The sequence below is a fragment of the Salminus brasiliensis genome, chromosome 9, assembly GCF_030463535.1.
Source record: "Salminus brasiliensis chromosome 9, fSalBra1.hap2, whole genome shotgun sequence".
Lineage (NCBI taxonomy): Eukaryota > Metazoa > Chordata > Actinopteri > Characiformes > Bryconidae > Salminus > Salminus brasiliensis.
This window is the reverse complement of record NC_132886.1, coordinates 12229437-12337096: the sequence shown is the minus strand read 5'-3', so window position 1 is coordinate 12337096 and position 107660 is coordinate 12229437. Positions and strand designations below refer to the sequence as shown.

The 107660-nt window shown below is 39.7% G+C and overlaps 7 protein-coding genes and 1 long non-coding RNA gene across 9 annotated transcripts; 1 reads left to right on the top strand and 7 right to left on the bottom strand.

Moving 5' to 3' along the window:
* Window positions 1-892: 892 nt before the first annotated feature.
* Window positions 893-4614, bottom strand: LOC140562920 (cornifelin homolog B-like). The gene is made up of 3 exons (XM_072688784.1): window positions 4512-4614; window positions 2301-2452; window positions 893-1015 (listed from the first exon to the last, which is right to left on the bottom strand). The coding sequence occupies exons 1-3, from the start codon at window positions 4612-4614 to the stop codon at window positions 893-895; spliced, it is 378 nt and encodes a 125-aa protein (XP_072544885.1).
* Window positions 4615-9426: 4812 nt separating this feature from the next.
* LOC140562919 (placenta-specific gene 8 protein-like) lies at window positions 9427-13610 on the bottom strand. Its single transcript, XM_072688783.1, has 3 exons — window positions 13493-13610; window positions 13055-13209; window positions 9427-9612 (listed from the first exon to the last, which is right to left on the bottom strand). Exons 1-3 carry the CDS (start codon window positions 13608-13610, stop codon window positions 9427-9429), a joined length of 459 nt encoding a protein of 152 aa, XP_072544884.1.
* Window positions 13611-15630: 2020 nt separating this feature from the next.
* LOC140562917 (uncharacterized) lies at window positions 15631-17245 on the bottom strand. The gene is made up of 4 exons (XR_011980184.1): window positions 16988-17245; window positions 16577-16630; window positions 16074-16112; window positions 15631-15954 (listed from the first exon to the last, which is right to left on the bottom strand). It is a non-coding gene; the product is annotated as an uncharacterized lncRNA (long non-coding RNA).
* A 1925-nt stretch (window positions 17246-19170) lies between these two features.
* Window positions 19171-27220, bottom strand: LOC140562057 (uncharacterized). Of its 2 annotated transcripts, XM_072687427.1 has the most exons (6): window positions 26644-27220; window positions 21003-21119; window positions 20593-20646; window positions 20178-20231; window positions 19675-19713; window positions 19171-19555 (listed from the first exon to the last, which is right to left on the bottom strand). In XM_072687427.1, exons 2-6 carry the CDS (start codon window positions 21067-21069, stop codon window positions 19497-19499), a joined length of 273 nt encoding a protein of 90 aa, XP_072543528.1. In that variant the 5' UTR covers window positions 21070-21119; window positions 26644-27220; the 3' UTR covers window positions 19171-19496. The 2 variants fall into 2 exon arrangements, with proteins under 2 accessions (XP_072543528.1, XP_072543527.1); XM_072687426.1 differs by lacking the exon at window positions 26644-27220 and having other exon boundaries at window positions 21003-23751.
* LOC140562056 (uncharacterized) lies at window positions 26446-29113 on the top strand. The gene is made up of 3 exons (XM_072687425.1): window positions 26446-26554; window positions 26908-27225; window positions 28192-29113. The coding sequence occupies exons 2-3, from the start codon at window positions 27009-27011 to the stop codon at window positions 28275-28277; spliced, it is 303 nt and encodes a 100-aa protein (XP_072543526.1). The 5' UTR covers window positions 26446-26554; window positions 26908-27008; the 3' UTR covers window positions 28278-29113.
* Window positions 29114-29892: 779 nt separating this feature from the next.
* cldn7a (claudin 7a) lies at window positions 29893-36539 on the bottom strand. The gene is made up of 4 exons (XM_072687424.1): window positions 36095-36539; window positions 33253-33417; window positions 31542-31626; window positions 29893-30981 (listed from the first exon to the last, which is right to left on the bottom strand). The coding sequence occupies exons 1-4, from the start codon at window positions 36315-36317 to the stop codon at window positions 30822-30824; spliced, it is 633 nt and encodes a 210-aa protein (XP_072543525.1). The 5' UTR covers window positions 36318-36539; the 3' UTR covers window positions 29893-30821.
* A 9187-nt stretch (window positions 36540-45726) lies between these two features.
* On the bottom strand, window positions 45727-59613 carry chrnb1l (cholinergic receptor, nicotinic, beta 1 (muscle) like). The gene is made up of 11 exons (XM_072688782.1): window positions 59539-59613; window positions 56148-56281; window positions 55019-55063; window positions 54087-54196; window positions 53659-53767; window positions 53383-53530; window positions 51942-52127; window positions 51373-51596; window positions 50955-51136; window positions 46331-46472; window positions 45727-45867 (listed from the first exon to the last, which is right to left on the bottom strand). Exons 1-11 carry the CDS (start codon window positions 59588-59590, stop codon window positions 45727-45729), a joined length of 1473 nt encoding a protein of 490 aa, XP_072544883.1. The 5' UTR covers window positions 59591-59613.
* A 4768-nt stretch (window positions 59614-64381) lies between these two features.
* Window positions 64382-102012, bottom strand: chrnb1 (cholinergic receptor, nicotinic, beta 1 (muscle)). Its single transcript, XM_072687431.1, has 11 exons — window positions 101944-102012; window positions 95966-96099; window positions 89523-89567; window positions 88850-88959; window positions 85427-85535; window positions 82376-82520; window positions 81089-81277; window positions 78157-78380; window positions 73273-73445; window positions 67174-67321; window positions 64382-64539 (listed from the first exon to the last, which is right to left on the bottom strand). Exons 1-11 carry the CDS (start codon window positions 102005-102007, stop codon window positions 64393-64395), a joined length of 1488 nt encoding a protein of 495 aa, XP_072543532.1. The 5' UTR covers window positions 102008-102012; the 3' UTR covers window positions 64382-64392.
* Window positions 102013-107660: the final 5648 nt, after the last annotated feature.

Sequence of the window (107660 nt, the reverse complement as noted above, 5' to 3'; positions counted from 1 at the left end):
GTCACTGTGCTTTTATTTAGTGTATGTTTCAATACATTTGACTTTTAATCATTTTAAATCCAACTGGGCAATGCAAAATTTGCTTAGACCACAGATAGAAACAGATAGTCAGACAGACAGATAGTCTCATTAACATCTCAAGTCATCCACTTTGGCTGTAAAATACATTCACTAGAGTCTCTGAGGTGATTTTGGTTAATGCGATGCTGCCCTCTTCAGGAGAAAGACTGTCATTGTAACCCAATTCTGAATTGAGCCCAATTTTACTACATTATACTGTCAACAGCTCACTCTAGTGGTTATATCTGATCAAAGGTATATACAAGGTGTATACTGTTACATTGTAATATTTACTGAGTAATATTTTCATACATATCTTTCATACATATCATTTTATGTAAAAAAAAAAAGTAAAGTTATTTATCTGAAATATGGAAAACAAACAAACAAACATTGTTTTAAAGGACGGTCACAGCAACGAGCCAGTCCTTAGTTTATCTAATTAATTCTTAATTAAAGTTAATCAGGGGAGCTGCTGGTGGGGCCGAGCAAATCCATACAGTGTCTGGAGATCACAGAGACGTCAGCAACCAAACCTGTGCTCTTCTAACTGTATCAGTCTTACCAACATATCAGCAACTTCACTGACAAACAACAACACATTCTGACAACTGACTACAGTATTTATGTTTACTTCTATTTATTCTAATGGTATTTGGTGCTTTTATAGGCAGAACAACACACTTACAGCACAGTATTATGAGTAGTGTCTGTAAGTACTGTATAGAATATAACAACTGGTCATTTTAAACCTACATATTCATAGGTATAGAGACGATGATAGTGATGGTGATAAGAATGGTTTATAAGATGATGCTGATAACGATGGTCATCATTTTGCTCGGCTGTTGATGAATGTGACTGGCTGATTACGTTTGTTCATCTCTCGTGACATTTGGCACCAAACACAGGGACAGCAAAAGAATGAATAGACACAGTCATTACAGATGGATCCCTAGGTAAAAGAGAGAAAGAGAGACAATAGAAATGAGGTTCAAACAAAAAGAGAGAGAAGGCCTAATGACTTCAGAAACCTAAAACTGGTTGCAAACAAAACCATTAAGATCTTGAAATGACAAATGGAAAATTGTCCAGTCTGGCTTTTAACTTGTGGTGTTTGAGCAGATCCAGCGCAGCGTGATTTCCCATTCGTCAGAACTTCAAGATCTGGACTGAAGGGACTTCAGATTCAGATACTTCAGATTACTAATCAATGTTATTCACTTCAGTAATCTGTAGTTTTAATGTTATGGATGGTTCATGTAATGGTGTGTATTTCACATGTGCATTGTCTAAAAACTGCATGTGAGCATAAATAAGTACACAGGTGTTTCACGGGTAATTGCATGCAGACGTGATCACGTTTTAACAGGTGAAAGTGTTTTCAGTAGAGTTCCAGTACATTCTAATAGTTTTTCAGTTCAGGAAGAATCAGGACCATACAGTCCTACGATACTGCCACACAAAGTCTAAACATAGTAACTGCACTTTTTATTTATTTATTTATTTAATTTTTAGCCAACTGAGGTAGCTGATTACCAAACCCCCTTTTCTCAGCACTCTCCCCTATCACATGATCCCAACACTGCGAGGCTGAGGACTGACACATGCCTCCTCCACCACATGTGCAACCATACACCACCTCTTTTTGAACTATCGCTGATGTAACGTCTCTAGGCAACCACCGCGCTCTGAGGAAAGCGCCAGGTACCCAACTCAATGATGCTATGGCTAGGAGGTGCCTGCGCCTGACCAGCATCACACTAAAGTGATGTAGGGACAGAGAGTGAGTCATTTACACACCCAGTTGTGGTCCCTCTGGCTCCGGCTGCTGATGGCAGGCAGCATGACCTGGGATTGGCACCAGCAATTGGTGGCAGCACTTTAGTCTGCTGGACCACTCAGAGTGCTGCATTGAATTTACTTGATTCTAGTGTAAACTTTTTCCACATGAATAAAATATATAATAATACAAACAATCTCATTTCTGCCCACTTACTTTTAGCAGGAACTTAGGAACAAATTTTGTAAAATGTATTAAAATTATTAAGATTTTTTCAGGATATCGAAAATGCTGAAACAGTAAAGCTATTTTTCGTAGTTTTACCGCTGCTCTACTCACTGTTCTTAGGCTTTGTAGGACAGTATAGTGCATGAATGTGTTCTTGATCTTATAACTTTAATACTTCGAACTTTAACTACTCAATGACACACTCCCTACAACTCTTCACTGTTCTAACCTCGATGCCATAGCGCTGGCGCACTGATGCTCTCATGGCTAAGGTGATTGGTGGAATGAAGCCCAACTCGAGCAGTGGTAAGCACAAGCACTCTCCATGTTTCTTTGATGTGCAGCAGGCGAAACAGGGCAGACACCAGAACGAGAAACAACCTACAGGACACAAGATACACATTAGCAGGTTCCGGTCAAAGAGAATGCCCTTGTAACCAAAGACCATGTTGAATCAGACAGCACAACATTTGACAGATAGTCACTGCTGACATCAACATGGTTTAAAAACCCCTCTACAGATAACCTCACAATTAATACCCACTAATTCTGGCCTATGTAATTCTGGCCTAAATGTTATTTATTGTATTATTCAGTAACTACATGGATAATAATCAAGCTAGCTGAGACATTCTTTCTCTACAGAAATGTAGCTGATTGGCCAAGATATGTCAGTGTCTGAGATTTGCATCTTGAAGTTTACACTAAAGTGACTACATCACCCAGAATCCCTTTGTGTCCCTTAAACACCTGTTACACTAACCTCCGCTATATATGTGATAAAACTGTTTAGAATTGTGATTTTTGATGAACCGTTCCCTTAAGTTATATTGGAGTAAATAATAAAAGCCTGGAGATCTTGGGTTTCAAGGGGCTAAATACAATACAAAAAAGCACATGATTAGATATGTCATTATTAAACTTCCATAGCATAACATTACAAAAATACATATTTGATATTAAATATGATGGTAAGTTAAAGTTCTGAGATCAGGGCAGCAATAAAGGTTGTTATTAGAAGTCATTCAGCAGTGAGTAAATTGTGATGTCTCCCTCTGCTGGCCTCAGTGGGGAGCTTATGCACAGGTCAGGCGCTGCAGTGTGCAAGGGCTAAGCTCCGCCCTTCACCTGAGGCTCATCTCCAGCACACAGGTGCTGTTCATGGTTGGACTGATTAGGACTCTTCTTAGGCACTTCAGTTGGAGTGTGCTTTGTGAAGCCACTGTTTCTTCACCAAATGTTTGAATGTGATTGTGGCATTTTGACCTTCTGCTTTGTACTGTGACCTGGATTATGGATTCGCCTGTGTTATACCTGCCTGCCTGCCTGTCTGTTACCTGACCTCTGCCTGTCCTGACAATGAGTATTGCTTTAGCCCTAATAAAGTCCCTCTGCACAGGCAGTCTGCAAAGAAGATGAACAGGTTAAATGGTCTTTTACAGGACATTATCTTGTGGCCATGAGCTAAAATGTTGGGGATACAAATTTTCTAGTTTTTCAAGTTCCTAGTATATTTGTTTATATGTTATATGTAATTGTATACCAATATGTTATCTCATAGCCACAATGTATTAATTAATGGCCTTGAGATATTATCTAGTGGTCTATTATTTATATATATATATATATATATATATATATATATATATATAGTGCTCTCAGTAAATTGTCTCATAGCCCCAATAATATATTATCTATCTAACATATCTATGAACCTCCAAGCCCCAAAATATTATCTGCTGACATAGTATTATCTGCTGAAATAGTATTGATTATTAATTATTAATATTTACATTTGTGACCTCAGTATATTAATTAGTTGCCCTAATATATTATCTTGTGGCTTCAGTGTATTATCTTGTGACCACGTCTTACTCAAAATACCCACCATGTTAGCAAAGAAACTCCGTACTTTGTTGTGTCAGGCTGGAATATGACAGGGGAGGTTTGTTGATTCTCAGGGTTTGAGGAGGGATGCAAGAGGATGTCATTCCTTTCATAGACAGAGAGATCTTTACGTGAAGCCATCAAGTTACAATTAAGGAGGCGTGCCCTCATTAAGGAGATGATTGTACAGGCATTCATTACTCCTGCCCGCTCAAACACACTCCAAGAAGGTTCAGGGAAGCAGAGCTGGGAAGCACACTGAGCTTGTTGTCTGTGGTAATGAACTGTACACCAGCTCTACAGATGCAGCAGATAGGGATCAAGTTTGAAAATAGTGGTACTTGGCATGAGAAATGACCTCTCATATGACGAGTGTACGACATTCGACAAAGTGTTGTAACAGTACCCCACCAGTCAAGCAGAAAGAGAATAAACAGGTCCTTTAGAGAGACAGTGCACATGTGACTGAAACCCTCTCAAAGGCTCATCCCCTCAAACACAGCCACACACAAAAACAGACAAATTGCACTAACTTGCATATAAACGAACTCACATTCAGGTACATTGTCGCAGAAGTCACAGATGCCTGAGCTCCACTGGTTGGAGGAGGCCACCAGCACAACGGGCTGGGGCTGCTGGACCACCATTTTCGCCATGATGTCTGTATACAAAAACACACACACACACACATTTAAATAATTCACATTTAAATAATTTAGACCAAATCTAATCCTAGGCTCTGTCCACATTCTATATGCACACAGTGTTTTAGGTCACTGAAAATAGAGGTTTTTGGAGATTTATGAGAAAAGCCTTAGACTAGTTTAATCCATGTCCAAGAAACCAGAACTTAGTTTGATCAAATTCAAGGTCTATGCTACCCTCTAACTCTGAGACTGTGAGACTTTTGTTTGCAAACACTGTAGTTAACAAAATGCCTTGTGTGTTCTTGTTCAGCACAGTTTACAGATCTCACTGCTCAAACACACCTCATTCGCCCCATCTGTTAATTGTCAACTTCAATTCAATTCAATTATACTTATTCATTATATACTAATACGGGCTTGTACAGTACAAACAAACACTGCTAGGCTAAGTCTCGTCTGCAGAATAGGTAGGACATGACACCGCAGTGCAAGGACAGTAGACAAAACACAAGACGGTGCATAGACAGTTCAAACAAGTTCAAAGACGAAAAGAAAACCCCCAATAAATACAAAAACCTATAACTATGTGCATATGTGCATGTGCAAATGTGTGATTAAGGTCCAAACTAAGTCACACTAAGTTAAACTAAGCAGTAGGTCTGCTTGAGCAGGGAAATCTCTAAATCTCCAAACTGTTGTAAATGAACACTATACTGTAGACTAAAGTTTAAAGAACCTTCACATAATTCAAAAGAGACCTTCACCAATTCAGGGTTTTCCAAATCAAGAATCTTTTGGCCACATTTCTTTGTACGTCAAATGACCTTGAATAAATGACTAGCTGCAAACCGTAAATCATTTGTTTCTTGATCTTCTAATGTCACTTTCTCATGGCCCGTTCCTTCAAGTGAAGACAAATACAGTTATGTTTGATTGCTGTGATTCCTGAAGAAAAGAAAAGTATATATGGGCCCATAATAACCACTGCATCAAATACAAACCAGCGTGAACACACTGCAACTGTTGGATATCTGTTATGAATGGAAGCTAATAATCACATACCTTTGTAAAGTTCTGGAGGGCAGAAGAGGAGACACACACACACACACACACTTGAAACTGACCTTGCTTTACTTCTGCAGGATGAAGATAAAGCGATAGACACTCACTCATTCACACACCTTAGGGTAGGGGTTACTGGTAGAACTTGTTAGGTGTGTGTATGTAAGGAGGATGCTGCACTGTCGTCAGACTGGATTCTCTGGAGGCCGGGTTCTAGACTGGAATTTCTGTTATAGTTTTATTTTCTGTTATAAATCTGTTGTGATACAGTTATGTCCATATAAGGGCATTATTTGCACATTAATAATTCTGCTCATTTTGCCTCTTTACACCACCTCAGTTGAGGAATTACAAGCATTGGTAACATTGCCTCTCTATAAGTCGAAAGAAATGAGATAATTGACTAATAAGCAGCTTCATGGCCAGGTTTGGCTTATTAATGCAGTATTTCATCACAATCTTAAAAGCCGGAAACCTTCACTTAAATCACATCTTTCTTTTTTTAATGGACTGAAGTATTGTCAGAGGGGTAATTTGGTGACTACTTATAGGTGATATTATGATATTTTTCATTATTATTTGACAAGAAATTAAAATGTCAAATGCCAACTGAATGCAATACACACCCTTTTCACCCTTGTTCAGCACCCTGTGGTTGCTGGGCAGCATTTGCTAATATACTTATTTTATACCATTTTAAAGATGTAAGCCAATTGAAGGACACCCCTACCCACCTACTCATCATTACTGCATGCTCTCCAGACCGCCATGCAGATCCCTGCATGTGTCATTCGCCCTCTGGCCGAGCCACAAAACCCCACCAGCCTGCTTCACTCCCTGATATCCCCCTGATAAGACTCCTAACATCAACCTGAGGTGTATGATGGGTAAATCTCAGTACTTGTGTGTAGCATTAGGCTCACTTTTATTTCTTTCTTCAGTTTTTTTTTATTGCTGTGTATCAATGAGTTATTCAACATTTCATGCTTGTACTGTGTTCTCTGTTGTGCTTCCAGTGTCAACCAGAGGAGAATGGCTAACCCTTCTGAATCTCGGTTCCTCTTAAGGTTCCTGTTGCTCTGCCCTTGCTACTGTTGCTATTGGCTTGCTCAATTGGTGCTTGTACTCTCTGTAAAGCGCTATAGGAATAAACCTGGAGCTTGTGTCTATTTTTGGCTTATTTCTTTATTGAAATCAACAAAAGCCATAAATAAATCAAACACACACACAGAGCCAACACTGTCTCTCTCTCTCTCTTATACACACTCACACACTCTGGCATGCATATGTAATATATCTGTTCATACTGAATGAGGTTCTTCTTATTACACATCTTGAAACAATGCTGCAGACCCAGTTCACAATGTATAGAAAGCAGGTCCACCACAATGCCACACTGTTTAGGTTTCTGTGTGTGTCAAGCTGTTGCCTACACTTTGACATTTAAAGACAACAATCTTTAAAAAAAACTAAGGCCCACATCACTAAAGAAACTGTACTTAAATGTGTTAGACAACATTTTTCAATCTGACACACCTAAGAATGTAGTCTAAAGTATTACCAGGAGGAAGCACGTCTCCAGCTAACAACCATAATCTAAACATAGTCAGGGCAGATTTCTCTGTAACTACTATGAATTATTTAGTAATCTATCCATCTTCGTATGCTATATGGACATAAGTATTAAGACACCTGCTCATTCATTGTTTCTTCAGAAATCAAGGATATTAAAAAAGAGTTTATCATGCTGTTTCTACTGTTCAGGGAAGGCTTTTTACTAGATTTATCAGGAAAATTGCTGATTTGATTGCATTCGGTGACAAGGGCCTTCATAAGGTCAGGATGTTGGATGATCACCACCTCATCTCAAATGGATTGGATGGAGCACCATCGCTCCAGAGAACACAGCTGCACTGCCGGGCGGGTTTATATCCCCTTGCTCATGACTAGCATTAGCATTTCTATGTTACTGGCAGTACTCCTCTACAGGGACTAGTCAAGCTGTTTGTGTGCGTGCATTTCCACATCTGTGTCAGCAACACTGGGTGCAACTTAGCAACGTAGCACTTGGTAGCATTTAAGTTGTGCATTAAGGAGTGGATTCATTAAAAGGGGTGTCCACAAACATTTGGACAAATGGTGTATCTGCGTCTTCCTGGTCAGCTTCCTGGGACCATTAGATGCAAGGCAGGGTACCACACACCTATTCAGTCACACACTCACACACACACCTAAGGGCAACTGACAATAAAAAATCAGTATTTTTGGAGCTCCTGGAGCTGTGCAGCACACATACCACCTGCTGCGCCACCATGCCGCCCCAATCATTTAGTGATGACACAACTAAAGTGAGTTTTGTAGTTGAACCTGAGGAACTGAAATGTGAGCTCTCGTACATGTCAAAGGTTTTGCATGAGTTTCACTGAAGTACATTGTAGAAAGTCATGTTTGTGTTTCAGTCACAAACCTCATGCTTTTTTCATCTGACCTGGCCAGACCAGTTACTACTGACAGCTTTCAGCTACTAAAACAACATGTCAACATGTCTCACTCACTCACTCTTTCACTCACTCGCTCACTCACTCACTCACTCTCTCTCTCACTCTCTCATGGATAAGCAGTGGGAAAAGCTGTTCTGCACCCAGTCCAGAATGACTAAGCGAACATGGTAGTTATTCAGTAATATGTTACACTAAAGGGGACATAGTATCAGAAACCTGTGCACGTACATTTGGGAGTCTGGAGTTCCTACCAACCCTCTGTGGAATAAGACAATGCTGTCAAGTTTGCTTAGTCATTCTGGACTGAGCACCAACAAAAGCTCCCCACCTTTTTTTTTTTTAACTTTCGCTCACTCATTCTCTTCCTCTTCGTCATTACTTTACTCATTATCTTTCACCCACTTACTTCATTTCTCTCTCTCTTCACTCTCTTGGTCTCTCTATTTTTTGCTCATTTGCTCACTCTCTTTCACTTTCTCTCACTCACTGTCACCAGGCTATTGACGATGGGGTTGTGGGTTCGAGACCAGGGCTTGGCAAACTGTCACTGTTGGGCCCTTAAGCAAGGCCCTTAACCCTGTCCACCACTCCAGGCATATGTCCAACACAAATGGGGAATATGGATCTCTTTGTCTTATTGCTCATTTGTTCACTCTTTAGTTCTTTAGATCTTTCACACACCCCCACTCGCTTCTACTCGAACTCTTTTTTGCTCGATTACTCACTCTTCCAATCACCCTTACTCCATATTTACTCATTTGCTCACTCTTTTACACACTGTTTTGTAGTCACTCTCACTCATGTTCATTCTACAACCTTGTGTAACTCTTTTGTACTCACTTTCTTCAACACCCTTTCACTCTTTTATCACTTGCTCACTTGCTCACTCTTTCATTCACTCGTCACTCATTTGCTCCCTCTTTCACTCCCTCTTTTACTTGCTCTCACTCTCCTATTCTTAAACTCTCTTTTTCACTCCTTCACTCACTCTTAATCTTAATCTCACTTACCCCATCCTTCCCTCCCTCTCTTTTACTCCCTCTTTCTATCTCCTTATCTCTCTCACTCTTTCTGTCTCTCTCTAAACAACACTATAGTAACGTGAATAAACAAGCAATGGTAATGCTAAAGCAGCTCCTACAAACTTGTGCATTTACTATAAAACTCTCTGATAGAACAAAGTTCTACCCGTCCCACTGAAGTTTGGCCCAGCCTTCAAAAGCAGTCATTGTGAAAGGTGCTTGTGGGCTCCAGTACTCTAAATGACATGGGCGTGATCCAGGTAGAGAAGGGGTGTGCGCTGTGTTTTTGACATGGAAGAGGAAGGTGAGGGAGACAGATCTTTGGTCAGCGCAGCCGTCCTCTTCTTCATCTCTCTGGAGATCTGACACCAGGACAGCGGGTAACAGCAGCAGCCATAGAAACAATCACTGAACACATTGCCCTATGACAGAGAGAGAGAGAGAGAGAGAGAGAGAGAGAGAGAGAGAGAGAGAGAGTGAAAGAGAGAGAGAGGGTGAAGTAGGTAAGATAATACCATCTGACTATATGATGTATAAATCTGATGTATAAAATTACGGGCCCAGAAGTTTTAGTTTATCTACAAAACATCTGTATTTGAAACTGAAAGAGTGCCCTCTACTGGGAAACTCAAATATCAGTCTCCAAAAACAGCTTTTCCACTGCCTTCGAACCAGAACCATCCCACAAATCAACCAAACATCCAAGAGCTGGAAAACCCATTTCCGACTGTAAATTTACACAAGCCTTCTCAGAACCCGGCTGAACTAATGCTTTACTGTAGCTTTTTTCACTAAGGCCTTCACTCTGGCAATAAGGCTGTTGTTACGCGCTCCAGAACTTTCTTCTTTCATGTTCCAAGGTCACAGAACCGTGCATGATGGTCTCATTACTTAGAAGAAATCAGTAAACCAGCACTACACACACCACTGCCTCGGTAACATTCAAAGCACAGTCTCCCACCACTGAGACTAATGCCATGAAGATCAAGAGCCGATTGTATTGAAATTCAGCAGACACATAAAGAGTGGGGAATGAACCTGGCATTCAACCATGCATACCTACATAACAGCAACCAACCAGCAGCAGCTTTTGCTCTTAAGCTCTTACATAATAACAATGCGATCAAAGGGGTCTTTTATCACTCACAGGAGATAAACAGTAAGTCCTTGAAGATCTCTAATGATGTGTCTTTTTTCTACAGTTCCCTGTAGACCATTATCACACTCCTGCGTTCATTAATACGGAAGCATAAACAGTAGTGCTAAACGGCTTCCAGACATGTAGTAAACAATGTCTGAGGCTTCTGCACATTCCTATACATCCATAATTCACCCATAATTCAACCAAACACAGTGTGGAAGTTTAAACATGTTCAGCTCCAGCTGAAAAACTCCACCCAGTTATTTTTAACGAGGCAACCAGGAAAACCAGAGTTAAACTGAATGGGAGTGAACGCAGGGCTGAACAGTGGGGCATATTCACTAATGATTATGATTAAAATGAATAAACGAATAAACTTGAAGATCAGTGTTAATTCTTTCAGCATTTGTTCAAACTGTTTCAGCAAGCTTTGCTCAAACCCCTTGAGAAACTGACCCCTCAGCGCTGTATCCTGGTGAGAGGTTTAATGCAGAAAAGTGAGGCTGTGGCGCTTTGCTGGGTGTGGTGTTCAGAGTGCTTGCTAATGTTTACATGGGCTGAGTGGGATTTTTTCTCCTCCAGAATATAGTTCAGTAAGTGCTGGTCTTTGGTCTGTCCATTCAGAGATGTGATGTCTCTGCTTTGCTAAACTCTTAACAGGTGGATTTCTAGCGGCTCCAATTCTGGTATGCTCCACCGCCTGAACACCGTTGCTTTTCCACACTGAACCTGTTCACGGCTGAGCTCCGCACAATGGTAAACGACGTGCTGCGGCAGACGTGCAGGGTCACACAAATCTTTTGCGTGATGCGCTTCGGTCAAGATAAACTAAGACAAACTCTTTTGTCCATGTTGGAGGGACTGAAGCCCAATGAAGATTTTAAGGGAGGCCGAGAGCGTTCAGTTAAACGGTGCAGGCAGATGTTCAATAACACTGCTATTCAGAGCCAGACATGACGCCACAGTGATTGTGAGAAAATTCTGTTAGTATCCAGATAAACCTGAGGCCTAATCTGTTTGTCCAGGTGTTTTTACAAATCGTCCCCATCTTACTCTGATTAGCTAACTAAGATACACCTTAGCAATAAGGGTTTCATTTAGCATTCTCTGCTTTAACATCCCCCCTGCAACTCTGAAAGGGCTTGGTAACAAGCTGACTAGTTGAATCAGGTGTGTTTCGACTGAAAAAAGGGTCAATTTGTACTTTGTTTCACCATTAACATTTGGACCAATTTTTTTAAACATAGACTCCCATTGAATGTTTTTTCTTTTCCTGCAAAGTTGCCATTTTTGCATATAACATTTTTTACAGACCCTTAGAACTGTCCTAACTGTCCCCCCAATATGGCATCCCCTGCAGAGAGGTGCTTTTAGGAACTATTTAACCAGGTAAAGACATGTTTAAGTATTTAAATGGTTCTTTAGGTTATTATGGTTTATATATATCCATTGCCATTACTAAATCACCTTTGAAGATCCCTGTTTTTAAGAGTGTAGTAAACTGTTGTAGTTGTCCCCATATAGGATGAATTAACAATTAAAGTGTGTGCTTAACACTGAAGTCCAGGCCTCCCTTCCTCATTCGTAGGAAGAATAAATAACCCACTTAAAATGAGCTAGTTGATGTGATATATTCACCTGGAAGTACTGATACTGATTTCATTTGAGTCATTTTTGAAAGAAATGAATCATGTGTCTAGTTTTATAAACACAGTTCAACACAGTTTATGTTCAAGCAAGGCTTTGATCAAGCAAGAGCTCAACTTGTGTGTGGTTAGGAGCCTCTGTTCTGTGTGGTTAGGAAAGGTCTTGGCTAAATAAGACTTAAACTTGTAAACAAGAGACCTGTTGGGAAGTTTTAGCCTTTTAAATACCTACATTGCAAAGCACCAAGTGCGTAAGCCTACCCTGGGCCATCGGCCAACACCAGCCACTAGGCAGCTTATCTCCGATCCCCAATCCCACACACCGCATCGACTCATGGAGGCGTCAGATGTGGGAAAGTTCCTGTGTGTGGGGTCAGAGATGCTGGGAGGGTTGTTATCAGCTCTTGGTCTCTAACCGTTGAAAGGTTTCTCAGCAGCAGAGGAACAGGTATCAGCTCTTGGTCTTAAAATATCACAAACATTCTCAGCAGTTGAAACTCTGAGACACTGAGCGACAAAGATGCTTATCTAAACGCTTGAGGCAGGTAGAACAATAGCGCAACACGTTTATACACTATGTGTCCAAATGTTTGTGGACACCGCTTCTAATGAATGCATTGAATGCAGCTACTTTAAGTGGTACCCATTGCTGACACAGTTGTGCAAATGCACATACAGCTTGTGTAGTTCCTGTGGGAAAAGCACTGCCAATAGAATAGGACTCTCTGGAGCAGATAAACATAAACCTATTGGCACCATGCCTAATGCCAGACATGGGCTAGCAGGGTTGCGCTGTGAAGCAGTGGAACTGTGTTCTCTATATTAATGGTTTGTGCTCTAGCCAGTACTTTTCAGGTTAGCTGGGGAGTTGGGGATGAGGTGGGGTGGTGTTCATCCAACATCTTGACCTAGCTCCCTGAATGCAATCAGATCCTCGCAGCAATGCGCCAAAATCTAGTACAAAAACTTCTGGACAGTAGTGACAGTTACAAAAGCAGGGTAAATTCTTTAATGATTTCATGATTTCAGAAGAAATAGTGATGGAGCAGATGTCCCAATCGTGTGTGTGTGTGTTACCTTAATGCCGTAGCGCTCTCTCACTGCTGCACGCATTGCGAGGGAGGCTGGAGGCACGCAGCCCACACAGTCTAGCAAAGGCAAACACAAACAGCCTCCTGCGGCCCTGCTCGTCTTACACACAAATACAGGCAAACACCAGAGAGCAAAGCAACCTACACACACACACACACACACACACACACACACACACACAGAAAGTAGTTCACGTTCTCTTTTTTTATATTAGTGGCCAAAGTACAGATACACATTAATGCTTTACTGTTTTATTACATTTTGTCAGTCAAAAGTATTTTCATCATACGGGGGACATTTGGACCCCACAAAGTACTAAATACATTGCCACAAATGGAAGCATCCACACACAGTATGAGCACAATTTGTCAGTTAATGTCAAAATAAACATCTGTAAGACAAGAGGAGCAGCAGACTACTCACAGTCACCCATATCCCCATAGCATTCACACAGTCCAGTGCTCCACTGCCCCTCCTGAACTAGTGGACCAGGCTGAGACCGTACCACTGACAACAGCAGGGGGAAGCTTTCTCTGTCCATGCTGAAATATAGTCTAGAAATACATGCCAGGCATGTCATCAGAAGTCCACCTAAGAGAGGTTAAGTTCACAACAGTGCTAACATTTCCTCTGCAATATACCAAATGTGACACCCGAAGAACTATCCATCTCCGCAGTAAACACTGTGGAATAAGACGGGTTTGGCCCTGTTGTGTTTTTACAATCCTGTTAAAGTAAGTAAACATACCTGTTCAGGTCCCGAGGTTCTTTAAAGCTTGATCAACGTGCTGCTTCTAACAGTATGAACTGGACATTGCTGGCCAATGAGCTCCCACAGATCATGTGGTGTCTACAGTAAACAAATATATTGCAAGGTAGCAAATGTGGTGTTTGGCCTGAGATTCACTTGACACGGGAAACAGGTGCTGAGGTCTTTTTAATTTAGAAAAAACAACAAACAGAGCCAGTTTAAATAACATTATCCCATTTATTACTCAGTAAATAAACAACCATGCAAATGATTAATAATATGTTATTATTAGGTTTTTGGAGTGAAGAATAGAAGCTTGGACCCCCCACACATTGATCATTTAAAGGGTCAGCCAAAAAGTTCCATAATATGATAAAAGTAGGGCAGAGTGAGGAACAAGAAATGTCATCTGTGAGTTTTCACAGAAATTTCAAAGAAATTGAAGAGATATTTCTTAACAGTCACTCTGAGGACAGTGTTCAGATCAGAAAGGCAAGTATTAGTGTAAGCTGTGTTTATGATATACACCTATTTTATTTAAAATAATTGTAATTTAATTATTTAACTATTTTAATTATTTTAAATAATTCCCAGTGATTATAATATCTTGAAGTAAATAAATCAGAGTTAGCAAATAAGTCAGAGATAGCTGGGCTAAAGTATAGCCTTCATATGACATACAGTGTTACAACAAAGCCTCACAATGACAACATTGAGAGAGGTCCAAATCCCTCTTTATAAAGTTATGTTTAAGTTATTTGGCCACATAAATATACAAAAATAGACATATTATAGACATTTCATGAATCTAATTATTAAGCTGATACCTGCTGCCATATTGTTGGGCATAAATACATTTACAAGTGTTTGACACAAAGCTGCTGTCACTAATTATATTTATTTAAAGGCTGAAATAGTTGTGTATTTTTGTTGAGAAAAAAGCTCAATTAAAAAAACTGTAACAAACATTAGGTGTTACTTTACACAGATTAAATAAATTCTATTTCTTGTTAGCTGCATACAAAATAATCTCAAAAAAGTAGTACCTAGTTCTGCCCTACGTTGCACTGGTAGCAATACTGCACAGCTGCATTCCTATGGCACAATTGATTTGCCAAGTAATCTACAATTAGCAAAGATATTTAGTTATTATTCAATAACATGTTAGAATATATTGCTTATTTTATACATGTGCCTTTTGGCTATTGAAGTTGCCTTTAAACATTCACTTATCATTATGAGATGTGTTTCATTTTCATTTTATTACAAAATTTAATTCAACGTCCAAGGAAATGGTGACTAATTGTGCCTCATAGCCATTCTGAGTAAGTCAGTCTTAGTTAGCAGCAGCACGACTGGCTGATTAACAATTTTCTATTGTATAAAGCTGTTCAAGCAGCTGCAAAGAAGTAGGATTTCTTCACCCAAATCTTAAACATGAGAATGTTGGTGATAACATCATGGACCTTGGGACTGTGCTATTGATGTAACACTTAGATAGAGGGCAGTGTAGGAAATATGCACTGCACTCGATAAAAAAGAGTGCATTTTTCCCCACTGAGAGGACAGTGGCCTGTGGGAACATGCCTGATAGGTTTGTTTGGGTCTAAATCTGGTCAAATTGCACAAAAGCTCCAGTGTGTAAGATTACACCAGATATTGATAACAGCCCACACAATCGCCAAGGAACCAACGAAGAGACATGTTCAGTATTCATAACAACCATAATCACAGACATCAGAATTCAGAGTGCATAATTTTGGCTTTATTTTGGGAAAGTAAGGAAGCATATAAACTGTACACATCTATCCAAAGCTAAAAAGATACAACACAAATATTTGATATAAAAAGAACACTGAATAATAATATTTTATAAAAATAAAACAATTAAGGGTCAATAAAGAAAGAACTTGTGACCTACATTTAACTTCTTTCCATTATCACTTTAGGTTTACTAACATATTTGTGTTCAAGATTAATTCAGATTCACATTAAATCACAGGTAGCCAGACTATTGGGTACTACTGATAAAGCATTATGTCAGAATGAAAGCTCTGAAATCCATCTGTGGCAGTTTAAAGAGGTGTGGAAACTTTGAAGAAACGTGTGTTCTTGCAGTGTCTTTTGATTAAACCTGAACAAAATAAGAAATACAAATGCATTAGTTTAAAATCATGATTAAACAATACTGTAAAATAATAATAGCAAAAGTAATATCAGTATGTAATCAAAAGTAAGAAGGAATGAACTCACCATTACTTGTCTTTGCGCAAAGACACTCCTCACCAGCCACTGTACAAGACAGATAGAGAGAGACAGAGATACTCAGATGACTCCCAACGTCTTGGCTATTAGTTGCACTGATCTGTGTAACGTCAAATACAGTATCCAGACACCCTTTTAATTAGTGAATTATTTACTTTAAGGTGCACCCACTGCCAACATAGGTGTTTTATTGGGCGCAATGGTCTTGTATAACCTCCATAGAAAAGTTCTGCCAATAGAATGGGACGCTCTGGAGCAGCCGAACATGAGCCGAAGATCATGCCCAATGCCAAGTGTCAGCTAGGTATAAAGCCCCCCAGCCCTAAGCTGTGGAGCTGCATTCTCTGTAGTGGTTGAACACCACTGAACACTTCTTGGAGAAGTTGGAGTGGAGGTTTAGATGCAGAGATAAGAACCAGAACTATTTACACAGAATAAATGAACCGTACTGAGTTAAAGTCTGTGCAGGCATAAAGTGTGAATGTACTCACAGTTGCATTTCCAGTGTTTGCCACCAGACCTAATCAGGCTTTTTCTAGTGCACACTAATGGACAGAAGATCAGCAGTAAAACAAATCAGTTTTGATTTTACACAACAAATACCCCATAAAAATAATTCTTCAAGATCAAGAAAAATAAATCTCAGTTTATTTGAATGTAGATTGACTGGCGAAAAAAACTAAACTAAATAAACTAATGAATAAATACATTTTACCTAAGCATCTCTGAATCTTTAAGCATCAATTGATTGCACAATATTTCATATTCTAGCACACTTAATTACCAGGTTTAGTATGTCTGGCCCTGTTCTGTTGCCCACCCCTATTCTAGCATGATTAAGCACTGTATTTAATATTGTATGTTAAAATCTCTGAGCTTTGACAAACAAACAGAATACTCACACGTGCATTTCCAAGGTTCCTCAAGAACGTTACCAGGACGTCTTTGAGAGCATGCTAATGAATAGAAAATACAAATAAAATCAGCTCACACTCAAATCTATACACTACAGTATTCCTAAATAAAGGGTTCAGTGCCCAGACATACATTAAGCCTAGTCATGGACTATGTTTTTGATTTAATAGAAATGGTGTTGTAGTCCAGGACTAGGCTTAATTCACATCTGGGAAACCAATCAATTGATGACTACATATATACTGTCCTCCATGACCAGAATTTTTTGGGACCACTGTAGATGTTTTTTTAATACTTTAAGATGGGTTTGGCCCTGTTGTGTTTTTACAATCCTGTTAAAGTAAGTAAACATACCTGTTCAGGTCCCGAGGTTCTTTAAAGCTTGATCAACGTGCTGCTTCTAACAGTATGAACTGGACATTGTTTGCCAATGAGCTCCCACAGATCATGTGGTGTCTACAGTAAACAAATATATTGCAAGGTAGCAAATGTGGTGTTTGGCCTGAGATTCACTTGACACGGGATACAGGTGCTGAGGTCTTTTTAATTTAGAAAAAACAGCAAACAGAACCAGTTCAAATAACATTATCCCATTAATTACTCAGTAAATAAACAGAAAACCATGCAAATTATTAATAATATGTTATTATTAGGTTTTTGGAGTGAAGAATAGAAGCTTGGACCCCCCACTCACATTGATTATTTAAAGGGTCAGCCAAAAAGTTCCATAATATGATAAAAGTAGGGCAGAGTGAGGAACAAGAAATGTCATCTGTGAGTTTTCACAGAAATTTCAAAGAAATTGAAGAGATATTTCTTAACAGTCACTCTGAGGACAGTGTTCAGATCAGAAAGGCAAGTATTAGTGTAAGCTGTGTTTATGATATACACCTATTGTATTTAAAATAATTGTAATTTAATTATTTAACTACTTTAATTATTTTAAATAATTCCCAGTGATTATAATATCTCGAAGTAAATAAATCAGAGTTAGCAAATAAGTCAGAGATAGCTGGGCTAAAGTATAGCCTTCATACGACATACAGTGTTACAACAAAGCCTCACAATGACAACATTGAGAGAGGTCCAAATCCCCCTTTATAAAGTTACGTTTAAGTTATTTGGCCACATAAATATACAAAAATAGACATATTATAGACATTTCATGAATCTTATTATTGAGCTGATACCTGCTGCCATATTGTTGGGCATAAATGCATTTGCAAGTGTTTGACACAAAGCTGCTGTCACTAGTTATATTTATTTAAAGGCTGAAATAGTTGTGTATTTTTGTTGAGAAAAAAGCTCAATTAAAAAAACTGTAACAAACATTAGGTGTTACTTTACACAGATTAAATAAATTCTATTTCTGGTTAGCTGTATACAAAATAATCTTGCTCAAATACTTTAATAAAAAATATATAATAAATGAATAACAAATAATATTATTTAGCAAAAAAGTAGTACCTGGCTCTGCTCTACTTTGGACTGGTAGCAATACTGCACAACTGCATTCCTATGGCACAATTGCTTTGCCGAGTAATCTACAATTAGCAAAGATATTTAGTTATTATTCAATAACATGTTAGAATATATTGCTAATTTTATACATGTGCCTTTTGGCTATTTAAGTTGCCTTTAAACATTCACTTATCATTATGAGATGTGTTTCATTTTCATTTTAATACAAAATTTAATTCAACGTCCAAGGAAATGGTGACTAATTGTGCCTCATAGCCATTCTGAGTAAGTCAGTCTTAGTTAGCAGCAGCACGACTGGCTGATTAACAATTTTCTATTGTATAAAGCTGTTCAAGCAGCTGCAAAGAAGTAGGATTTCTTCACCCAAATCTTAAACATGAGAATGATGGTAATAACATCATGGACCTTGGGACTGTGCTATTGATGTAACACTTAGATAGAGGGCAGTGTAGGAAATATGCACTGCACTCGATAAAAAAGAGTGCATTTTTCCCCACTGAGAGGACAGTGGCCTGTGGGAACATGCCTGATAGGTTTGTTTGGGTCTACATCTGGTCAAATTGCACAAAAGCTCCAGTGTGTAAGATTACACCAGATATTGATAACAGCCCACACAATCGCCAAGGAACCAACGAAGAGACATGTTCAGTATTCATAACAACCATAATCACAGACATCAGAATTCACAGTGCATAATTTTGGCTTTATTTTGGGAAAGTAAGGAAGCATATAAACTGTACACATCTATCCAAAGCTAAAAAGATACAACACAAATATTTGATATAAAAAGAACACTGAATAATAATATTTTATAAAAATAAAATAATTAAGGGTCAATAAAGAAAGAACTTGTGACCTACATTTAACTTCTTTCCATTATCACTTTAGGTTTACTAACATATTTGTGTTCAAGATTAATTCAGATTCACATTAAATCACAGGTAGCCAGACTATTGGGTACTACTGATAAAGCATTATGTCAGAATGAAAGCTCTGAAATCCATCTGTGGCAGTTTAAAGAGGTGTGGAAACTTTGAAGAAACGTGTGTTCTTGCAGTGTCTTTTGATTAAACCTGAACAAAATAAGAAATACAAATGCATTAGTTTAAAATCATGATTAAACAATACTGTAAAATAATAATAGCAAAAGTAATATCAGTATGTAATCAAAAGTAAGAAGGAATGGACTCACCATTACTTGTCTTTGCGCAAAGACACTCCTCACCAGCCACTGTACAAGACAGATAGAGAGAGACAGAGATACTCTGATGACTCCCAACGTCTTGGCTATTAGTTGCACTGATCTGTGTAACGTCAAATACAGTATCCAGACACCCTTTTAATTAGTGAATTATTTACTTTAAGGTGCACCCACTGCCAACATAGGTGTTTTATTGGGCGCAATGGTCTTGTATAACCTCCATAGAAAAGTTCTGCCAATAGAATGGGACGCTCTGGAGCAGCCGAACATGAGCCGAAGATCATGCCCAATGCCAAGTGTCAGCTAGGTATAAAGCCCCCCAGCCCTAAGCTGTGGAGCTGCATTCCCTGTAGTGGTTGAACACCACTGAACACTTCTTGGAGAAGTTGGAGTGGAGGTTTAGATGCAGAGATAAGAACCAGAACTATTTACACAGAATAAATGAACCGTACTGAGTTAAAGTCTGTGCAGGCATAAAGTGTGAATATACTCACAGTTGCATTTCCAGTGTTTGCCACCAGACCTAATCAGGCTTTTTCTAGTGCACACTAATGGACAGAAGATCAGCAGTAAAACAAATCAGTTTTGATTTTACACAACAAATACCCCATAAAAATAATTCTTCAAGATCAAGAAAAATAAATCTCAGTTTATTTGAATGTAGATTGACTGGCGAAAAAAACTAAACTAAATAAACTAATGAATAAATACATTTACCTAAGCATCTCTGAATCTTTAAGCATCAATTGATTGCACAATATGTTTTTTTATATTCTAGCACACTTAATTACCAGGTTTAGTATGTCTGGCCCTGTTCTGTTGCCCACCCCTATTCCAGCATGATTAAGCACTGTATTTAATATTGTATGTTAAAATCTCTGAGCTTTGACAAACAAACAGAATACTCACACGTGCATTTCCAAGGTTCCTCAAGAACGTTACCAGGACGTCTTTGAGAGCATGCTAATGAATAGAAAATACAAATAAAATCAGCTCACACTCAAATCTATACACTACAGTATTCCTAAATAAAGGGTTCAGTGCCCAGACATACATTAAGCCTAGTCATGGACTATGTTTTTGATTTAATAGAAATGGTGTTGTAGTCCAGGACTAGGCTTAATTCACATCTGGGAAACCAATCAATTGATGACTACATATATACTGTCCTCCATGACCAGAATTTTTTGGGACCACTGTAGATGTTTTTTTAATACTTTAAGCATCCCTTAACCATGTTTTCAGAGAGCTAAATCTCTGTTCAGCTCCATATAGATAGTAAAATGGGCTAAAAGCAAGCATAATAATACTGCCATTACCTGAGTGGTTGCACAAAATGATGGTCAGTATGACAAAGGTAAAAATCATCAAGGAGAGCTTGGACATCTTTTCGCTGGTGTTGGTCCAACAACTACAACTTCACGTCTTCTGTCTGTCTACAGAGGAGTAGAGGTCTCTTTTCTACTTTTATCCTGGTCGATAATGTGATAATGATCACCCTCCCTCCCTCACTTCCCTCTCTGGAGGTTTCAAGAAGAAGGTGATACTTATTGGCTTTACAAACTGGCCCAGGCAAATAGGTCTAAACAGGTCCTCACATACCTCTGGCCTGAATGCGTGGTTGAGAATGGAGGTATTTATTTTGTGTAAATCTGTAAACATAATCACTCTGGAGGAAAGAAAAAGATGTCATTGGATTAGATTGCAATCTGTGGCATCGAACCAACCTAGGGTTACAAAACATTTATGAAAGTTTACCACTGGTTGGTTTCCTTTGTCGTCAAACTGAATGAACATAGCGATTTTTGTTTTAATTTCTCTTGCAGTGTTCCTTGCAAATGCTTTGTGCTCCGTCATCACATGACGTGGCCTAGACTAGCTTTGGCTAATTATTTTCAGAACAACAGACATTTATTCTTGAGGTACAGAGGACATGAAGTAACTTTCACAGTTCACCTCAATCACAGCATGGCATGCTTCAAGTTCAGCATGGTTGGAAAAAATGCAAACCAGCGCAAAATTATTGACACATAGTAAACCTAAGGAAAACATCTGTGTTGTGCATTAACTTTATCTTAAAGGTGGCCTGGAACGGAAACTGTATTTATCTTGGCATAGCTGCATAGGTTTAGCACATGGAAGTGACATACCATAAACATTAAACACTGTCTCCTCATATTGTAACCAAAAAGGGGCTGTAAAATGGGCCAATTCAAAAAACTGTTATACAACAATCTTGGCTCTCAAACTTTACATACATCCAGCCCTCTTACGACAGGAATTCTAGCCCTTGTCAAAGCTGTGACACATTAAAATGCACCAGCCACTTGGGAAATATGTTCTAACCTGTAAATTGCTCTGAGATAATCTCTGCCACACATTTACATTTATGGCATTTAGCTGACGCTCTTATCCAGAGCGACTTACAAGGTAACTCATATTACAGAGGTGGGTCAGTGTAGCGTTAGGAGTCTTGCCCAAGGACTCTTATTGGTGTAGCACAGCATAGTCACCCAGACCGGGAATCGAACCCCAGCCTCCCACATGGTGTGGTAGCTCAGTGGCAGGTAGTGGTGTTATCTGTTGCGCCACACCAACACTTGTGCACCAGTAACACTGAAGAGCAGCATTTGAAAGCATAGCCAGATTTGCTATGTGAACCAGGACTTCTGACTGTGACTATGCCTTAAACCTGATCCGGGGAAAGTGTCAGTGAAGGGAGCAGCTAAAAGCTAACTGCAGCCAATTAAATGTTAGCAAAGCTAGCCAACCATACACCACTCAGACAGGATAGCAGCACTATCCATTTTTTTTAAATAATAGTAATTATTTATTAATATTCTTATAAATTAAAGCTATGGTATACAATGTGGTTTGTTTAAACAGTCAAAGAAGAGCTCGTCAAATTATCCACAAACCCATAATAAATGCATTGTATGGCATATTAGAGAAAATTCCACAGAAATACTTTTTTTCCCCAAAAACACAAGTATAGGCACTCCTGTGCACTTTGTCCATTTTTGTCTGTTTTTAGTTTTCTACATCATTTGAATCCTGTAGCTGCTCTGAACACTGTGTGATTAATTCTGAATGAACAGACCAGTGGAAATGTTCCAAAATGACTTGGGTTAAACCCTTTTTACACTGACCTCCATTAAAAAGATAAGAAGTTTTTATCCTTCTCCTGTAAAGTTGCCATTTCTGAGACACGTTTTTCATAGGATAGCAAAGAAATAACTATGGTGGAAAGTCTGGGGCAGGCTATTTACTAGTGTTGGTGAGCTCATTGGTGGGATTTGGAAGTCAGAAATGTACAAAGGCATTTAACAAAGGCTTTTAAAACGACAATGCTGTGAAACGTACCAGCTTACTTTCGGGAATGTTTTGTTTTTCCAACAGTGAACCTCATTTGACGTAAGCCAAAAGGGTTTTAATCAAACCCTCCTTACTAAAACTTGCTACACTTGCTTCAGTTTACGTTAAGTTTACGTTAAGTGAAAGTGAAAGGGGCTAAAACCATGAGACCAAGATGGCTCCTTTATAAACTTTATTCTGTAATCAGTGAACCACTCGTGTGTGGGAGGCTTTGGGGCATGGTGCTGTTCCAAGATCTAGCCATGACTTGGCATAGAGCTCTAAAATCCATGCATCAGAATTTCTAGGACCTCCCAGTGGCAAAACACACACTGCCATATTTTGCAGCAGGGGATGTTTTCTACAGTTCTAGTTTAGATCTAGAAAGCTCAGTTTTTCTTATCTGTAAATAGAGTTTCAATCCAGTGATGCTAAGCAGTATCCAGGCGTTAGAGGGTTAATGACCATGAAGGTTCTCCTTTGGCAAGGTTTACTGGTGATCACGCAAACAGTTTTTAATGACTGATCAAACTTACAGACCAGAAACAGATCCACGCTCCTGTAAAACTAAGTTTTACTAAAAGTGGTATTTTACCAGTAGCTTCTAACTTTAGGAGATACCACTTGTGTTATTGAGTTTGAGTAACTTATGAGTACCCTACCCTCTCAACGTAGTTTTACAGGAGCGTGTATCTGTTACTGTTACAGTTTGGTCAGTCATTAAAAACTGTTTGGGTGATCAGCTGTAAAGCTTGCCAAAAAAGGGTAGGGCACTCATCAGGAGCTACTGGTAAAATACCTAAAAACAAAGCAAATTCCTGACACAATGACCTCCAAACTCCATCCACACATCTGCCATCTTGGGCCCTGATTTCAAACTACAGGTTCAGTCCATATTTGCTTCAGGTCTTTAATTGGCCAGTGGTCCTCATGTGTTTAATGCAGCTAAGTAGGTAAACCTGTGAAGCAAGAGCTAGAGAAAGACATAACACTGATAGGCCTACCACATGTGTGTAGTACTTTTCTACTAAATTAAAATAATCGCAGTTTATCACATTTTGGTTTTCTTTCTGTATTTCTCTGGTAATCAGAATTACAGTATCAGAAATGTCCTTGACTGCATTTGACAGTTAAACAGTCTCAATCACACTGTTACAACACAAACAGGAAGAGTCAGGAGGCTCTTCTGAGATGGCCTGTCTCATTTTTCACGAGGTAATATCTGTTATAAGAGTGTTCAGGAGGATAATTCTGTTCCAGTCCTGGAGGGCCAGAGTCCAGCTTAATAATTGTCCTGCTCAGATACACCTGGTTAAGCTTCAGTAGCTGTGTTGAAAACCTGCCCCCTGGACAGGATTTGAGGTGTATGGTGTATGAGTCTGTCCCCATCACATGACATTTTAGTCTAACATCTTTAGTCTTAATAAGACAAACAGAGAAACAAACCTGAACAGGGAATTTAATCACATTAATGTGGTTAGACAGTTCCCAAATCCCATCTTCCATTTTCCTTAATTAATTAGTAATTTTACCTCATTTAGATATTTTGGTTTATATTGTTATATTTTACCTATTTAAAAAGGTAAAGGTGCAAGTATTTGTCACTGTACAATGTACAGCGAAATGTGCCCTCCGCATTTGACCCATCTATGGTAGTGAACACACACACACACTAGTGAACCAGGAGCAGTGAGTACACACACCCAGAGTGGTGGGCAGCCAACTCCAGCACCTGGGGAGCAGAGAGGGTGAAGTGCCTTGCTCAAGTGGCAGCTTATCGAACCCACAACCCTGTCATCAAAATCCTGGAGCTCTAACCGCTGAGCCACCACTGCCCCTTAAAATTGTATCTTAACTTTTACCTCATTAACTGTTACTTATTTTAATTAATTATGATACACTTTTATAAACTTTATTTACTTTATTTGTTGACTTAATCTGTAAATCACTTTAATTTATTACTACTTGTACATATAGTGCAATATCTTTACAAAAAAGGCCAGAACAGACTCTACCTACTGAGGAGCTTTAACATTGAGGTCATTTGGAGTGCAGGGATCACTCCTGAGGACTTTCTTTGACACAGTGGTGGCATCTCCCATCATTTATGGTGGGATAGCATCTTGACGGCAGACAAGAAGAGACTGAACAAACTTATAAAGAGGGCCAATCCTGGCCTAAAAAACTTTACCCCAAGTGTGTGAAGGAGCGGTACCAGCACTGCACCCAGAGGACCATATACACACACACTTAAACTCACAATTTATATAAGATAAGGGGTTATCTTATCTTATATAAATAATGATATGATTCACTAGTTTGTTGATATCCTTTGAATTGCCCATATAATGTAAAGCAAAAAAAAATATATATATATATATATATAAAAATAAATATATATATATATTATAGGTTCACAGCCTTTTTTTCTTGTCTTGACCGAGGCTGACCATAACTGCTGAGAACACTGAGTTGTTAATTAGGTAGATGCAACCTGAGAAGATAAGCATTTCTGTGAGCCATGTAAACTCTTATCTTTTGCATGTGCAGAATGTTTCCACAATGCGATGCAAAAGAGCCGTGTGGAAACGCCCAACATTTGCAAGGGAAAGCAAAAAGTTTGGTGAGGGAATTTTTTCCTTCTGTCCCCTTATACAGGCTCTGCTAAAACTGTGTCGTTGTTGTAAATAAACCATCCACAAATAAGCAGAAACATAGAAACAGATGTGTCACAGTGCTGCTGACCTAATGCACAGTTTGAACAGGCTATAGGAACAGGGTTGGGACCTGATCTTCAGTCAGCTTTGTTTATTTCTTCAGTAGGTTTGAACAACACGGAGAGAAGAGTATAGACCAAGTACAATCCTCAAAAGTGGTCTTTTACGTAGGCTGTACAAACACCTTCAATATGTGCGGATTGAGCCATGCAGTTTCCTGCCCACTCACGTGTGGGCTGTGAATTGTATAGCTGTTCTATAACCATGTTGTGGGTGTAAGGCTAATGTCAGACCATGTCCTCCCACAACCGGTGATGTTCACCGATTTGAAGCCTACACAGAGCCCCCTTTCACCCCACAGATAACCCCCCTCCTTCCCCCCTAACCACAAATTCACACACACACACACACACACACACACACACACACTGACGCAGACAGCAAGGAACCAAGGAAATCCCCAAACAACTCTTACGACACACCACGCTGCCACGTTATTTTGTTTACCACCCGTATTCCGAGAGATCCCGCCTTCTCCACTTGGGATTGGATAGTACCGTCCCACTGCCTGCGCCAGGATTGGCTAGTAGTTAACGCTCGAAAACCGTCCGCCAATAGTGTGAGTCATCCGCTAAGCCCAGCGCTCGCGGTGGGCGGGGCTTGTCGGAATACGGGCGGAATAAAAAAAATACCGCTCAGCTCTTTTGCCTCGGTCCCCGCGGCACCGAAACTCACACGACGTCGTCATTTCAGACGGTGGATAAACATCACCCTCGCCTCCGGGACAAGCTTTAAACAGAGTAAGTTCGCTTTTCGTGGCTTTATATTTTACCTGGTCGTCGAGGAGTGCGGTTTTACAGCGTTTATAGGCGGCGGAAGCTCTAGCTACCTGTGTAAGCCGTGTTTGTTGACAGGTCGACGGCAGCAGCGAGCAGCTCGACACGCTGGAAACACGGAGCCTCCGTAGCGCCAGCTCGTTAAGTTCAGGGCTTTTCTGTTGTTGTTGAGTTTCTGTGTGCTTTAGCCGTTTATCCCTTACACCGTGTGGGGCTAACAAGGTAGGCTAGCTGTTCACTGAAGTAGCCGAGGCTGTCGGTGGCTCGCCGTGTCGGTTAGCTAAATCTTCCTTCAACTTTACGATCGCTCTCTGTAGGTGCTTCACCGAGGGCCTCAAAGCCAGCTAGCTCCAGTTTGTGAGAGCGGACGCAGCGCTCGAGCTCTCCAGGCCCACCGACACCAGCACAGAGAGGATTTATGAAGACGTCCTACGAAGTGCAGCGGGAAACACTGGTATCTGACATGTACGGCACGGCGGGAATGCCCGAGCTCCTGCCCCCGGCGGAGTGTGAACTGAGACCAAGTCCGGTGTACAACGGCGTGGAGGCGCGGAGGAACGGCTCGGAGATGCGGCCTCCTCCGCAGAGAATACAGAGAGCGCCCAAGCTCGGCCAGATCGGCCGCTCCAAGAGAGGTAGGAGGGGATGTGGACTCAGATCAGACTGAGGGCAGGGGGGGGGGGATATAACTTCATATAACTTCATATAACTTCATAATTCCTTCATAATTACTTCAGATTCAGGAATGATCTAGGATGCTTTTGGGAAACCCAGCCCTGTAGTTGTTGTGTGTGACATATTGACATCCGCTAAGGTCATCCAAGACTATGAAGGAACACATAAGGGATCATGTAGTAAACTTAAAGTGTTAAACAAAATCTGGGGTCCTGCTAACTGGTTTCTGAGGCTGGTAGCTAACTCTGATGAACCTATCCTGTGTAACAGAGGTGACTCTTGGTCTTCCCTTCCTGGGGCGGGTCTGATGAGAGCCAGTTTCAGCATGACGTTTGATGGTCTTTGCGAAAGCACTTAAGAATACTTCCTAGTTCTTGACATTTTTCAGATTGACTGACCTTCATTTCTTTAAGTAATGATGCACTGTCCTTTTTCTCGACTTAGTTGAGTAGTTCATGCCATGGTATGGATTAGAACATTGCTCAAATAGGGCTGTTCACTGTATACCAACTGTACCTGACACACAACACGACTGATGGTCTCAAACACATTAAGAGAGCAGGATATTCAAGTAATGAGCTCTTGACGAGGCACAGCTGTTAACTGGAAGCTGTTTTAGGGAACTACCTCATAAAGCTGACAGAGAAAATGCCAAGATGTGCAAAGCTGTCATCTAAGCAGGAGGTGCCTATGATTAAAGAATCTAAATATAAAACATATTCTGGTTTGTTTCACACTTTTTTGATGACTAAATAATTCCATATGTTTTTCTTCATAGTTTGGATGACTTTAGTATTAATCTACAGTGCAGAAAATCTTAAAATAATGAAGGGCTATTCTTAAGGGCTTGGGATTTCATGTACTGTAACCTGGTCAGTGATGAGCTGCTTGAAGCTAACTCCTCTCCTATCCCTGTTCTTATACAGTGGTCATTGACGATGAAGACTTGGATGACATCATGAACAACAACAGAAGCTTTCCTGTATCCATCAGTGTCTCACCCATTGCCTAATGCATGACAGACTGTGCCAAAGCTGTGAAGAGGCCAACGCGGTTAATTAAAAAAGTTATGAAATCATTCAACAAATCCATAACATTTGACAGGTTATGAGTCATTTAAGCTCGCACAAACATAATATCACTGTGGATAGACCAACATATCGCTCTCTCTCTCTCTGTCTCTCTCTCTCACTCAAATATCACATCTCACATTGCTACAGTTTCGAATCTGAGGAATCGATGGCTATGTTGCTTGTACATCATTTGTAACTTTAAATTCTGTGTTTCCGTGGTTACCTCTCTGTTTGACACTGCATTTTGATACTGGGATTGAAAGTGATCTTCAAAGCTACAGGGCTATATTTATAAAAATATGCACTTTACTGAGGGGGAAAAAGACCAGACTGACCTTGTTTGGTAGGGTTGCTCCTCTCCTACAGAATACATGTTCTGTGCAAGTCTGTTAACGTGTAACGCGGCATTAGCTTAGGACCTACGGTTACCTTGGTAACCGAGGTGTCTTGGCATGTCTCTTATGCACTCTTAACATTAGCAGTTAAAGTGTATTAGCACAGACTGTTTTTAAATGGTCACTATTTATAGCAATTGTTCACCTTTGGTCTGAATTAAATTCATACCTTCTCAGAACCTGGATATGATCTAAAGTAATGGTTAGCGTTTATTGAGAGCAGTTTGACTGTGCTGCTCTTAAAACATACATGTGCAGAAATTGGTGAAGTTCAATTGAATTGCATGAAAATTGCTAATTGATTTTTGTTTTGTATTTGTAAATTGCATTTTTGAAAATAAAGTATGCATGACTATCGTCATATGCATCTGTCCAGTTGACATTTTTGGCATAGGTGTGCAAATGTGTGCACACACATGACAATTTTATCAGGCATGGGCTTGAAGGTATAAAGCACCCAGCATTGAGCTGTGTAGCAGTGGAGCTGGGTTTATGTTGGTGCTCCATTTAGTAATTTTGGGATGAGGTGGGATGTTGATCATCCAGCATCCTGAGATCACTAACAATGTTATCGCTGAATGAGATCAAATCCTCGCAGCAAAGCTCCAAAATCTAATTGAGAGCCTTCCATGGACAGTAGAGACAGTTACTCCAAGATATCCCAATACTTTTGTCCATATAGTGAAGCTCTCTAAATGTTTTTTGTAAGGTCAAATAGGTTGCATAATTAAACTGACCTCAACTGCGAAGTTTGGTAAAATTATAGTAGTGCATAATGATCACTTTAATTAATATTGTGCTTATATTATTCTTTGTATTTAGTTTTTTTGGAATAGTGAATCAACTTGGAATCAGAAAATACATCCAAAATGTCTGGAATTGATCAGCCCCAGTCTTTACTGAATGCCACCTCTTATTAACTCTTACTGTACATAAACATCTAAAGCCTGTGATAAGCTGATGAAGTTTTAGGCATTTCATTAATGAAAATGGAAGTAAATCGGGCAGACTAGGTGACCCCTACCATCATCAGCAATGAAAGATCACGTCTAGGATTCAGTTTGGTTAAAAACTGTTAACAAAATAATATAAAAGTGAATTACAATAGCCAGCTAAACATAATACTATAAATGAATGATTTGTACACAATCCAGATTAATTTTATGAGGAAATAGGGAATTTTATTGTACATCTGGACATGTATTGATACAGTATGTGTGTAGCAATGAATAAACAAACAGGAAAAACAAAAGTCATTAAAGCAGCTGGATATGGAGTGATGTATTTTGGGTGATGATTTTATGCTACACTAAGAAGAACAGGGCTTTTACTCAATATGAAAAACAGGACACACTAGATTATATATCAGCCTGTAATTGTATGTCTACTCTAAAAGCCTCCAAAATGTTGGAATATTACCAAAACAACCAGCCCCAATGAATATAATTACACCAGGTAATTATATTAGTCTTACCATTTGTAATATTAAGGCTCTTTATGTCTTTATGAGTGGGGCTGAGCTGAATTTCCTTGGTTAATTACTCCAAAATCAAGACTTCCCAGTAGGACTGGTAAGTAGTTCTTCTTGGGTTTGGGCATTCAGCATCTTGGAAAAGTGTTTATTTAGCTTACTGTTCCTGTTCTTCTGAAACCTTCCCTTTAATTTTAGGTAACTTCCACCTATAACGCCCTCTACTGGGGAACACAGCAATTTATTGCAACACTAGATCTGTACAGCACTCACTAAGCTTTGAAGTCAAGTCTGCCTTGCTGAAAAATACTGTCATTAAAAATAGTAAGCTAGTAGCATACGGTAGCTCCTAAAACAGGGAGATTTTTTTCTGTTCCCAGTAACAAATAGTTTGGGCCATTATAAAATGTAAACTCTAGTTTATCAAAATGTGCAGACTGTTGCAGTGAAAAATAACCACGAAACATCTGATATCACTTTCCACAGGTCTTTCTCTATGGATTAAACACGCTGTCCACCAACTAACTTCAATTCAATCCATCAGGCCCAGTCCAGTGTTCCTTTACCGGGGGTTCCTTCACCAGGGGCAGTTCCTATGTCTGTCCAGTCGAGGGCAGTCACACATACTCCTTTGTGCTGCTGGGGGCACGAGCAGGGTTTTTGGGGTATTTGGTCACCTGTTTGCTGCGAGGGCAGGAGGCCGCCAACATAGCTCCTCCAAGAACATCCAGAAAAGATCCGCCCCATGCGATGAAAATGGCTGCACCAAACTCAAATCTCAAAGAGACGAGAGAAGAGAGGACTGGTTTAAGTTCTGCACAAAACACAGTTTAAAAGGAACAGCCATGCAGCTTAAATATGCCTTTGTGCTGAGAGATGGGGGAGAGGGAGGGCCACCCCTTAGGAGTGAGGCTAATTACGCTCTCGGACTCTCGGCTATACTGGTGGCTGTGGTATTGCCGAGGATTGATCTAGTGATCTTGAGAAGATTGTAGGACAAAAATGTTATTATTTGAAACCTATGAAGTTGTATAGAACTAACGTATTGCCTCATTTCATAGATTTATTTATATACAAACTGATTTATCTTTATTAAAAACATTGAAACATTTGAAACTTTTACATATTAATTACATCAATTAATCTGAGTTCATTGCTGTCAGGCAAATTATTCTTTATTTTTTTATCAAAATTTGGACCAAAAGAAATGCTTCAAAAGGTTTTTTCTTCTCCTGTAAACTTGCCTTTTTTGCATGACAGCAACAAAATACATGTTTACATACAGCTGCATGAAAGTCTCATGAAAAAATTCTTAGAGAGTCTGTGAATTGACTTACTTGGTGTTGACTGGAGTGAAGGGGTTGTAGAACGCACGGATCACGTTGTGGGCGAACCAAGAGCATGCGACAATCGCACTGAGGGCTGTGTGGTCAGGACAAAGAGCTCAATTCAGAAAGCAGCATTATTAAAGGAAACAGTATTGTAACTGACAACTCAAACTGCATGCAAGTATGCACACTTAGACCCTACCCTCTTTATACCCTGCTTCCTCCAAGCAACGAAACAGACTAATGACATTTATAACAGAGCTTCTACAGTTGACCTTTAAATGAACTCTTCATGGTTTAGGCCTGGGTGGGAGGGCAGTCTCTGGGAGAGGAATCAAACTCCTTCCTACGCATGCCTTCATGACTTTGTTCGAAGCCCATAACCATGTGCAGTAATCTCCGTTTTGCCAACTGCTTCAGAGCTTTCATGTTAAGTGACCCTTCAGCTTTGAAGCAAGTCATATTAAACGCAACTGCTGAAGCAGGAGAAGTTCAAAGACATCTCCTTTGTCTATCTCCAATTCTATCTCTATGTCTCTCTCTCTCTCTTACACACAAACGCATTCACTCACTTTTCTGCCAAAATAAAATTATGAGGCGAAGAAAAAAACTTTTGTGTAAATACACTATATTGTCAAAAGTATTGGGACACCCTCTCATTCATTGTTTGTTAGTTTTTTTTAAATCAAGGGTATAAAAAAAAGCTTTTTGTTGGAGTTGGACTTGCTTGCATTCAGCGACAAGAGCCTTAGTGAAGTTGATGATCAGCGCACCTCATCTCCAGCTCCCCAACTCAACCCAAAAGTATTGGATAGAGCACCACCATCATTCCAGTCTCACTGCTCCACAGGCATGGTGCCAATAGGATCATGTGTATCTGCTCCAGAGAGTCCTATTCTATTGGCAGTACATCTTTGCAAGGAATAGACAAACTGTGTGCTTTTGCACATCTGTGTCAGCAAAGGGTGCAATGTAGAGTAGCTGAATGCATTCATTACAAGGGGTGTCCACAAACATTTGGTCAGTTATTTGGCATTATTTAATTTGGTGTATTTTTTAATACTAATAGGAATCACAATCAAATCACTGTGAACAGATGTATGCCCCTAAATCACTTCTAAAAATGAAGGTGCTACAAAGGGTTCTTTGAGCAAGTCAATAAAAGGAAAGGTAAAGGTAAAGGTGCACGTATTTGTCACTGTACACTGTACAGCGAAATGTGTCCTTCGCATTTAACCCATCTGTGGTAGTGAACACACACACACACACACACACACACACACTAGTGAACTAGGGGCAGTGAGAACACACACACCCAGAGCGGTGGGCAGCCAACTCCAGCACCCGGGGAGCAGAGAGGGTAAAGGGCCTTGCTCAAGGGCCCAACAGTGGCAGCTTGCTGAGCCCGGGAATCAAACCCACAACTACTCTTGTTTCCATAAAAAAGCAGTTTTATAAAAGATATGTGTAAAAAGAACCTCTTAAAAGTTTAAAGTGGATGTAAATGATCTTCATCAATTTAAAGGTTCTTCGCACTCAGCTCTTTCAAAAATGATTCTTCTATGGCATTGCTGCCAAAAATAACCCCGTTAAACTTTCTTGAAGAGTGTATCTACTGTACACTACCAAAAGTTTCTAACACATACAGTATATTAACACTAATAATATAATAATTTAGTGTATTATAACTCTAACCCTGTAATCTCGCTCACATACTCACATCCCACCAGCAGTATGATGCCTCCAGTCATGGCGATGCGGGCCTTCCGCACTTTGTCATCGGCCCCGCAGGTGGTACACTTCATACCCATGCAGGCCACGCCCAGGCCAGCGATGGACACGATGATGCCCACTATCATTAGAGCACGGGTTGCCTGAAGGGCACCTAACAAAGACGAAATTACAGGATCATACATTCATTATTTTCTTTCTATTTTTGCAGTTTGGGATGCTGGAGCAATCTTAACAGCACTGCCTCGTAATTCTTTAAAGACATTTTAATCTTGGGTAAAGAAAAGCCATGACGAAATAGAGTAAAATCAGTTTAACACACAGCCTTGAGTGGCTTGCTGTTTCCATAATATATAAATAAATATGAAATATATGAATATATTAATTATAAATAATTAAAATCAGCATCATTAACAGTAATAATAATAACAATACTACTACTACTAAGTAATAATAATAATAATAATAATAATAATAATAATAATAATCATGATGATGATGATGATGATAAAATAACAATCATCATCATCACAATTCTTCAACAGTAGGCTTTGGTTGCCATGCAACAATGAAATAGCATGATGGCTTTTATTAACCTGAGCATTAACACTGAATGTAATGCTCTGAATGTAGTTCAACCCATCAGATTTTAGAACCTGCTTATAAGTGAACACCAACTTTGCTAATTTTACTATTTCAAATTAGAATAAAACGACTGTCATTAGTTGGATGTTTACACATGAACATTTACTAGAAACAAACTGCCCAATTCACGGGCAAGAGCGCGAGAAAGAGAGAGACAGTTTCAGCCACCAAGAACCAGTCTGTACCAGTATATCCCTGTACATAAACCCTTTAAAAAAGAGGGGAGATGGGTGGGGTATAACGCAGTGAAAGAATGGCTTCTCCAGCATCATTCATTAAAGCACAATAAAAGCTCTCTTGCCAGGCACTGAAACTACTTCAGTATGGAATCCAGTGCAGGCCCTCCCTTCTTGCCTATCTTCTCCCCCTTTGTCTTCTCTCCTCCCTCTATCTTAACTCAACCTACTGTCAGGTGCAGCCCAACCGGTTCCATCTGGAAGTCTCCTCAACGTTCGCACACAAGTAACCCTATCAGCACATCCAGCAAAGCCATACAGCTTGCGGAGGGGTGAGAGAGGGGGGGTGTGGGGGCACATCTCATTTTATAGAAGTGTACCCCAAACATTACATTAGTGGAGAGGAAAGCTATGCTAAGTGTGGGGTTGTGGAGGGGTTGCATTCTGTTTAACTGAGCAGTTTCCAGGGCGACACAGGAGACATACTGTAAGCCAAAGCCCTGTTGGTATGGCCAAAACCCATTTATCAAGCTTTCTGTGAGCACAGCAGAGGTGCCCTCGGGTAGCATGTACGAATGTGTGTATGTATAGTTCAGTGTGGGGTGCTACTGCCAGTTCAACGAGTAAATAACTACAAATTTACACCCATTACATATGACTATACAACTAAACAAAGTCCAGAAAAGTTTAAAGACAAAAGTATAATATAAATCTGACCTTTCATAGGTGACTTTAGTGGGTTTTTTTTGGACCATTTTACTACCCTTATTGTTTAGTACACTCCTAAAACAACAGGCGTGTCAGATGGTCAGCAGTGCCAGTTTTGGTTTAGTTTAGAACCATTATATTGGTAAAAAAACAAGTGTCAAGTGAATGTTCCTTTATACACCTTTTACAAGTTCAAGCCACTTTTTAAAACCACATCATAGATAGTTTTTAAAACACATTATAAATCATAAAATGGTTCTTTTAAGCCACTTATTAAAATCACTGTATCTTTAAAAGGTTCCTTTAAACCACCTCTTAAAATCACCTCATATGTCTGTAAACCTTTTTAACGCCACTTTTTAAAATCATCATAAAAAGATCTTTCAAAGATTCTTTTAATTCTTTTCTTAAAACTACTTTATATGTCTCTCAAAAGTTTTTCACACTCACAAACGAGGTTCTTTATGGAACCAAAAGTGGTTCCTATATGACATCGCTCAAAGAACCATTTGAAGCATTTTGAAGAGTGTACTTGCACCTACTTGGCAGATTTGACACGGAATTTGACTTGTTTCTAATGTTGTTCTTATTGCTGAGCGTATTCGAGCTTTGTATTGCCATATTACTTATGTTAATTCTGCAGTATAGTTTTATTAATAGTTTTATTGATTACTCTGTTATGTTTCAATTTGACAAAAACAATGGAATCACAGTTCACAAGCTAAACAAATGCTGGTAATAGTGCACATTTTGCACCACCATGCTTACAAGACCCACTAATCCAGAAACAATAAGCTCACTGTATGGTGGTACAAAGCCTCCGCAGATGGACAGACTCAAGCTCGCCACTGGGGGAAATGACACTGCTACTTTGCAGCAAATTCTTCAGCAATACTTTAGATCACTACTATAGATCAGCACTGCTGCAAATCAAGCACATAAATACTGGGTGTTGCAACCTAGTCCTGGAGACCCATGGTCCAGCATCAGCACCAAACAGCCCCTTGCTGGCTATGGTGTGTCTGGAGCTGATACAGGGCAACAGTTTGGACTATTTATGGCTCTGCTGGATCACTGCAGTACTGCCCCTCATTTTGCTGTCTGTATTTAGCAGTTGATGCTCAATGCACAAATAAAAGTTTAGGGCATTTCTTTGCACGTCATAGGCTAAACTGTACACTACTCAAACACATGCATGTCAAACATTTTACTCTGTAATTGCAAACGTGGAAACAGGTGTTTTCTAACCAGCTCCACATCAGTTTCACTCTCCCTTCTAACAAACAACATCCACCCACTTACTGTCCAGCTGCAGAATAGAGTCGTAGATTTTGCACTGGAGCTGTCCGGTGCTCTGAAAAGCGCAGGACATCCACAGCCCCTGGTACGTGGCCACGGCGGTGATGATGCTGTCTCCCACGTAGGCGGACATCTTCCACTGGGGCAGCACGGTGCCCACGATGAGCCCCAAGATACCAACGAGGGAGAGGGAGAAGCCCAGCAGCTGGACTCCAGAGTTAGCCATATCCGAGTTCGGATCACTACAACTGATGCTGGAGAGGAGATGCTCTAAAGCTGCGGTCCTGAGAGAAGTTCTGCACTGCTGCTACTTTCACGTCAGAGAGGACGAACACCACGTAAGCCACGCGATGAGCCACACTTCCCAAAGCTCTGCACTTCACAACAACTACTGTGAAATGCTGACCTATGGAGAGGATCTGAAGACCTGGAGCTCCTGCGTCATAATGAGTCTGGCGAGACGATTGTGACGTCGCGCCCAATAGCCTGCTCCGTCCAGATCCCACTGGCTGGAAGGTAACGGCTCGCCTGTCCTTTCTGAAAAGGTGTTTTCCTTTCCCAAGGCTTCACCACTGAAATATTACCACATGAAGCTGTCAGCCTGTGGCTGCCTGAGCTGCCAAGAGCAGAATGCAAAACAGCCGCTCACTGCTGGTTGTTCTCCACTGAGGTTTTATTTTGCAATGTTTAATATGCCTGGAATCATCTTCACCCAAAGCTTTGTCGTAAATACACTAAAGGTATTCCAGATTACGCTGGGAATCATGACAGAATGTTCTCGGAGTAAATATAAACAAATCTGCTGCAGCTGTCCTGCCAGTAGCAATGTGGACTCAGTACCCTGACCGACATGCTGTAGGATGCATGCTGATCCATTTGTGATCCTCGTATCCGGTTCGTCCTGGTCAGGGTTGTGGTGGTTCCGGAGCCCACACAGAATTACTAGGCGCAAGGCAGGGATACCTTCTCAAGTCAAGTCAAGTCAAGAGGGTTTTATGTGCAGTGGAGCCAAATTACATTCCTCCTGGACCATCATGGTGCCCCAAGGAACAGAATCAATACACTACAGATACATAAACTTCATATATAAATGTGCAAACATGGAACCAGAACAACACAATAAATACCATAAATACAGCGCACATCAGACACAGTGAACAGACAGGACAGTGCAATGCTCAGTACTGAATGTGTGTGGTGGGGATGAGGCTCAGAGGTATGTAATATGCTATGACATACAGCTATACGCAGTCAGCGTATAACATACGTGAACACAGCAGGAGAGGGGACCAGTCCATCACAGGGTACCACACACATCATTCAGCCATTCCTGTAGTAGCAATTTAACACAGCCAATGCGTTTTTTGGGAGGTGGGAGGAAACCGGAGCACCTGGAGGAAACCCCTCCGGACACAGGGAGGACACATTAACCCTGCTGTGCGATCTGTGATTATGTAGTTATGCTCTTTCTGATGCTGATATTGGGCCAAATGTGTTCATACCACCTTCCGGGTTCTGCCCTGTAGTATATTCACTGCTCCCGGCCATAAATGAGCTGGTCCAGCAAAACTGGTCCACACAACACTCCTTCTCTGAGATTCTTTATTAACTTGACTTCAGGTGACTTGTGATGGCCTAGAACTAAAACCTGCAGATATCATGATTCTTCTTATAGAAATCAAAGTCGTCACTGAATTGCGGGGGCTGGTAAAGTGCTGTATAAGAGCTGCATGACAGAAATCTTGTAATCTTGAAATCTTATAATAAACCTGTGTTTTAAGTGAGATGATTAAGCAGAGAACCAACCCCGATCCAATCTGAGTCCAATCCTAATGCTGACTGTCGTCCGATACTATATGATTTTTGTGTTTCTATAAATAATACAGACACACAACGCATTTACTCAGGTGCTTTAGACATTTCTCAGGTAATTAACACTAGTAAACACCAGGGAAATCACTATTTGTGTAACAGTAACTATAATCAGACATTCAGAACTGTGAACTTTGTTTAGAGCAACTAAGACTGTGGCTACAAATGACTGTTTTAAACTCTATTGTGTTTAATATCTTACAGTCCAGTCTGACTGACCTGCCTGACCATTTAGCTTCCAGTTCCTTTAAAACATTGCAGTCAAATCACTTGTGTGTGTGATTGTGTATAAAATGTAAATTTTTATTTATAATTATAATTCCATTCTGTGCAGAAATGAAAAAGCGCACAAATTTCCCAACACTTGCAACTGCAAGAGTTGTGACATCACCACGCAGCCTAGGCTGCTCCATTTGTGTGTCCAGTAGGCTACTAAGAAGCAGTTTTCATAGAACAGTCCTACTGAAGACCCGCCCTACCTCAGCTGCTATGCTTTGGAACGCAGCTATTGTAACCGCTGCGCTATTTAAGGTGGAATGGAGAGTTCGATTTAAAACTACTGCCTTGTTTTGCTAATTGGAAAATGTCACTACTCTGTCATGTGAAATAAAGCTTTTTTTTGTTTTGTTTAATGAAATAAGGTCACATAACACTGTTGATGGTAGTTTTCAAAAATATTATAAGTATTATAATTATAAGAACCATGTCTGTTCATGGCACCTAGAGGATGCCAGATGGGGTGCTACAACAACAAAACTGGAGTGGAAATTTGAAAGCCAATGCCAGATCTATTAAATAATATATATATATATATATATATATATATATATATATATATATATATATATATATATATATATATATATTTTAGCTTGAAGTAAGAACTTTCCCCACTCTGCATTGTTTCCAAATCAGCAGACACTAAGCACCATTTGTTAAATATGTCAGGAATGTCATGGAAAATGGGTGCAAATAGCAAGGAACATTGAGTGAAAAAACATGAGCACAGATCACAATTTGTACAGTTTCTGGGCCAATCACTAAAACAGGAAAAGACCTGAAACCGAACTTCCTGAAACTGTTGCGATAAGGCTGGAAGCTCACAGTTTTTAAGACTGTCACTGTATGCCATAGCATTAAGGTTTTCTCATAATTGGAAGCATGAGGCCCAGAATCACTTAAACATAAGGTAAGGTGTAACACTGTTTAGGGCCTGGGGTTTCGGGCTCATTTAATTGTAGGATTCAATAAGATTCAGAATGATCCCCTCGTTACTTCTGAAGTTAATCCAACATTAGAGAGGTTCTCTGTGGAATCTTAATACCTCCTAACCCTCCTCTATTCATTTCTCCTGCATAACGGTGCTTAGGTAGGATGTATCGTTTGCAGTGGACATACTCGCTCACAACAGCTAATTGCTTTCATGTCATGTCTCATGTTTATAACAAAATAAAACATTAATGAATGAACGAATTAAGTAATTCACATATTTTTTTAGTGTGATCATTTAATGACATATGGTCCAATAGATCTGGTTCTCCTATTAAATGTGTCCATCCCTCATATTTCGGACAATCCCTCTTACACCTGAATGCTGTGTACTCTGGATTCTTTCAAGTGCTCTATTATAACACTTACCCACCTACTAAACTGCTCAACTAGTCCAGTAATGGTTTAGAAGTCGTTAGTACATTATATTCTTACAGGTCTCAGGTCTCAATCCACACATGTATAGAGCTGTACTGAACCCAAAGACCACCAGCAACCTCTTGTATCTTGGTTTAGTTGAAATGAAAATGAATGCCAGTCATTCCCAGCGCACACAATGAAGGTGCTAAAAAAGGCTTTGGGTTCAGAGCTCAATTCTCTGCACTCCAGTAGCCTTAACCGTCCCCTAATCTTCACATGGCGCAGTGACCAGGGCACGTGATGTGTGTCACATCTGAACACTCCATCAACCGAACCCTGCCCGTCCTGTGTGTCCTGGCAAGGAATGACTCCTGGAACACTGCGAGCTATTGTGTGCCTCACGGAGCCGGCGCCACTGACTCAGTGAGCTCACGCAGGGTGGGAGAACATGTTCAGGAGCTCACAGAGGAAGCAATAATCCTAATCAGCAAGGAAATGATTTTCACTTCCACTCCAGCACCACACCGTTGTTGTTGGCTTTAGATTTATGAGTTTGTCCGGGGTGTGAAGGTGCAGGGGGTGCTGTGAGTCAGATGGGCCTTTAAGATATGCAAAATCTATAGTGCCCAGCCTCACATAACACTACCTGACTGTTAATGCAAAGACCTAATTAAAGAGCCCATATCACAGAAAAACACATTTTCTCTTTACTCTCTACTCCATGTAAACACTGCTTGACAATGTACAATTCACTTCCCAGCCCAGGCAGTACACCAGACAGTACATCTACTGAAACTCAGAAGCAAACAGCTCATTTCGAAGGCGTCATGGTTGTGATGTCACAACATTACAGGATGAATGGTTCATTCTGTGCATGTAGGCCCAGACTGCTTTTTAAATGGGGGTACAATTCAAGTTTGTAAATCAATGAGTTCATTTACAACCCTGAGACCAGAACACACTGACTAGACATACGTGCACAAACGTCAAGCGTGCAGGAGTGAGTTTAGCATGGTTATAGTATTTGCTACTATAAAGCAAAGCCCACACCGTTCCCTAAACATTAGCTAGCTATAAACTGTATATAAGGCAGTAGAACACTGTGCTTTTGTAAGTCGCTTTGGATAAGAGCGTCTGCTAAATGCCATAAATGTAAATGTAATGTAAAGGTAACAACTTATTAAAATAAACAGATAATAAATAACCCTGTTCTTTATTTATTTTTGGTGCCATTATGCTAAAATAAAATGCTGAAACTTAAATGCTAAAGAAATGATGTTAAAAGGATTGTTTGAGCTTTACATGACTGAGACAAGACTAACATTGACATTAGACAGTAAGGCTGTGTCACAAAAAACACACTGTGGAACTTACTGTGTGTGACAGCTGAGTGCATTGTGTAGACAGTCTGAATATAGGTCTTCTTCAGAGAAGCTGCATGCCAATCCTCAAACCAAACAACAAGATGGATATATTACGGTGCAGAACACCAAAGTGAGTAGGGCATAGTTTCAGACCACGTTTCCACTGCAGGGCCGAACGGTTCTGAGCACAGAGGGTGGCTGTTCTGGTGGATTTTCCAAACGGACACTGTTTGGCATGGACCGTTTACGGAACGAATCATGTTTAGCTAATCGTACTTACTGGAAACTATCATTACCTTCACAAACACTTAAAAGCAATTTGAAGGGTTTCTGTATTCAAATGTGATGTGTAACAGCTGTGCTGGACTATGTTAAAGATTTTGTGGCTGTATGTCACCTTTTATGCCAGGACCATGGCTATAGCTACCCGTTAGCATAGTGCTAACTGCATGCCACACACTTGCATCCAATCCCATTGAGTTAGTTTCAAGTGGATTCCAACATTATAAAGGCCTTCTTTGGCGTGGTTTAAAACGAGTGTGATTTATGCATGCAGATACGCAATGCTAACAGGTGAATTACGGCTTCAGTGAATAAGCTATCACTAGCTAGCTGCATTAGCCTAGAAGTTGTAGTACAAGACCAAATAGCCAAACTGTCTCATAATTATTTTATCATTCGACTGCGTGCACTTTTTGGTCCTGATTTAGCAACACAGCAAATGAAAAAAGAAACTGTAACTGATCTAATGGGTCAGCACCGGTGCAGAAGGGTACAATGTGGCCTTAGAAACCATTTGGCCCTGCAGGGGGTAAAGAGGCCCTATAGCGCCGCCTGAAATACATTCCCTGTCCGATTTGTGCTGAGCATGCGTGCGCAAGTCATGTAGCGACACATAGCATGAAACGCGAAGGCTGTCTGATTTGCTGCCAAAATGCTCCTTCTCTTCAGTTCTTTTCATTTTTTCAGTTCTTTTCCTGAACACTACAATGTTCCAGTTTGGGGTTCTCTGGATATAAAGTAAACAAGAACAGGCTGAGTAATTCGATGTGATAGATGCTGGAAGAGGACTGTGCGAGCATGAATTATGACAGTACATGAAACCACTAAATAAAGATACAGCAACCAGGCCCTAAATTTGGCATATCGGTTTTAAATAGTTGGATCAAATCAATTAGGAATTGAATGGCCTGTTTCAAATCATATAGCCAGTTGCTTCCTCTACTAGAATGAACAGAACTTTCCAGTTCTGGCAGAACGTCTAGTTTTGTTTTCAGTCGTCGCTGATCTGAAAGCCACAGATGAGAAGTGTGGAGAGAGGAGGAATTCCTCATCCCAGGAAGGATCTTTCTTAAAGCATGTGATGGCACGGCCGCCCCTTGTTACAAGATTTATCTGCCACTCCATTGGCCGGTTCCCAAACAGTGGGCCAAATGACCTTGACACACAAAAGAACTGAGCATGTTGTTGAACGTTTCCCCCTCCTCATTCCCGTAAGCAGAGATTCGTCTTGTGTCCTCGTTGCAGCACAGCGCTCAATAGGAGAGCAGAAACCGCTAAATCACTGCAAAAAGAAGGGCTCTGCCTTGCTCCTGGCTGGCTCCACTGCTTTGTAGGGGGGGCAGTCAGTGTGAAAGGGCTGTAAGCATGCTAAGAAGGCCACTGAAGCATTTACAATAAAACGTTGAGTTCTAACAACTTTGGAAATACTTTATATTGGCTTCTCTCTTTCTCTCATCCCAGGCAACATGATGTTCTGCTGAAAAGCCATATGACTGCAATGGAAGGTGCACAGTGACCTGCTAAACCAACTAGAATTAGAAGAAATACAAATACACATAACTGTCATAACATAGTCAGTAGTCCTGTATGTGCTGTTTTTTATTTTATTAGGGATAAATTACTGCCAGTGGGCCAGTTTGGCCAGTGCTCAGATGCTTCTGACTGTGAGAGACACAGAGATACACAGCCCAAGGTGGTTTAAATGTTTGGTTAGGTTCTCAGCTGATATGATTAGACAAACTAGGTATTGGATGGTCACTCTAAATACTGAGGTTCCTTGATGAAAGTTCAGCTACACACTCCCAAACTGTGCACCGTATAGCTACACTGCATGTCCAAATGTTTTTTGCACAGTTGCAAAGTTGCAAATGCACACACACACACAGTTTGTCTAGCCCCTGTAGAGAAGTACTGCCAATAGAATACGACTCTCAGGGGCAGATAAACAATCATCTGTTGGCACCATGCCTAAAACGCATCAAGCATCAAGCTGTGGAGCAGTGGAACTGTGTTTCTTGGAATGCTCCAGGCAATACTTTTGGGATTCTGGTTGATCATCCAACCTCCTGATCTCACTAACACTCCTGTCGCTGAATGCAATCAAATCCTCACAGCAATGCTCCAAAATCTAGTAGAAAGCCTTCTTCCCTGGATAGAAGAGACAGTTACTCCAACAAAAGCAGGATAAGCTCTTTTAATACCCTTGATTTCAGAAGAAACAATGAAGGAGCATAGTGTATATACTGTACTGTACGTGTGTGTGGTTGTGAGTACATGTATATAACAAAATTATTAAACAAAATATGTAATACATCAACATTTAGAGCTAATTGTCCTGTAACATAGTACAAAACTGGGCTTAATTCCTGTCCAAGAAAAAAATTGTATGCTTTTAATGGTGTCATACATTTAATAAAGGCACAGTATACAAATATCTGATAATATTAATGACCTGTGCATTAATTAAGTTATCTGTTGACTGTTGCATTATGTGCTCTAGCTGTTATGATCCACAGGGGTGCAACATTCCTGAGCATAGTTACGGCTGAGACAGGAAGGTGGACAGGGAATGGGGGGGGCAGTTCTCTTCTCCAGGATTATATAAGCACAGGAGTGATGTTCTGAATTCTTGCCAGATAAATCTGCTGCACAAACAAAATGCTGAACCGTTCAGACCGTTAATAATGAACAAACATAATAATGACAAATTTAATACTCTGTATACACAAGCACTGAAAACACCGAACCTGTTCCGAAAGTGCCGTTTGTCTTGGTTGTGGAAGGTTTGTCAGATGGGGGGAATGTCAGTATTTTCCAGATTGTAATTCAAAGCCCAGGTGGATGACCCAGGTGGAAGATAAACTAACTTAATCTAATCTAATTTCATATGTCTGCTTTGTTCAGACACATAAATAAACAAGCAAGAAAAATAAAGAATAAATAAACCTATGTTTTATCTAAGTTTCTTTATCTATGAGTCAAGTGCTCAGACTCATTCCCTGAAAAATATATTTTTTTTACAGTAACACACTCTACATCTCTAGCAATCAGATACTGCAAAGAATGTAAAATTTTCTATGTAATAATAGAAAAAACAACTAGTGAACCAACAATTCTGTATTAATGAATGGCTGCGATCAAGGGGTGTCATTTAAGAGTGGCTTGATGTGAAATAGTTAACTGTAGCCATCTTACTTATTATCCAAAAAGAAATGTTGATGATGGTTTATTTGTAATACATCTGAAAAAGAGGTTCTTTTCAGGTAGCGTTTTCCAACACCCTGCATATATAATCTCTCTTTGCTATTGATCAGATCTTTAAAAATACCTTTAGCTTTCAGAGAAAGAAAAGTCTTTGGAAGTCTGGGGCTGGATTCACAAAAGCTTTCCTAAGAACAAACTTACAAAAGATCTTTTGATAAAATGCTAAGAAGTTCATAAGCTTGGGTCTCATTCACCAACTGTTCTTAGGAAGACATTTCTTCTTAAACCCCACTCATGCAGTTTTCACAAAGATCAATCCCAATCCTAAGACCAATGACAGCAATGTTTTCTGATTTGGGATTTGTTCAGCGTGCAGGGATAATGGGCTATGAACAACTCTGCCCTGTAAAAACACATCATGAATCTGAAGCTGATTTTTTATTGGACTTAAGAACAATTTTAAGAAAGTTCTTAGGACGATATTAGTGAATGAGGCCTAATATTGTTAAAAACAAATAAGACAGGTGTGAGAATATCATATGGTTAAAGAAAATATTTATTTTAATTCCAATTATAATACCAGTAATATACCAATAATCCCAATTGTTCTTAGAATTGTTCTTAAGATAAATGTTAAGAAAAAAGAAGGGAGTTCTTAAGAATATTTATAAAAACAATTATTAATCTTTTTTCCCTTAAATATGAGGTTAAAGAAAAAGCACATCTAAGAAGAATTTCTTTAGACACTGTGAATTGTGCTATCACTGTCACTGTGGACAATTCTGACTCAATTCATGTCTCTACAGCAAAGCATTTTATATTAAACACGTCTGGATGGCTATGTTTAGGTCTTAAGCAAATATTCACACATTTTCTCCTTTAGAATGTAAAGCAATAATGTATCATCATCACTGTATCAGACAAACATTTAAGATGAAACTACAAACACAGTACTGACACATTTACTCTACACATCGCTGTCCTCTAGTGTCTTAGTGCAGTAACTACACATGAAAACTGCATTTTCAAGTTTACATTCAATCTATCTAGTGGTCGGTCCCTGGGCCAAAGCTTTGGAACATCCATGTGTGGATATTCTGGAAAAGAAAGAGAGTGCTGGGTTTGATTTGAGAAACCAGTAGAGACCATTTGAATGTTTATCCAAGAAAGAGGTGACTGTGTATGCGTGTGTGTGTGTAGGGTTTGCATTAGGAAAGAGCTGGTTTAGTATGTGTGTGTATGTGTGTGTGTGTGTATGTGTGTGTGTGTGGGTGTTTGATTTTCTCAGGGAAATGGGTTCTCAGGTGTGTGGTTAAAGCTGGCATCCAGAAACATGCCCAAGGTGCCCAGGGTGGTGATAACCACGAAGAGCCAGAGGAAGAGGCGGTCCACCACGATGGCAATGTACTGCCAGTCATCAGTAATCTGTAGGTACACAGACACACACACACACATACACACACACACACACACACACACACACACACACACACACAAATACAAATACAACTAGATGTTATGTGAAGGTATACTGGGGTTAGTTAATGTGTGTTTGCTACATGGAACTGACCTACTGTGAACCTTAAACACTGTTGTCTCCTTCAAAAGAAATTCCAGCATAACCAAAAAAGAGCTGTAAAACAGGCCGATTTAAAATCCTTAAGTTACATAAAGACTGTGATGTGGTAAAACACACTTCAGGAGAATATGACCCTTTTGTGACCCTATATTACTATATTATATAAAATTGATATTTAATACCATAATGCATATGTCAAATTATGCACAAACTAATTATGAAGAAAGATTGCATAATTCCAGAAGACAAAGAGAACTGCATATGTCTATTTGTGTCTTTATGTGTGTATGTGTGTGTGTGTACACTCACAGTATCATCCACATCTTGTTTTTTCAGTTGTTCAGCCATGTAGGTAACAGCGGAGATGGCGGATTTGAGGTCTGGGGGCAGGATCAGACAGTAGCTGTCACTGTCAAAAAAACGCTGCAGCTGCACTGTGTTATCAGCCCGACTGTAAAACACACAGCACACTTCAGTTACTGGCTTGTATGTCCTGGCTTTAATAGACAGAGCTGTGCAGAACCACACTGACCACTACAAAGACACACATTTCACAGCCCCACACTTCCTCATAGAGGTTACTGTATGACTGCAGGGGTATATCTCCTTGTGCAACCCCCTCAATGTCAGTTAAGATGACCCACCCCAATGTTCCACCATTCTAAGAACAACAGCGTACCAGTCCTAATACTGAGATGAACTTCACAGCACTAGTAAGTGTTGCAATAGCAAGTAAAGCTGGTCATATACTGGTTCATCTGGGTCTTATCTGTCCACAAGACCAGCTTTTGAACTGTAATTTGTTTTTGTGGCAAATTTACAAATGTGTAGGCCAGAGCTGTAAGAATTCACCTGCCCAAAAGTATTGGATGGAGCTCCATCACTCCAGAGAACACAGTGCCACTGCCCAACTGTCCAGTTCTGGGGGCCCAATTCAATTCAAGCTGAATCATGGCATTGAGCCTGGTGACCTTTGACTCATGTGCAACCCATTCAATTCACAGCACTTTTCAATGGAGTTCTTACAAGCTGTGCATGTCCAACAGGTATACATTATGTTAGCTGAACTTGGGATACTTTTGGACATAAACTATATGTCCAAATGTTTGTCGACAGCCCTTCTAATAAATGCATTCAGTTACTTTAAGATGCAACCATTGTTGACACAGATCTGCAAATGCATACACACAGCTTTGAACAGCTCTAATCTCTATAAAGAAGGGTTCGAATCGAATAGGATTCTCTGGAGCAGATAAACATGCACCTAATGACACCATGCCTAATGCCAAATGTGGGCTAAAGGGGAATAAAAGCAATGAGCTGTGGAGCAGTGGAACTGTGTTCTGTTGGAGATAATCCAACATCCTGACCTCACTGATATTCTTGTTGCTGAATGCAATCAAATCCTCACAGCAGTAATCCAAAACCTAGTAGAAAGCCTTCCCTGGACAGAAGAATAGTTTAAAAGAAACAATAAATGAGCAGGTGTCCCAATACATTTGTCAATTTAGTGTATAATGCATTTGTTAAATATAATGTAATGAAGTATTGACTAAAAGACACAGACATTTATCAAAAGGAGGTTTGAAAATTGGCAATTAAAAACTCATTGCCCAGATAATATAATATAATTAATATAATCTAAATATAAATTTCTTAGGTGGTCTGAGACTTTTGTACAGTGCTGTAGTCTTCCAACAGTAAACGACTGGGTGCAGAGGGACGTGTAAGGTGGGATCACTTGTTCCAAGTTCTGTGTTCTTCCAAGGACATGTTTTTTCCAACAGGGATTAAACACTAATAACCACACACCACTTCCTATAAATGCCCTGCACACAAGCTGTTTGTGCTATGTGAACACAACACACATTTCACACTCCTACATCCGCTTTAAGGCCGTGTTAACCTCACCCCTGTCACAGTCAGATCAGTTTAGGAGGAATGTGCCTCACAGCCAGTCCCTAACTACAGTAACACCGCCCACACTGCATGCCTTACCACACTTCTAGCCTTCACACCTTTACACAAACTTTACACACAAACTCTCAAGTATACATATACAGACACATGAAAGCACATGCACACAAATCCTTACACACTCTCACACATAGTAAACCACAGCAGATGCACGCAACCTGGCTACAAGAGACATTATGTCTACAGTTCCAAGTCACGCTCTGAACCCTGAAATTTAATTTCATCACATGTAGAGTCGCTGAAGTAACAAGAAGGGAGCCTAATTAACCCCTTAAAACAAATTTCTTAGCGATTTTATGCAAACAGTTACAGATCCATGGTTTGAATGGTGATACCTACAATTTCCAGTAGGCTCCCTAAACTCCCACCATGCCTCACTTTTATTACTACAACTTACAACTTACTATTAGTCTCATAGTAGTCCTGAACAATTTAGTGAATAAATGATATTAATTATAGTTATGAGTAATTTAAGGTAGTTAAATAATACAAAATAATTCACAGTAATTACTTAGAAATTCATAGTAGTCCCTGAATAATTAATAATAATTACTGATCACAATTCATAAATGTTAGTGAATAATTCATAGTAGTCAGTGAACAATTTAGTTAGTGAATAACTCATAGTAGTTAATAAATAATTCTTAGTGGTTAGTGAATAATTCATAGTAGTTAGTACATAATTCATATTAGTTAGTGAATAATTCATAGTAGTTATTGAATAATTAATAGTAATTAGTAAATAATTATTAGTAGTTAGTGAATAATTAATAGTAATTAGTAAACAATTCATTGTAGTTATTGAATAATTAATAGTAATTAGTAAATAATTCATTGTAGTTATTGAATAATTAATAGTAGTTACTGAATAAATCATAGCAGTTACTAAATAATTTGAATAATGTGCCTGGATTATGAATTCCTATAGTTTCTATGGTGATTTCTATCTCAGTAGTCACAGGGTCTGTGGCGGTTCTGGCACCATTCCTTGGAAGACTTGGAGGCTCAGCACCTCTGTGCAAGCTTTCAAGAGTCCATAAGGCATCTGTGCATTTTAAGAGCAGCTGTTAAACTGGTATACGAATGAATTAAGAGGATGAGGGTGACAGAGCAACAGGTCAGTCACACTGTAGGTGTGACTGTCCTTGAGACAGAAGAGAGGGTCAGGGAGAGAAAGAGAAAATAGAGCTAGAAAAAGAGACTGAACAAAACTACAATAAATCAATAAAGAAAGATAGATAGAGAGAGAGACAGAGAGAGACACACACACAGAGAGACTGAGAGGGAGAAAGGCATAGAGAGAGAAAGAAGAGAGACCTAGAGAGAGGGGGAGACAGAGAGAGAATTGAATAGCATGCCTTCCATTCCCATACCTCTATTCACCGCCACTAAAGTAAATGTTCATCCAGCATCTGACTATCACACACACACACACACACACACACACACACACACACACACACACACACACATTCTCTCTCTCTCTCTCTCTCTTTCATGGAAATGCATTCATCACAGCTTTGTCATCTCCCTATACACACATTTTCATGGAACCACATCCATACATGGTCATGTAGTCATCTCATTTTTCCTGTTTGACACCTGTTCCCTTAGGAAACCACAGCCTCAGATATTCCTCCAAATTCCTCAAATCACATTTCCCTTACACCTATCTTTCCACCCATCCATCCACCCCTCCTCATCTCTCCCTCTCTGTCCTCGGGTGGATTATCTCTAATGCCCAAACTAAACAGGGGCTTAGGGGCTGGCGACAGTGGCGGGCGACTGGGCTTAGCTGGACTGCGATCAAATGCCCTTGGAAGGAGAAAAGAAATGACCACAAGTTCAGAGACACATGATCGTGAAACCCCCCCAAAAACCACAATCTCTGTTTATGACATCCTTGCACAGCGGAGTTGAACTATGAATATGGGTAGATTACAACATGGGGCAAAAACGAAACTGTCAGACGATCTCTTTGGAGAGATGGCACTCAATCAACTTTCCTTTTACAGACAAACTGTTATTACATGGACATTATTGAATGAAGAACAAAATGCTGCTGCCTGTGGGACATTTTGTCCACTGTGGCAGGTCAAGAAAATGGAACATTCATTTAAAATGGGACCAGTTATGTTGTGTTAGTGGATCAGAGCTTAGCCTGACAAGTTCAATAACATGGCATTAAAGTGACTGTCAGCTTATCCTGTTAATCTAAAAAATCCACCTTAACATTGTGCTGAACTGACAGTCCAATGCCTGTAGTTTCTGCACCATTTAAGGTGGAATGGAAAATTTTAGTAAGAAGCTGACAAAAAGGAAGCATGCTTCAGCTTTGTGGGCACATCCATGTTTGTTTACAGTGTGATAAATAGCTGCATTTTGAATTTGGTGGCAGATATGTTATAGTGCTTATAGTATACAGTAGTGTGACACTGGCGCTGTGATACAGTCATATCGAATGCCCTGCTGATTCATGCTCCAAGGAAGCACGCTTAAAATATACTCCTATGATGTATTTCTCTATTTACTCTCTAAAATACACCCCAAAAATATATATATATGCCAGCTTTTCATCTAGTTTAACACTTCCAAACACATAACAGATCCCAACACATCCAAAACACAGCAATTTATGACACTATAAACAATCACGACTGCTCCCACAAGGCTGAAATTTTCCATTTCAACGTAACTTGTTCACCTTTCCACCTTATGCACATAACAGTACATATAGGAACTTTCAAAATGTTCTTTACACTCCCAGTCAGATTTTGAAATGTCTCATGAAACCCAAGTGGTTCTGCTATCCCACCGGAGAGTCTCGTATGTTCACAAAAAAGACAAAAATCCTTCTACAGACCAAAACAATCCATCAGCACACTAATGTCATTTATATGAGTAGAGAAGAGTTAAATAAGTTAAATATGGAATTTCCTCTCGCTTATAAATTTACCTCCCTCTCCATGGCATGACCAGTTCAGGATTAATCTTTCGGATGAAATATTCTCCTCCTGGCCTCAGGGTGTGGTCAGTATGGCCGTGGGGCTGGTGGTCCTCATCAGGCTCCTCTTCCACAGTCTCCTTTGTGCGGGGTCTAAACATACCCAGGTAGGGAGGCAGGAAGTTGATGAACACCTGAGACATATTGGGAGATAAAGGGAGATAGGTTGAGAAGTAGCTAGCCGAATAGGCGACTACGCTATGAAGAGCTGTAAGTGATTAAGCTGTAAATAACAAGCATTGCAAACACTATGCACTTTTATTAATTTACCTACATTACAGAAAAAGAGGTATGTGATATGAAATGCTGGAAACAGTTCTAAAATCTGTAGTAATGGCGTATTGTTAGGAGCTCCACCCTTCCCACTGACCTTGCGCACCCAGTAGGGCATGTAATGTGTGCTGGGAGTTCTGTGGTGCAGGTTTAACACCACCACACTGAGGATGACTGAGAACGTCACCAGGATCATAGTGAACATCACATAGTTCACAATAATTGGGATTGCCAGAGATGTCTCTGGGACTTTATCGGCCAGCAGGAGCATGAAAACAGTGAGGGCAATGAGGACGGAGATGGAGAGCGTCATCTTCTCTCCTGGAGGGAACAAGAACATGAGATAAAGGACATGATGTCAGGTCTCTGTTCAGCTTCTTTGCACATATCCTTCATGCTTTTACAGTCAGCATGCCAACTCTATATACTCTATAGACTCAGACCTTGCAGTCCATCAACACCAGTGATATCTTACTATACTACATGTTTAACACATGGGCATAATTAAGTTAAAATGTAAATGTTATATACTGAGACTAAAGCAAAGCTGACTGGAGGGATTGTGGTCTTTTTACTGTTCCATTAGAATATCAACACCCATCTTATTTAACTATGTAATAATAAATGTCTAAATATTAAACTCTTGCCTATGCAGTGCTGCCTCACCTGCCCCTGGTGGCAGATAGAAGACAAATATAGCCAGCACGCTAGTGAGGATGCAGGGCACGATGATGTTGATGATGTAGAAGAGTGGTTTCCTCTCGATGATCAGGTAGAATGTGATGTCCTCATACAGGTCCTCCTGGATGTTTTTTCTGGTGGGTTTGTGGCAGATCTGCCATTCTCCATTCTCTGAGTGAACAGGGTCACTGTTACTGCACACTGAGTCACTGTGTGGGCTGAATTATACTAAAAACATTATACTTAATATTAATATAAAAAATTACACTGTTAAATGTTGTGTAGCATACCATACTAAATACGAATACCCAAAAATATTTTGATTAAAATATTAAATCTTTGCACTTTTGGTCTATTTAACTGACCTACCCAACCAACTGTGGTGGAATTTAAATGTTTGAAGAAATAATAATAACTATAATAATAATTATAATAATACCTGACAAAAGTATTAGTCATTGACCAAACTTCCATCTAACCCACAACTCACACAATATGGAATGAATGTAAATTATATTTTAATTATATTGATCATTATATTTATTTTGTATGCCTTTTAAAGGTGGTATGTCTCTGTGTTACTTTCACTTGGTCTTGACCAAAGGTGACCAGAAATTTGTTTGAGACCATGGAACCAAAGACCTCCTTTATTTTCTCTTTGCTATGTGCAGTGTGACTGGTCTTTAACCGACTCCACAGATTTCTGAAACTTTGCCACTTGCAACAGAACAGATATTAACACATCAGCTTTAAATGATACTTACATGGGTAAAATAAAATCTACACTCTGATTGGTTAATAGGAAAGTAGCAGGTCAGTAGCCAACAAATGAATACATTTGATTTGATACAGCCTAACATTAAGATACACTTCCCTGCACAAGTCAGAGTTGGTATGATCCTATTATTAGTCCTATTTTATTAGTATTATTATTCCTTCTAATTTCCAACCTGCTTAATGCCTTCACCAGCACAGTTCAGCATAGTTCATTAACATGTTAAACTCCAAAGCCACAAACCCAAGTATGTGAGTGCATCACAAATGCACTTGTAACTGTGGCAGTTAAAGCAAGGTGGCGATAGGGGACACATCAGAGATTGTTCAAATTCTATGGGAATTAACAGGATCATGTACATTTATAGGAGCAAATTCATTCTGTAAGCGACTCTTTAGACGGCTGTGATCTGCCGTGATCGCTGACTAGACAAAAGTACATTTGAGGTTTAAGGCAGTTTGGCCAGGCTTGTCTGCCGCTGTCTGCTCCCTTAGCGGCAATGCTCAGAATGCAGCTTGAGGTTTGGTTAGCTCAAAGTACCTGTGTTTGTGTTCTTGAAGTCCTTGAATTTAAACTTGGCCATCAAAGTACATGTGCATGTTTGATAGAGTAGGGAAAGCAACACTGCTGGAGATAAAAAGGTGGACTGACCAGTAAAAGCATTTTTGTCGATGACAATCTCATGAAGCTCATTTCCATCCTCATCCAGCCCATACTGCAGATCCACCTCTGAGGCATCATATGTATACGAACGAAACACCATTGTGCAATTTTGCCAGTCAAATGGGAAGTACGCCACCTAGAGGATTACATTAGAAATGGTCACTGGCTAGCTCTTATTATGTTAAATCATTAAACAATGGACATAATCAACAACATGGATAACCTTGTTCATTGAACTGTTTGTGCTACCAGTTTTAGGTGTACCTCTATGGAGCAGGAGCTGCGGTATATAGCTGGAGGCAGCCAGGATACAGTGCCGTCACTGGTAACCAGCACATTTACATACAGAGCAACATCAAACTGCCCATCGTTGCTGCAAAACAGATAAAACCTCTCACAGTTTAACTCAACAGGATGTTGGGCACACTTTCAGTTGCATGTACGCTGCCTCTGTAAACATTCATCATAAACACGGTCATTCACAGAAACTCCACAGTGGCTAAATAGCTAAGATCACTGGACGTCCTTCCTTGCATAGCTTTGGGTGCACTGACACAAAGGTTGCATAGGCTTAGAGCTTAAATAAGAAGCTATGACAGGTGGCAGGTCATATTTACAGTGCAGCGTGGAATCCATGCCACAGGTTAAAACCCAAGCCTATATAATTAACTATGAAAACAGTGGCCACTCACTTGTTGATTAGGTATATGTCTGGACGCCAAACTTTGGTCGGAGGGATTCGGATTACGTCAATGTTATCGTAGTCTTTCGGATTCCAGGACAACCTGTAGTCAGACCATGCCTGAGAAATAGAAGAGTAGAAACTGTACGTCAGTGAAAGCTTAAGGGCTGTCTCAAAGTCTTAATACCAATTCTGGTAGAAGAATGGTCAGATATGTGTGTCTGGTGTCTGGCCACAAGCAGCGATGTTTGTGGTCCAAGCACTTATTAGTCTAAGGAGGCCCTGGTCAAGGTGCAACTTCAGATTTTGCGTTCTGTATGTAAGGAAGCTCCTCCTCCCTAATCTAATGTCCTATAAATTCCATCTCTGCCTTGTTCACGTGTCTATGACAAGTCTAAAATGATTCTTCGCCTGTTTAAATGAGTGTTCATATATAATCTCCTTGTCCTTATTAATCTCCTAAATTTTACTCAATAACATGAGAGTAAAAACAAAACCCTTTTTGGTACCACATAGAACATGTATGGTATGTTATGAACATGTTTTGGGCTTCTATCTAAGTGTGTGCAATTGTAAGAGTCAGGATTTTTGTTCTATTAATGAACACATAGAAACACATCAAAATGACAGTCTTTGGTAATCGACTGTAAAATACAGATGTGATCGACAGGGATTAGGTTAAAACAAACAAGGTGCGAATGGCATAAGCTGGCAATAAAACTTCATGTGTCTCTCTCAGAGAGATATAGAAACTGACAGACAGACAGACAGACACACACACACCTACACAGTGTCACATCAGAGCACACTAACTATTAAAAAAAAGGCTCTGACTGAAGCAGACATGCGATAACTTCTATTTACAAACAAAGTGACGAGTGAATTGAGGCAGAAAAGAAACAGAGCGGATCTGTGGAGGCAGATACCCAGAGTCCCTCTTACCATGTTCATGTACACATTGGTTGTCATCTCTCCATTCTTTTCGTCCTGCAGGAGGGAAGACATGCCGACATTAGCAACACACTGACACGAAAGTTAGCCCATTCATAGGCTGAAATTTTTTCACCAGTAAAGCTGGTAAAGTGGTGGCAACCATGGCCAAATGTTGGGGGAGAAAACTCACACTCACGTTTGTTAGCTAACTTGGTCAATTTTAATTAGAATTGTGTACCATGTCCATCAGTAGAAACAGACCACCATAGGACCACTGCTGATAACATGTTTGGGTGGTGAACCTTTCGGAGCACAGAAGTGGCCCCTGGTAGAAGAATGATATGTTGCACTACACCGTTTAAAGCCTGAAGCGTCAAATATTTGCCACACATTACACTAAAAGACATGTAACACTTTGGGTACACTGACACAAAGGTTGCATAGGCTTAGAGCTTAAATAAGAATCTATGACAGGTGGCAAACTAAAAGATATAGATAAATATATATAAACATATGTAGAATTAATTATATACACTTATTATATTATTACATATATACACACTATATATGTATGTGTGTGATTTATTTACATACATTACATATATTGTTTAATGATAATTTAGGATCATTAATCCTAAATGATCTAATCCTAATCCTTTAATCATACTGATGTGGCAGAGGTCTCAAAAACCTAAATATCAATTATGATCCACCTGGAATTAAAGGGTTATGTGTGTGAATGTGGAGAATATAGAGTATTGATGTGGTGCGGCATGCTTCAGGAAAGGCAGTGTTGTTACTCTACTATGCTACACCAACCACTTTTTACATACTTCACTGTCACTGATGATCTGGGAATAATCCACCAACCAAAAATATCCAGTCAAGAGCATTCCTGTGGTCAGAGACTGGCCACTGATTAAGATGTTCAAAGAGTTTAACTGGTATTAAGGACCATGTCAGTGCTAAAAATACTATCTAGTCAGCAGTATGAGTGGCCACTGAGTGCAGATACAAGGTGGACATAATAATAAGCAAGCAACAGTGCAACAGTGCACATATCTGTGTGTAGACTGTAGATATAAATAATATAAAACATGTGAATATGTGTTAAAGTGTGTGTGTGTGTAAATCCTACCAGACTTATGAGCTGCACTAGGGTCATTCCAACTCTGACCATCACTGTCTCATTCCAGACCCGAGCAGGACGCACCTTCAGGTTATAATTCTCAAACAGATCTTGCAGCAGACTCCGCTCAGCCTCAGAGCCACCTACACACATAAAGACACATGCATACACACTACTTCTGTGGCCAGAGACAGATAACAGGTCGGAATTGAGGAGCAACACTTCTGCAGAGCTGGGTTAGGGATATGTGACACTACTAGGGACAGCAGTAGTGAAGTGAAGAGCTTCAGGGATACTGTAATAGGATGTAGTTGTAAAAACAGTACCTTAGCCAGGCTGTGGTAAAATGTTACTTTGGCTCAGATGGTTTTTGTTTGGGTGTGTTGATGTGATAAGACTCAACCAACTCTGACAAAGCCACATGTTAAATACAGGTTCCTCCCACACCACAGCGTGTTCTTCTTATTAAACATCTGATTCAACACAAACATTTTTTCTTCTTCTGCAGTCACACTGTTCTAGAATGTTTTCTTCTGCAGTCACACTGTTCTAGAATGGTTTTTTGCAGTCACACTGTTCTAAAATGTTTTCTTCTGCAGTCACACTGTTCTAGAATGGTTTTTTGCAGTCATGCTGTTCTAGAATGTTTTCTTCTGCAGTCACACTGTTCTAGAATGTTTTTTTGCAGTCACACTGTTCTAGAATGTTTTCTTCTGCGGTCACACTGTTCTAGAATGTTTTTTTCTGTATTCACACTGTTCTAGAATGTTTTCTTCTGCAGTCACACTGTTCTAGAATGTTTTTATGTATTCACACTGTTCTAGAATGTTTTTTGCAGTCACACTGTTCTAGAATGTTTTTTCTGTATTCACACTGTTCTAGAATGTTTTCTTCTGCAGTCACACTGTTCTAGAATGTTTTTTGCAGTCATGCTGTTCTAGAATGTTTTTTTGCAGTCACACTGTTCTAGAATGTTTTTCTGCAGTCACACTGTTCTAGAATGTTTTTTTTGCAGTCACACTGTTCTAGAATGTTTTTTTTTCTGTATTCACACTGTTCTAGAATGTTTTTTGCAGTCATGCTGTTCTAGAATGTTTTTTTGCAGTCACACTGTTCTAGAATGTTTTTTTCTGCAGTCACACTGTTCTAGAATGTTTTTTGCAGTCATGCTGTTCTAGAATGTTTTTTTGCAGTCACACTGTTCTAGAATGTTTTTTTCTGCAGTCACACTGTTCTAGAATGTTTTTTTGCAGTCACACTGTTCTAGAATGTTTTTTGCAGTCACACTGTTCTAGAATGTTTTTCTGCAGTCACACTGTTCTAGAATGTTTTTTTTGCAGTCACACTGTTCTAGAATGTTTTTTATGTATTCACACTGTTCTAGAATGTTTTTTGCAGTCACACTGTTCTTGAATGTTTTTCTGCAGTCCCACTGTTCTATAATGTTTTTTTTATGTATTCACACTGTTCTAGAATGTTTTTTGCAGTCACACTGTTCTAGAATGTTTTTTTTCTGTATTCACACTGTTCTAGAATGTTTTCTTCTGCAGTCACACTGTTCTAGAATGTTTTTTGCAGTCATGCTGTTCTAGAATGTTTTTTTCTGCAGTCACACTGTTCTAGAATGTTTTTTTGCAGTCACACTGTTCTAGAATGGTTTTTTTGCAGTCACACTGTTCTAGAATGTTTTTTTCTGCAGTCACACTGTTCTAGAATGTTTTTTGCAGTCACACTGTTCTAGAATGTTTTTTTCTGTATTCACACTGTTCTAGAATGTTTTTGTATTTAAACTGTTCAAGAAGATATTACCCATTCATACTGTTCCAGAATATTTTAGAATGTCATCCTCTATTCACACTGTTCTAGGCCTGTTCACAGTTCCTGAATGCCATTCTTCATCAATGCTGTTTCAACGTGTCCTTCTCCATTCACCCAGTTCCAGAAAGCACCTTAAGCACCTTCATTTAGTGTTCCAGACTGCCCTTCTACATTCACAGTTTCAGTTTTTCTCAGCCATACTGTTCTAAAATGCGCTCCTTCATTTGTGTTCTAGAATGCACATTTACACTATTCTTGGGTGCATTTGTATATTTACATTGTTCTAGAATGTTTTTTCTGTAGTCACACTGTTCTAGAATGTTTTCTTCTGTATTCACACTGTTCATTGTTTTAGAATATCATTCTCTACCAACACTGTTCTAGAATATTGTTCTCTATTCACACTATTCTAGAATATTGTTCTCTATTCACACTATTCTAGAATATGCTTCTCCGCTCACACTGTTCTAGAATATGCTTCTCCGCTCACACTGTTCTAGAATATGCTTCTCCGCTCACACTGTTCTAGAATATGCTTCTCCGCTCACACTGTTCTAGAATATGCTTCTCCGCTCACACTGTTCTAGAATATGCTTCTCCGCTCACACTGTTCCAGAATATGCTTCTCCGCTCACACTGTTCTGGAATATGCTTCTCCGCTCTAGCTAGCAGTCTTACTACATTCAAACTGGTCTAGAATGTCCTAGAAAATCTACCTTATTCTCCATGATTCACTTGGTTTATCAATTTCAACTTCTAACATTACAGTGCTGGTGTCTGGCACACTGACAACATCCTGGAAAGTCCTGAAATGTCGGGAATGAGGGGAGAACATTCTCAAGTCATACACAGGCTGCATGTGTGAGTTTGATGCTGTCCATTTGTGAAAATGTAAGGAGAGCTAAATCTCCCTTTCTCATTTTCCAGCAAGTTGTTAACACCCTTCCTCTCTCTCTTCACAATATAAGGACTGCTTCCTATTAATGCCCCTCTCTCCCTCACACACACACACACACACACACACCTCATTTCCAGCTGTAGTCATTAAGCCATGAGGTTCTAAGAACACTGCTTTGCCCTTCTTCAGTACAAGAGCCTGTCCTCTACAGCTGCCTCCTACCGCTTGGTCTGTTTACTCTCTCTGTGCATTACAAGGTCAAATATACTGTGGCATCATCTATCACGCTACCCTTGTAAAGCCTATAGGGTCAAATCTTGCTGCTGCTGCTTTTAAAGTTTGTTTACAATAAGCTTCCAGAAGTGATGTCATCTCTTACCAACCATCTGTGATCAGCAGTGCTTGGTGCTTGGCTGGATGTTTACCAGGGAACAGTAAACATGTATTTTTATTAAATTATTATTAATGGCATATTTGGCTATTTAAGATAATTAAATAATTTATGAATTTGTTGCAGTCTCAAAAACTCAAATATGATACACCTGACTTTAAAGGGTTAAATTTCTCCTGCTTTATGTATTCTTCCTTGTTGCTACATCAGTGTAAACACACACACACACACACACACACACACACACACACACACACACACACACACAGTCTCAAAGCCACCATCATCCTTACCTGCCACAGTGAGCATGCTACAGCACCACAGAAGCCAAGGCAGAAGCTTCATCCTCAGGATTGTTCTACTGTTCAGATTCACTCCACACATCAGCCTCTTTACCAGACACAGTATGTCACTTACACACTCTTAGCGACTTTCCGGCATACACATATACACACACACACATACACACACAGCCACATTCCCATGGGCCAGCCCAAATCCAATTGTATGTCCTTGTTCTTCTGGTAAAAGTGTGTATAGAAAATTCCAGCAGAGAACCGAAAGCACTGTAGACGGTATTGGTTGTGTTCTAGCTTCACTCCATCATTTCCCTTTTCTCCAGGCTGTACGAATGTGTGTGAGAGAGCCTGCGGGAGAGCCTTTCTCAATTGGCCGATGGTGGGGAAAGGAATTATAGGAATGGTTACACACTCCAAAGCAGCATTGTCAGGCACCTGTTGATGGTGAACGTGCAGGCGTGTGTGTGTATGTGAGGGCAGAGTGAGTGTGTGTTATAGAGTGACGGGGGGAATAGATGACAAAGAGGATATTTTGGTTGTGAGAACAAAGCAAAAACAAGAGCATGAGCATTCCCTGAGGACATGCATGTGACCACACACACACACACACACACACACTTTAATGTCTTTTTTCTTCTGAAATCAAGGGTATTAAAAATAGTTGATCCGGCTTTTGTTAGAATAGCTTTCTCTACTATCCAGTGAAGAAGACTTTCTACTAGATTGTGAAACATTGCTGTGAGGATTTGATTGCATTCAGAGACAAGAGCCTTAGAGAGGCCAGGATGTTGGATGATCATCACCAAACATCATCCCCAATTCCACAGTTCCACTGCTCCACAGCTCAAAGCTGGGGGGCTTTATACCACTCTAGCCTACGCCTAGCATTAGGCATGGTGGCAATAGGTTCATGTTTATCTGCTCCAGGGAGTCTAATTCAACTGGTAGTACTTCTCTACAGGGACTAGACAAGCTGTGTGTGCATTTGCACATTTGTGTCAGCAACGGGTGCAATGCTGAATGCATTTATTTGTCCATATATATTTAGACATATAGTGTGCATCGCTGCCTTGGCAAAATATTGTTATTCCAGGTCATTCTAGAGCATGTTTACCTCAAAATGGAGATACAGAGTTTGTGTGTAACAGTATCCATATGTATAGCACTCTTTCATTCTCTTCCTTTTTCACTCTCTCGCTCTCTCACTCAATTTCTCTCTCTCCCTCCACTGTGGTCACTTTGCTCTTTCTGTCCTCCAAAGGCATGATAGGTATTCACTGGGGCTGCCCAGTGACACCAGTGCAAAGCATTAGACACGCAAGCAGGCACACACATATGCAGACACACACACACTGGAAAACCATTCCTAGTATCTACCTCTGGCTCTGCATCTCAAAACCATCAGCAGATAAAAGGCCAGAATGCTTTGTTGTACAGCAGTTATATCACGCTCATGTGACGGGAAAACAAAAAGAGGATTCAGCTCATTAGCAAGAGATGGGAAAAGGTATTAGGAATAAACGCAACACACTTTCCACTCTCTCCATTCTCTGGCTCTGTGTTGTGCTGTCTACTTCACATTACCTCTGGCATATGGGCAGAACCCTTGAATTTAATTACCTGTTTTCTGTAACATTGAGCAAAAAATTTCGGATCAGTATTTCTGTGACGCCTTGCATGCACAGCCCACTTCAGGTCAAGCCACAGTAGAGTTAAAGGTTAGCTATTCTTTAGTTGATTTACTTGTGTGCTTTGGGTCATCGTCTTGTTGCATCACCCAACGTCTCTTTAGCTAGAGGTCATGGACTGCTGCCCTTTCATTCTCCTGTAATATATTTTTAAAAATAATTTGTCCAAAACTTTCCATTTTTTACCAATTTAATTTGGAAGTGGCATTTAACCCACCCCTTTGTAGCTTCCCCTAGCACTGGAAATCCTCCCGACACTAGGAGGGTAAGGATTCAACATGTCTCCTCTTATACATGCAAAGCCAGCCACCACTTCTTTTTGAACTGCTGCCATAGCGGCATTGCCAGGAGGCAAATGACGGGTCCCCAGCTCCACCACACCAGCCAACAGATGCCTGTGCCAGTCAACACTACTTAAGAGTGACGAGGCGACTCTGCATTCTTATAAAGCGTTTTGATACACCTTTGGGTTCACTGTTCCCTCAATGGTCGCAAGTCCCCCAGGCCCTGAGATAGCAAAGCATCCCCAAACCATGATCACAACTAGGTAAGGTATTAGTGCTGATGTCCTGATGTGTTTTTATTGGTCCATAAAATGCCTTCCCAGAAACACTGTGGAACATCCAGATCGTCTTGAGGACACTTGAGACATGCATTTTTTTGCGTCCTTTGGCAAGGATGTTAAGCATCCACTAGAGGGCAAGATTACAATTCGACACCGAACCTGCAGCCCTGGACCTACTTATCAGGCAAAACAAGGAAGTGGAAGAAGTGCAGAAACTAAAGGCAAAGCTGAAGGGCCTCATGGTTGAGATACACTTTGCGTTTCTTAGACCAGTCATTAGGGGTCTCTTTTCACCTCAAACCCACATCTCAGAACACCTGTTCTAGGGATTTGGTGTTAGTAATGGCTTGGTCCATGGATGTTGGGAGCTGGGATAGAGCAGAAATCTGAGGATTGATTTGAGAACCCTTTAGCTCCAGGGTTGCGAACTCCAGTCCTGGACAGTGAGAGTCATGCATGGTTTGGTGGTTTTCCAGTTGTGCTAAGAGAAAATCACTAAGCTTAATGGAAATGAAAATGTCAGTAAAGGCGAATATAGTAGTGTTGCGTACACAGAGTGCATACTGACAGATCAATCGAGGCAAAACAACAACCTGCAGTAGTCCAGCTAAACAAAGTGCAACACACTTGGCAAGTTCAACTAGAACACTTGGCACCTAAACTACTTTCAGCCTAATGTATCAGTAGTCTCTTTCCATAGCAGAGTCAAAAGGTGCTTTACAGGACAACTTAACACAGCAGACAGATTTGATAGAAGCGTTTGGCCAGTATTCAAAATAAGTGTTTTACAGCACCAGGAAAATGAAGCGCCCTTCCAAACCGAGGCAGTACAGAACAGGCCACAACTCCCACTCCTATGAATGACCAGTACATTTGGGAATATCTCAGGAAACAGACATTATTAACCGAAAGATAACTGGAGGCCTCATCTAGTATGTAAGTACAACCGTATGTGGTAAAATAAAAGCTGCTACATTTGTCTCACATCCTCTTGGCTATTAAATATGATGGCTGGCTTCTGTTGAAAACAGCCTGTGAGAGCGGATTCTGTTGTAGATCAGCTTGTCTAGGCCACAGTGTCACCTTGAAATCGAGGCTGTTACTAGTTATAGAATTGACTGCTGAAATAGTAAAACAAATTGCTTTATTTTTTTTACAGTGCATGACCTCGTACAACTTGCTCAGGGTTAAATTAGATATTACATATCATAAATCTGAGATGCAGTACTGTGACAGAGAATTTAATTTTCTCTAGTTTTGCATATTTGTCACACCAAAGAGGTTCAGATCCTCATAGAAAATGCAAAAAGACAAGGAGAAAATAAGGATTTTTTTAAAATGATCATTTAATTTATTGAAAGAAATAAGTTTTGCAAAAGTTTTGTGAAAAATAAAAAAATGACCTCCTAAACTCAATAAAGTGGACTGGACATTCTCCAGCAAGGTTTTCCGGTACAGAGCAGGATTTGAGGTTCTGTCAGTTAAGTAACCCAGTTAAGCAAAGCATTCCCACAGTACACTACCGCCACCATGTTTGACTGTTGGTCTACGTTCCTATAGCTTTATGCCAGATGTTAGGGGACCACTGTCCTCCAAAAGGTTCTTCTACACTTTCGACTTATACGTACACAGTACATCATTACAAAGGGCTTTGTGGGGGCCAAATGGATACAAATGTTGGCCAGTCTATTTCTAAAGGTGAAATCAGATAACTGCCTTCAGAGGTCTTGTGGAGTTCATGTCTTGAACAGTCTGATCTGTTGTGACGACCTACTCAATATTAGGCAGGTGGTGCTAATGTTATGGCTGATCGGTTTATATACGATCACATTTGGATTTTATATTGTTTTGTTAAAAAAATGAACATTTGCATTTAGATTTAGGCACTGATGGATACATAATCCAAGCAGACAATAATGTGGTCGAAGAATAAAACTGTAGCTTAAGCTACCGATAATACAAACTTAAATTCACTGTTAGCCACGTTAGCGTTGTTCAGATGAAGGGTCTCCTTATGCCCTTGGATGACAGGGAGTTCCAGCTGTATTGAATGGAGGCCAGTACAGTAGCAGGGTGGTGCGGAGAGCAGGCTGTACTAGACCAAGAGGTCGCATTGCTCAAACAGTCACAGGGATCACATACTGACAACAGATGGGCTGTCCCACCGCCTTTGATTCTCGCTCTCTCTGATCTTAGTTAAAAAAAAAAAAGGCATAGCCAACAGGTGTCTCTCACACTGTTTGCTTGTAACTCCTTCACTTGCTGATGTAGTCGCTGGATTCGGCTTGATACAGTTGTCTATAAACAATGGTGAGTGATTACCTATTAAAGATCACTTGATTTGATACTCCAGCAAGCACATTCTGTGTTGCCTTTATATAAATAAAACTTTTATTTAAAATGTCAAAATCAGACTTTTCCCCAAAATAATACAAATTGCTATGGAAACTTTCATAGCACAGAAAAGTTTCACACCAACACTCTGTATCTACAGTAAACAACACGAGAGCTTGAAAGGGAATATATATATATATATATATATATATATATATATATATATATGTTCATGTGTTCAAAAGTCAGAGGACTCTTAGATCATGAGCTCATGAATGGATCACTTGGTGTGGCGTTGAAACTGGCATTAGCAAAAATAGCCAGAGTGCCAACAGTGGTGAAGATGACGAAGATCCAGAGGAAGAGGCGATCGACCACCATGGCAACGTACTGCCAGTCTTCCTTTAGCTAAAGGAGGGAGGGGAAGAGGAGTAAAAGTGAGGAAAAAGAGGAAATGAGAAAAGAGGTAAATTGACATCAGCAAAATGAGAATGAAAACTACAAAAGAGTAAAAATACTGACAGAGCAGACAGACACAGTACTGTGCATATGTCTTAGAAAGTCCTCAAATACGTCTCAATCATATTTACATATGGTAAACATGACACTGAGCAAATATTGTCCATGTTTTTTTGGCGGAATTTCAGTTGCAATTTAAATGCAAAATGCAATTTATTCCTGTTTCCATCAACTACTGCTTTAAGGGGGTTGCCGTTCTCTTCACCTGTGCACACACACATCTTGTCTAGTCCCTGTGGAGAAATATTGCTAACAGAATCGGACTCTTTGGAGCACATAAACATGTTTAACCCTGAACTGTGTTCTCTGGAATGAATGATGCTCCATCAAATCTTCTGGAATGAGTAAGGGAGTTGAGGATGTGGTGGGGTGGCAATCTTGCAATATTCAAGAGTGACCTTACCAACACTCTTGTCACTGAATGCAATCAAATCTTTACAGCAATGTTGCAAAATATAGTAGAAAGCAGGATGAACTCTTGTTTAAAGCCCTTGATTTGTGAAGAAACAATAAATGAGCAGGTGTCCCAATACTATTGTCTATATAGTGTCTGTAAATGTTCTTCTCTTTGTGGTTTGTGGTTCTTGTTTATATTTAGCACATTGAATAAAAGGTATGTATAGTTAGCTATAGCTAATATTGTAGATTAACAACCGTAAATAGCATATTTTACTATATTTATTATATAGAATGATTTGAAATATTTGAGTATATTAGTAATATTTGATATTTTTTTGAGTTTTAGTTTATTGGTTTCTTAGTTATTTTCCTTGGTTTCTCTGCGTATTGACATCTCAGTGCTATTTGCTTCTGATAACCAGTTCCTGGATTCTGTCAGGGCTGATTTCAGTAATCGTAATTCACAGCGGCATCCTGTCTGCTCTCCATCATTACAAACTGATTAGATACAACTCAAGTATTGGATGCTAACTGCAAATGCTACAAAGACTTCCTACAGGAGGGGTTAGGAAATGGTTAAGCTAACAAATCCACACAAAAATATAGCAATATATGTTTTATATTTATTCTAATATTAGTGATTTTTGTACAAAATAAGAAATTACTGCCTAGATTAATAGCTTTACATGTTTACACACCATAAGGCATCTAAACAGTGCTGCACATGTGAGAAACATAAAAATGTCTTCAGAAAAGTAATTGACAAAGTAAGGCATGCTTTTTTAAACTGTGCACAGTGGAGTAAAAACTTGCAAAGTTGTTCTATTATAAAACTCTGCAAGCTGTACAAATAGTGATGACTGTGTTTGTTTCACCAGAAGCCTATGGTAGCTGCATCATATATATTTTTTTGGTAGATTGAGAAGCTACAGGTGACTTGAGAAAAGAAATAGCCCAAAACACATTACTGTTAAGCTACTGACAACTTTAGATGCATAGAGATGCTCCAATTGGCCAATTTATCCCAACATTACAATCCCTGTGTCAAACTCCTGATGCGCCCAAACCCACCGAACCGATGAGTCATGAATCTTGCAGCTTAATTTTCTGCTGTGTGTGCAGGTTCATCTTACTTGCACTTTTTCACTGAGCAAGGTTAACAAGGTTATTGTTTTCGCTATTAGCAACCCTGTGCAGGGTTTTTTGTATGAAACCAGCAGTGTCTACAACTCTGATCAGTGAAAACTGTGTGAATTAGACTGAGTGAAGAGACTGACTGGTAAGTAAGTAAGCAACAGCTGCCATTACTGAATAACCAATAATAAAGACCAGAAATACACTATATGTCCAAATGTTTGTGGACACCCCTTCTATTAAATGCACTCAGCTACTTTACGTTGCACCCATTTCTGACACAGATGTGCAAATGCACACACACACACACACACACACACACACACACAGCTTGTCTAGTCCCTGTAGAGAATCACTGATAATAGAATAGGAATCTCTGCAGAAGGAAAACATGAACATTATTGACACCATGCCTAATGGCAGGCGTAGACTAGAGGGGTATAAAGCCCCCCAGCATTGAGCTGTGGAGCATTGGAGCAGAACTGTGTTCCCTGGAATAATGGTGCTTCAATGGTGATCCAATACTTCTGGGACGAGTTGGGGTGGTGGTCATCCGTAGCTGAATGCAATCAAATCCTCCAATGCATCAAAATCTAGTAGGAAATCTAACCTTCCCTGATTTTACTCCAACAACTGCATGATAACTATTTTTAAAATATCCTTGATTTCAGAAGAAACACTGTACTGCTGTCCCAAAACGTTTGTCCATATAGCATGTGTGTAAATGGAGTTTTTCAAATTGCCATAGCTCGTTTTAGAAATGAAACTATCCGCTATAAAACCTGGACACACTCTTAGGCATGTTCAATGCTAGCTGATGGACATAAACTTTACTCATCTGTTAGCAAGACATAACTTGGCTTATTGACACACTCAACCAACCATTACTCTGGCTCCATTACCACCTCCACTTAGGATGCATATAATCTAGAGCCTGAAGCCAAATATACACTGAGCAGCAGAAAAGATGGTAGTAAAAGAGTCTCTTACAGCCTCATAATCCTTCTCAGCCTGTAGCTGCTCAGCGATGTAGCAGATTGCCTCCACAGCAGACTTCAACTCTGGAGGCAGAGTCAGGAAGTGACTGGGGCCATCAATAAATTTCCGCAGGTCAGTGCACAGGCCGTCTGGCTGGTACCTGCAACACAGTGCCATTACCGATTACAAAGAGGGATAGCAAGATGCAATACAACACACAACCACACTAGAACCGCTACACTGTTGTCAACAGTAATATCATTACCAACAGGAGTATATACCAACAGTAATATCATTACCAACAGGAGTATAACAATAATATCATTACCAACAGGAGTATAACAGTAATATCATTACCAACAGGAGTATAACAGTAATATCATTACCAACAGGAGTATATACCAACAGTAATATCATTACCAACAGGAGTATAACAGTAATATCATTACCAACAGGAGTATATACCAACAGTAATATCATTACCAACAGGAGTATATACCAACAGTAATATCATTACCAACAGGAGTATAACAGTAATATCATTACCAACAGGAGTATATACCAACAGTAATATCATTACCAACAGGAGTATAACAGTAATATCATTACCAACAGGAGTATATACCAACAGTAATATCATTACCAACAGGAGTATAACAGTAATATCATTACCAACAGGATTATATACCAACAGTAATATCATTACCAACAGGAGTATAACAGTAATATCATTACCAACAGGATTACATAACAACAGTAATATCATTACCAACAGGAGTATAACAGTAATATCATTACCAACAGGAGTATAACAGTAATATCATTACCAACAGGAGTATAAAGAGTCAAATAAAGGTGCTCTATATGTTTTACCTATTTCTTTTTAGACATGGTAAAATGCAAACTAACACTGCTGTACATTAAGGGGTGAGTGTTGGGTATTACTTAGTAACTTACTTAGTACTAGTACACTTATAGCTGTTTCTTCTCTTGAAATAGCTCATAATAAAGCAGCTCATATGACAACACTGTCGTCCTTTTAAAAAGCAACACCTGAAGCATGTATGGAACTTAATCATGTTTGTTTGTTGTATACACAATGAATAAGCATGCTTAAAAATGCTTCTGTAATTTTGCACACCAATTTTTAATTTTGGAAATTCATTCACTTGGTAGTGGTCAGTGCACATTTTTATATCTGTCTAGATTTATGATTAAAAAGCACTAAGATAAGCTTTATGATTAATGACTGATTAGAAAACATGGAGACTGGACGTTTCTCTGTACGTTTCAAACCATTCAGTCCATACCATACAGTCAACATTCAAGTAACTTTTAAGACTTTAATGACTATAAATTACAAATTACAGTTTAGTGAAACTAAACTGTAGGTTATATAGTTTAGGATTTTAAATCTGAATCCACATACAGAGTTTAGAGGACTAACACAGTGTTGTGGGCTGAGGTAGTTACATTTAATTGAACTGCTTGAGTTAAAGCGGGAGAGTCTGAAGGGTCAATAGAGTGTTGAGTTTGTTAAGTTTAAAGGGACTACTTGAGGTTAAGCGTGAGAGTCTGAAGGGTCAATAGAGTGTTGAGTTTGTTAGGTTTAAAGGAAATGCTCGAGTTACAGCAGTAGAAGCAGTAAAGTTAAAGTGTTAACAGGGTGTTGAGTTTGTTAGGTTTAAGGGGGCAGCTTAATGTAAAGCATAAGAGTTTACAGGGTTAACAGAATGTTGAGGTTAAGAGGATCGCTTAAAGGTTCTGTAGTCTCAGAACTGTAGCAACAGCTTGCTAACACTAATCTAGCTAAAGCTAATTGCTCGTCATGACGCGTTCTGTGATGTGATATTATGGTATTTGATTGTTCAGCAATGTTGGACGAGGCCACCGGCCGGTTTGTTTTGGATACCGTGTTTGTATTTGCCGTCTTTTGGTCCGCAGGTCCAGTGTTGCTACCTTGACAGTGCACATGCATGAATTTGGGGGCCATCGTTTCTGAAGGAGCACTGAAGCCTTGAAAGTTTTAAAGGTTAGCAAAGTGCTGAGTTTGTTAAGTTTGAGGGATTTGCTTGAGCTAAAGCAAGAGAGTTTAAAGCATTGAGTTTGTTGAGTTTAAAGGTATTGACTGAATTAGAGCAGGACATTAATAAGAGCACTGACCACCTTGGGCTACTGTTCACTCAATTCCTCTTGGCCTGCACCAATTTGTCCTTGACAAAAAGGGTGCTTAAACTCATGGCTTTGATGTAGACTGACTGAACTACGGTGCATTTGAGCGCGTGCAAAATCTAGACATAATCCCAAATCAGAGAGACAGACAGCTTTCCTAAACTCTTGTCAAGGTGACTTCTGCCACATCTCTCTCTTTCCCCCTCATTTCACTCCCCCCTCTCCTTTTCTCTACCCTGCTCTCTGGTTTGGCCATCCATAAAATCTCTCTAACACGATCATAATATGGCTATCACAACAGCTGTGTGGTGTCTCCATTCCATGGGCCTGTTCTCCAACATCTGTTTTGGTCTCTCTCCATCCATTTCCCTTATGACCTTTTTATAGAGCCAGTTAATCAGGTTCTGTTGGCTTTCGCAGTATTTCCACCATCTCTCCACTGGGGGGCAGTGTAGCTCTATAGTTCTTACTGCATACGCGCACACACACACACACACACACACACACACACACACACACACACACACACACACAGTCCTCTGTCCTCTTCTGGACGGGTTGAGTATTCTGGACATGCAGCGGCTGCTGTGGTTTGCCCAGAGTGCACCGGCAACCTCAGCTTTCACTCTCATTACAGAGGAAAGCCCATTTCTGACTGCATTACATTCTGATATATGTTTATCTAAACCACACACACACACACACACACACTCACAGAGCCACCTACTGCAAGCAAACCATTAAAATAAGGGGTTTCAACTAGGTATAGTAACTCAGTACCAAGCTTTAGTATTCTATCGCCTTTCCTTTAGTTTATTTGTGTGTAGGAAAATAGTCTGTTTGGATTGGCCAACAATCAGCATGTCAGAATCAATCAGTCTCAATTCCACTTTCTTAAAGCCAATATAGAGACTATAACAGTATAAACGGTACGTATGTGATCTTGGCTGGGGGCTGAAAAATGTTCAGATGCGGCTTCACAAGTCATTTTATCACCCAAGTCATTTATTTTGCTTAAAAATTAAACACGCTGATTTTCTTTTTACAGAGGGCTAGTGACAAAATATTGAGTGTTGCTTTTATTGGCTAGTTTACGGGACCAGTGATGGCCCACAGAATCCGCAAATGGAAGCATATATTGTAACAAAAAGACAAATTATGAGTCTTACTGGACAGTGTTGCTGTTCTCTTGTTGTGTTCTCTTAGTGCATTGTGTTGTTGGCAAGCTGAAGAGATGGTAACTGGTTAGCTTTTAGCCTTGCCCCTACTCACGTCCCTGAGTTTGGCTTTCTTGAGTTTTACTGGTAACAAAACAATAAGGCGGTGCTTTCCATTCTGACGTATGTTTATCTCCTTTTTTGTTCAGCTGAGGTAGTTCAGTTTGCTTTTGAGGAAGCGGACAATGGAGAGAGGACATGGTAAAAGGCTACTGTTAGCTTTTAGCCTAGTACAGATTCCATTTCGTCTCCATGGCTTCTGCTTTCTTTGTGTTTCTGCTACCTTTCTGTAACTACTGGCACAGGAAAAGCCACTGTGGAGGTGATGTGCTGCTCTCTAGTATCAATAACACCTTATCCTTCTTAAGCCGCTGTCACATTTGACCTGCTTTGACTAGGGCTTTAGCTAATGGGCTTGGTATATTTAAATTTAGGGGCTGTAAATATATATGTAAATATAAAAGTCAAGACTGTAATTAAGCAGTTTTTCAGGTTTTAAATGGACCCGTTTTCCAGCCTTGTTTTGGTTGTGGTGGATTTTCTTTTGAGGGAGGAGACAACAGTGTTTGAGATTCACGGTATGTCACGTCCATGTACCGAACCCTCATTAGTCAACTATGCCAAGGAAAATACACTTTGACATTTTAGAGCTCCTTTAAACAGCACATTCAGCATCATCAAAGTCATTATTCACAGTGAAAGTACACTGGGTTGGGGTTTCACGGAACAGGGATTAAGCCTAGTCCTGGACTGCACAGTATATGAATGAAAATTCTCCATTTAAAAGGGAAATTTTGCCAAGAACAAGGCTTAATCCTAGGGTCTGGGAAACCAATTGATGATGTACTTGCTGAATTTAAATGATAGTTTAGTGAAGATCCCCCTCACTCCAAATGCAGTCTAATGCTTAGCTTCATTAGTTTTGCACTTGAGCTATGAGGGCTGTGTAGCTAACTAGTAATGCTAGCTTATATGTCACTTGGCCTAAAACCACAGATACACTATTTGGACAAATGTATTAGGACACCTGCTCCTCCATTGTTTCTCCTCCAAAGTTTATGCTTTTTTATTGGAGTAACTGTCTCTACCGTCTAAAGAAGGCTTTCTACTAGAGTCTGGTGCACTTGCCAACTCCCCAGTTCATCCCAAAGGTATTGGATGAAGCCCCATCATTCCAGACAACACAGTCACACTGCTCCACAGCTCAACGCTGGGGGCTTTATTCACCTCTAGCTGACGCCTGCTCCAAAGAGTCCTATTCTATTGGAAATTCTTCTCTATGGGGACTAGACAAGCTGTGTTTGTGCGTTTGCACATCTTTGTCAGCAATGAGTGCAACTTAAAAGCAACTGAATGCATTAATTAGAAGGGTTGTCCACAAATATTTGGACATGTAGTCTATGTCGCATATCTGAAAGCCGTAGTAGCAGCTGTCCTTAAGGATGAGACCTGTGCATTTTAACATTCAATGTCAGAAATCACATGATCAAGTATGTGTCAGATTACCTGTCAACTCAACACAGTTTGAGGCAAATGTGTGAGGATTTGGGCAACTGGTCAACATAAGCTTCCTTAACCGGCTAGATAGATACCGTTTCTAGCCAGGAATGGAAGGCTAGTAGCCTCAAGAAGCAGACTGCAGACACCTTTGGGCCTTCTATCTCACCACTGTAGACCACCCACTGACCCCCCCCCCCCCACCCTCTCTTTCCCTGAGCGCAGGTCGCCAGACACAGATGACTAATCAAGAAGGACTAATTCGACTAAGACATGGCACTAGTGCTGCCAGGACACGTCGTAAAACCAATTAAGAGGCGCGAGATACTGCTGCCTCATCGAATCGCCCTGATAGAGTCTCCACGTCTCTCACCCCACCCCCCTCCGGTTTCCCTCACTCTCACTCTCCCCCCGACACAGGCCAGGGCTAATGTGTCTGTGCCAATTTGCACTGATCATTATTATTTCAGCGATCATTTCTTCTCACTCTCTTTATCTCTTCAATCCACACACACACACACACACACACACACACACACACACACACACACACACAAGTACCCACACATATACTCACCCAGCTCTCTGGGAAAATAAGGGTGTAATTCCCTGGATAAACCGATTTGGAGTGGGTAAAAACAGCCAAAAACCATTTCCTCAGCCAACATTCAGTTGCTCTTTCACACAGACAGGTATTCTATATGTTCAAATGTCCTTCTAATGAATGCATTCAGCTGTGTTCAGTTGCACCTATTGCTGACACAGATGTGTCTATTACCTGTCCAAAATTATTGCCAATAGGGGTTTAAAGCCCCCCAGCATTTAACTGTGGAGCAGAGAAAAATATTTCCCAATACTTCTGTCTGCATAGTGTAAGTGGTATTTTGAACATACCACACTCAACATTATGTTTATGATTCAGTTATTAGTCCTAATGCAGGAATAAATTATATTGTTTAATTATGCACATTTCATGGAGTCCCACGGGGGTTCTATGTTAGGGGTGGTTGAACTGATCCTGATTCTGCTCATGACTGCATATTTATGCAATAATACCCACTCTAACTAGGACCATATATGGAAGTGATGAAGATTTTATTTGTTTTCATACAGCTCTGGAAAAATCACATTGCATCACACGAAGACAAAGCAGCAGATGCCACTGTTATAGTCCCCTCCCCCTCTTGCAAAGGCAGATATGTGTGTGAGTGAATGGTGGCTGCACCTGTTGGGTTTGGGGAAGAGCACACAGGTGTTAGGCTTCCGTATGAAGTATTCATCTGCTGCTCGGCTGACGGCTTTCGGGTTCTCCTTCTTGGGGGGTCTCTCCAGAGACAGCGGTGTCTCTACCTTTGGTCTTAGGAGGCCCAAATATGGAGGCAGCATGTGGATAAAAATCTGTAGGAAACACCGATGAAATTGATGCGGTTTTAGCAGTCATCAAGCAACTGGTAAAATATTTTGATGATTAATTGAGTTTAAATATGGCAATCCAAAAACAATGGACTGAACTCAACAAAATGGACAACCACACAGAGCTTCCACAATACCGGAAGAACATATATACTGGAAAATAATACATAGGAAAGCCTATGAAATGAAAAATACAGATCAAACACTAATTGCAAATATGATGTTTAGTAATTGATAATTTTGTAGGTAATTGTTACAATCCTAAACAACATATCAGGTGGTATTGATATACAAAATTCTATATTCTATATACTTCACTTCTTCTAGGGGTCAAAAAATGACCCATACACAACCTATGTACCTTGATGCTTTAATACAAGAAAATTGAGTTTTCAAAATCTTTCAGCTGAAAAAAGATAATTTAAGGGATTTTCTCTGCATAGTGGTGGGTAATTTTTTAACCCTTAAAACAACACAGGGGTTAACTGAGTGGTTTGTTTGAAATTTGAGGGTTGAACCTGTGTAGGGCACTGTTGAGTACAGTTCTTCTAAATTCCCCATAAACACTAAACGTTTAATGGCTGCAGTTCCATGGAATTACTGAAGTCGCTGCCAGTAAACGGGCCGTTTGTGATGCTGCTGTGCAATTGATATAAAAACAACATCTGCTCTTGTCGCCAATGAGTGGCAGGACCTTCAAAGTTTACTTCAGAGTGTGTATGACCGTACAGGAAAACTGCTGACAAGGAACAAAGGTGTAGTATAAAGAAACAAAAATGCCCTTCATCTACGAGATGTGATTAAATGACAAGTTTTGCACTTCTTGTCCGAGTAAGGCAAACAGATGTCCTGTTTTTCAAAATCTGAAAAAGATGGCCTTGATGAGCATTTTTCCTCCACATAACACTGCGGCATTTTACAAGCTCCCCTTCCTTGCTTTCCAATCTCATTTGGTTTTAATTACTGGTTGTCTTGCATTGTTTAGGCAAATTTTTCATTAACGAGTAAACATTTCTGCTTGTTAAAGAGTAATTGAGAAAAACAGAACTTAAAGAGTGTAACTCGAGGTTTCAGGGCCATTTCCTTGAATAACCTTGAATGGCAATAACTCAGTGGAAAAAAAAACTGTGGGGTAGTGTGCAGCTGCCAACTACTTAAGCTACAGACAGCAGAGGCTGCCAGGCATGACTTCACAAAGTGTCCAAGAGACAGAAAGTGATGTTCTAAGGGCCCATGCACTGCGTGCACACACACACACACACACACACACACACACACAAACATAAACCCAAGGGTCATATCTGCAAAGATTCTGATAGTGGAGAGTGTTTTAAAGGGGTCAGTTAAGGCCTGTAAAGCTCTGTAATTAGATTAGATTAGTACTTATATTACACAGTGATTTGCCAGTATAAGAGACACAGCCAACAAGCACAAACTGAGGAGTGGGCAATATGATAAAAAGTTCCATTAATGAAGAAATCGTGGGTGATGTACTTTTAGAAAATTGAGTACATCAGAAAAAGCTCATTTAAACCAATTTAACCAACTACAGTCAGTAGTAACCTGCAGTCAGCAGAGAACTGTAACATATGTTCTACCTGTTTCTTCTTAAATAGTTTGTATTTTACATTTATTTCACATTGTATTCACAGCCATGACACATTTCCATAGCCTTTTTAAACATGGTACTGCAGGTTTGTATCAGCTAAAACGTGTTTGTAAACCTTCAGCAGGACTAAATTTCATCACACGTCTAGTCCATGTCTTTTTTTTCCTAACTACAGTAATCTAACTGATTTACACCTCAATAAAAAGCCCTACTTGCACACTAACTTTACAGACGATGGCAGGGTGGTGTGGGGGTGGGGGTGTGGTGGATTTCTCAGAACCAGAATAGAAGCTTTGAAAGAAAACAGCTGAAACTGAGTTGACAGGATTCTGAGCAGTCATCGTTAGAAATACTGTTAGAGTTTAGTCGTGTAAAAGTAGCGTAAGAGCTAGCAGAGCTAGTACTGTTAATGTGAATTTATCATATATATAAATCACATAGCTTAACTGCTTAACAAGTGTGATTTGAGATGTGTGAGTGTTTACAAGTGATGATTTAGGAAGCTTGCACAATGCAAGCCCATTACAGCTAGCTACATCATCTCCCGGGCAAAATTAAAGAAGCGAACTTCAGACAGCACCCCAGTCTTAGCTGACTGACTGGTAAGGAGAATATTGTGTAATTCGATTTTTGGTCAAACTTACAGCATCAACACATTAGCAGTACACTGTTTGACATGACAGACACTCTGACTGGCCAACAGATATGCATGAACTGTAGGCTACAGAGCTAGTGCCATGTCAATAATGTGGTACTCTACAAGGGTGACCAGACGTCCTTTTTCAAAAACAATTGTTGGGAATTCAATCATTCCATCAGTTTTTGCAGAAGAAAGAAAAAAAACCTTCTTAATTTTCACTGAAAATTAATGTAAAAAGAAAAAAAAGTAACCAAAAAAAAGTGGACAGCAACAAAATATACAAACTAGTCAAAGAAACATGAAGGTCTAAAAGCAATTTCAAATCAATAATCAGATCAATGTCACACAGTTATTGTAATGTCTCCCTCTGCTGGCCTCAGCCAACGCACACAGGCTGGGCTCCGCCTCTCACCTGAGACTCAGCTCCAGGCACACAGGTGCAGATGATTTACTGGACTGATTAGGACTCCACTTAAGCTTCTTTTGTTTGGTGTGCTAGTGTGGAGTCTTACCCCTGACACTTCCTGAGCGTGCACTTGTGGTGCTTTGTGTTGGTTTTTGACGCACTGCTGGTTTTGCTACTGGAGTATGGACTTACCTTTGATGTACCTGCCTGCCTGTGTTTTGACCCCTGCATGTCCTTTGCCTTAGACCTAATAAAGTCTTTTTGTGCATGCAGCCTGCCTTATACACTCTGTTACAGTTACTGCTAATCACACAGACCAGGAGAATTGAAAAGTGTCCAGTAAAATCTATTTAATTTTGTGTCATTAAAAAAAAAACCCTGAAGGAGATGATTTGGCTGTTTATTATTAAAGTCATTTATTGGTCTTCACAAATTACTAAATGTACTAATGTAGTTACAAATACGTTTAAAGGTATTTCAGACCCTTCCTTCTTACACATACACATTGCTATTCTCCTACAACTTAGGCCTACTTAAAGCCCCCCCGGCTACAACACCGTACCCACGGTGGACGCCCAAAATATGGTCACCCTAACTCTCCAAATGTCACACACTCTCACTTCCACATGCACTTTTCCTATCTCATTATTTTCCTTGTTTCTAGTTCTCGTCCCCCCGTGGCTCTTACTTTTTCCATCATCCTGTATTCTGAAGGGCTTCTGGTTCCATTATAAGATGATAATTTGTGTGGGCCTGCCTCGATCGCCTTTGCTGGTGGTGAAAGAGTACAGCAGAGAGAAGCTGCTCACCCCTGCTCTAATGGACTTTCAATAATGTGGAGGCCAGCGCTACTGAAAGAGGTTAATGACATAACACGGTGAGCGAGCTGTTTGGAGAGCTCCAGTTTAATTCACTTTGGCTCCTGACTTCTTGCTAAACCAAATCTTTCTCCATTTCTGTCGCTTTTCTTCGCGTCCCTTTTTGTTCTAATATGAACCCATCACTCGTTTTTTTCTTTCTTTCATTTTCTCAGAACATTATGTGAGCGTGTTCGAAAAAAGAGTGGGATAAGAGTGCTGATTGGAGGCATTTCCCGAATCTACGGCTTCACAGGAAAGTCATGAACCTGGCAAATGCGGCTGACGTCATGAAGCTTGCTGCAAGGACAGCATCTCATTTACTCATAGTAACACTCAGATCAAGTCCTCTAACCACTTACTGATGTTCTGCTACAGTTTTCATTCTGGTCACTAGCTAAGCAAAATACCTAGCAGTATTTAATGGCTCAATAAGCTTTTTTCAAGCAATTTTGAAAAAGCAAACGTACAGACTTTTCCCCCTTAACCTGCAAGTGGTTACGACATTTCGCCAATTTCAATGGTTTGTCATACAGTGTTAGAAATCACATTACTTATAACTGCTAAATTGGAGGATATAGCCACATTAGCCTCGTAGCTTTGCGGCAAAACTAATCCACTACATTTTTTCAACCACAATCACTGTTTAGATTCATAGGGGACCACATGAATGGTTTGCATAGCATAGAGGGTAACAACCTCAACTACGCTGCTACGAAATACATACTAAAGTAAATATGTCATGTAAATGTTCTTGGGTTTTAGCATTGTTTGCATCTTGAGGTGATCCCACTATACTTAGATTAATGAAGGCATCTCTTTAGTGTAAACTTTGACAGGTGATACACCTACCTCCTTGAGAGGGTTCTGACTGGACTAGATATTGTGAAGGGTTTTTTCGTCACCAAGGAAAGCATCCACATTAGCTGTGTTCTGTGGACTTTTCAGGTATTTAGGTGTTGCTGAGCTCAAATGAGCTAAATTCAGCCATGTCACTCCACTGCTGCGTTCTCTTCACTAGCTTTCCGTAGCTGCCCGCATCAGATTCAAAACCTTGATGCTGGCCTACAAAACCAAGAATAGACCAGCCCCTCCGTACCTGATGGCAATGGTCAAAAGTCGATCCGCATCAAGAGCTCTTCGAGAAAGCACACATACAGAAACCCAGTATTCAGCCGACTGACCTTGCGCACCCACACAGGCATGTGGTGTGTGTTGGGTGAGCGGTGGTGCAGGTTTAAAACCACTACACTCAGGATGACTGAGCAGGTCACTAGGATCATGGTGAACATCAGGTAGTTGACGATGATTGGCACACCCAGAGACGTCTCCGGAACTTTGTCAGCCAACAGGAGCAGAAAGACAGTGAGGGTCAGCAGTACATTGATGGACAGACCCATCTTCTCTCCTGAAATTTGAAAACAGGAGACATGCATGTTTACAATGTTTGCTATTTATACAGGCTAAAGAAATACTGTTGACAATCGCTGAAAACCATGCAGAAGAACACATGCAATACTGTAGCAGGGATGTGGTCTCGTGTAAGACTGGGATATATGATCAGCATCAACCATACATAAACACACGTCAATATATTTAGTGAAATTTTATGATATTTAGTGCAAATAAAGTGGAATGGATCAAATTCACTAGCAAACTAAAAAATAAATGAATATAAAAAATAGTGATACAAAAGGTGGATGTCCAATCAGATTCATGTTTATATAGTTACTACATGCTGGCTGTTATTTGCATGTCTCTTTACATGTCCTCTTAGCCTGGTTAAATCAGACACTAGTTAGTTTTCACTCTTGGTGCATTTCTTGGATGTGGAACAAAACAACCGCACGAGACCCTTGAGAGGCGGTGGTTTCGTTCCGGTTCCAAACAAACTCTTAAGTGTTTCTTTTGTGGCAAGAACGCGACCTCGAGCCAACCCAACTATCAGGCGTACTCCCTAACTTTTAATTAATGACTCCCATAGCCACATGTTAACCTGGTATATCACCCAGATCATTACTACAGCAATGAATAGAAGCCATCACTGCTGTTACACAGAAATTACACAGAAATCTGCCCCAGTCCAGAACACAGGTCCTTCTTCCTGTATTTACTTTTTTGCGCCTGTCCCAAACAGGTCTAAACAATAAGCAGAGAGAACGCTCTCACACAGACGAAACGCTCCAAGTTTAGAAAACTGTTCACTGATTTAGACCAGAGCCTTAATTTCAGTCCAACTAAATGTCTAAATATGTTGTATTTCTTTAATTGGTTCTAAAAAGTTTAGAATAAAAAATGAATTTTAATTTGAAAATAATGTACCTTTGTGATCTGGATGAACTTCATTGTGTAAAACAAAACATATACTTGTTAAGTATGAGTGTTACTAGTGGCATGTAAAAAGGCTGGGACCAGAAAATGGCTCAAAAAGGATTCCCCAACGGTAAAGGATGTTGTTAATAAAATAATATAATATACAGCTCTGGGGAAAAATGAAGAGACCACTTAATTATTTTTTTTTTGTATGTGTGTGGTAGCCATTTTATTTCACACATTTCATCAAAGCAAGCCGATTTCCTGAATTTGCAGACTATGACTGGCATAAAGTCACCCAACAGCAATGTGGAGAGCCTGCCAAGACATGAGTGATTGGCAGTCAAGGTTATTTCAGCATAGTGATTTTTGAATGATCTAAGTTCAAATATTAGTACTGTGTTGTTTAAATATGAATAATAACTTATTTGCATTATAATTATTATAATACGTTCTTTGCATTATTTGAGCAGTTGTCATTTCTGCAAATAAATACTCTAAATAGCAATGTTTTAATTTGGAGTTTAGGGGAATATTTGTCTATGGTTTATGAAATACAATGCAAATGTAATTTCCCTAAACACACTGCCTATAATTAGTAAAACCTGAAAAACTTATAATGTAGGGTGATCTCTGATTGACGCCTTTAATGAAAACTGGTCAACCTGGCTGTGTCAACAATTAGAGCGGACTTATACAAGTTGACTTGTATAATCATAGGCCATAACCTCTCCATTTTATACATAGCTTATTTGTAATGTCTCCCCATGGTTGTGTTTGTTGTTGTGTTTTTTGTATTGTTTTGCATTCTGTTTGAGAGCCTGAATGGTTCATTCTTTCATAGAATGTTTGCACAGTGTTGTAGAAGAGTACTGTAAAGAACTTTAGCCTAGTAACGTATTATATTCCCATAATCTAGTCTAGCATATGAAAGACCTTTGAAGGGGTAGTCAGATGAGAGCCGCTAGCTGGGACGTTGCTTGAACAACCTACTGTGCCCTAAGAATCCCATCCCCAATCCTGCCAACATACACACATTTAGAATGCACATAAATACACACGCGCCATTCTCTACGGTGCGTTTCCATCACAGAGGTCATTAAGGTTGGACAAAGTGTATGTAACTGCAATTTAAGGAGCTGACTAAATCATCACAAGCACAATTAAGCTTATTCTAGTGGTCATCTAATGAAGTGTAACAGTACTGCTATGAGCCACAAGGGGGATTTATCCACTGATTTACTGCTAGCTGGTCCATGTAATTTAACACCACTTAACCTAATGGGACATCAGTTAGGAGATTCTACTCGAATTATTGTGACCTTAAAAACACTGGCTGGATATACATTCTAACACTGTTCACTGAATTACTAAATTTTAATCAATCAAATTACTTAAAACTGGTTTTGGCCAGAGATTAAACCACAGTTTAAGGTCAAAATCTTTTTTCCACCACTGTTAACACTGATATTTGTTTTAATAGACTTTAAAGCCTCTTTAAGACATGTTCGGTAAACCAGAACCCAGCCTAGAATGCATTACCCATAGGAGCTGTATGTGTAAACACAAAGGTCCGCAATAATTGTACCAAACATTATCCCACCTGTTCCCTAGTACAAAGTCAAAGTGAACTTTTCAGTAGAGCAGGTCATTTTCCGGAGAATTCACAACAAGTCATGTCGTATCCTTGAAGAACCCCCTGTTTTAAGGCTGTACTTTAGACTGTTGTTTTTATCTCCTTCTAGACTATGCGTTTAGTACTAGAACAGAGTCCCAGAAAGACTTTAGGCAGTGGGCCCTTACCAGCGTCCGGCGGAAGATAAAAGTTGAAGATGGCAATGACGGTGATGAGGATGCAGGGCAGGATGATGTTGACCACGTAGTACATGGGCTTGCGCTCAATGATGATGTAGAAGGTGATGTCTTCATACAGGTCCTCCTTTTTGACATTCTTCCTGGACGGCTTGTGGCGGATATGCCACTCACCGCTCTCTATGAAAAAAATAACGATGTAAGGGGTGTATATTCAATTCTCACTTTAACCCTATATATCATATATACTTACATATCATAATCACATATTTTAAAGTCTGGGTCGGGAACAAGACTAAAGTAGCAGTATATCAGTAGAGATTATATCAGACTCAATAAAGTGATTCGGATTCTGATATACTCTGCTACTTTGGTCTTGTTCCTGACCCAGACTTTAAAACTTCTGCTCTCGAAAAAAAAAACCAAAAAAACAATTGATCAACGTCCGACGAGTTTCTTTCCATTACACTTACTAAAACAAATTTGGTATCCACCGACATAAAAAATCCACACATTACTGAGCAGGTGAAAAATCTGCAGGTGAAAAAAAGGCCTAAACGGAATCATGGGCAGAGCTGGAGGATGCATTGTCAGTGCATGTGTGCATATTTCATATTTTCTGAATTCTATTCACTGATTCTCTGCATCTGTTACCAAGGTCACTGAAATACCCTAACCTTGTTCTGACTGCTACTGCAAGCAGCGGAGTTAGTGAATAACACATTGGCTAGCTGGCAAAAACGTCTGCAGACACCACTTCTATGCTGAAGGTTTCATGGGGAACCCTGCACTTTGTTTTTCTGCTTTTATGCACTAACTGGACAAAAGTATTGGGACACCTGCTCATTCACTGTTTTGACCAAATCAAGGATATTAAAAAGAGTGTATCCTGCTTTTGTTGGAGTGAATCTACTGTCCAGTGAAGGCTTTCTACTAGATTTAGAGCATTGCTGTGATGATCTGATTGCAATCAGTGTCAAGAGCCTTAGTTAGGCCAGGATGCTGGATGATCACCATCCCACTTCATCCTCAAGTTCCCAACTCATCCCAAAAGTATAAAATGAAGCACCATAATTCCAGAGTACAATGTGTAAATATTTCTGGATAAGTGGACCAATACAAATTCTCTACATTAAGTGGAAGAAACTCTTATTTTACACTGACTTCCATTCAAAGTTAAGGATGTTTTGCCATACGTAAAGTCACCATTTTGGAGATACTTGTTATTCATGGGATAGTCTATGTGCTGGAGGTGTCTGCGTGTGTGTGTGTTTGTACCACTGAAGCCTGTGTCATAGATGATCTCCCGTATCTCATGGCCTTTATCATCAAGAGCATACTGCAGATCCACTTCTGAGGAGTCGTAAGTGTACGAGCGGAACACCATGGTGCAGTTCTGCCAGTCGAAGGGAAAATACGTCACCTGGAAGAAAAGACAGGAAGAAATACAGTAGCAAGATGCACAAGAAAAAAGGGGGGCTACATCAGAGAGTGTTTCAGTGTGGAGCTGTATGGATTCGTTAATAAGTGAGCATGTGTATGTGTGTGTGTGTGTGTGTGTGTGTGTGTGTGTGTGTGTGTGCCTTCCTGTGACTTGCATTTATTCCTCTCTCAGATTATCCTTTAATCACATCTTTTATTCTTATGTGGACATACACACACACACACACACACACACACACACACACACACACACACACACACACACACACACACACGACCAGCAACTGGCAGATCAAAGACAGACAAACTAGAGCGAGGACAAACAAAAGCAAGACTAAGGGAATGATGAAAAGTGAAAAGTGAAAAGTTCAGAAAGTGAAAACAGCAGCTACAATCTGAACTTTATTCAGTTACACCATACATTTCTATTCAGCCCGTGTAAACAGGTTCATTGAAATGGAAATTATACGGGATCTAAAAAAATAGATTTTTATTACTTATGTATTTTAAATATAAATATAAATTTACATGAACTATTTACTTAAAGCAGCTGTATGTGTGCACTGGTACTGCTTGCTCCTGGGAATTTGCACTTATCCTGCCCACTTTACATAGTGAAGTTTCTAGTGTGCCCAGCATGGAGTAGGAACAATGATGGCGCTACTCTTCCTCTTACAGGTCCCTGGAGCATGTTATTTTAAGGTAAAACTGTTACATAATAATGCAATATTTGGTATTTTTTCTGCTTATGGCCTCCCCTTACAGGTGGAGAGTGCAGTTTACCACAGTGAAGCAAATTGTGCATTAAGCTCCCCTCCTAATGGCCCTTGTGATTTTTACAAGCTGGGAGAAAGTGAAAGAAGCATGTGGACTAATGCTGTAATTTTACAAGATTTTACATAAATATGACTCAGGTTATGAAGCATACAAAGTTCTCACAAGCCGTGTCACATCTGCTCTGCCAAGAGTTAGTTACATAGTGCAGTTTCTGGCGTGCCAAGCCTGGAGTAGCAACAGTATAGATTAGCCACTGTCCCGATTACAGGCCGGTGAAGCCTCAATGATTTTGAAGGCGTTATTTTAAGGTAAAAATGCCACATAATGCAGCTTTAAAGAGAATAAAAATCATTAATTTAAATATTGCTGTTTTTTAGTTTGTAATTAAAGCGACCTCATTATTTTTTCTTTTTGTGTGCATGTTTGAAGGAGATCAGTCTGCATATGAAGTCAACATCAATGTCAACTGTTTTATTTCAGATTCAGTGCCCTACAGTTCACAAGCAAAACAACAACTATTCTGTGTTTACAGCTTTCTTTTGAAATTGCTGAGCAGCGTTCATGCTGTCACTGAAGAAAGTTCTGTGTGTCTCAGGAAATCACTTAAATTGAGCAGTATTTTATTTTCTTGTCTTTCCTGTGCTGAGATGTGCCATGTTCAACTGTAAAAGTTCAGGTTTACTGAACTGTGACCCCCCTGTGCACTGACCTTAAAATGTTTAGACAGTCATGGTGGCCTATTTATTTATTTATTTTTGCATCTTGCTGTCTTTTCAAAATTGATAAAAAAGTTTGTTGTAGTTTGAATGATAAGATTCTGTTGCCAAAACTAGAAGCATAAAGTAGAAGGTTACAAAACTGCTATGGAACTATAAGCCTTTCTTTTTAAAATTTTAAACAGTGCTTTTAGAATATGTACCTTTTAGAATATGTACCACCCATCACCAAACCAAAGCCTTATACCAAAAAAAATAAAAAAATAAAATCATTTGTAGGTGGTTTTCAAAGGTGGCAAATCCACATCCATTAAGTAAAAATCACACCAGAATTATTTACAGTTTTTTAACCACCTAAATTACCTATACAGCACAGCAGAAGTGCATTGTCTACACAGCCTTTCTAATAATTTTATTAAACAAATGTTGTTAAAAAGTTTGCAAATATCCATCATTTGAATTGCAGTGCACACAGGTCGTCCCGAGTACCAGCTTAAAAGTGCTACTTGCACTACCAGCTGTATATGTACCACAGTATGAGAACCACTCGTGTACTATAAACGAAAACACTATAAATTAACTGCCCAATTACTTAGTAGTACAGGTGCTGAGACCAAAGTAAAACAATTAAATAAAATAAAAAAATATATAAGGAACTAAATGTTAATGATCAGAATTATAAACAATACTGCACATACTGTATAGTAGTATATGAACAAGTATACTGAGTAGAATAAAATGGTCTATTCAATTAGAAGCCCTAACAACAAAACAGGAGGGAATTCAGAAAAGCACGACCACTTCTCAGATCACTTCTCAGTATATGCCAATGTTGTGTAACAACCCGTTTCGAAAACTGGGAGAGGTGGCTAAATACGTAGACACAAAAATGAGAGGTGGTGAACAGCTAGTACATGAAGGATTACAGAAAAAAGACCCTCACAGTCATTTAACTGATCATTCTGAACTCATTATTATCACTTACACAAGTCACACACTCTTAAGAAACTGTCTATATGGCAAACTGTGTGGACAAGATAATGTGAATGCTGGTTTGATTAGGAAAAATAACTGCAAAGGTTTGTTACCAATAATTTCTATATTTTATAATACTTCAGGTATATTAGGATATAGTTTATAACACTCAGCTTCATGGTAATAAAAGTGTCTTTTTTAAATATAAAAAGCATGTTTGGCCTAAAAAAATGCTTTGACAGTATCTCCAAACTATTATGGAAAGCACATGTCCAAGAATTGTGCCGATACATGTGTGATATAGGTCTCTGTCATTCTTTAATTTTCTTTCTATTGCAACAGATAGAGATGCTCATTTGCTTACGGGCCAGGTGTCCCTAAACATATGACAGGCAGTGTATTGATGATATTGTCCTACCTTAACTCCACAGGAGCTGCGGTACAAGGCTGGAGGAGTCCACGTTATTCTGCCAGTACTGTACGCCTGCACATGAACGTGTAGAGCCACGTGGAACACACCATCGTTACTGCAGACATGGACACACACACAGAATAAATAATGCAATGTAAATGCGTTTTTACACCTTTACAGTCCTTAATATATTGAGCATAACTACTGGCCATAAAATAAGCTATTTATTTAATAATGCTAGACCAAGCAGACTTATATTCTATTAAATTACATTCAGTCTGACTTTCGCAATCAACATTATGAATAATCTTCGAACAAAAAAAACATCAATTAACACAAAGCAAACCATTAGCTACATGATTTAGCTGACTCGTCGCTGCAGAGCGTGCCGAGAAGCACATATTGGATATTGAACTTTCCAGTGTGAGCTTATGTACTGGACCACTGACCATCATTCTGCAGACACAGAGGGTCAATAGTGCCAATCTAAGCATGTCTAGATGCTTCTCCTGTTAATGAGAAATTATCATACTGTGCATTCGAATGCAAATGTGAGAACACCTATTTTCATTTAGGAAACGAACAATACATTTAATATGACCAGGGGTGCGTTGACTTTTGCATATAACTGCACTGTTTCTCTTGAGACTTCATAAGTGTCAGGATTTAAGGGGTTTGTCTGCTTTTTGAGCACATCCAATATAGGTTTGGAAATGATCTTTCACCTTAATGATACATTTGTAGCATGCTAGGTAAGCATGTGTGAGACCTTGACCCTTGAAGTTAACAGTCAAAAAGGACATAAGCAGATCATTCAGGCCATTAAAACCAGCTGCACAATGTTGTGTCAGTCCCCCTCATGCAGCCAAAAACAGCTCACACCCGCCAAGGCCTGGACTCCACAAGACCTATGAAGGTGTCCTGTGGTATCCGGCATCAAGATGTTAGCAGTGGATCCTTTATGTACTGTAAGCTGTGAGACAGGGCCTCCATGGATCACATCAATAACCCAGTTACCAGTTCACTGGTTGTCCTTTCCTGGACCACCTTTTTAAAAGTCACTGACCACTGCATTGCACGAAAACCCTACAAGACCTGAGGCCTGATGTTTTGGAGATGTTCTGACCCGGTCATCTAGCCATCACTATTAGGTCCTTGACATAGTGTCTCAATGTATAACACTTCCCTGGCTGATCGGTGTATACTACAAACAGAGCTACGGTGAAAAAGTAATTGGACAGTGACACAAAGAGCCTCACTTTTTCTTTTTCGCCAATCACTTAGCATGATGCTAGCCAACCTGGGTGCTTGTTAACAGATCGACCAGGATTGGCAGTTAGTGATCTCCTACAAGTATGTTCAGCTTTCCAATGATGTTTTGTTAGCAGCAGAAACCCACTTAAATCAGCAGCGTCATGGGATGGAGAAAGAACTGTAGTGTGTGACAGTTGACGCAACTAAATATGTGCATGTCGGCTGTAACTCATAGTGTGTATCCAGGTGAACCATTTACAAATCGTTCACAAAACTACATGTTTTACTCCATCCCCTCCTTTCCAGGTGGCCTGGCCTGGCCTGGCCTGTGATGAAGCCTTTCTCAATTTCTGCTTGCTTTGGGTGGCTTGGTTGACTTCAGCCTTGTCTTCTGTACATGTAATGCATGCCCAGCGGAGTTTGGGAACAGTAACTGACATGGCCAGTCAAGAATATTACACTACTCAGCCCAGAAAAACTCTATAGCTGTTGTGACAGTATGTTCAGGGTCACTGTCCTGCTGCATTGTCACTCTAAGGCAGCTTTGAGGCATTGGATCGGATCTGAGGGGTGAAGATAATTCCTTACCATTCAGAATTGATCCTGTTGTCAAATTAATGTGTCTACAGTGTAATTCTACACTCCAGCCCTGTGCTAAAGTATCCCTTAATATCTGCTCTAAGATGCTGGAGTAAACTCACTAAGCGTTTGGAACTACCTTAACGAAAGGTTCAAAGCACATTTCTGATAGACATGTCCTTCAGTCTAAAAAGTATAGCTGAAAATCTTCTCAAGGAGTTCAAACCTACTCCACACTCAGCGATGGCCAAAAGAGCAAGCCGTACGTTTATCTACAATCTAGCAGAAACTACAGAGTTCTTATCATGTTTGCAGGTAATGGTCTTCCCCCTTAACAGAGATAACAGCAGGCCAAGAGACAGCATTAATCACTGATGCTGAGGAGAGCGAAGACTCTCTGTGCTGCTGTTTCAAGTCTTTGGGCGGCGTGGGAGAGATGCTGAGTGGATTCTAGGACGGCCAATATGTCTGATATTGGAAAGCCCTGCTGTTTAATTGGCTATAACGCTGAGATGAACAAATTTACAGCACAGTTAATGGGAGTCTGCCTACTTGTACTCACAGTTACTGAGGGCGAGAGAGAGGGGGGGGGGGGGGGGGGGTGGCCTCACCATTCGTTGTCCAAAGACGACCACAAAAATATAATATACTGAAAGTACATGCCTGGATATTAAACATCATATGTATACCTTGTATTATTTTATTTTTCACTCCATTTGAAGACGATGTATGCCTAAAAATAAGCTTTATTAGAACTTATTTATTTCTATATAAAATATAGATTTCAAATATCTATGTTATATTCTAATTAATTATAATTATTATATTCTAATTATATTTATTTATTTTAATAATTTATTCACATTATTTTTTTATCATGTGAGTACAGTGTGAAAGCTTGGGTCAGAGCACAGGGCCAGCTTTGCTATGACTCCCCTTGAAGAAAGAGGGTTATGTGCCTTACTCGAGGGCCCAACAGTGTTTGGCAAACCCAGGTATCAAACCCACAAACCTGTGACCAAAAACACCAGACTCTAGTCACTGAGCTACCTCTGTGTAAGTGAACAGTCAGTTCTCTATGTTAATGTGTTCGAGGCAGGAAAATGGGAACTTTGGCAAGGACCAAATTGTGATGGCTAAACGACTGGATCAGAGCATCTGGCAGGGATTGTGGGGTGTATGAAGTGGTTAGTACCTACCAAAAGTGCTCAAAGAAAGGACAACTGGTAAACCGGTGACCAAGGCTCACTGATGCAAGTGGGGACAAAGGATAGCCTGTCTGGTTTGAAACAACAAAAGCTACTGCAGCACAAACTGCTGAAAACCTTAATGCTTTTCTAGCCATGTATTGCAAAGTCCATGCCTCAACAGGTTAAAGCACATTATTAGGATGGTGGTTTTATTCATTGGTGTATATAATACAATCAGTGCTCCCCCAACTCCTCCCCACATGTAGTATATTGCGCTTTCTTATTTGAATATCACTTAGTTTATTGGGTATTATTATAAAGTGTTAACGTGTTTACTTTGACATATATTGACATATTGACATATACACACATACACACGCACACACACACACACACACACACTTACTTGTTGATAAGAACGATATCTGGCAACCACACTTTTCCAGAGGGAATTCGCATTACATCAATCCCCTCATGCTGTTTCGGATCCCACGACAACCGGTGATCCTTCCACTCCTGCAATACACCCCACACAACAAAGCATGAATATGGGTCATCTGATTACAGAGCAACACTTTTCAAAACCTACAGGCCAAAGCCTTCATGTTTGTGGGACCATCAAATAAAAGCACATAACACACACTGAGGCATCAAAGAAGAAGGCAAGCAAGGACCAAACGAGCAGGAAACAAAGTCCGACAACCTGGAAATGAAAATCGAACCAGTTCATCATTTCATCACATTATTTCAAATTTGCCACCGTCTGCCATTAATTATACTGGATGCAATTTCTCTGTGCATTTGTCCGTGAATAATATCTGGGACATTTGCATAATTTTTCATTTTGCATAATTTGTTCTTTATTGTTTCTAGTGTTCATGGCTGGTGCGTAATGGATATGCATGCGTGTGTGTTGTGTTGACATTTTGGCCCGATAAGCTGTGGCGGTACAGAGGCCAGGATTCAACTAATTTCACAAATAAGGTCCTCTGAATTTGATATGATGAATGGTTTCCCAGTCTGCTCCGGTTGCAGAAACAGTCAACCATGGATCACGGCTCTGCTGTATCAGCACTCACCAGGTTCATGATTACGACGGTGTTCATTTCTTCATCTTTCATGTTCTGTGGTGGAAAAAGGAAACACATGAGCAGGAATGTAGGCCTACTAATACTTTACACTTATATTCCAGAGTTCATTTTCAACAGATTATTTAGTAACTGCTATCAATTACACCGTTATTGCTATGAGACATTTCACGTAACAGAACGTTTAAGGGTGAGGAATTGAAGTATGGGACCAAATACAGGACTTTACTGTTTAAAGGAGTTTACGGATCTGTTGATAAAAGTCTTATGCAGCAGATGTTTTAAAGCACCAAGCAAACGTTTAGAGACACCAACTTAACTATAAGTTTATTTAATTTTTTGTAGTGCTGTGATAAAGTTAATAATGTTAAAGACTAACCATGTTTACTTTAAGAAAAAAAAAACTTTTGAAGGATTTTAATGAAACTACTTAATAATAAATAAGTAATAAAACACTGTGAATAAATATTGTGACTTGCAATTATAGCTGAGAAAAGTCCACAGTTATTTTAGTTATTTAGATAGCACAAAAAGAAAGATGGGGTGAGTCTGTAAAATGTACTGTAAATTGCAAACAAATGAAAACTCATTTGTAATGCTGGGTGCTATTTATAAAGCACCAGTCAAAGGTTTGGACACACCTACTTGAATTTGTACTGATCATAATCATCTTGAAAACAACAGTAGTTAGAATGTCTTGGCTACAGAGGTTTAAAGTAAGTTTTACACTGTACTGAAAGGAGATTATTTGGTCATTTAAGGCTATTTACTGGTCTTGTTAAATGAGTAATGTGTACATATTAACGTACATTAACATCCTGTAGTTGAGGAGGATGGAATCCCCTTTTGCGTCTAGGTTCCTGTTTTCTTCCTCCAATCTGAGGGGGTTTTCCCTTGCCATTCGTTGTGAAAAGTGCCATAGAAATACATTTGAATTTAACTAAATTTCAGTTGCATGGTTTGAGAGGTATGTTCACTCTTACATATACACACTGCTACAGTGCTGCAACTTATTAACTAGGCTAATTTGAACCTCCCTACAGCCATTAAATCCTAAAGATGATTGAGCAGTTGTCCCAATACTTTTGTCCTCATAGTGTATTTTAAAATCATACTTGTAACAATAAACAAAAACCTTGCATCTCCTATATATATATATATATATATATATATATATATATATATATATATATATATATATAAAATTGATCCATATCTGCTTGTGTGTCCAATATATGCTACATGTATACAACATACATTTACATATATTTTAAAATAACAGGCTCAATCATTTATAATATATGTGCATATATGGAACATTATGGAACATAGATTTCCATATGGAACATTTGGCTAGGTGTCCCCAAACCTTTGACTGGCAACATATGCTGTACATTGCACAAGATCACAGTCAGACTGAATTCATGTATCGACTACATATATAATCATCACATCACTGACTGAAGAAGAGCTGTTGATCCGATCTGAGGAGTATGTAAACATTAAAACCAGCCATTCAGGAGACTCAAATGTGCAACAGGTGGGTATGTTGCAGTGATTAGCAAGATGAGCGCTCTCTAGGGGTACAGAAACAGCTTGGAATTCTCCTCCCACAGTGCAATGCGTGCTGGTGCCAGCAGGAGTTGGGGCAGAGCGCTGCAACCAGAGCAGTCAGGCTGTGGGGATTGTTTAAAGAGGCAGGGCATGGCGGCACTTCTATTTAAAACCTCTATAGGAATGTTTGAGAGACAGCTGCCTCTACCCCCCAGTACAGGACGGACACACGCACACACACACACACACACACACACACACACACACACAGATATGGGGGATGGGATAACAGAGCTCTGAAGATACAAATTACCAGCACACATGTACACACAGCTATTTTGTGCCCATACTGCAGACAGAATACAATCAAACCCACCTGTACATGCGGCCGATATTAGCACTACCATACTGAAATGGATTCAGGTGTGTGCTTCGTTACATGAAGAAATACATTAACACAATTTTGTATTTCTGTTCTGTACTTTACATCAATTGCTCTAATGGTATATTTTATTAATGTGGGAATCATGAACACTTCGAAATCAAATACATTTAATGCAGCCTTTTTTTCATACAGCTAGGATCGACCTTTCAAAGATTTTACCACACATATTGTCAGCAACATGATTAATGACTTTAGCCTATCAACGTCATTGCATCAACCAATCACAGGCTGTTATTTGGCGGAACCTAAAAGATTTAGCACACAGGTCTACTTTTTAATAGATATATATAGGTCATGATATCCTATGTGACTAGTTATATTGGGAGAGGGGGAATAATTGTTCTTCGCTTGTCCTACACTGCACTGTGTGTGTGTGAGCACAGTATATGGCACAAACTGGAACACAGTGGAGGGTAATTTAACTTTTTTTTGCCTGATTTGATTCATAGAACACATTTGACTTGCTAGTTGACCAGTAAAACCTGACTTGTTTATCAGTTAAGCTGTTGAAAGTACAAATTTATGTTAAATGTTTGCAATATTTGAAGAATGATCACCCCATTGAACAAACTGCTTGTTATTTGTTTTTAAAATGAAATGGGTATAAAAACAAATTCTAAAGGCAACAAACGTAAATATATGGCATTTTTCTGCAAATCTGAGCAAAATTTCAATTTTTCTTTTACATATTTTACATACACATTGCAATATTGGAAATTTTATATATTTACTATGTGGTGGGCTTAAAATGCGGAATGTACCATGGCCTGTCCTGAACATGTCACATTTCATAGGCTAATTTAAGCATGTAAAGAACAATGAACCCTAACGAAGACAGCGGTAAGAAGGAATAGTGTTAGTTAATTCTTCACTAAATATTAGCTGTTACTTAGTAATTGGTTAGTAATTGAGTAACAGATAGACATACCTATTACTTATTACATTGTTAATAAACAAAAAAGTAGGTTTATTCATGTAAAGAAGTGCTGTGATAACTTATGAGTACTTGTGTTAGTCACTTTAATTATCTGCTGAATAACGATCCACACCTCCACATACTGTATTTGTATTGTGTATATATTGTGTTTTTACTACTGTGAGGAAGTATGCACCTACCTTTTTCACTCACCTTTATACCTGTGTGAATGTGATGCGACCATAAACCTTATTTGATTTGATATTCACCTGCCTCACTTTTCTTACACTGGCCCTTGTTCAACAAAGTTCTGTACGATCACATTCAAATTCACTGACATTTTTATCATCACTTGTTACATTTTTCACTTTTTCTTCCAATTTGGTACTGCCAATGAACCAACCTGTTCATAGAACCCCTTAGCACTAGCAATCCTCCTGGCAATAAGAGGGTAAGGACTCTCCTCTGATATACACAAAACCAGCCAACATCTCTTTTCAAACTGTCACCGATGCAGCATTCTCAGTCTGCAGACATGCTTGGGAGAAAGCACCCCGGACCCCAGCTCTACCGCACCAGCTAACAGATGCAATCTACTCACCCAGAGAGAGAGAGAGAGCACGGCCAATTGTGCTCTCTCAGACTCTGGCCACAGACGGCATTGCAGCATAGCTCTTTATTCAAACTAGTGCATTAGACCACTGAGCCACTCAGAGCCCCTCACTGTCAGTTCTGTTATTTATTGATTTTATCTTTGCTGTATCTGTGCAAGCAAACTCATGAACCTGTAAGTGTTTAAAGTGTTTCCGAAATTGTTTTGCGATGAAGTTTCCGTTTGCAGATTCATGGCCAATGAAAGTATCAGTTCAGTGACAAACAATAGGGGACCCTGCCTGTAATTTATTTCTGAGGGAGAAAAGCACAGACATGGCCAATATGAACAGAAATAAAAATCACACTGGCTCCAGGTGTGTACTTATTTACATTAGTAAGCCTTTGCATGCTACTGCATATGTTTTATCACTTGCAATTGAAAAAAAGGTTTTCTTGAGGTGAAAAGCCTTTTAATCCCTTAATGCAGTCTGACTTATTATACATTAAGGTGTATTACTCAGTAACTACAGGGTCTTTGTAGAAATGGATGGGGCTATTCTTTGGTAATAGAATTTGTATGAACACTTTAGGCTCGCCAGCGGGTCATAGGCTTTTTAACAAGTGAACTGGTTTTATTTTATTGGTTTTCTTTGAGTAAAACTAACAGTTCAGATAAACACAAGCGAGATTTCTCATAATTCCATGCCTACCTAACACTTTAACAAGCTATCCCTTAAATTTTATTGAGTGCTGTCTAGCCATTTCTGAAAATCCCAACAACTGTGTGAATATTTCAGACAGGAAGTTGTGCATGTAAGACAGAAAGAGTAACAGCGAGAGCCACAGAGCGCGCGCGCGACAGAGAGAGATGGAACGTGACCACATGCATGCCTATGTGTGTATTTGTGTATGTAAGTGTGTGTTACCCGAGACAGACTATTAAAGTCCACTGAAGGGAAGTAGAGGATACTATGACCTGGCTTACTTGCACCACTGCTCTGGGAACACTACTTTGTGTGCTGAATCACACACACACACACACACACACACACACACAAACAACAGCTGAGACAATTTCAGTTAGAGCTACAAACACACTCTGGGCTTTAAAGTCAGAGAGCTTCTTCTCAATGGTTGGGAATCGAATCGATGGGTATCATTCCCTTTAAAAGGAACAGAAGAGAGGACAGCCTAAATGAACTTTAAATGTCTGCAGTTTAGTAGCTTTCAGTTGCTTTTCAATAAAGCCTTAAGAGCTTCAATTCAGAGAGGTGACGATAAGAAAAAGTGCCTCCTTTACAAAGCACCTTATTTATCTAACTGAGATAAAAAATGGTCCTGGTGGGTTTTAAAATAATGCTTACCTTCAGGAAAATGCTGTATAATCAAGCCGAGCTACTAAAAACCAAGTAAACAAGTTAAAAACTTCATAAGAACAGCTTTGGTAAGACATGTCTGCCTCATACTAAGACCTGTATTGTGCAGGTATAGCGTGGGGCTGGTTCATTTTTGGCTTTGTAGGCCAGCCTCAGGGTTTTGAATCCGATGCAAGCAGCAGCTACAGGAAACCAGTAAAAAGAACGCAGCAGAGGAGTTACATGTCAGAACTTAGGAAGACAAGTTGCGCAGCCGCTTTCTTTCACTTCCAGGGTTTAAAAAAAAAAGTCCCCCACATTTTCTGAAAGAGCCGTTATGGGAATGGGACAACCATCTACTGTTACTCAGAACTACCACTACCACAACTATTCACAGTCTACCAAAGCAGGACAAATTTGATGAGTAACCATTGTTTACTGTAAGTAAAACAGATGATGTATGTAGTTTTTTTACGCAGAAACGTAAAATCGGATATCACCTGGTCGACGCACACTGGGGACGCATTTTAGTGACACAAAAACGCATGTTAATGTCAGGTGTAAACAGGCTCTGAATGTTTCATATCCACATTTGTAAAATCATTTGTGCCACCAGGACACTCATGCTTACATCCATGACTGCCAGACATTTGATAAATGTTACAAGTCATTGAGAAGCTGTAAAGCCTTGAATTGTTGCTGTCCAGACATAGCAAGAAGGCTGGGGTCCATGCTAGGCTAAAAGCTAAACCCAAGAAACTGTCTAATCCTTCCACACTTATGTCCACAACATACTCTCAATTACCTCTGACTGTAACTAAACAGACAGTGGGAATGAGAATGAGGGACTGCTGTGTTTTCCTTTTTATTTAAAACATGGCTAAAAAAAAAGACATCATCCCTGACCCACATTCTTTGTAAATGTGCTACAAAGGGATTCTTTAATTGATGCCTTTTTAAGTGAACCTTCAAACTGGTAAATAACCTTTACATCCATTCCTGTGAACCCTTGAAAGGTTTTTCACACAAATATATTTTAGAAAAATGGTTCTTTATGGAAACAGAAGTGGTTCAAGGAAGAGTGCAGTCAGCCAGCTGGCTAACCTTAGTGTGTTTTGCACTGTATGTTGTGTTTAGCTGTGCAGTTATGTCTCAAAAAGGATTTCAACCGGTATCCCTAATGAACCAGGGCATCACCTTATAATCTTGGAATCACATATTTCGAATGTTTATACAGGGAATTCAAAAACTGTATAATGATTTTTATCATAAGTGAGTTACCAAAACAACAGGTTTTCTATGTACAGCAAATTGTGTCAAAATGGTGAGCCAATGGTAGCTGAAGTATAACATGGATACAGCAGGCAGTGCTTGGGTTGTTGGAATATTAATTGTAATGATATATAACCATCACTTCCTGGACAATAAGTAAGTTTTGATAGTCAGGCTGATTCAAAGTAGTTCACCGCACCCTGTACTATAAGACTGAGCATGTGAATGGAAGTATATTTTAGTTTTTATGTAGTTTTATGTTTTGTGTGTGTGTGTGTGTGTGTGTGCGTTTCCATACCAGGCTGACAAAGGATGCCAGGGTCATGCCAACTCTCACCACCACCTTGCTCTGCGGTGTTTCTGCCGGTCGCACTTTAACATTGTAGGAGGAGAATAGATTCTTCATCAGCTGACTCTCTGCTTCTGAGGCTCCTGTGAGAGACAGTTCCATCAACAGTCAGACATCATCTAAAGTCTTCCCCTCTTAAGTTACTCCTCCTTTTATTTTTTTCTTTGTCAAATTTTACCCCTTCTCCTCCAAATTTGGTACTGCCAATTAACCCACCTGTTTGCAGCTCCCCCACTAGCAATAATCCCAACAAAAGGAGGGTAAGAACTTAACACGTCTCTTCAGATATATGTGAAGCCAGACGCCACCTCTTTTCAAACTGGCAGCCAGCGCATTCAGAGAAAAGTGCCTGTTTCCCAGCTAACAGACGCCAACATCACTTTAGAGAGCACGGCTTTCGGACGTTGGCCGCTGATGGAATAGGGGTATGGCTGGGGATATTGCTCAATCTGGGCCCCTTTTATGCATGATTAAGTTTTGGTTCATGATGTAGGAAAATGTACTTTTTAGGTTACTAGTTATCTGGTTCTAGGAAGCATTAGTTACATTACATTTACTGATGCTAATAACATCATATCTACATACAGTGAGGAAAATAAGTATTTGAACACCCTGCGACTTTGCAAGTTCTCCCACTTAGAAATCATGGAGGGGTCTGAAATTTTCATCTTAAGTGCATGTCCACTTTGAGAGACATAATCATCATTCTTCGTCCTCCAAACACGGCGAGTGGAATTAAGACCAAAAAGTTCTATTTTGGTCTCATCTGACCACAGAACTGTCTCCCATGACTCCTCTGGATAATCCAAATGGTCATGGGCAAACTTAAGACGGGCCTGGACGTGTGCTGATTTAAGCAGGGGAACCTTTGTGCCATGCATGACTTTAAACTATGACGTCTTAGTGTATTACCCACAGTAACCTTGGAAACAGTGGTGCTAGCTCTCTTCAGGTCATTGACCGGCTCCTCCCGTGTAGTTCTGGGCTGATTCCTCACCTTTTTTAGGATCATTGATACGCCACGAGGTGAGATCTTGCATGGAGCCTGAGTCCAAGGGAGATTTACAGTCATGTTGAGCTTCTTCCATTTTCTAATAATTGCTCCAACAGTTGATCTTTTTTCACCAAGCTGCTTGGCAATTGGTCTTAGCCATGTTAGTAGTTAGAGTCTTACTGATTGTGTGGGGTGGACAGGTATCTGTATGCAGCTAACGACCTCAAACAGGTGCTTCTAATTTAGAATAATAAGTGGAGTGGAGGTGGACTTTTTAGAGGCGGACTAACAGGTCTTTGAGGGCCAGAATTTTTGCTGATTGGCAGGTGGTCAAATACTTATTTGCAGCAGTAACACACAAATAAATTATTAAAAAATCATACATTGTGATTTCCGGTTCTCTCACAGTGGACATGCACCTAAGATGAAAATTTCAGACCCCTCCATGATTTCTAAGTGGGAGAACTTGCAAAGTCGCAGGGTGTTCAAATACTTATTTTCCTCACTGTATATATATTCTCCTGAACATAGAGAAATATGAAGAAATGAGAGCAATACAGTCATTGATAATGTCACAATACAATAATTCATAAGTACATACAGCATTTATTAGAGATACAAAAGAACCCAGGAAAAGCCAGCGGCCTTCATTATGCACCCCATCACGTACGTTTGATGGAGCCTAAATTTTTGCTCCATAAGGCTAATAACCCTGATGTTTTTATGCATCACTCCTGTTTCCCAGCTTTCGAAGGTTAGGAGCATTTATAAGCGGCACTTTTGCCGCCGCCACATTCATCAAACGTCTCCGAGCCGCGGCCCCTGCAGGATCTGCGCTGACAATTACAAATGACAAGCATCACCCCACACACCACCTCCATTAGCAACTGCCAAGACAACCTGGTGCTGGATGCTGGCACAAAAGCAACGTTTTTAACAGCTCCCGTCTTTCAAAACGCAAAGGCCAGGAACCCTTTCAGCTTAAGACGGCTTAGAGTGAACTTTAAATACATGTGAAAAGCGAACATCAGCACCGAGCAAAGTAAAGACTCTGTAAAAACAACATGAAAGAAATAAGGACGGGAGAGAAATGAGAATGCTCTGTTTTTTTGGATGAAACACAACATTTGAAAATAAATGAGGCCTTACGGAGGAATGCCATCTGCCGCTGTGAGCTTGCCTCAGATGAGCCACTCGGAGGCTGACGAATAATTGCCACAATTAACCTCTCTGCAACACCTCTAAATTAACTCCTCATTTGAATAGTTGCTGATTCTGAATTTAAGTTAATTAACTCATTTCCTCTGAGCATATTTCAAAGCCCAGAATATAAAAAGAAAATGATGTACACTTCTAAAAGAAACAGTTCCAGGTACAATCACTTTGAGGGATTCTTAAACTTCCCCATGTAGGTCAATCCCTTTCATAAAAGAACTGTTAGAAATGTTCTCAGTCATCCAGGTCATTGAACTGTCTGGTGGTACTACAGTTGTAAAAATAGTCAGTAAACCCTTCAGAATTACCTGGATTTCGCACTGATTACTAATAAACTGTGGTCTAATCGTTAGCTTTTTTTACCAAATAGAACCTAATAAAGGTGATAACCCAAACAGATCTACTGTTCATGCCTTTTATTAAGTACATTAAGTGAACATCCACTGTGCAGGCTAGAAAAAGTAAGTGGAACCTTGAATTTAATAACCTGTAGATCCCCCTATAGCAGAAATCGCCTCTAACAAACATTTCCTACAGCTACAAGATTTTTACAACATCGAGGAAGAATTCTGACCAGCTTGAGGTCATGGATCAATCTTTTTTAAGAATAACAAAATTGTCAGTAACCAGGCTTTGTTTGTTTTAATTAACGAGCAATGCACCAGTGAAACCTACACTCCCGGTCTCAGCTCCTTAACTGAAACACCTTTTCCCTATGAACTCTTGGAGAGGTTGTTAACATGAAAGTTACTTCCTTATTTACTTTGTCTAGCCTGCACTGTGGATGTTAAGTTAATGTGCTAAATAAAAGATAATCAATGCCACTGATTGTGTGTTATTGGTTTAGTTAGACTGTGTCTGTCTATAATTGTGACTTAGATAAGGATCAGACCACATTTTATTATTTCAATCCAGGTAATTCCAAAGAGTTCACTTTCTTCTTCTTGCAACTGCAAATTGAAATTCCAAACTGAAACTTTCTGCACATGCTGACTGTGCTCTATTTGTCTAAATGGCAGAATGAGCCATAATTGAATTAACTTCATACAACAATTACAAACCAGTAGTATAAAACCATAACAGAGAAAAGGGAAAGTCTTCATTCTGTGAAATAACATCTAAAAAAAGGGCTGGGGTTCCCAAAAGCATCTTAGAACAAACAGCATGCTTTAAGGCAGGGGTGGGAAACTCCGGTTCTGGAGGGCCGGATTCATGCGTAGGTTTGTGTTTTTGCTGCTCAAGCACAACTGATTCAACTCACCTGTTAATTGTCAGGTTTAGTCGGTCTGTTAGAGCAAGACAATTCGCAAACTGTACTGGCCCCTGTTGCCCACCCCTGCTTTAAGGTCTGAGCGAGTTAACACCAAAAAGCTTAAAGAAAACATCTCCTGTGTCCTGAGGTACTTGCAGAAATGAAGTGGAGCTTCGTAGTGCAGCCAGTACTCAATTAACATAGAAATAAGGTTTATTAAAAGCTATGTGTCCCTTCTTGAAGCACTCTTGGTCTAATTCAAAATGATAAACCTCATGATTGGAGGAGGTCGGTCAATAAAACTGTTTAGAAGAATCACCAGGAAGCTGGTGTAGAGCTTGGTAGAAAGATGAAATGGCAAAAAGCTGAGTAAAGATATTAATGCCCGTTTTCTCTGGTCAAACAATAATAAAAAAGTTTATTTTTTACAAAGTTGGGGTTGCTTCCTTGACCTGTAGTGTAGCTGGGGACGTTAAGCTATATTACGACCCACAAGCCTGTGACATTTACACTCCATTTTCCTTTCCCTGAAGCATTTGCTTCGATGAAAGGTTAGAGTACTGTAATATTTTCAGTGTAAGATCAAGCTAAGACATTTTTCATAACATTTCCTGCTCATCTTTAACAAAAAGTGCCAATAATTCTCTAGCGTACAATAAACGGATGACACCAACTTTGTCCTTATGAGTGTGATACATTTTCCCATAGTAGCACAGGCGGTTTCAGCCTCAGACCACACTCTAAGCAAAAAAATCCCTTTTTGGTGCTACTTAGAACCAATTTTCCATGGCTTTTTATAAAGAATCGGCTATGAAGGATTTTCCACTAAAGCGAACAACCCTATAACCAGACAAGGAACCATTTATTAAAGTCAGTCAAACTGCTTGTTACCACATGGTAGAGGTACCACAGGTAAAACTGACAAAATAAGTGATTTTTGGATGGTCTAAGCTGAACTAAGGAGGTTGGAAAGCTGGTCAATCAGGTAAAAACATAGCTTATACTGGTAAGATTGCTGGCTAACCAGCTCCTGACCAGCATAGTGTATGTTCCATTTAACTATGGTCATGTTGGTCACGACCAGATTGGTCTTGCTGATCATGCTGGCTGACCAGATGGTTTCGCTGGTCATGCTGGTCGACCAGTGTGTTAATGCTGGTCAATTAACATGGTCAAGCCTGGTCATACTGCTTTGTCTAGCTTGATCAGATTGTAGACCAGCAACACCATCAATCTCAAATAAAACATGTAGCTTTAAAACACAACCTGTTATAAATGGTCTAAAGAAAGTTTTTATTAAAACACATGTATTTAGGAGCACATGTGGATTTTCTATTGTTTATTATAAAGCGTCCAGGCTTTTTCCTGTCCTGGCACCAAAGTGGTGGAACGAGCTTCCCCTGGGTGTCCCAACGGCAGAGTCACTCGTTGTCTTCAAACGCAGACTGAAGATTTACCACTTCAGAGAACACTTGGGTGAATAGCAGAGTGGTCTTCTTACTGACTTGTGTTTAGTAATGTCTAAAGATTTCAGGTATCTTTAAACTATTAGTCTATTTAAACTAGCTGAGGTTTTTCTTGGGTAAATAGCAAAGCACTTTTGTAAGTCGCTCTGGCTAAAAGCGTCTGCTAAATGTCTTAAATGTAAATGTAAATTTTCTTTGGTGAAAGTTTCTAGTTTGGGTAAAAGTCAGTAGTTCTAAGTTAAAGAAAGTATTTAACATTACCAACAAATGTAAGAAACTTACTTTTTTATCAATATGGTTCTATTGAGCTATTTTCTCTCCCCCTGCAATTATTAGTGATCTACTTTTCTGTAAACCGTCAATGTCCAGAAATCCAGGTGAAAACATACCCTATGCTGATATCCTAGCTGGCTAACCAGCTCTTGACCAGCAAAGTGTATGTTGTATTTGCTTTTGGTCTTGCTGGTTGACCAGTTTGGTCTTGCTAGACACACTGGATGACCAGCACGATCAGTGTGCTCATGATGGTCATGCTGATCAACAAGATAGATGTGCTATTTTCTCTCCCCCAGTGATCTATCTAGCTGTAAATTGTCAGTGTTCAAAGAAAAACATGTATCTCCAAAATGGGGACTTTACAGGAGCTTTGGAATGGAAGTCAATGTAAGAGATTATCCCAGGTTATTCTGGAGGATTTGTATTGGTTTGTTTATGCAGAATTATTTACACAGTGTACAGAAGCAGCTACAGGGTTAAAAAAAAAAAACACAAACCCTGAGACAGCTGTTTCTCACTGGACAGCAGTGAAATACTACATGACTGGGTTAATAAGCTAAAGTGTAAACCAGGGTTACATGACCTGACTCACTGGCATGTTAGTCACTTTAGCAAAGCCATGCTACCAAGCTAAAGGCAGATCTGTATGTAGCCTATATCTGATGTCCTAACTCATATGAACTGACCGCCCTCCACACAACTCCAGCACACTTTAATAACTCACCTCCTGATCCCCCCAGAGCGAACACACAGCAGGTGAGTGTGAGCCAGTCCACAGCCTTCATCATCACCTCACACTCACAACTCTCAAAACTCACTCACACACACTCACACGCCGAGCTCCCGGTCAGGAAAACCGAGTTAGTGCCGACACACTTCGATTGTGTTCCTACACGCCGTGTGTGTGTGTGTTTGGGGTGTGTGTTTAGGGGGGTGTGAAGGGGGGAGGAAGAAAGGGGGGGAGGGGGGGGTAGTGTTCATTCCTGAACACACACTCATAGGGCGCCACACACAGGCACACACACAGTAAAGACACAAAACGACACTTTGAAGTTTTATTATTATTATTATTATTATTATTATTATTATTATTATTATAACGCTAAGATTATAATAAGATTATTTTGATCATAATAATAATCATCATCATCATAATCAATAATAATAATAATAATGACGACGATTATGATGATGATAATGATTATACTATTAATGTTATTAATTTAATATTAATGATAATAATAACGATAACATTATTATTATTATTATTATTATTATTAGTAGTAGTAGTAGTAGTAATAATAATAATAATAATTATAATGGTGCAACACATTGTATCTCCAAAATAGAAACTTAACTTGACAAATGTAACAAAATTGACTTGTAATAAATGAAAGTATGAAAATTAATGTTTTTCTCTTTTTTTATGGTTTTATGTTTTCCCCAAAACTGTACATGAGCTACAGAATGCATTCTTTGACCAATAAATGTTAAGTATCTCATTTTGATTGGGGCAGAAATTCTCACATATGATGTTGTAAGCCTTATTTTGTCGCAACATAAAACATTTTTGTTATGTTTTTAAAGGAAAACTTATATGTTCTGGGTTTATTGGCTGGTTTACAGTCCTGTAATGGCTCACAGGAGTTTTGCTGTTCTCTCGTTGTGTCCTTTCAGCATCTCAGAGTCTGGTTAGCAAGCTGAAGAGATGGTAGCCTGTTAGCTTTTAGTCTTGCCCCCACTCACTTCCACAGGTTTGGCTTTCACTTGAATTTGAACTGGAGGTGATGTTCCCCCTCGCCTAGTGGGCTGGGTGTATGCAAATTCACATCAAATTTGGGGGTAAATAAAATGAGCCAAGACTGTAATCGGACAGTTTTACAGCCTTGCTTTGGTTATGCCAGATGTTCTTTTGAAGGGGGAGACAACAGTGTTTGAGGTTCACGGTTTGTCACTTCTGTGTACCAAACTCTCATTACGCCACGATTAATACACTTTTCCAATCTTCGGCACCTTTAGGACACTGCAGTGGGTAACTGAAGTTTTCACAATATGCAGGTAAAAAAAGCACAACCTTACAAAAACAAGAAGAGATGCACATTTTTTGGTGACAGTAACGATATTCTGCTTTATCAAAGGCAGCAAGTGGTCATTTACGGTCATATTTATAATTTACTGTGTGAATATAAAAGCACCCTCAGTCCCCTTTGGAGTTCACTTGGGATTTTAACTTCTTTTGTATTAAAGCAAAGTGGATGAATATTGCTTCATATTGATGGAGGCCATTTCACGTGTGGTTTTTTTTTTTTAGCATTATAAGTTTTAAATGTAATATTTGAAGCCGTGCCAACGTAATGATGTGAGCTCTTCTGGCCTGGTAGAAGCAGTGCTAATGTGATTTAGGCCTGCACCATTTGTCTGAGTCATTAATATGAATTATTCACAGTTATTCAGGTTATCTCAGCAATTAGGTTAAAATACGAATCTTCAGTTTTAGTGCTGAGATTTATACCACCGTCGGTGTGTGGTGACACTTTTAGAGGGCTGCAGAAGTGAGAGGGTAGGAGAACACTCCAGTAATATAGGCTACGCTTACAGGATTTCCTCCTCCATTATGTGCCATATTAAATTCTTAATTTAGGGAGACTTGCTGTCGTGCCCAGGCGCAGAGGAAGCAGAGCCAAAAGCTAATGAAAACACTCCATGAGGCTCATGTTCATTATGTGAAATTGAGGACTACAGGCTGTGCATGTACGGTACCCATAATAATATGTTATTGATTGTCCTCAGTTTTTATAAAATTGAGCTAATATGCTTATAAACTGTGGCTCAATCCTGTTCACAGGCAGAATGCACTTCAATAGCTTCCATTGACACAATTTCCAGTTGTGTTGCCATATTGTGTCATTGCCATATTTTTGTGTAATGACATAATTTCCTCCTCAGTCTAACATACACTATATGGACAAAAGTATTGGGACACCTGCTGATTCATTGTTTTGTCTAAACTCAAGGGTATTCAAAAATTGTTTATCCTGCTTTTGTTGGATTTCAGGATTTATCTGCATTCAGCATCAAGAAACGCTCTGGTGAGGTTAGCATGTTGGATGATCACAACCCCACCTCATCCCAAAAGTACTGGACGGAGCACCATCATTCTAGAGGACACAGTAGAGGACTAGGTTCATGTTTATCTGCTCCAGAGGGTCTTATTCTATTGACACTACTTCTGTACATATACTAGACAAGCTGAATGTATTTATTAGTCAAATGGGTCAATGCATTCATTAAAAAGGGTGTCCACAAATATGTGGACATATGGTGTACCTCAATGTGTTTCCCTGCATCCCAAACAGCACAGTTTTGCACTTTACTTACTAATAGTGGTGCACTTGTTTTATGCACTACTTAGGGTGCATCTGTGCAGCCTTAGTGGTGGCCCAGTGGTTAGAGCACTGGCTATTGATGACAAGGTTGTAGGTTTGATACCCCGAGCCTGTCAAGCTGCCACTGTTGGGCCTTGTCAGTTCCCGACAGTTGGCACTATTGATCACTAGTGTGTGTGTGTGTGTGTGTGTGTTCACAGGATATTCTGCTAACATCTTGGTGCCAGATACCACAGGACATGTTGTGAAGTCCATGCTGAATGCTGAGATCTGTTTTGGCAGGGCAGACGGGGGCCTTAATATTAGGCAGGTACTAATGTTTTGGCTGATTAGTGTATGAGTTGCAGTATGATTTTCCTGAGTAGAAAACTGTGATGTACAATATGTGCTTTACCAAAGTTCTTGCTGTATTGAGGGGTTGTCCACTGTTGCCCCCTTTTGGTTTACAATGGATCATTCAACATTATCCTATTCAACCTACTATTAATAATCCATAACCAGCAGACTGGCCAGTCATTCAATATATATATATATATATATATATATATATATATATATATATATATATATATATTGAATATGTCACTGTCACACAAAAACTTTGTATCTCCACACTGGTAACTTTACAGGAGATAAAAATTTACAGGAGGTAAAATTTAATTTTCAATTACAATAAAGGTGAAAATGAATCCCAATAGAATCATGAATGAATCCCAAGAAATCACATTTACATGTTAAAAAGTAAAAAACAGCAAAATGGAGATATTTTTTCAGAAGGTTTTTGTGTGTCACTGATGATATTGATTTAGTCTGAGTATAAATAATCCGCTAAAATAGTGAGATACAATTATTATTCCATTTATCCCATAGCAATATGATTTGCTGTCAGAGCTGTCACATCATATTGCTACGAGAGCAATATGATTTGAAGAGAACATGCAGAGCCAAAAATACAAGGAAAACACTCTGAAGCCCAGTATTTACAATCATACAAATATATTAGTTTTATTCAATAATATCCAATAATATGTCTCCCTCAGACTCTGTGTAAGTTATTATAGAAATAGATACAGTTTCTATTGCAAATGCAGGGGCGAGGATGGACTGGGTAAGGTATTATGAGCAGGGTAGTACTGACTTAGTAAATAGGAGTCATCTTTTTTTTTTTTTTTTTTAATGTGTCCAGTAGATGTTGGTTCATGCATGCTTTAAGAGTACTGATTCTTCCACTGTTCTTCATTCGTCATATTGCTTCAGGCATCAGTGAGAAGTCTTTGAATGCGTGTCCACGAGACTTCTTCCATCATGATCTGTCACTCTGCTTTTTGCTAGCATTTTGTCTGGCTTTCCACTGTGTGTTTGTGAAATGGGGGAGCCAATCCTGACACGATTCCACTGAGATTGTCCCTTGTTTGTTGTTGTTGGTTATAAAAATAGTGTCATCGTGGCTTTGACTGGAAGACTTTTGAACTCTCTTGGTTTGGAAGACGAAGGAGGAAGGGGAGGGGGGGAGAAAAGTTCCGTGTTTTAAAATTCGCTTTTGGAAGACAATAATTCGGATCATCCATGCAGAACATACAAAAAACCTCCCAGGAGCCGTATGATATAAAGCTGACTCCTTCAATCAGGATATGCCACACACATGGCTATAAGGTGTGCGTGTTTCATTAAGGGTGAGTAAGACAGTGGTCGCCAAAAAAAGACAAGCAGTCCGTACTGCTGCAAGAGATCCAGGCAGGTGACCCTTGGCGATCAAAGGTCAAGAGTTTTGTCACCTTTTCGAGGAGCATCAGCCTCTGTCCATTGATGTCCATAACTGTTAATTCACCCTTAGACACTAAAAGTCTTGTTTCCCTTGACTGGAGTGCATCAAAAAATTGCATTATTAGTCAGGGTGCAGAGGCGTATCCTTACATCACTGTTTCATTAACAACTGAATCCTAATCAGACCTTCATCAAACAAACAACTGGACAAATGTGAAGAAAGAAAATGACATGTGAACATGTGCTTATCAGTGGCATGACATACAGAGACACATACGAACAGGCTTGCGATTTTAGTACAAAGACAAAATGCTCTGTCTGATGGTAAAACAGTGGGGCTCCATTTAGTTTAGCAGGATATTTTCGGTGTAGTCGCTGTCATAACAAAACCTCGTAACGGCACACGAGGGGAAAAACAGTACATTTGCATTGCATGAATCCTGTAATAAGATTTAATTTCAAGTACTGTTGGACTGCTTTTATTGGTCTGTTGATCTTGAAATGTCCACATAATGCATGGGATAGTAATGGACACAAAACAACCCTGAGGAATAGCTTTAAAAACATGCATTACAGATTACAGTAACTTCCGAAATAATTACTATAGTTCAGTAATAAGATTTTGATTGGGCAACATCAACAGAAATAGGGAGGGTATATTAGAGCTTCATCTCCTGATCGCTCGCATTCTGAATATACAAGGTGGGAGCAGTTAGCATTTGGCCAACAGATGCATAGAAAGAACTTTCCTAACTTCTGTAAAATGTAAATAATTTGCCAAAATATGTAAACACTTATGTTCAGAAGTGTTTACATAATTGTTCTGTTCAGAACATATGTTTACTCGCCAGTCCATAGAGTCCATATATGGGAACTAAGCTGAAAAAACAGGCCGTTTTGAAACGTTTTTTATGATGTCATAAAACCCAAAGCATTGACAAATATTCACCTATTCAACCTACAGCAGCTTAGTCACACTCATTCACCTGCTTTTTGAATGAGGCCCAATACTGCCAATGCAAGAGGTCAAAACATTGGTTTTAAAGGCACAGTAACAAAAACAGCTTATTTAATTCTAATGGACAAATCAATGTTATAAAGAAGTCATGAAAAAAATGAATCACATCTGTGTTTGGTACATGAGCATAAATGGACCTCAGGAAAAAAACAACAACAACAACAATAGACATGTTGAATACGGGCCCTTTAAAGAAGCACAATGGAAAAAGATAATATCAGAAGCAACAGTCTATGAGTGTAATCACATTAGATTACAGTTCCCAAACATTCT

Excerpts from the sequence above, each read along its gene's own strand:
- LOC140562919 (XM_072688783.1), bottom strand. The coding sequence starts at position 13,610 with ATGGACAGAGAAAGCTTCCCCCTGCTGTTGTCAGTGGTACGGTCTCAG. Across the intron at positions 13,210-13,492 it reads CTATGGGGATATGGGTGACT|GTTGCTTTGCTCTCTGGTGT; the intron begins GTGAGTAGTCTG and ends GTGTGTGTGTAG. Across the intron at positions 9,613-13,054 it reads GAGAGCGCTACGGCATTAAG|GGCAATGTGTTCAGTGATTG; the intron begins GTAACACACACA and ends TCTCTGTCATAG.
- LOC140562920 (XM_072688784.1), bottom strand. The coding sequence starts at position 4,614 with ATGGCGAAAATGGTGGTCCAGCAGCCCCAGCCCGTTGTGCTGGTGGCC. Across the intron at positions 2,453-4,511 it reads CTGCGACAATGTACCTGAAT|GTTGTTTCTCGTTCTGGTGT; the intron begins GTGAGTTCGTTT and ends TGTGTCCTGTAG. Across the intron at positions 1,016-2,300 it reads GCCAGCGCTATGGCATCGAG|GGATCCATCTGTAATGACTG; the intron begins GTTAGAACAGTG and ends TCTTTTACCTAG.
- LOC140562057 (XM_072687427.1), bottom strand. The coding sequence starts at position 21,069 with ATGTCCAAGCTCTCCTTGATGATTTTTACCTTTGTCATACTGACCATC. Across the intron at positions 20,647-21,002 it reads CATTTTGTGCAACCACTCAG|CATGCTCTCAAAGACGTCCT; the intron begins GTAATGGCAGTA and ends TCTATTCATTAG. Across the intron at positions 20,232-20,592 it reads GGAACCTTGGAAATGCACGT|TGTGCACTAGAAAAAGCCTG; the intron begins GTGAGTATTCTG and ends TCTGTCCATTAG.
- chrnb1l (XM_072688782.1), bottom strand. The coding sequence starts at position 59,590 with ATGAAGCTTCTGCCTTGGCTTCTGTGGTGCTGTAGCATGCTCACTGTG. Across the intron at positions 56,282-59,538 it reads TAGCATGCTCACTGTGGCAG|GTGGCTCTGAGGCTGAGCGG; the intron begins GTAAGGATGATG and ends TTATGTGTGTAG. Across the intron at positions 52,128-53,382 it reads CGACAAAAATGCTTTTACTG|AGAATGGAGAATGGCAGATC; the intron begins GTCAGTCCACCT and ends CTGTTCACTCAG.
- LOC140562056 (XM_072687425.1), top strand. The coding sequence starts at position 27,009 with ATGAAGACGTCCTACGAAGTGCAGCGGGAAACACTGGTATCTGACATG. Across the intron at positions 27,226-28,191 it reads GATCGGCCGCTCCAAGAGAG|TGGTCATTGACGATGAAGAC; the intron begins GTAGGAGGGGAT and ends GTTCTTATACAG.
- cldn7a (XM_072687424.1), bottom strand. The coding sequence starts at position 36,317 with ATGGCTAACTCTGGAGTCCAGCTGCTGGGCTTCTCCCTCTCCCTCGTT. Across the intron at positions 33,418-36,094 it reads CTCTATTCTGCAGCTGGACA|GTGCCCTTCAGGCAACCCGT; the intron begins GTAAGTGGGTGG and ends CGTCTTTGTTAG. Across the intron at positions 31,627-33,252 it reads CATCATACTGCTGGTGGGAT|CCCTCAGTGCGATTGTCGCA; the intron begins GTGAGTATGTGA and ends CTGACCACACAG.
- chrnb1 (XM_072687431.1), bottom strand. The coding sequence starts at position 102,007 with ATGATGAAGGCTGTGGACTGGCTCACACTCACCTGCTGTGTGTTCGCT. Across the intron at positions 96,100-101,943 it reads CGCTCTGGGGGGATCAGGAG|GAGCCTCAGAAGCAGAGAGT; the intron begins GTGAGTTATTAA and ends TGTCTCTCACAG. Across the intron at positions 67,322-73,272 it reads CTCTTCCCCAAACCCAACAG|GTACCAGCCAGACGGCCTGT; the intron begins GTGCAGCCACCA and ends ACTGTGTTGCAG.